The sequence below is a fragment of the Puntigrus tetrazona genome, chromosome 1 (assembly GCF_018831695.1).
Source record: "Puntigrus tetrazona isolate hp1 chromosome 1, ASM1883169v1, whole genome shotgun sequence".
Classification (NCBI taxonomy): Eukaryota; Metazoa; Chordata; class Actinopteri; order Cypriniformes; family Cyprinidae; genus Puntigrus; species Puntigrus tetrazona.
Genome location: NC_056699.1, coordinates 8,590,324 through 8,710,644, shown reverse-complemented (window position 1 = coordinate 8,710,644; position 120,321 = coordinate 8,590,324). Strand labels below are relative to the sequence as shown.

Sequence of the window (120,321 nt, the reverse complement as noted above, 5' to 3'; positions counted from 1 at the left end):
TCTTTAGTGAAAGTCAAATAGTTTTTGTAGGCCTGAATTCATTAAATGTGTGCTTGTTTTTTGTAAGAATGTATTTAACTTTAACGTATTGTGCTGTAGCCTGATAAATGTGTGTAAAGTATGGTTCCGTAACTACAAATCTTTATCCAAGCTTTTTATTTTTTTCTGTAACAAACTACTCAGAAACATTTCCAGGTTAAAAAAAAGCATGGCTTACCACTTTATAAGAACTCCGTGAGCATCACTGAAAAGATTCTGGAAAATGCTTATTAGATCAAACTAATGCAGAGCCTCAAACTGGTGTGTAATCGTGGTTGTAGTTAACATAGCTAGACACAGAAGTATATTAAAAGTAACTTTAATGCAACATTAATCACTGACAAAGACAATGGGTACACTGAATGGATATAAATGTTACGGAAGCAACTGAAGGAGAACTGAAACAGGTGGCAAGCACTCTGTGGTGACTACTTTCTTAACTAATAATCACAACAAGGAGGGCAAGACCAGGAAAGATCCAACAAAGGCAAGGGAAGATACACATGGAAGAAGAAAAACAACATCACAGTCCAGAGAGCAATGGGTGAGTGTCATGGCACAAAATAATGAAAGTGCTGTATGTAGGATTGATAATTTGAAATTGTTTCTTGAAATAAAGTATTGCAGTCCAAATTCAAAACATTTGGAGACTGCTTTTTCACTCCGGCCCTCCCTACTCAGGGACTTGAGATTCCAATGCATGTTGCCAGATTCCTACTCAGACCCCTCTTCCATTTGCCAGCTTTTTAAGTGGACATGCAATGAAGACAGTTTTGGCTTCGCCAACTGGCATCCCAGGGTTCCAAACACGCATTGGGTAAACTGGCAGAGGGCGAGTTTCACAAAAATCCAAGACAGAATCTGACATTCCGAGATTCAACGCCTGTTTTCAAATGAGAATAATTGACTGTAGCAAAACATGGTCTGGCAATATCTGCAAAACATAGTATTTTTATGCTTTTAGTAGAGCCTAAATCCTACATATAGTAATTTAATCCAGCCAACCAAAATCTTCCATTTATCAAGATCTCTGGAAACAAAAATAGGTCTTAGGTGTGCTTCCAGTGAAATCCAGAAGAAAAGTCATCTTGTATAAATCAGAAAGAGGTACAGATTTTAAACAAATATGTTGGTAAGTGTGTATGTTTTACTAGAGGAGAATTATTATGGACTCTAGATTGTGGAGTATTTTAGCTGAAATTGACAGTTTAAAGTTAGAATGTCTTGATGGATTTGTTTCTTATAAATACTTAACAGCAACAAAAATGTCCAAACCATCATCTAAAGGTTAGTAAAGTCTGTAAACTACATTTTGGAAAATAATTATCAGTGTTTGATACCAAATATAATTAAATACAAATGTCATTCTCCTTCATTAAATTGCAGTTTTAAACTTGGGATTCTAAGGATAACTAGCAAAATTGTAAAAAAAAAAAAAAATATATATATATATATATATATATATATATATATATATATATATATATATATATATATATATATATATATTAAATAGTTAATTGATAAAAACAAAAAATTATAAATTATTACTAGTCCTGTAGTAAATACAGTATATTAGTTAACCATTAGTAATTATTTGGTTTGGTTTTGTTTCATTTGGCTGAATGTTTTAGAATGTATTTAAATAAAATAAATAGTCCAAGCTTGTTGTGATCTTCTTCAATGCTACAATATTCTGTTAATATGCGAAAGTCAAAAGTACATCAAAAAGTTCACATGTCCATGTCATCACAAATTATTTCAAATGATGAACATCACGAATATGGCATTCAAGAGCTTTACTGACAGAATGTCTAAATCTTGAAAACCTTGAAAAAGGGCATTTCTGCTTCTTTGTTTCACAACATTGCACTCATTTAGCTGAGGGTCATTTGTAAGTGGGTCCTGCATATCAAGGAAAAATCTTTGCAAGAAAATCCATGGGCACTCCATTCAGCATGTTTACCTTGCACGTTATAGTTTATGTCGGCTTTCCAAGCCAGTTTTAGAGAATTTGGCCTTTAAAAGTGTCTGAAATCTTATTTCTTGATGACTTTTATGAGTCTTTATCTTTTCCTTTTCTTTTTTTCTTTTGAATATATTCTTGAGCTTTTGAAGATTTCTTGCCCTTTTCTTTGCCTCCAGATTCTGAAGAAGATGAATTTACAGATTGACCTTCATTTCCTAGAAGGCTTTGGGAAGAAGAAGACACTGAAGCCGCATGACTGAGATCCCGAGGACCAGGCATGAGAGGGTTCTCGTAGGACTTTTCTAGAATGCCGCCATACACTAGTGTGCTGAGCGAGTCTGAGGCTGGTTTCCAGAGCATCAGGGAACTAACGGTGAGGTCTGGCGGGCCAAACTGCACTGGGTTTGCAACCAGAAACCTCCCATGATATCTTGCGCCTTTGAACCTCCAAAGATAGACTCCACCATCTCTCTCTGTATTTTACCAATGGGAGTTTCTACAGAGCCGCCTATTTTATGCGTTGTATTTTTGGGTCTCCGCTATACTTCTTGATCATCTCGAGAGATTTTTTTGGAGGGAATTTCCACATGGATATCCCTGTTCTCTCTTTTAAATGACTTGCTTTCTCTCAAACTCATCTTTCAGTATGTTCCTTGAAGCAATACCTATGGAAATATCTCTCATTTTTAGTTTCAAAATCCATGGGCACATCAAATTCATCTTGTGCCATCATTCGTGAAGGGATGTCTTTGGAGGAATCTGTTTGTCTAACATCTTAAATTTTTTAGAGCTTTCCACAGGACTGTCAAAGGTGGAATCTAAGGAGTTTTCCTAAACATTCTTCCTCGCTGGATACTGGGTTGGAAGATCCCGGTTTTCTTTGTGTTTGATGGAAGTGTTCATTAGGCATCTGAATATCTAGTTCCACTTGTGATATCTATATCAAGTTCTGCTTTCGGTATCACTCTACAAATGCTGTCCACGTGATCTTTCTGTCTCTGGAGTGATCGTTGTCTCTGACTATCCATGCTGATCGCTGCTGGAGATATCTTTCTGTAGAGTAGTACCTCATTGTGGAATCAAAAGATAGATCCCTGGCTAATTTCCTCGAGGCAAGGCTGGCCTCAGTTTCTCCTCTACTCAGTTGTTTAGGAGGGTCCATGGAGGCCTCTAGTTCATCTCTAGATGTTTTTTCTTGATGGACTATTAATTTCCAGTTCATCTCGCAAACTTTCCTTGAGGTGTTGTTCACTATCAAAGACTCATCCACCTCCTCCTCTGAGATTTTGTGCGATGGATTACCATCTTGTTCATCCAGGAGATCTTTCTAGGCATTTTATCAGAGAAAATATATTTTCTCCGAGGTGGGGCATCAAGGGTGCTGTACATTCTGCTGATGGAGGACCCGGAGAATCTGTATCTGAAGATGTTTCCATAGACTCCTGTCAGAGAGAGGGACGCTCAGCAAATGTTCACCAAAAAGATATTCATAAATATTATTTCATGATACCTAATGCATTAGATAATATTGATTATTTATTGTAAAGAATTTTTTAAGAATCTCTGAGCTGATATTTTGTAAGCAATGCAAAATCAAAGAACAAAATGCCTCATTGACATACTGTTTCACAAGAGGAGAATTTGATATGCTCTTCTTCTTCATCTCCATATCGGCGTAGTGGAGTTCAGATGGGAATAAGGAGGTCTGGGTCAGGTGATACAATGACAGGTGATGGCACAATATGCCCAGATCGTCGAGAGCTAACCCGAGACCGCTGGAGAACATTTAAGTGGTGCAACTGTGACTGAAAAGTAAAATATATAAATAATTAATGCCTCTTTTAATAATCTAACATTGAAATTATTTAAGGAGATATTGCACCCAAAATTTCAATTCTGTCACACTCCTCTCACTCATGTCATTCCAAAACCATAAGGACTTTGTTCATCTTCAGATAAAAATATTTTTGATAAAATCCGAGAGAGCTTCTGACCCTGGATAGACGGCAAGGGAACTACCACACTCAAGGGCCAAAAAAGATAGTAAGGATATTGTTAAAACAGTACATGTGACATCAGTGGTTAAACATTAATTTATAAAGCTAAGAGAATACTTTTGTGTGCAAATAAAACCAAACGTAATGTGACAAAATAATTTATTCTCTTCCGGTTTCGCCACCATTCATGAGAGTTCTCAGACTTCAGAAAGCTCAGACTTTATTCAAAAAATATCTGAAGTTGTGTTCCAAAGAGGAACATTTGTTTAAAACAGCATGAAGGTGAATATCTAATGGCAGAATTTTAATTTTCGTGGTACTAACCCTTTAAAAGTGCTGTAATGTGTTGTAAGCTACGTTTTGATACTATGCATAAAATGTCCTGAATAATATTAAAGTAAAATCTGATCAGCTTACATATTATTCTCACTTTATTTAATGTATAAATACAGAAGAAAGAAAACACATTCAATTAAGAAAGAGAAGTACCAAGTACTAAACCAAGTACCAACCAGGAATCTGTGGTATAATCTGGGGTATTTCTTCTTCCATGTCCTCCACCGAAACAGGCACTTGATAGGACTGCATTGCAGACCGGGGCATTAGCATCCAGTTGGGGTCAGGGTAGAGTGTAGCGTTGAGACTGGGTAGTCCTGCATTTTTCATCACAGGAAAACCACACAAGCTCTCAATCTGCTGCCAGCGGTGCAAACGTTCCCAGAGACAAGCAGTCACCTCTGCTAGTGCATTCCTTCAACAAAAACCATACAGTATGCTGGTCATTGTAAACCCAGATATTTCAGAATCAGATATTTTCTTGAAATTTGACATTTGAAATTCAGCATACATGCACTAGCCCAAAAAGTGTTCGGACCCATATTGAAAATACATTATGTATTCAGTGTCTTAAGTTTAAAATGAGAATAAACAAATTACTTGGCCTCCAGAATTCTCTGATCCACTTGATCCAATGAGGAGCTATGTGCGACATGTAGCGTACTCAAAACAGAACTCCTTTTTTCTTGATCTTCTCAGCCTGACACATTAGGATAATAACGTTATGAACATTCACACAAAACTGAAAAATTGCTTAGAATTCACTTAACCTCATGCATCCAAGATGTATAGGCCATGAGCTTGTTTCTTCATCAGAACAGATCTGAAGAAAATGTAGCATCATCACCTGCTCATGAATGCAGTGAATGGGTGCCATCAGAATGAGAGTTCAAAAAGCTGATAAAAACATCAAAATAATCACTGCCAAGATTCCATTGGTGGGCAAGTGATATCATTTTGAATAAGTTCTGATGAAGAAACAAACTAATTTACATCGATTTACATTTCAGCAAATTTTAATCTTTGGTTGAACAATTTCTTTAATTCAAAATAGTTTAAACCTGAAAATATGAATCAGTGTGTATTTGATTCCATGCATGATAATACATTTGAGATTTAATAATCTCCAAAATACCTCATCTTTAGCCGTGACTAGTTGTTGTTCTGCACTTTGCTTCTTGACGTTGTAGTACTGGACCTCTACCTCATGGGTGAGCTGTAGCCACAGCTGCAAAGATTCAGGAACTGACCAGAGGCACTGCATGTCTTTCTCTGCCCTCTTCAGAGCATCACGCACCTGTAATGAGGAGCCCAGAGAACCATGGGGTTTTGCAGAGTCTTGTTAGGAGCTTTTAACACTGAGAGATGCAGATCCTCACCTGTTCAAGCTCTTCTTCTGCATACCGAAGACGGGTTAGTTCACTCACTGCTCCATCTCGGAGTCTGTGCAGGCGGTTGGCCTCTTCCTGAGCACCCTGAATCTCATCCCTCATCTTTTCTTCTAGATTCTTCTTCTCTACCGCCACTGTGCGCTTCTCTTCCTGGGCCTTTTCCAACCTTTTAAAAAAATTCAATTCGAAATTCACGTTTATGCAGTAAGATCCTGTAAAATGCTCTTCAGTGTCACTCTCTTTAGTTTAAATTCTGCTCAATGCGAACGTTCAGAAATCTATAAGATGTACTCACTGCTCCTGTAAGTCTCTGAGGCTTTGTTCAGCTCTGCTGCAAGCTTTCAAGGTCCTTCATCATTTTTGAAATATGAATCTTAGATGCTTTATTCTGTACTCGTGCAAACCAGCATCCACCAATCCCCATTACAACAGACACTATCAGAACCAGGTCTTTCATCCAGTTGTGTGGGGGTCCTAGAGCAAAGTACATGGGGATATTAGACAGACAGCCATTGAAACATTATGTGATGACCGTGTGTGTTTATTTTGCATGCTGACTGGATATCTACTGAATATATTTCACACTCTCAGAGTGTCTTTCTGCTGTGTGTTCACACAGTGTAGTGATGTTTGATGTCACACATGCTTAAATTATACACATCAGTATACACTACGTTACACTATATTTAATAATGGCGTTTAAAATGCCACAACTGTCTAATCAGAATTCATAATACTGAGGCTTTAGTCAATTAATGATCTGATTTTTGATTGAAGCATGCAATGCATAATATTAAATTAACGGTCTGAATCACACAATCTAAGTTGTTTAGTGTAGCAATTTCACATCATAATTAATTGTAACAAGAGTTTCTGTTGATCAGAGACTGAAATGTTCATATCTTGAATGTGTCAGTTTGTAACAGTTTGAAAAATGATTATTTATAAATAATTACATTCTAGGTCTATACATACGTGTAGGTGGGCCAAACAGCACTACATCCAGGGCTTTGAGCTTGAGTTTTTGTTTGTGTTGCTGGTCTTGTATCTTCAGATATGTGCTCATAAATGATGGCTCATGGGAAGCAATCCTGTAAATACAAAGTGTGAAACTTTAAGCCATGGCACTTAATCGGGTTAGAAATAGATTTAGTAAATACGCTGCCATTCAAATGTTTGGGGTCACCAAAATAAGTTTTTGTAAAAATACATTTTTATATTCAGCACTTATGCATTAAATTGATCAAAGATATTTATAATGTTACAAAAAGCTCTATTTATATTTAGAAGTAAATACTGTCCTTTTGAACTTCCTATTCATCAAAGAATCATAAGAAGTAGCAGCACTTTCAGGTTAATAAGAATAAAAATATTTCTTGAGCAGCAAAATCAACATACCAGAAGTATTTCTGAAAGACCTTTGACTTTGAAGCCTGGAGTAATGGCTGCTAAAAATTCAGCTTTCATCACAGCAGTAAAATACATTTTAATATAATTTTTTTATATTAAAATTAATATCACATTTACACATTTATTCACTGCAACATTTTCTCACCCTGTTCACTCTGGTTTCTGCTGCTGTTAAAATATTGATATAGTAGTGCACTGAAAATGAAATAGCAGCAAAAATGCATATGCCTTTTTGTGTTCAACTGTTGAGAATTATCTATAAATTATCTGTATATGTGATTTATATTTACAATATAAATAGTATGTGTGGATTTGTATTAATTTTTACATTTCTCAAGCAGAGCATTTACATTTTAGATGCTGATAAAACATCTAGTGTAAATTAGTGTAAAACCTATGAAATAACACTAAAATGAAATATGAGGCTGATATGAGAGCGCACTTATCAAAACTTTGTACAAACAAAATAAAAATAAAATCCAGGCTGAATTTTCTTTGGTTCAGTCTTGATTTGTCTCACCTGGGCAAGGTGTTCCCATTGACACGCAGCTCTTTGAAGCTCTTTTCATACTGAGGCAACTCAACAAACTCTCTTAACCACCTCAAGACATCCTCCTGAGTCCAGTTATGAACTAACAGAGTGAAAGAAAGCAATGAAAAAGCCAAAAGAGAGGAAGACAGTGACTATTTTACATTGAAAGCATGGCCAGACCGTCCATTACCTTCAGAAGATTTCCAGCCCTTCCAAAGCTCCTCCAAAGTTATATGCTGGTCCTCGTGATGGAGTTTACTATGTTTGTTGGTCTGTTGTTGCTGCTGCATATCTTCAATGATGAACTACAGTAAGAAACAAATAAGAGATGTGGACCCGAGTCCAATTGATTCAAATCCTACATATGCAGTGACATATTTAAAACAACAGCTGAGTAAACATTCGAGATCAAAAGAGCTTAAGTGTCTGCGAAGGTGTTTCGTATCCGTCTCTGCTGTAATCAGATGCACCACATGATTCCAGGCTTCTTTGTTGCTTCGATCTTACCTAAGCCATATCTATAGCGACGAGGAAAAGTAACCCAATACCAGAGACACGGACGTAGTTCAGGACATTACTTAGAAACTCATCCGTCTCTGCTATGTTCCCCACTGCCAAGCCTGAACAGTTTGTCTTAGGTGCTGGGTGGAAACATGTGTTTCTAAATTGACCTACAGGCTCAGGAAAGAAACTCAAGGGGTGCTCTGGCACAACACTTTAGCTCTTACACGAACATCACATAAACATACCAATGGTAAAGCTGAGCTTGTAAGTCTGAGTGTGAGTTTAGATGTTCCACATGCTCAGACTAATACATTCATGTTACTCCCACTTGCTTAAATAGCAGCAACAAAATGTAATGCAAGAGGAAAGATAATTAAACATATCATGGTTAGGATTTTAAGTAGAGTTGAAAAGTGTTTGTCCATTTATATATCTATGGCTGTATGTTTGCGTATATAGAATATAATGGATTTTATGCATTTCTGTAGTTTACATTTTATATGCAGTCAAAATGTCTATATTTTGTTTCAATATTCACAGAAAAAAATACAGGTCTGCCGTGTTTGTTTGCAGGTTGCACGGTTTGGATGAAATTTTGTTATTATGTTGGCTGTGTACTACTAATAATAGCAATGATGAAGAAGAAGAATTATAATAATTACTGCTATTATTTAATATAAAACCAAAAATAAAAATATTATTCTTGTTAAATTTCACTGTAAAATGATTTAAATATTTAAGAAGGGTAAAATATATTTTACATTACAACTAAAATTCCTTTTTTAAAAATGTATGTCTTAATTTCTAAATTTCTAAAAAAACAAGTGTGTCAAATTTGACATGCAGATCATATATTTATTTAGTTAACTGCATTATGCCTTTGGAATGATATCTTTTAATATCTTTGAAAGTTATTCTTAATACATGTAAAATATTGAATCAGCTGTTTCAACTGATCTATTTTAATGCAAATTTCACTTGAAACTTCATCGGGTTGGGGTGTGAAACCCTGCAGGATTCACATTAGGTGTGAGGAAACTTCTCTCTCCATTGTGTCTTTGTGAACATCTTCGAAAGCCGATTACCTCAACGCTCTCCACCTCAATGCCTCCATCCTGATCATCGTCCATCTCTCTGTGGATGTGCTGAAGAGCCTCCAGGCTGAAGCGATCAGCCTCTGTCATACACGGAGGGATCACTTGCAGACATGGATCTGTGATGAAAAATGGACAGAAGGGCAATCCAGTAAACATTTGCGATACCATTTCCTGCAAGTTTCGTGCATCCTAGAGGTTTATCGAACGATTTGATAGTTTCTGCACATGTTTGGTGATGCACACGTGCCTGTCGGGGTCGCAGTCGCGTCCTTGTACAGCCCGGGGTGATGTGGTTCATCGCTGGAACAGACGCAGATGATGAGTCCGCGCAGCACGAGCAGTACGGTCAGGCAGAACTTATGCATCGCAGGGTTCAAGTGCCGCTTACTGTCTATGATCTAAAAAACACATGTGCGTCCAAATGCAACGTTATGTGATAGTGATGCTATAAACAGCTCCAGCTCCAAGCTTCGGTTAGAAAAGCAACAGTGTAGACATTTCACGCACACACACACACACAACGAGAAAAGTTTGAAATGTTCCTTCGCAACCGCCAAAGTGCAGATCAAAGCATTTAAAAAGGCAAATAAATCCCAAAAGTTTTTTTTTTGTTTGTTTGTTTTTTTAAACGGCTTCCTTATATTCCAAAGCAATGGAAAAATAAAGCGAACAGAATAACGGACATAACTTTGGGGAACAAATAGCAAAATAACGTCTTCCACTTTAAGAACGAGTCCAGAACAAAAACGCGACGGCAAAGAGTAGTCCTTGAGAAAGCAGGGTTCCTTGTGAACGAAGTTGCTTGACGACTGCAGCCGGCTTCTCTTCAGGAACGTTCGGATAACGAGCGTCCATGAAAGTGTTCTTGTTACTAAATATCGGCGAGCTTTGCGTGCGTCTGCTCTTCTAACGCCGACCGCGCGCTCGCTAATCCTTAAGCGGCGTTTGACTCATGAATATTAATTAGCTTGCACGAAGCTTGTCAAGTAAACTGATTTGTTGAGAAGCAGACGTTATGTTGGTACGTGAATATTAATTGGTTTGCGGGATCAGACGCTCCAAGATCTGTAGGAGAAACGTCAGCACTAATAAATCAATCATGTAATAAATATTTAATTACAGGTACGGATTTCGTTCGTGCAAAATTACTTGAAAGTAGCCCACGTAATATCTGATTTTATTTCGTTTATTTGCAAAACAGTTAACCCTGTTTTTAACCATTTTTAAAATTATTATTATTATTGCGCATTCCAGTTAATCTCAGTCAAACTGCAGTTGGGTTATTTTGGATAGGTTAAAAAATACGACTAACTAGCACAGTAAAACACAATAAAAGAATGAAGAAATAATAAAAACATGATTATTGAACTCTTTATTGTGACCCTGGACCACAAAGCCTGTCATGAGTAGCTAGGGTATATTTGTAGCAATAGCTCACAATGCATTGTGTGGGTCAAAAAAAATTATTCTGTGCCAAAATCATTAGGATAGGTTATCAAGTAAAGCTTCATGAAAATATTTTCATATCGAAAATATATCAAAATTTTACATTTAAATTTTTGATTAGTAATGTGCATTGCTAAAAACTTAATTTACATGACTATTTAGATTTTTTTTATTATTGATTTATTTATTAGATTTTTTTGCACCCTTTCAGATTTTTTAATTGGACAAATATTGTCCTATCACAACCATACACCAATGGAAAGCATGTTTATTCAGCTTTCAGTTGATGTATTTTCATTTTAAAAAAATTGTACCCTTATGATTGGTTTTGTGTTCCAGGATCACATATAAAAATTAACAGCTTTCATTTGGGAATTCATTTCTGAAACAATTTAAGACATTGTTGACTAAATACAATATCTATATGTATGAATAACATTGTTTTAAATAGTTTGGGAGCGTATCTATACCCAACTCTAGATTTATAAAATGTCTATCAGACAAAATTAAGCAATCTTTACTGATAATTTTCATTTTGAAGGGCTTTCATAGTAAAACGCCACACTCTCTCATATAGGCCTAAACGTATACACACACACACACACACACACACACACACACACACACACACAATCCTGGCCTCGGTATTAAATTTAGAGCCCTATCAGATTAACATAGTCGAAGACTCATACGCTCCGAAACGGCAACAGAAAGAAAGTTTCATGTTACACCTTAACAACCTCATATGGTCCAAAAATAAAAGTGGGGCTCGAGCAAGTGGATGCCAAGCAGTGGGGAAACGTTTGGCCCTTGGAACATGTACAATGTGACAGTTGTCTGTCATTGTAATTCAGGCAAACTCACTTCAAAGTGAATGTGAGAAACACCATCTCTTTTCTGCCCCTGGTGGCCATCATAGATCTCATCAATCTATAGTGGAAAAAAATACATTCTGTTGGCTTTGCTTCTAGTGATGCATCATTTAGCACACAGTGTTCTTGTTGACTTTTAAACATGGGCTTGGTTGTATGTGTGTTTTAAGCTGTCTCTTTGACGGTTATTTCTCTAGGGTTATTTTTGGAGAGTTTATGGGATTTCACCATAATAACTGAAGAATCCGTCAAGACCAGTAGACTAAGAAGAGTTCATTTCTTAATGGTCTTAGTGGCGTTGAGGTCCAATTTGTTGTGTGGCAAACCACAATGTAAATCAATCCACTTCTCTACTGTAAAGACTTCTCAATTTATACTGCAAGCAGAGTGTGGTAAACATGGGTATGTTTGGAATGGTGTATCACCATACTGCTAGACTATAGCGTTTCTGCTACTTCGCTAAACTAGGGGTTTCCCCCAGAGGTCTCTAGGAAACACTTTTTGTAGTAGGGGGTTATTCATACTATGAATCGTATAAAGTATGTACGTTATTTTTCATATTTATTATCTGATTAACTTACTATTTGATCATTTTTAAATATTTTAATACCTTTTAACATAATCCTTTATGTTTACAAGGCTGGATTTATTTGATCAAAAAATACAGTAAAATAAATAGTAATACTAGAAACATATTTTGTTGCAATTTATATTTTAAGGTTTATTTTAATTTATGATGGCAAAACTGAATTTTTTAGCAGCCATTACTACAGTCTTTTAATATCCATGTAAGTAACAGGATACAAATGTACCATATTACTAAATATTTCTATTTAAAATAAATGCTTTTGAACAGTCTTATGATTAAGGAATCCTAGAAAAAATGATTGTGGTTTCCATTTTAAGCAGCAAAACACTGCTAATATATTCACAATTGAGAACCAAATCAGTCGTTACACTGAAGACTAGAGTAATGGCTGAACACAGAACATTTTACAAGAACACTATTTTTATTGTATTTTTAATAATTAAAATAAAAATGAGTATGAAAAAATATCTGATTTTTTCCAAAAATTTGACAGCTAGTGTGTGTACAATTTTTATAAATTAATTTATTAGTCCATACAATCAAAGTCAATATGGTCCAGCATGTTTCCAGATCCCATCCACTGACTTTCATTGTACTGACAAAAACTATATTCTATTGTGTTCCAAAAAAAAAAAAAAACGTTTGGAAAGATACGAGCGTAAGCAAATGATGACAAAACTATCCTTTACACACACAGTAGTCATTGGGCGGCAGCAATCTCTGTACCGCACATCCTTGATGGGTGTGTATTACGCATTTTAGCATCGTAAAAACAAAAACAAATGAACAACCTGACACTTTTTTGCATCTATTACAGTGTTTAGTGATCCATTTCAAAAGCAACAGATACACTGGCCCTTTAGGAGTTAGACAGCACCAATACAGTTCAAATTTGCTAGAGAGCATGCACTCAAAACCAGAACAGCTGGTAGCCATTTGGCAAAGGCTGGTAACTTCCAAAATGTAAAACAATCCATTGAAACGGTTGAGAAAACAGACACCAATTCTCACCTTTTTTTCTACAGACAAACGGACAAAGATAACAGTGATCTAACACACTAGTTTCTGTTCAATGTAAGCACAGTGGCACAGGTGACAGGCAAACTAACTAACTTATGTGATAGATAGAAATGAAACTCAACATGGTTAGTCTTGATCAGGTCCTGTGATTTAAAAAAAAAAAAAAAAAACACTGGAAGACAGCTGGATACAAGAGAAGATAACACTGAAGACAAAAGTGGAAAAGTTAGGCATGACCTTCACAATTTGACCTTTTAGTTTTGGCAGTTTCCATTTCGGCACTTGCACAAGATATGCTATGATATTCTTCCCTGATTGAGGAATTGCTCACAGTAGATACTAGTCAATGGCTTTGCAAGAATTACTGGGTTTTGGGATTTCTTCCAAAGCAACGGTTTCTGATGCAGACCAAACATGCCTTGCCGCTTAAAAACAATGACGTACAAAACAAGTTTCATAGTAACTTTCCCTCAATCATGGAAGAAATATTTGGAAATATTACCATAACCATTAAAAGTAATACAATAATGTTATAAAATAACCAATATAACATTTAGACTCGTATATTAGTATTAGCCATGGTAGAAACGGATAAATTAAAAGAACCAAAACCACTGAGGAACTACTTCTGTCATTCCCATATAAATCCCAAACAGTAACAAAATGCAGTCCATACTGATTAAAAACAAATTCCAGAAGTTTCTCTTTCTCTCTGATCAGATGATGCACGCAGAGTTGTGGGGGGCAGGAAAAGTACAACAGAAGAAACCAAGATGCACAGAAGGAGCAGAATTGAGATGTTTTGCTCTGTGAATGATACTGAAAAAAGGTATAAACAATCGTGCCCTTTTCACAAAAGGACATCATTTGTAGTGTAATATTTCACCTACAGATCCTGTTAATAAGCAGTAGTGGTTTAAGGCCTCATTTTTAGTTTGCTTTAGACTACAGCTATCACAGAAGCGAACATTTGGTTCTAAACATTTGATTTAAAAAAAGGTTGCATGTGACATCAATTTAAAAGGGCACGTTTTTGTAGCAGTGATGCTCACGAAGGCCTGTCAACATATATAAAAGGCAGGATAAGATTCAATTTCCCGTAATCTATCAACCAAACGTCTTCACGCAGCATGTGCGAAAACAAGTGCTTTTTCCGGTTCTTTCCATTCAGCTTGAAACAGATAGGCTAGATGACTCCAAGCAGTGATGAGTCCAAAAACAAACCAGTCAGTTAGTGAGGTGGACTAGATTATCTAGATTATCTACATTCAAACAAACATTTGAGTGTCCCAGTACAAGTGACGCCATGTTTAGTTAAAAACTGTTAACTAACTATAAAACCGATTAGTCAACGAGCATGTCATGCAACCTGTTAAGGGCCAGATTTACATGGGTAAATTAGAGTGGAACCACAATACCATAAAAGCGATGACAGGACTGGAAAGTTTTGTGGGTGATCTAATCACAATGTGCAAATTAACATATACAAACATCCACATCATTTCCAATAACTAATGCAATCTATACTTTAAGTGTTAAACAATGGTTAACTGACAACCGCAAACCTAAAACATTTCCCATTAGTTTTGTATCAAATATGCAATAACCATGCATTATCGTGACATTTTTCACAAAATCCTGACAGTAATTTTGATCACCGAAAGAGAATTTGTAAATCTGGCCCTAAATTGGTTGATTCAGAAAAGAAGTCAATTTGGACATCCCTATCTAGAGAGAATCCAAACATTCATGCTACTTGTAAAATGACTATACTTACACAATCCCAAAAGTCATTCTTTGTATAGTTTAGTGACATGGCAGTAAGCGTGAATGATATGCAAATGAGATCTGTACAGTCCTTCCCTACCACAGGATTTGAGTCAACAGAATAATTACTTAATCGTTGACCCATTAAAAGGATTTTTGTGCGTTTATGTTCAACTGAATGCAAGCCATTTGGTGTGATTTTATAGTTTAACATTAAGTTGGCAGCTTGAACATCTATAGCCAATGAAAAGGGCCAGATCAATGGTTACGCTTATGTGATGAATGCGATATGGCACATAAGGCCAACGGCAAAGTCAGTTAAAGCTTTTGTGTTAAAGACTTCATATGAAGAAAAGAAAAGAAAAAAAAAAAAAAAAAACAAGCAGAGGAGTCACCTTCTCCCAAATACACAAAATGGTATCAATATTACATCTCGGTTTAGTGGAAGGAAAAAAAGAATGGGGTTTAAAAAAAAAAAAAAAAAAAAAAAAAAAGAACGAAACTGACCAATATACATGACATAAAATATTATTACAAAACAGAAAGGGTCTGGTGAAACTCCAGATGACTTAAGGCATTTGCCAAGACGAGTAAAGGCAACTATAAGTTCAGGCTTTTAAAATGCATGAACCTTTTCCTTCTGAGCCCAAACGCTCACAAGAAATATACAAAACTATTTAGTAACAAAAGTTTGCTATATGTTATAAAACTGAAAAAGGTGAAAAATGTACCTTAGCTAAAGCTTATAAAATTATATATCAATAAAAATAATAATAATAATAATAATAATAATATTCCTTGGTCCGTAAAACTATATTACTATGATAACTTTTCTTCCATGCCTGGCGAAACAGTGCATTTAGCCCTTTAGTAGAAAACAACATCACTCAAAGCCACTTCCAGCTTGCACTTACTTAGAAAAGGCTCTGTTTTGAAAAGAAAGTTTTGTTGTTGTTTTTTTGATTGTTTTTACGTAAGGCTAATGCATTGATCCTGTGGCATCTTGATCCACGGCACGCATCACTTCTTTTGCCACTTCCCCAAGTGAGGAAACAGACTGAAAAGAACCGCAAACAAAGAGAGACTGAGGAGAGTAGAAAAGAGACATCTTCATTTTTTTGTCCAGTCTTTGTGAAGTCTTGTCCCTCTTTTCTTCTCTCTCTGTGGCACCATTATCCATTTTTGCGATCCGTATCCCATGAATCTATGCAGGAGAGTCTACGAGTGGAAGAATCACCATCTCTCACAAAGGCTCACATACTCACACACACACACACACACACACACACGCTGACATTCCCAGGTTAGGAGACAGACATAGCCGAGGAAGATGAAGATACGCTCCTGTTGCTGCGTATCCTGCCTGGCTGTCAACGGCTGTCTGCAGCAGTAGGCTGGAGGATGAGGAGGAAGAAGATGGTGAGGTGGAGGAGTTGCTGTTGGCGCGCAGTATGGCTCCGGCAGCGCTGCAGTGAGGACGTGGTCCTGGCTCCGGCGTGTAGGTAAAAGTCAAAGCTGTGGAGTAGATGATGCCATCGTTACGGACCAAAGTCACAGGAACCTGCACTGGCTGCCGAACCCAACGCCAGCCCTCGCGAAATGCAGAGATGTCAGGAACCACGCAGAGCACGCTTTCGCCACACCTGCCAAAGATGAAACATGTTACTATGAATCGCTGACAATCATGTAACGAATATTCTCGATATATTTATATCTTATGCTGACAGGAAAACAAAATGAGATTAATATAAAAAAAATCACAGAGTATCTGCAAAGTTAAGACTTTATAACCAAAGTTATACCCAATTAAAACCATATAATCTCAAAACTAATTCCACAGATTAGATTTTTATATTATATTAAATTCTATATAATGTATGTGTTAAACACTGAAGACAACTTGCAAAAGTTTGTTAAATTAAATGGCAGATACAGTTTATTGTGCAATCAAAATATCAATAATCTTAAAAAAAATACTACTTATTGCACCATTATGCACAAGACACCGATTTTAAAATGTGCACGATTTACTAAAAAAGCAAAAAAAAATAAATTATATATATATAATGCACAACTTTTAATTAAGAACAAGCACAACATGCACCAGGACTCTTATTGTAAAATAATTAGCTATTTGCTGAACTGTGCAGCACTGTAATTGGTGTGGTGGTTTTACCTGTACATGGTGTCTGCCTCTACATCTCCAAACCAGACTCTTAGGTTAGGCGTGAAGTTCTGTCCTGTAAGTTCCAGCATGGCAACATCTCCTCCTCCATTCAGCTACAATATAAAGGGTTCAAGGTTGCATTCTTACAAATACTATGACAGATTGGTCATGCTATTTTTTTATAAAACAGTTCGATGTAATGTGCATTCGTGCTGCATTACCTGTAAACTCTCAACAACAGGCACGGGTGTGACAGGCGAGGGTACAGGGCCCATCCCCTCATAGAAAGTGTACTCTGCTTTGTCTGTGCTGATGATTGTCCATGACGCCCCATCATTGATCATTTCTTTGTTCGTTTCTTTGGGACAGGGTGTAGCCTGAGAGTAGGAAAAAAATTATTTAACATGACTACAGATCCTTACAATCATTAAGAGGAGAATTCGAAGACTATCAGGAATTGTAATTCTCTCAGATATATCGGGCATTATTTCAAATCTACGCAACAAAGTGCATTTCTAAAATTTTCAGCTGGACTGACCTGGAACTGAATTATCCTCTCTTGTGACAGGCAGAGGTACATCCTCTCTGTATCTTTAAGGTAGAAGGCACATTTATGTAGTTGGGACACAGGATCATCGGCGTCCATTAGCGCTGTCTGCTTGTCTACTTTACGAATGATCTGCAAAGAAATACACAACATTTCACATCCAGAAAGCCCTTACTATTTACATTGGTACAAAAACGCATTTTCACTATGTCTCACTCCTTGATTGAACAGGACACAATTTCTTAGCCTAACCCTTTTAATCTTACCAGTCGGGGCAGAGCCATGCCAGTCACGGAGCACACCAGCTTCACCGTCTGACCGTAATGGATGTAACCATCTCTGACTGTAAACTCTTCACCCTCTGACTCATCATCATCCACTGGAATTCAGAATTACACGTTATTACCAATTAGTTAACAGGAAAAACTGCAGTCGTTAAACACGAAACGCCATTTATACACATTCTTTCTTTAGATGTAATGAACTCTGTGTGGCACTACTTTTAATATAGCAGACTTATGGTGAGTAACTCACAGAGATGAATATAGAAGGCTCCCCACTGTTGTGAACTAGCATGGAAGTTTCCCCCTTCCACATGAAGGTACCGCGTACTGACAGTCTGGGACCGCAAGCGGTTAAAAAGAGCCACCTTTGTCCCAGAAGCTATGCACACTAAAAGAGACATTAGAAATGAGCCGTGTAAAAAAAATCTGGACAAGTTTAAATCTCATTTAGTGAGCAAAACAAGAAATCATTTTGACTCACGGTCTGCATTCTTCAGCGACTGTTTCTTTTTGGAAGGTTTAGAGATGACCTTGATTCGTTTGCTGAGGAAGACGCCCGATATCTGCGCTATTCCCAGAAACATTTTCACTGACAGCATGAAGTGCTTCCGTTTGTCTGAGTCGGAAATGTATAATGTTTTCGCCGTGCAAAAATTCTGCAGAAGCAAAGCACAGAGGTTGTGACGCCAGTACACTGATCTTCTTTAAGTTATTTTACAAAGGCAGTTACAACACGTGCTGCCATAATAAAATCCATAAAGCACCTTGCCCTCCAAGTTGAGCTGCTGCATTTCTTGTTCACTGTTTCCAATGCCGATAAAGGCACAAGGCTGAGACTCCTGCTCGAGCAGCCCTCTCTCTCCATCAGCTCCTTCTTTTCTTCCAGCCACAACCCATCAGGTACACACATGGTGGAGGACAGAAGAATCTAACGGAGTCAAAGAGTATTAAGCGATTAAAGACAATTCACTTGCATGCTTGAATAAGTGTGCTTAGCTACACTTTAACAAAGATTGATTCATTGTGGTCATGAAACATGATCCATTTACTTCCCAAATAGTCAAATTTTCAAGTAAAGTCTATTTAAGTAAAGACCCATCTTTTGTAGTAATCAGAAACTCATGTAATGAATGCATCCTGATGCATTTCTGAAAACAATGAGAAGGACATCAATGCATACATAAAGAAGGTGAAACATTCAGTTGAAATCCAATCACAGATGTTAACATTGCGCCTCAGCTGAAAATTGATGCTCGATTACTCAAGACAGATGTTAAAAATCAGGTATAAACGGTGACACAGTGTAAATAACTTAACATTTTTCCATGCTGATTAATCACCCACTAGAAGACCGGATATCTGTATTCATTTTAATAAGATCACTAGTGATTTTATGTTGTCCGAAACAATTAATAATACATACGTTTACAGCTAAAATTCATAACTCACCTTTTTTCATTGCCATATGATTTCTGCGCCACTTTTGCATGCAATATGAGTACTGTCTGATCTCCTCTCTCCTTCAAGTAGTTACGCATTGCCTCCTGCAAAACCCGCAAAACACAACGTTTAAGCTGTTGTTTCCCAATATATTCCTATATATATTTAATAAATATCGCACGTGAAGTTTACAGTGCATTTACCTTGTTAAACGCTTTGGCTGAGGGAGCTCCCCAAATTTCCTACAAACAAAATAAGCAGAGTCAAGACCAATTTCAAACAGTCGCTTTGATCCACACTTCAAAATAATAAAAACAAAACTGTCATAGTACAGTTATGTGTCTACCAAGAAAGATATATTTTGGGCAGGATAACCAAGTTTAAGCGTGTATAAGATACTCCTATCTGCCCATTTAGACAGCTCACCAGGTTTTGAGACAAGCCAAAATAAACCTAAAAGTTTAAATGCATAACAGCATTTTACATAAGAAAAATTACGAGACGTTACAAATACATTTTAAGCTAAAAGTAGTATAACTATGAAACGAAGTGAACATTTTTGATCCTCTTGAAAGCTTCCAGCTTCTGTTATGGACTCACTAGACCAGCTAACCCTGCTGGCTAACATCTGCTAACTAACCTGCCCCCTCTCACTCGTACACCAACTCACAAGTTGGTTCAAATTTTATACAAGTATTTTTATACATTAAAGTATGTTAAATATTCAAAACACGGCGTTAATACAGCCTTACTGTGTTTACAGTTAAAGATTTGTTCTTCCCAGTATACAGTGTTTATGGAAAACTGCTGAAAATCTATCAGCTAACTAAAAGCTAAGCGGCTAACTGAATAAAAGAGCCCATCGTTGAAAACCTCATAACCACGCAAAAGTGCGTCGAAACGGGCCAACAGCACAGAGACACGCGGCCGTGGGTATAAAGACATAAACCAAAGCAAATTATCTTGACTAAACAGATAAAACTTATTTTAGCTGTGACTTTTCCATGCCCCGTCCGTTGATAATTTCGCTGCTTACCCTGTCACAACAGGCGCCATCTTCACCAACTCTCTCTAATAACGCCAACAATCGCGAGACTTCCCCCGCTCCGCACCACACGGCAACAGACGAGGGGGAGGGGCAGTGTGAGAAATAATGCAGGAAGGGGGCACAGGCGTGGAAAGTTCAGAAGTCACGCGAGAATTCACCGTCGCTTATTATGGGAGCGAATGAGAGCCGGCCCTTGTTATCGCGAGAGTAAGTTGCGGACGGCTGCCAGCCAAACGCGTGTGAAAGTTCTCACGATGGGAAGACAGACCGCACCTTTTCAGCGCGGGCCGTGAGAAAAGATTTCTAGAAGGAAGGAAGCCCGCGGAATATGGCACCTACGTCAGGAAATAGTGATCTGACGCGAAGCAGTTAAAAAGAATGTCGCTATTAAAAGTCAATAGTATAAGAGTTTTTACAGTCGCATACATTCCAGTAATTTTGAAATGATAAACCTGCACATTTTACGTGGTCTAATGCGATAGATCTGCCACAACGACCAAACTGCTTTCACATCACCAGATGGCAGTATTATTTCACTATGCAAATGTTCTGTAGGCTAGTATTTATTTTTAAACATATTTCGCTAAATTGCAAGATCTCCACTAATAATTACAAAGAAATACCAAGAACAAGAAAAACAATAGTGAAATAATAGTACCTTTTGTAAAGTACAAAGTGTGTAAGTTTTTATTACAGTTTGTGTATATAGTTATTATTAATGCTTATTTTAGTTTATGTTTTAGTTATGTTAGATCAAGATAAATTGATAAAAATGAGAATGTGGCCTTTAACACAAATGCGCGCTCACACATACTGTGCCCTCCACAATTACTGGCACCTATGTTTTTAGCCATTCTGTTTTGTGTTTTAATCTACATTTAATTTAATCTACACAAGGTGATCATTCATGATCATCATCCTATTGAATAAGGCACTTTTTCATGACAGGTTGACCTGTAACTACAGTAAGATAATATACTACTTACATAATGATTATATGTTTTGCCCTCAATTAAATTAACATCAATAAGTTCATCAAGTCTATGAGAACATTTTAATACTTAATTTTAACTTATAATGTGATTTGAGACCGTAAACTTTATCTTTAATGGCATTAAAGGCATTTAACTCTGATGTTGTGTAAAAGTTCAAGGGTTTAAAGACTGAAATAGGCCTAGTTTATTTATTATATTGACATTAGGATTACCTGCTTTTTATATCATCATATTACACGTGATTTCAACATGTTTTAGAGCTGAAGAGGTAGCGTCTTGTCGTAATTTTACTACAATCTATAGTAGTTTGCAACATGATTTACATGATAAAACTGATTAGCTACTGCAACTGTATTTTGTTGGCAGGCAGATTTAACAGGATTCAACAAATAACAATCTCTCTTTTTATTTAGAGCTTATCAGTGTTCCCAAGGAGTACGAATGAACAAGCGGCAACAAGAACTGCTGAGATAGAAATCACTAATTGTCCTTAAAGGCCTGAACCATGAAACTGTGAAATGCTTATTCATGCCTTTAATTTTATAAGACTCAGACTACTACAATCCCTTGTAGGCGTGAGTCAACAACACGGCATCTTATAAACCCTCTTCATAGACTGTGATGATATTTATAACTCTATACTTAATCAATCTTCTCCTTATTGCTGTTATCAAAAATATATTTGATACAGTCTCTCGTTCAGGAAGTTTGACAACTAACGTCTGAAATGAAAGATTCCTTTGTTCACAATAAAAAGCCAATAATAACATGCATGCAAATAAGCAACTAGTTAATAGTGAGAACTGGTCCTTATACTGAAATGCACGAAATCATTAAAGCACGATTTTAAAATTGTTGCACAACAGTCAGTCAAAAGAGTTGAGTTAGTTCCAAGAACTTATATTTAGACTGATATTTAATCATTAGTGATCTTTTATTATTCAGCAAACCACAAATGACAAAGCAGAGTTCATTTAGTACTTGGTAATCTCTATAAATATTGCTGATAGACACCACAGGATAACATGTCCAATCATAAAGATATGACTAAAAAGGACAAAGCTGTTCCCCCTCATCTTCATTCTGAGTCTGCGTTATTCTGGTTATTATCAATTAATTGATAACTTTAACAACCTCCGTCTTCACCCTCTGCCATTTCATCCCTTTATGAAGAAGGCCCTTAAAATAGTGGCATGTCATAAACCGGTTGATAGAGGATAGAACAGATACAGAGACAAAGCTTAAGGTAATTGCCTCAAACTGGCCAAAGTTTCTAATACATCATGAGTTTGTCTGATAACATGTAAGAACATAGGAGATGTCACAGATAATCATGCCCTAAGAAGAAGAATCATTAACTCTAATAGAGGAAGATATATTATTGAGGGGAATGTTACATTGCACAAATCAGCGAAAGAGGGGTCACAAGGATGCTATGGCTTGCGAAATAAAAAGATTTGCAGTTCAGTGTGTTAACTCTGAATCAGTAAGTGAAGTCTATTCGGTGAAGTCTATTTGGAAGATTCATTAAGACATCCTGCTCACTAGGTTCAAATTTGTTTGTGAATCAACCTTTCGTTTACAGACGTTTTAGTGCACAATTCTGAGATAAAATTCTGATTTCTGAGAAGAAAAAAGTCTGAACTGTAACATAGAAACTTATTGTTATTGTGAACAAATTGTAATTAGTTTGATTAATTATGTTGCACATATTGATAATTTTGTGATCAATGCAATTTGAATTGAAACCCTAGGAGGAATGAATAGATAGAGTATTTTAGTTTAGACTAATAATAGCATTCACACACCCCCAAAACAATAGCAATAAAAATCTCATTTATATATATATATATATATATATATATATATATATATATATATATATATATATATATATATATATATATATATATATATATATATATATAAGGTTTTATTTTAAAGTACATTTAAAGTACATTTGTTTTAGTTTTAGTATGAATTTGCAGCATTTTCCTGTCAGTACTTTCACAGTATTTTGTTTTATTATAGCATTATATTTAGTAATATTGTATTCCTATATGATCACAATAAAGTCACAGTTACATACTGTGGCTTCAAATTCACAGCAGCAAAGGAAACTGGCTTCTAGTGGTCATATTCTCACAGGAAGTTTTACATTAGTCAATTCATCACAATTACATTGTGCAATAAACATTGATTTCAAAGTGCAAAAGAGCAGGATATGACAGAGATGTTGAGATTTTCCTGCAGAATAACAATAATTATCTGTGTCAGCATTATCGAAATTAATTCTTCCTTGTTTATTCAAGAGAAACATTATCATCAGTCTTCATTTTTAGTGTAACAATGCAACCGGCTGTGTTTTGTAACACTGTTAAAATTCTGAATACATTAATGTACTGCAAGAAATTACTAAGTTTAATATTGTAAAACGATCAGATGATTTTACAGCATATAAAAGCCCAAGTTAAATAAAGTTTACATAAATAAAAGGAAAACAGTAAGATGGAGGATAAAGCACGGAGCAGAGCTGAAATCTGACTTAGAAAATATTGTGTGTCGGCTTGCATTTAATTCCACACAGAGCTATTAAAAATAAATGGATGCTTTTCATGTTGCTGCAAATAAAACAATCAGAAAATCTCATAATGTGTAACATAAGATTGTGTATTTAACAATAACAATATCCTGTACAAAATAGCATCTTTGTATAAAAATTTCAATATAAGAAGCAATATAAATGTACAACTTTAAAAATAAATGTTTAAATGAAATATTGCTTTCCTCTTTATTCTTGCTCTGAAGTCCACTGATATAACCTGTCGTCTGCAGGTGTTCAAAATCAAAACCAGTTTGAGTTGGATATGTCCAGTAATAACCTATAATGCTCAGTTTATCTATAAAGAGGTTGCCTTGAGGATTTCACAACTGTCTGATGTTTTCTTGGCCTCCTTGATCTCAACAGTCATTGTCGGATTGTCATACATTTCAATTTCTTGATCTTTATTTTCATCTTGTCCCATCTCTTTGTCTTCTTCCGTAACATTGCAGCACTTGCAGCAACAGCAGCAGCGAGCGGCCATTACGGTAACTACTCTATCCCACGGTTCAAGAGAGTGGGCCCATAGAGGAAGAAATTCCCAAGAACGGAGAGCAGAAGGAAGCCAATGAGGTTTGTGCTTCCGTAAAATGTTTACAATGATAACAAAGATCAGAACGGCTACTATTGGAACAAGAACTCCCACGAGGACCTGCCAACCAGCCAAAGACAGGCCAAAGACCAACAGAGGGAAAGCGAAGAAGCAGGCGATGATGTAAAAGCCCGAAAACCAGCGGTATTGAGCTGTTAGCTGGCCAAGAGCTTTTGCCATTCGAATGGGGAGACGTGTGAAGGGGATTGGGTACCACAGCACAATCCCAGAGAGGTTGAAGAAGAGATGAACTAAGGCGATCTAATGGAGAGAAGAGTTATGCCGTTATGGTTATGGACTGGCTGTGTGAGCATGATTGTGAATACATCTGAATATATTTGCATGTCATGCAAACCTGTAATGAATTTCCAAGTGTTTCCCCTGGACTAGCCATGGCGGCTAATATTGCAGTAGTAGTTGTTCCGATATTGGATCCCAGGAAAGAGGATATGCCCTTTCAATCTTTATAACACCAATACCTGAGAACAAAAATAACAAACAAAAGAACACTTTATTAGTTTGTAGGAGTGTTGTTAAATGGTTAAATACACCCAAATGTTCTTTGAAAAGGCAGGTAAATAGTTGTACACACACACACACACACACACACACACACACACACACACACACACACACACACACATATATATGACTTGCTAGACAGACTCAAATTTAAGTTACAATATACAGTAACAATGTCCAATTCATGCATAAATCAGGGTTATTTACTAAAGCTAAAAACATTTGTACAAATATGCAATTTTAGCTGATTTAATAAGTACTAAATTAATTAAACTAAATAAAATTAAGATTAAAATGAATTTTTACAAATTTGAGTATAAATTAATAAAAAAGATTCTTTATTTCTCTTTTTTCATAAATTAGACTCAGCATTCCACAAAAGTAACATATAGGTTTGGTAAAACGTGTAGGTGAGTGAATAATAACATTATTAAATGACAATAAAAGACAATTAAAAGACAGATGGCTGTACTGACCAACAAGAGGAGTTATAGCCGAGGTAAAGACAGAACTGCTCTGGACAATAAAAGTCATTCCTGCACCAACCACAATTGCAATGTATCCAGTCAGCCATGCAAATGGAAATGGAAAATCTGTGTACAAAAAACAAACAACCATATATATATATATGTGTGTTTGAATACATATAAATGCATATATGTTTAGCAGCCAACACAAAATATAGTGTGGAAAAATTTTAAACCAGCTTTATTGATTTTGCTTTATTCAACTTTTAAATCTGTACTCTGGTTGAAAACTATCTGAAAGACGCTGACCAGTGTTCATTATCTTCTTGATGATGACAGCAACCTGGCCCTTGAGCATCGAGTTGAGCAGTTTCACGATTAAAATGAGGCAAGTGCACAGGATGAGCAGAGAACCAGCCAGTAAAATCAGACCCACCGCCAGGTCAGAAAGGTTTGCGTTCACAAAGATGTGATTGCCTAAAATAGAGAGACCACAGATAGGTGACCACGACTGCTTGTTTAGTCTGCATTAGCACAAACATCGCTGCATTATCAATATCATAGAAAACAGATGTAGTTTTAAACTCACATTTTTTGATGTTAATAATTTCTGTGACATTTTTCAGTTCCCAACAAGGGGCGTCACTGCAGCTCGATTCCGTCACATTCTGGACAGTCTAGTGAAAAAAAACCCCAACATATTGTCAGTTGTCAGAAATCCCAGTAGTTTGGCATATGTGTTCACAATATAATGGCATTTTTTTCTTCCATTTGAAATCGCTTACTGTGTTTGAGACAGTCTGACACCAGATCTTGATGAGAGATTTGTTTTGGCTTGAGGTCTCAATTGCAATGCCGCTTATCACAGATTCATCCAGCTTAAAAAAAGATACATTTAAAGTATTAATTATTTATATTTATTCTTCTAGCGTAGTTTAAGATTACTTATCTTTCTTGCTCTTTGTGAACACTAACCCTTGTAACTTTGTACTGTATGGAAGGACAATATAATTAATGAAGGGTAGGATTCACTCCTTCACTGTCTTGTTATTAATGCTGGCTTCTTTCAGCATACAGAGAGAGCTCACACATGCTTTTACGTACCTCAATGATAGAATTGGTGAGTGGGTCAGTGATGACATTCAGAAGGGCTGGTGCATTTTCTCCACTCTGGATATTAAATGATTTGACTATGAGATCTGTGAGCTTCACGAGGTAACCTGTGGCAACTTCCAGTGGCAAAAGCACCAGGACAGAAAGCCAGTTGAAAAAATCGTGCACGGTGGCTCCCGCAAATGCCCTGGACACAGAAAGAGTCGTATCTCATTTAGATATCATTACTATATAAACAATCAAACTAAAGGGAATAAGAATTCTGTCATCATTTACTCATTTCTGTTTTTTTGGGTGAACTATTCTGAATATCTCTCAGAAACATGAAATCTGTTTCAGGTTCACGCAATGTCCTGTTTGGGAAGTTTATATTAAAGTCTTATCCTTACCTGCGGAATTTGTTCCGGTCGCCAACTTGTGTCATGGCGACAACAGTATTTGTGACTGATGTGCCGATGTTAGTCCCCATAATAATAGGAACAGCAGTAGAGACCTCCAGCACTGTTGAGAAGTTCAAAAAGTGAAATTTACCTACATCAGTGATTTGACTTGATTATGATTTTGTGTCAAATAATGACATCAGGTATGCAATCCTGATTCGGATCAGTTCGAATCAGTTCTATTCAAATATTTTGCTACAAAAATAAGCTCCAGGCACATAAGTAACAGTACAGTATAACACGATAGTGAATGGTTTTACAACTGACAATGGAAGTCAGATATGAAATACTGGTAACACTTTATTATAGGGACCAATTCTCATTATTAACTGGTTGCTTTTTTTAGCATGCCTATTGTCAACATACTGGTTGTTTCTTGAAGTACATATTCTGTATGACCATATTCAACATACTTAACCCCAAATACTAAAGTAAACAATACATTTCTAACTATTAGTAAGCAGCAAATTGGTAGGTCATTGAAGCAAGTAGTAGTTAATTGTTTGTTAACAGCTTAACAGCGAAAATTAGACGTTTAAATAAAGTGTGACCGCGAAACTCTGTCATTTTTAGAATGCATTGATTGATTCATCTTTACATTATCGAAAACTGGTCATACTTCTGATTGCCGGTGTTAGTTTGATCTGATACTCACATCCGGAGGAGACCATGCTGACCACAATAGACGAGGAAGTGCTGGAGCTCTGGACCAGGAGCGTTACCAGCATCCCGATAACCAGGCCTGCCAAAGGGTTTGATAACACTGTATTCTCCTGGAAAATGTCCCCTGCTGCCTTACCTAAAAAAAAATATTTGGAGCTCTAAAAAATAGTTTGACGTTAACCAAGGAACATTGCTGCAGCCTGCGTGTTAATTTAAAGGGATAGGTCACCTAAAAATACAAATTCTGTCTTTGACTTCACCTTCATGTTGTTCCAAACCTGTGTGACGTCTGTCTTCTGCGTAACATTATGAGGGTATTTAAGGTACATTATGAGGGTACATAGCCTAATGTCAGTTACCAAACAGTTTTAGTTCCAAATTTGACTTCCTATATGTATGTATGTATGTATGTATGTTTGTCCATACAGTGAAAGTCAATGGTAACCAAGACTGCTGGGTTACCAACATAATATATTCTTATATGTTCCACAGAAGTCACATGTGTCTGGAACGATGATGCTGAATAAACGATGACAGAAGGCAAATTTTTGGGTGGACTGTCCTTTTAAAGCACCAGGAAAGTAACGCATTATTCACTAAAAACTAAAAAGCATAGCCTACCTCCAACAAGCTGGAAAGCTGAGCTGAGGATGTCCAGTGAGCAAACAAACATGTAGAGCAAACCAAGCAGCAGAATCAGCTAGCTCGCTGCTGTGGTTACAACTCTCAAGATCTTCCCTTTCGTGTCCAGATCTAAACAAGTAACAGAAAGAGAGAAAAATATGAATTAGCAGTTCATTAATTGTTTAATCTTTTACAGCTTTAAAAAGAGAAAGCATTAATACCTCACTTAAAGGCCTCAGAAATACAGCAGGCTTTAGGGTTAACAACTAAATATGTATTTAGGTTAGTTTTGTAAAACATTCAGCTTACCTGCCCATTTAACTCCAGTGTCCTGCAATTCAGGCATGTCCCAGGGATCATCCTCTATTAGAGCCGCTGTGGAGACAGCAGGGGCCATGGAGAGAGACTTCTCTCTGGGAACTGACAGAAAAGAGGGACATTTTACTAAAACAGCTTTGATTTTGATACACAACTCATGTTTAAATATTCACCGTACGTACCATCAAGTGTTTCTGTAGGCTTCCCCTCAGATTCATTCTCTTGCTTTGTTTGTGGTGCCATTGCCTGTGAAATATAGATATCAGTTATGTTACTGTTTTATTGATTCATTTTCAGTTTTATGGACTGAATGGTTTGGCAACTTCTCTACTGTATCATAATAGTAATGCTTTCTAATAAATCAAACTTCATAATTGTCAGCAATACTTCAGTCAGGTTCTGTAAAGATAATGTACTAATAATTACTATCATAAAAATTTTTATTGGTATGCAAAATATACAAGATATATACCAAAAAAAAATATATATATATATAATTTTCAGGTTTTAAATATAGTATTTTCTTTTTGTTATTTCTTTTTAAGTGAATGGATACTTTTCAAAGAGCATCACAACAATCAGAGCTTCCTCAATTGATTTACCTCACATGGTTTTATATTGATTTGTGCTCTGTGCCAAATAATTTCCACACTGGCTTCAGCGCTGGCAATGAACAGAATACGACTGACATTCTCAACTTATTGGCAATATATGCAAAAATTTAAGCTTACACAAGCTTTTAAAGAGTAACAACTAAATTGTTTGTGTTTGAAATAATAAGAAGCGTTTGGTATTTTCCTAAAAAGAATGCAATGATGCTGCTGCTGTTGCACAACAGGTTATTTTAGGATACATTTTAAGTCTGCTGACATAATCAATAACGAGATATGTGTGCTATATTTTCATTACAATTATAAAGATGGTTTAAACTGCCAGATTATTTTCATGCTTAGTCTGAAACGTAATGTTCGAAATTCTTTGTGATGTATTATGCATTGCATTTAACTGCATTTGTAATCCTCACTGTTTTGATGTTTGCTTTTTATGTATATATTTTATGTAATAAATTACATACAGTAAAGTACTAATTTAACTAATTACAACATGCATTTTCAGAATTAAGATTATAAATCGTTTTAACTGATTAATTTAATATTTTAAACATAAACTTTAAACATAATTCAAAGGGATTTTCACAGATAAAGCACCCACCTGAGGTATAGTCTGCTTGCCCGTGTTGGCTTCTCAAACACCGTCCAAACGCTGTGAATTCCTTCTGCCGCGTGTTTTGTCTTGAGCCCACTTCACCTGCCTTTCAGTATGTGACTTCTCTCTTCTGAACTGTGTTCCCTCTCTTGGTTGTTACTTTTAGACCAAACGAAAAACCTACAGCCAGAACTGTAGCACTTTTCTTGAAGGAGACCACTCCAGGTGTCCAGGTGATCAGTCAAAAAGTCTCCTGTTATTCAGAGTGGCTCGGTCCAGCCTCTGCTCCGTCAGACACATTTATAGCCCCCCAGCAGATCATTTAGGATTCCCCTGTCCAAGGTTTACCACGTCAGTGATAGCACTCGGAAAAGGGAGTGTGTGCGTGTATGTGTGCCCATTCATGTGGTTCAAAGTGTCCGAGTGTGGCATCAGATAATGACTGTGTAAAGGTGTCTGGTTTTTAAAGTCTGTGATATGGAAGACCCAATGTACAACTGTGTTCTGTGATGTGCCATTATGTGCTATGTGTCATGTTTTTTATACGTGTGTGTGTGTGTGTGTGTGTGTGTGTGTGAGGCACACACACAGATAAAAGTTACAATAGCTGTGCTGCGGCGGTACTTTTCAAAAGGTAGTACTTTTAAAGTACTAAAATAGATTAAACATAGATTTGTATACACTTTGATTTGTATGTTAACCTAACAAACTAAAAAACTAGAGATACATTTCAAATAAAAACTGAAATGAAATTGCTTGGCCTAAAACAGAAAATAAAATATGAGTAATGATATATGAGCCAAAATGAATGGTTAGCCAAAATAAAAGTTTTTATTTATGATTTATGTGTACTGTTTATATTCATTACTTAGATGTAAAGATGCACACATGCAGCATATAATAGAATTTTTTACATGTATTTATATGTAGATGTCTGTAGTTAATATATACATGTGTGTATATATAATTGATACATCTGCATGTGTGTGTTTAGTGCTGTCAAACGATAATTCACAATTAATCACATTCAAAAGAAAAGTTATTGTTTACACAATATGTGTACTGTTCATATTTATTATGTAGCATGTATGTACATGTAAATAGTTCTTAAATTTTGTAGTTATTGTGTGTATTTATATATTATATATACATAAGAAATTTGACAGCACTGTTACATAAATAAACACAACACACACACACACACACACACACACACACACACACACACATATATATATATATATATATATATATATATATATATATATATATATAGATAGATAGATAGATATAGATATAGATATACACGCATATATATTATGCATGTTTATTTGTGTCTATATATGCATATTTGAGTCCCAAAGGCAACAAAAAATATTATTTGTGCTTAGAAATAAAATTTAAATACAATTTAAATTACAAAATTATATAATTCACTATATTTAAAATTATTCAAGCAATGTTCCTACACCATAGAAGGATCTAGGAGACGCCATATCCCCAAAAAGCCAAGAATTCCTTGGAGAAGAATCTTTATTCATCATACAAAACTATGGCATATATTGTTTTAATAAATATTAAATCATAATGTCCTCTGAAGAGAACAAATGTGAACTGCTGGTTCTCAGGAGAGTGTGTGTGAGGACAAAACCAGTGTGTGTGTGTGAACAGTGAATCTAGGCACTGATCAATACATTTCTGTTGCCCTGCATCTGACTGGATCACATGACAATCAGTTTCTGAATGAATGAAATCTTTATTATGACAGCATAGGGAAACATCTATCCATTCATTTCTATAAAGTCTATTCCAGCATCTCGGGCCATTTGCGTGAAATACCCTGAGCAAGGTCTGTTACAAGAAAATATGGAAAACTTTCTCCCTGAAACAATTACATATCAAATGTCACATTAGGACAAACAGGACAGAATATAATAAATAGTTGTTAATCAAACTTATAGTGCAGATGTATTTCTCAGTTTTAGGCTCTGTATAAGGAAGTTGTGTGCAGAGTGAAACTGCAGTGCTCTCTGCTGGTTTAAAAGCACTGGTTAAGTAAGCAACAACTCATTTCCCTTTTTCTTTCTTTTTTTCCTCTTTTTTGTTTAGGCTATCAAACCATAATTAACAGTGAATCATTTGTGAGAGTTTTGAATTTAGTGAGGGAAAGCACTTATTTAGTATGGTATGAAATATTCCTTTTTGACAATTAGTTAATTATAAACACAAAAGCTATAGATAATTTTTTTATGCACCAATACTGTATCCAGAGTTAATTTTAAACAACTTTTATAAACTATTATATGATTATAAACATAATAATAATAAGCAATTTCAGTGAACGACATGAAAAAATATATCAGTGTAAATGTCATTTTTTGTATATTTTTCTAATATTTTTACACTGATAATGTATTTAACCTATATAGTACACATATGTTGATAAAAAAAAAAGTAGTGAATATATCAAAGACTAAAGGATTATACTTTTTAAAAGAAAATAGTTGGAATTCTGTACTTGAGAATGTCTCATTATTACATTTGTTACTTGCTATTACTTTGTAATTATTTACTAGCAGTATCTGCTGTAATTTTCCAGTCTGCATACAAACAGACGAACCCTGTGACCTTAAAAGAGAAGAGTAGCAATACGACTCTGATCGATCACTACACTGAATAAATGATTTTCCTTTAGACTAATGGAGCCACCAACTGTTTTCAGTCCAGTTATCTTCACTTCTAAAACCACCAGTTTTAAAACCACTGATAACGACACAGAATAAAGTACATAAACTTTGCTGTGACATATTTCGCTATAAGCTATCAATTATCTAAGACTGAACAGTAAAAACAGCATTGAGTGCTTTTTAAGTGCGCTTAAGTTAATCATTTTAACTGATTAACTTAACCTAAGTGCTTAACTGTTAACAACTTTTCTGTCAAGCTATTTATGGTCTCAAGTGCTTTTGGAGCTCAGCAATCACAGTCACTTAAACCATATAATTTATCCTCAGCGATCTGATAATTTATAATCTCTCATGCAGAATGAAGACAGTCGTGCCATTATGTATATATTCAATACTGGAAAAACAATGCATAGCTAGCTGTGAGTCTAAGACCTCGGATCATGCACAAAAATTCATGCTCAGTATGATTTGCATTACAAAAATAAATATATAAATGTATAAATAAATAAATAAATAAATAAATATATATATATATATATATATATATATATATATATATATATATATATATATATATATATATATATATATATATATATATAATGTGACAAATGACTAGTGTGACTTCTAATCAGTGATATTTTAGTTATATTATTTACATTTATTATTATTTTGAATTAGACTTCTGCTCAGCAAGCCTGCATTTATTTGATCCATAATAAAGCAAAAATAGTAATAATGTGAACCAGGTATTTAAAATAACTCTTTTCTTTCTCAATATATTTTCAAATGTACTTTATTGCTGAGACCAATTCAGAAATACATTATCATTATCACCATCATCAAAATATTTAAACAGTTTTTGTCCAGGACTGTTTGGTGAATATAAAGATCCAAAGATCAGCATAATATATATATATATATATATATATATATATATATATATATATATATATATATATATATATATATATATATATATATATATATATATATATATATAGTACAGCAAAACAGTAAACTTTTGAAAAGTGTATACTATTATACACACTCACTCACACACGTACATACATTTTTGAATAAATACAAATAGAAAATAGTTCTTTTAAATAGAAGAAGCACTTCAAAAGTGTACTGTTTTTTTGACTGGTGGAATGGTTTGACAAGACTGATGTGTGGGCTATATTAACTATCAGATTATGAATTTGTTACTATATAGTTTAAGGCTTTAAAACGTTTCTTTTTGGAGAAATGAGTTGCGTAACAAGCTGTGCAGCCATCTGTTGCTATTCCACGTCCGACCGCATGGCGGCACTGGCAGCTGGTTACCCGTGAACTCCTGCAGCGCAGTCGAGGAAGAAGCTTCCAGTGGGTTTGACATTTGTCAGCGCCGCGTGACCGAAGAGCGACCCCGGGGCTGCGTTTAAGCGCATCGCAGACCCCTTGAAACCAGTGGAGCCACGATCAACCTAGGCTTACGATACGCAGCCCTGTACTGCAGCCAAAGACGTCGGATGCACAATGTCCCAGCAGCCTCCCGAAAGCCCAGAAAACGCAGTCGTGGTGTGTTTGGTAACAAACGTCACCTAAAAAGACAGAAAGTGATAGTTGCCAGGTTATGCGCAGTAATGCTAAACGCAGCCGGTCTCTATAGTCTAACATATGCATGCTGCATCTCACCTGCCTTTTGTCGAGAGAGAGAGAGAGAGAGAGTTCAGTTTGATATTTTCAGGATTTCATCAGGATCCTCTGTATAGTTTCAGTAATTTCACTTTAATGGCAATACATGGTTTCTGTTTTTTTAAATGTGTGTGTATAGAATCCCATAGGAATTGACTACGTCCTCACAGAAGAGGAGAGGAGACTGTTCAAGGAGTGTGAACAGGAAAGCTTCTGGTACAGATGTGAGTGCATGTCCAGTGATTATTTCTTATTATTTTGCTTGTGGGTTTTATTGATAGAAGTGAATTATGTCTCTTTACTTTCCTACAGCTCTCCCTATAGCTGCCATCAGCATGGCCTTCACCCAGTTCCTTGTCTCTAGAGGTGGGTTTCTACTTTATATTCGTAGGATAACGTATTTCAGATAAATGCATCAAAAAAACATCAGTTACAAAAAATGGCACAATTCAATGATAATAATAAGAAATATTTCTTGAGCACTGAATCATTATATTAGAATGTAAAATACAAAAAACATTTTAAATTGTATTAATATCGTTCACAATATAAATGTTTTTCTGTATATGTAATTGAATAAATTCGGCTTTGGGTGAGCTAATTGACGTGAAACAAAGAAGTTGTACAGACTCTAGATTTTTAAGTAGTAGTAGTATAAATGTTTTGATCTTTATGTTACAGGTGTTGTTACGGCCTCTGGTAGATTTGGATCTTTGCCTAAAGTTGCTTGTGAGTAAAATTTACTGTTACTGAGGTGAACAGTTGATAGGCTGAATATGAATGCTATGTATCCATGTGTTAAATATGTGTTAGTTGCTGGTGTTATGGGCTTCATGGGAGGGAAGATGTCATACATGAATACATGCCAGGAGAAATTTAAGAGCTTGGAGGGTTCTCCGCTGGGAGAGGCACTGAGGCAGAGACAGCGCCAGCACCATCAACCGCCAGGGTGAGCACAACAGAAACATTTAAAAGAGTTAACATTCCCAAATTCTCAAAGGATTCTTTTTTTTTTTTTTTTTTTTTGTTCCACAGTTTCATTCAAATGTGTTGTTCAATGCAGAACATGAACACATTTTCTGTCCCCATACCTTGAATTTAAATCATGAGGTGAAGCACTAAATGCGCTCACGCACTAGTCAAGACTTCATGTAAAGGTGTTTTTAGATGTTGTTTTTTTTTTTTTTTTTTGCAAAGTACTTGATAATGTCAAATCACACATCGTCAAAACAACACCCCCAGGCCAAAGCTGTTTGGTAATATTGCATTTATTTCAGGTTTACCCACAAGCACTCAGAACTGAGTGATCCAAACAAAGCTGATTTTGAGCCGGATCATCAGTCATTCTCCTATTCTAGTGATTTAACTTACAGTGACCCCATGTCCTCAGCAGCTCAATACAACACCCAAATTAGAGGTAAGTTAACTTGTCCTGCGACCAGCATTTTTGTTCACTTTCCTAAAAAATGAATGACCCCGGAATATTTGGTTTTATGCATATCTGAATATGCGCTACATCAAAATAAAGAACAGAGCCTCTATTTTTAAACAACAACAAAAATGATTCTACCTTCAAACATTACTTCTTATCAACATCTGAAAAAATTGAGTGAAAGGCTCAGAAAATCAGTTTTATCAACACTACATCTGGATCATATTCAGTGCGATGATAAACAAAGCAAAGATTCAGTAGATGCTTGCATCAGCGCGCATCATTTTTGCGCATAAAGAAAACAAAAATAACTCATTTATTACTCTTCTCTTCCGCATCGTCAGGCATCAAAGACTTTGGCTTTTTAGTAACCCCAAAATTAAAATGTCATTTACATCAGTGGTATTTAAACACATCCCTCTGAACCTGCAGAACCAGATTACGTTGAGGAGGATGTACGGAAGAAACAGATTCTGTACGAGGAGCTGCGGAGTAAAAACAGGGAAAACTATGAAGTTCCAGCGACTCAGAAACCAGAGATTTCACCCGAGAACATCCCAGCCAAGAGAGGTGAGACCCGACAAATCTACTAACCCATGTCCAAACTGGTCAGGATGCAACAAGTCATTTATTTTATGTCCCCTAAACTTTTTTTTTTTTGGGTGGGGGGTATACAGGGAAGAAGAACATCTATGGAGACACCTGGGAGGAATGAGAGCTGCTTCAACACTGTTTCACTGTCCAGAACCGCTGTCCGCAACTGATGTCTTTTACAATACAGATGTCTGTGTCTGAGAAATGTCTGTCATTGACTGTGTACCTATTTAATTTAGATAAAGGCAGTTTTTATTTTCACACTGTGTACAGCTATTTTTTTTTACCTTCAGTTGCTGGTCCCCGTTGACTTTTTAATAGTATGGAGAAAAAACCTAACCAACTAAAGGTCCTGTTTTTACTTTTTTTTTTCCTAATTCATTAACAATAGCAGCAATACCCGAGATTCATAATGCCCTATTTAGAAGTATGAGCAATTATTAGCAGATAAGTTTTTCTAAGACAGTGTAAACCATGATAATTATGGTAAAATAATCTGTCATTAAACCCTTTGAATTAATCAGACATCACAATATACAGTATTTTTACCATGTTTTTTTTAAATCAATTTAATGGAAAAAAAAAAAAAGAACAACAAAAATCAAGTTGGGCATATTTTATTTCTGTACACACATTGTACATAAATACACTGAAATTATTTTTTTTAAAAATAAAAACGATGTCCCTGGGATTTGGGATGACATCAGACGAGAGAGAATTGTAATTTCAGTAATAATATTGGTAATCACACACACACACACACACACACACACTTTATGAATTTCTGAGATCTAATAGGACCAATTGTCTTGAAGTATTGGGATGTAACTGTTTTATTAACCTACAATTGGATACATGTACACAAATATAGTCCACTAAGAGAAAATGCCTGCATAGGACACCTGACCCAGTATTGAATCAACAAAGAAATTAAGATAAAAATATTAAATAAAATATTTCTGCCCTGGAGAAATATGGGTATATATGGGTTCATAATATTATATTATAAACCCATACTTATATATATATATATATATATATATATATATATATATAAAAAAAAAGACCCCACAAATTTGTTTTAATGAACTGTTTTTACTTTAACAAACCTAGAAATGTTGCTTTGTCTCACTTGTAAACCAAATGATAATCAGAATATCTCAGGGACAGACAGAAATAATCACCCACACACACAAGAAACAAACATTTGCTGCTCTTATTGTTAAACTGAGCAAGTAAACAAGGGTAAAAAAATACTCAAAAACAAATAAACAAAAAAAAAACCCCAGCAAACAAATCTAATCTGTGCTGCATCACTACCCATAGGTGCACCTGGACCACGTCAGGTCCGTGACTTCAACTAGACCCCAAAGTCCTGTCAGAGTCTAGATGGTGCGTGGCACAGTCAGTGTTTGATTGTCTTTGTATATAGATGATCATTTGTGAGAAGGAGAGATGGGGAGCTATGTGTTGTGCATTGACCGTGTCCATTTGGCTCTCAGCTAACTGAAAATCCGTATTAATCGTTCGTAACATCCAACTATTTTAATACAATAAAAGAGTTTAATTCTGTAGTTGTCACTTCTTCAAGCCATTCTGCACTGATCCGTTCCACAGTGTCGGCAACAGGAAGTCACTCAGCTAGCGCGCACGGCATAGTCTGCGCGATTAGATTAACGTATAGCAGACGTTCCAGTTTGGAGCTTCAGAAGTTACTTTCCGTGGCCTCCCCGCTGATTCCCCGTGTAGCCATGTGACGGTAAAGGTCTCTCTGTGTATTCATGCGCTTGCGAAATAAGAACGGCACCGACGCGTGCCTCGGTCTGTGCGTACGTGTGGGTTGTAAACAGTGCTTTCTCGTGAGGAGTGCTGCGAGTGGCGCTCGGACGTGAGGTGAGTCTCAGAGTTGCTCAGAGTGTGGAGGGAAAAAGGAAGAGGCCACATGATAAGACCGTGACAGTACCGGAGAAAGGCACCTCAGGAAGACCACGCCGGAGGGATGAGCTCTGGCCCGCCACTGCTAATCCGGCCTGAAGATGGGAATCTTGGGTAGAAACTCTATTAGGATGACCTAGAAATAAGACCGAGAAATTAGAAACGCGAAGTTCACCGTGCAACTAGACGAGGGTGCGTTTGTAGTCGGCTTACATATTCCATCATGTTGTTCGTTTCACACTTCCTTTTGCTGAGCCTCCAATGCAGACACAGCTAAATGAACAGAGGGCATGTGGTGAAGTTAGCACCGGATGGGAAAATACAATCGGCAAACGAGCAAGCATCCTTGAAAATACCTTGTGATACAATCTGCTGTTTTCCCACTCCAATAACTTCTCTATGGATCTGCGTGTCTGTAGGTGAAAAAGAGATTATTTAATACGCGAGAAGTAAAATCACTAGAAAAATGTACATTACTGCAAGTTTGGGGTCTGTAAGATTTGATCTCATAACTTTTCCATTTTAAAATTTGCATAATATTTGTTCTTGTGAGGGCAATGCTGAATTTGCAAATATAGTTTTTGTGCTGCTTGACTGTTTTAGTAATCATTCTAATGCTGATTTGGTGCATAAGAAAAATTTATTTATTATAATAATAATAAAACTAACAATCAATAATGAGTTAGTGCATCCAAAATAAAAGTATCTGTTTGTGTACTGTGCACATTTACTATGTACATACAAGTACTAACCCATGCAAGTAAATATTTTAAGAAAAATATAGATAATACGATAATATATTAAATATATTTAGAAATATTATATATTATGTGAATATTAATATATATGTAAACGTGTAAATACCACTTTTAGTTTGGATGCGATTAATAATTTGACAACACAAAAAAAAACCTGAACAGGTCTAGTGTTGTCAGTTATCCTAGAAAATGCCAAATGTTGTCAAAAAAAATTTATAAATAGACATGCTAAGTGTTTAGATGCAAAGCTTGTATTTCTGTTAAAGCACATAATAATTATTTTCAATTTAAACTGCAAAAATGTCATCCCTAACCCACTGAACGTCCTTCTGTGAAGTGACTCTGAACACACTCACCCTCTTGCTCAGGCAGATGACCGGCCACAGACTAAAACCCAGAGTACAGCAACAGCAGAGACAGCCACACAGCAGCCAGCGCACGTTCACTGGGAGAGCCTTCCTCAGACAGCTGTTCACATGGTTTATGCTGGCTTTGAACTCCTCCGGGGCAACCTGCAAATGAACAAATGAAGCGCTATTCTATTAACCCATATCTGACCTCAGGCGAGCTTTCTGGAGATATGCTAACAGTTACCATGAAAGAGAGTAGCTTGAACGTTCTACTAAACATCTCTTTTTGCATTCCTCAAAAACACTGGCTGAATAATTTCTTTAGCCATTATAAAAAGTGTCCTTAAAAGTGTTCTTTTCTTCTATATGTTATCTTTTGCATTTCTTTACTTTTAGTACAGCATTATAAATGATGATGCTATGATAATAAAAAAAAAGCAGTAACTTTTTCAGTTGTATTTAGCGTGTTTATTTTCATCTAAAAATATGGCATGTGTTTGCTTCAAGCAACGGTATAAACATCATTCAAAGTTAAATGTAATGATCATAATTAATAATGGCAGTTACAATTTCAAAGGAATAATTGTGAAGCCCTAATAATAGTATTATCACGAGTAGTATTTTCGAGACGGAAAAGCCCAAATTACACGTACCTTTCCTGTAAGGGCTGAGGGAAATTCAGACTCAAATTTATTGCTCAGTCCAAACCTGCAGGGAAAAAAAAAAATTTCAATTTTTCAATTTGAAATGTCCACATATATTTGCTGTATATCTACTGAAATATTCTATTCACTAAGATGTATTTTATTGTACAAGAGCAGTTTTTTTTTTTTTTTTTTTACTGGAGGGGGGAGGGGTTGGGGGTGTCGCAAGGGATCGAAAGGGAAAATTTTACATGTCAAAATGTTAAACAAATATTTGATTAAAATAAATTATTTGGAACATATTTCGTTTCTGGTTAGGTGCACTGCTTAATATTTTAGATTTATAATATTAGTTTAGACTATAGTAGAAGTATAGACTAAGTTTTTATACCAGAAGCTAAACTTACATGGGGTAAAAAAAAAACACTGTATCAGACACTAAAATTAAAGGTTTCCAAACTTTTATGTAACACACACAAAACGACAGCCTCAGTTACCATTTCCTTCAAAGCATAAAAAAATGTAAACGATGCCTGAGGCTGCCAGAAAGAAAAGCATGTTTGAAACAACGAGAGGGTGAGAAATTGGTCGCAGGACTGTCATTTGGGGTGAACTTGTAACTGTTATCCCTTTAAACGCACAATTTATGAGCTGCCCTGTCAAAACCGAAAAAAAGTGCCTTTTTAGACAGTACTTATGAGCTTCATAAGACTTAAGATGTATTTTAAGTGGTTAAACTTTGAGCCTGTCACGACCATAAGTCCAGGACACTGCCACTGTTTTCTTGAGCTCTCGTAATGACATTTAGCGTGTCTCTAAACGAGCACCGGGCTCCTAACGGCGCTGGTTTGATCAGTGGTGTCTGCTGATCTGCGCACGGATAGATCCAGAGCTGCCGGTGTCTTACACAGTGACGTGTCCGGATCCGCGCACTACCACCGGGTCCGGAGCGTATTTGAGCAGCTGCTCCTCCGCGGCCCTGTCCTCGTCCTCTTCTTCCTCTTCCTCCTCCTCGTAAATCTCATCAAAGTCCTCCATCATCGCCCCCGCCTCGGCCTCTTTGCTTCCCGAAAGAAGCGCCGAGAAAGACCGTGTTTCACTCACGTTAAGCAAATATCGGCAATAACGCAGATCGCACGGCTGAGAAGAGAAACGACGGTACTGAAATCCGGAGCAAAACATCAACATCCGCCGAAAATCTCGCGAGGGTTGATCTCGGGATACATCGCGAGAGTATGCAAATCGCATTCAGGACCATTGGGGCTTTCTTGTCATCATGTCACATCAGAGAGCTGCCTGTATTCTTTAACTGGCGAAATCACTCCTGCCTCAGCACTTTGAAGTTATTACCACAATTCAATACGTTTCCCTTTTGGTCTGCATTTCCTATTTTCGCAATTCAAAATACATGCAAGAAGTTTTATGATAAACGGTATAGTAAATATAATCCAAGCTTTTTAATTAAATATTTAAATCCTAATGTTTAAATTTTGACATGAATATTTTCACATTTTAATATTTTGTATGTAGCAATGTTTGTATGTTTTATTCAGCAAAAAATGATCAAAAGCGACAGTAAATAAAAATATATCTTTATCTATGAATTCTGAAAAAAGTCAAACATCCACAAAAATATTAAGAATTTTTTTAATCATATTCTTAAGAAATCATTCATAACCACCAAATCAGTCTATCAGAATGATTTTAAATAGTATTGGCTAATGAGAAATTCAATGTCTAATGCAAATGTAAAAATGTGGAAAAAATAGAACAACGCTATTTTAATTAGTAATAATATTTCACAGTCTTACTGCATTTATTTATTTTTTAAATAAATGCAGGCTTATTGAATATAAAAGACTTTTTTAGATTTTTTTTTTAAAAACTGTACATTGCTCACAATGTGAAAAACAGCTAATTTACAAGACAGGAAAAGACACAACAATCATTAACAAATGCTCTTTTTTAATCCAACAAATCAACATCTACATGGTACAACTGCACTGGAAAAACAAAAATAGGGAAACATGAAAAAAAAAAAAAAAAAGGAAGGTAAATTTAAAGGAAAAGGAAGGTAATTTCATATAGCATGATTTGGTTGACAACCACGCTCTGATGATAAGAAGGAAGGAGAGCGATGAAGACAGACAGGAGTTACTCCATGGCCTCCTGGTTCTCCTGGTCAGCAGAACGCTCCTCGCTGGGCTCCTTCCCCTCTTTGCTCCTCTTGGACTTCTTGTGCTTGTGGCGCCGGTGACTGTCACCCTCCTCGCTGTCATGTCTCCGTCTGCTACTGCTGTGACAGAACAGGAGAGGGGAGGAGAAACAAAACACGTTCGTAAAGAGAACACACAGAACTGAGTGTGTGAACCCTTCAAAAACGATTTCCAGAGATATTTTTTTAATGTATTTTACAAGAGTTATCTTGCAATTGCATAAATGAAATTTATCTATCAATTTATAATTCAGAGAATATCTAAGCATATCATTAATACTATTTTAAATATGTATATTATCATGTGACGAATATAGTAGAAATTTAATCCAGACGTACTACATTAAAGTTTTTTAACACTCATAAATTACTTTTCCAAAAAGAGCTACTTTTTTTTTTTTTTTTTACTGGACACAGCCTCAGTCTTAACAAGTGAATAAACAAGTCATTCATTTGGTTGATTTGTTCAAAATGGCTGAGTAGTAATGAAAGCAAAGTATTTAGTAATGAAACAAGTGAATGGGTCACTGAAGCATTCACTCATTCTGTTGTAGACAAAAGACATTATGAAGAATGTGGGTAACCAAACAGCCGATGGTCCCCATTGACTTCCATTGTATTTTTTTCATCCCTGAACTATCCCTTTATTCAGGGAACAAAACATTGCTGTGTCCGTTGATGTGCAGTAATGCTGCTGTGGCTTTCTTCGGAACTAATATCATTGGCACTCAAGAGCCACATTTTTATTCTTTTCTTTGCCATTTTTCCCCCCAAGCCTCCGTTAACTTCCGACTCCCTTGTAGAGTACCTCCGTGATGACTTGTGCCTGCCTTCCTCTTTCTCTCTGTGTCTCCTCTCTCTATGACGCTCCTCCTTCTCACGGCTCGCTCGCTCTCGGTGCCTCTCATACGCTCGGTCTCCGTAGTCGCGGTAAGAGCGATAGCGTTCCTCATCGCTGCAAGTATATAAATCAAATGCTTATAAACAGAACCAGACAAATCAGTGCTAATGGTTTTAAACCTTGAAAGGATTTTTTTGGAATAACATTTACTGATAAAACTAAATTTAAATGAATGTCTACATTTGCCAGTTTATCAACACTTTATACTTTCAAACAGACAAACAGTACTGAAGGAGTATTTCGACATCATCCCTCACCTGTTATAAGCCACAGCGGAGGGACTATGGTCTCTCTCATGGCCCCTTTCCCTCGGCCTGTCTCTCTCTCGCTCTTTTTCCCTCTCTTTGTCTCGTCGAGGGTAGTATTCCCACTGTTTCGGGTTGTCCATCAAACCAGGCCACGGGTTAACAGCTCCTTGCATGGGTGGAGGAAACCCACCTGAAAACGAAACAACCCCCAGTGTGCTTAATAAAGCCTGGAAAGTATTTAAGCGTTTGTGATCTGTACTGAGATCTAAATTGAGTTTTTCAGGTGAATAGACTGGGGAGATAGTCTTCCACTTACCTGTAGGAAAAGGGTATGGAGCAACAGGACGTCCGTCATATCCTCCTGGGTGCCCACTGCTAAATACATCACACAGGCAATTAATGAAGTGTTAAAGTGGCGATTAAAGGTAACGTAGAGACACAGTGTAAAAGAAAACGACACTTCAAAAACAGTATGTACTTAAATCTAAATACAGGACCCTAAAAACAAACAAGTTTGTTCCTGTGATAGGAAAGCTGAATTTTCAGGAGCCATTAATCCATTCTTGCAGGTTTTGTGAAGGATTAATAGTCTTTAATAGCTTCTTTTTTTTTTTTTTTTTAAATACCCATCCATGTACACCAATGTTCAAAAAACTATTAGTTGAGTAGCAAAGTTACACCTACTTGTCCATAGTTGGGATAAGTGAAGGAGGAGGTCCTCCAGTGGGAGGGGGAAAATCTACAACACAAACAAGATTTAAATAAAGACATATCAACAGTAAAAAGTGCAAAATTGTTATTTGATTTTACACACAGTTCTAAAGTTCGCAGTTTCAGAAATCAGGTGCTTTGGAAACATACAGAGGTTAATCGTGAGTTAAGGTCACTGCACACTGAAGTTTTCGCACATTAATAAATAAATGCGATCACATGTGTCAATCACACTCTGAAACATTCATGAGTTATTTAAAAAAAAAATAAATAAATAAAAATTAGGTTGGATTTTCTGCATTTCACAACAGTAGCAAGATACAGTAACAGATAGGAAAGGATAAATAAGGAAAGGATAAATAAGAGGGAAAAAAAAATTCAGACTTGGTGTGCAAGGACCTTTACATTTGCTATGTTTGTTATGTTACTGCGCATTTAACTTACTGGGTGGAGGAACAGTGATAGGCATCCCTGTTAAAAGCAAGAAAAAAAACAACAAAAAAAAAAACAGATGAAAACACTGCTAACAAAATAGCCTATGTTAGCCTATGACAAACATGTAACAAAAACAAGCTAAAAATAAAAGTAAAAAAATAAAAAGTTAAAAAGGCAGTGAGAAGCCATAGTGTTGATGGTTTAGATTTTTTGATACATTTATTGTGGATTTAAAATGAAAAGATATATAAAATAACACAATTTCAGTTGTCGTGATGCTTACGTGGAGGTGGAATCAGAGGTGGAGCCTGACTGACAGGAGGAGGGAGGAATGGAGGAGGCGGGATGTTCGGAGGAAGTGGTCCCGGGGGAAAGAAGGGAGGTGGCATCTTGGCAGGCTCAGCCTCAGAGCTGGGATGTTCCGAGATCACCTACAAGTGTTAAAGCCACATGACTGACTCCCAGATATGTTTCTAGCATGTCGCTTTTACAGTGAAGAACGAAGATGTCGTGTGTGTAACCTGGATGTTATTCCCCTCCAGATTGTGGCGACGTCGTCCTTCCACCCTGCTTATGGTGGCAGTTTGTCCGCCAATCACGTCTATGGTCCCAGGCGTCTTCCTGCAACAAATGTAAACATACACATACAGCTTCATGAAAGCGTACATATATTTCTGTGTTGATCAACTCTTTATTCCAGATGCATACACACCACGCACACCTCAGTAGGGTTGGGCGATATGACTGCATACAGCAGATGATGTATTTATGCATCAAGTCTGCTCGGTCATTTACACGAGAGAGCAATGAAGAAACATGTTTGAATTCAGAAATACAGGGCAGGATGTGTCAGGACAAGCCCAAATGAGGAATTTAGGTGTGAAACACAAGCTTAGTTCGTTGCAGTTGCCAGGCAACTAGTGTAATTATAGTTTTATTATATATACTATTATAGCATTTATTAATATTTAGAATTTTGTTATATGCTTGGCAATTATGTTTATTGCATTTATATTTCAGTTTTACTTTTTATAATTTAAGTATTAAGTTTTTTCTTCTGTATCACATTTTATTTTAGTTTGGTTTCAACCGCTTCAACCGCAGTAAACATTATAAATATATATTATATATTTATTCCTGGCTTTGCCTTTTCTTAGAAGCAAGACAAAAATAAACTGGCAATATTGCGTCTAAAATGCAATTTACTCAATATTAGCTTTTGCGCATTTGTATTAATAAATTATGTTTAAGAATACAAATTATTGTATTCTTACAATAACATATTTTGATCAGCATTTTTTAAACAGTGTTAAACCTGAAATAATAAACCTTATATGAAATATAAACTTAATACATAGAATTTTATTTTTTTTTGCAAAACTCAAAATGACTATAGTGTGATCCAAAATGTTGGTCATATCGCCTACCCCTACACGCCCAAATTGATTAAAAAAAACAATTTTCATACTACAATATAACATACTTTAACGACTACACAGTTTTACAAATAAAAATGGTCCAGATTGCTGGGTTCGTTGTCAAAACAGCAGACTTTTTCATAGTGCTTTGTAGATTAAAACATCTCCAACAGAAATTAACAATGGCTATCAATAAAACAGAAAAAGGCAATAAATGAAGTCTGTTTAATTTCATGTTTAAATGTCTACTCAGGCCTTGTAAAACAAACCACGGCCATGTCGCCTCCCACTTACGTATAATAGGACATTTCTTGAGAGGCAGGCCCTGCCCACTGTGGAGGGGATATCCTATGAGGGCATGGGTAAGGGGAGACAGGCAAAAATGAGTTACTAATCCCCTCTCCCACATGACAGATGCGGGACAAACACTGTACACGCATTGCCAAACATAAAGACTGAAACTTGGGTGTGGAAACTGAAATGAGTGAACTCTCCACAATGAACGTGTGAGAGAACATGTTTACCTCGCTGGGTTCAGACCTGCTTTATACAGGTTAGATGGAGAGGAAAAGTCTGCTTTAGCTGCATGAGCTGCAACTGTGATCTCCTTCTCACTGTTACCTGTGCGACCCTGCTGAACCTGAAAGAAGAAAGAGGTGGAATAGGTCAGAAGTTGAATTTATAAACATGCAAACTTGACTAATAATTACTCATTTTATTACTAGTAAGATCCCTAAGAAACCATAAAAGGACTTTGAATAGTATAACAAAATGGTTCAATTCTTTACAGTTCCCATCCCCAGAAACTATTATGCTTACTGAGATCTTGCTGGTAGTGGATCCAATGTTGAGAATGTCAAGGCCCATGCGTAGCCTTTTCTGCTTTTCACAATACGCTTTCCACGTGTCCTCATTAAAACCATAGTTAAAATAGTCAGACAAGTCCGCACCTGTAAACACAAACACATGCTGAACAATATGCAGATGCCACATTCAAAAACCACACAAATGCCGTCCAAATTTAACGCATACCTGGCTTCCTCCATGGTTTCTCCTCAAAGGACTCCATGTCCACTTCCAGGACTGGAACTCCATTGATGCTGCCTGGAGCTTCGAGGTCTATGCCCTTCACTTTGGTACCTAATGACCACATGCTTACATTATCTCAGAGGCTGACAAACGGTGCTTTGCATGAAAAGGCACCTATAAGTGAACAGATTATTTATTTAGAATGAGCCGCTCTTTGTAAGACATATAGTTTCCCTCACCTGCTCCATATGCTCTGCTGCCAGCTGACTTTATGTTTAGATTCACTGGAGTTCCCCCATATGCCCTGCACAATACAATACAGTCTATTTCAGTAATAAAATATCAAAATAAAGTAAAAACAAGTCCAATACCACATTAAAATGGCTTATTAAAAATGCATTTATTACTCATTTTTCCCTTCGCATTGCTTATTACCTCCGTACACTTGGAGGAACTTATAATACCAATGACATTTGGAAATTTAAAGCACAAAAGGGATGGGTCACCCAAGATTTTAAATCCTGTCATTATTCACACACCCTTCTGTCATTCCAAACCCAAAAGGCTTCGGTTAATTTGAAAAACGCAAAAAGGTCATAAAGGCATCATAAATTTAATTCAGATGAATCAAGACGTTTGATTTCAATCTTGTAACAAAATATGATCTCTTCTCATTATGAAGGTTAATGAGATTTAATCTAGGCTTTTATTTACATCTAAACATTGCTATGCGTGTGTTTAAAAAATATAAATAAACACTAAATTAATTCTATACCCGATTACCTGTACTTTCAACTGAGGGATAGAAATGATTCAGGTTTCATTAAAAACATCTTCCTTTGTGCTTCACAGATTAACTGGAATCTCATGGATTTGTAACGACATGTTCTTTAAAAGCACATGATCTAAGTCGGTTAAACCACAGTCACTCCACTGGACGTCATCCTTCATCAATGCACTTCGACCTTCATCAACCCACTTCTGTGACCTTGGGTTGCAGGCAGCGTCAGGTTATCTAACAAACCCTTATAATCTTCAGGTTGCGGGCACAAGCTTTGGATGCTTACGCATACTGTGGCGCTCCTGTTTTTATATCGCCAATGGTGACGCGGACATCATCATCATCGTCATCACTATCGCTCTCACTGTCTTCATCTTCTCCAGGTGCTTCCTCCTGAGACAAACAAAACGTGTTTTTTTGAGTCATATTCATTTGTAACCAACATAAATGTTACAGATGTGTAATGTGCCAATTTGCAATTACTATCAAACATATAAACGGACAACACAACTCAAGTCACTAAAACATTAAAAAGTGTAATGTACAGGTTTAATATTGATATTTATGTATTGAAGCCGATGTTAAATATATTTCAGAACAACAGCAATCAAAATGAGTTTAGTTGCTTTATTTGTTACCTGACTGGCCACACCATTTCCAGTAGTGGTGGTGATGGTGGTAGTCGTGTTGTTTGTGGTCGCGGTGACCTCCTCTGTAACAGGAGGAGCAGAGGTCGCACTGCAGGCAAAGATGGATCAGGAGGAGAATGAGTAAAACAAATCTTAAAACAAATCTTAGTACCGGCGCATGTGTTACAGGATATGCACATCTAACAGTGCAGTACTATAGTGAGTAGAAGAAAAAAAAAAAGTACCTTCATAGAAATTAAGTATTTTGCAATATATATAAAAAAATTTCACAGTATATTTTGGGTCTTTATACAAAGCAACAATATATGTAGTGTATGCGTTTTAAATTTAAACCATCATATTTGGGAGTCTGTATCATCTAAAAAAAAATGTAAAAGTCAGTAAAAGAAAATACATTAATAGTAAGAAGCATGTCACATCTCACCCAATGGCTGCCGTCAGTTTGGCCTCCTCTTCTTCGGTTTCTTTACTTTCACCCTCGTCTGCGAAAAACACAAATTATGAGCAAAAAAAAGTTATGAACACAAGGTACCCGATATCTATTGTTACAAAGTACGTTAAGAGGAGCTGCTCGCGATATACTCCAGACAAGTTCATCACATTTCATATTCACCCTACAGCACCATGAACAGATTGGAAAAGTATTCTTAAAAACACTTTACAGCATTACAGAAAGTGGATTTATCAATTTATAATATTGTATAGATTCAAACTGAATTCTCAACGGCAATTTGAAACAAACTGTATTTCAATATACTGGCATGTATCTAGCAGCGAGGAATCCAGTCTCGAAAATAGAATCTCTTGATTCGAAATCATTCGGAATATTGAATATTGGAATCTAATCGTTAACCTCGAAACGATTTTCCTCAAAAACCACAGAATCTCAAAAAACCTGAAATTAGTTCTGTATCTGTTCCCTCGTAGATACAAATATTATTTAAACCACAGACGTTAAGTTTAAACATATAGTGACTTGACAGGTATCTCATAACACTCCAGTACAAAGGCCCCTGCATTGATCGTGACAATACACGGTGATGTACATTAATATCCACACTTCTCCCAGCCGATAATAACAAAGTACAAGAGCACATAAGAGATTTGGCGCTCACTGACCCCCGTACAGCCATTCCTCCTCCTCGTCTCCTGCACTAGCATCGGTGGTGGTGGTTTTATCCGCCTCCTCTGCAGACATCTTCTCCTCTGGGCTCTGCAAAGCGCTCCAGAAGCCAAAGACACGGTCAGACTAAAACCCACCAACCCCGAAAGAGCGCGCGGATATTTCGGTGGGGGAAAACACAAACGCACATACAGATACAGAAAACAAACGTATTGAATGATGTTTACGGAGCAATCCACACACTTCCTTCGGTCTCTGTAGGATGTTCTTGCAGACTCGGGGACATCAGTTCCGGTTCATGGGCGCACAAATTAAAAGTCTCTCACACACACTGTTTGGATACAGTTGACGGAAACGCTGTTTCTTGTAAATCTTTAAACGCATGTTTGCTCATGCTGAAATACTTGGAATTAGTTTATGTGCTGTATACTAATACTGTATAGTAATCATTTCATTAATAGCTCGAAAAGTTCAGATAACTGCAGATAACCGACAAAACAATTACGTATGAATTATTAATATTCATTAAATTGGGATCTCTCTGGAACCTTGGTCCGTGTACAAATTTATTGAATGAAAAAAAAGTCATTATATATATATATATATATATATATATATATATATATATATATATATATATATATATATATATATATATCATATACACACCTGCTAAATGTTGACAAAGTAGTGTAATAAAGCTTTTTGCACACATCAGCCACTAGGTGTCTCTTAGGAATAGTTCTCCCATATACAGTTCTTGGAGTTATCAGTAGTCTAATTCCTTGTGCTTTCATTAGGCCTATACCGGGTTTATCCTGATGTACAGATTACTAAACCAATTATCTTCCTGGAAAATGCATATAGGCACGCATTAAGCCAGGTGATAAAATAATAATATTTTATAGATTTCATATCATTTCAAAATGAAGATTGAAATGGCGTGATACAGATCAAATGCATTTTCAGCAATAGTTTTATTTCAACAAATTTCTTACACAGTTTACTTCACATGTTTGTGTTTTCCATTAACATTAATGAAATGTGCAAATCACGCTAACACACATTTTAACTGACAAATTAGAAAACATCAACTACTTTATTTCCCCCTCACACTATCTTGCCTCGACGATTATCTTTTTAGTATAAATATAAAAACAGAAAAATAACAAACTTGGAATGTTACACACCGGTGACACTTAGTGCAAACAATCAGTTTTAACTGAACTATAATTAAGCAATATTTTTGTGATTCTCAACTCTTCTTTTAATAGGTAAAACCTATTTATTTACAAGCCTCCTCTAATTATATGATTGATTACTATTACGCTTACCTAAGTTCAATTATGTTTCATACTTAAAAATAAATAACACACACTTAATTTATTCCTATGTTGTTTGTTTCGTCTCTCAGTGACTAATCTCCTAACACTATGTGTGCACATTAACCTCTTTGACCAGTTACAGGAAACTCTGTGTGCAGGCTAGCGTTACTGTGAGTGTTTGATGACCAAGCACACGGAGAGAGAGATACTCTTTCTTCTTCATTAAGTAAGCATATGCAATGGCCCCCGAGAAGTATTTGGATACTTGAGCCACACTTACAAAATCGAGTGACATCTTTAAACAAATGTTACAGCTTTTTCAGTTTTCTGATTTTGGCAATTACCTTTAACCTGAGTGACTTACAATGATATACGAAGTCAGTTCACACAGGTGTCCTAAGAGATAAACCCGACTCATTAACTATGCACATGATTCACTAGCGTTTGATAACCGGAAAGCATCTGAAATTTAGTTTAGTCTATCTATTGTTGTTTTTTTTTTCAAATAAACTAACACTAGATTGTGGCGTGCTAGAAGGTGGGATGTACAGTGAACAGTCAGAGCCATGCAAATACCCATACATAATGTAGGAATTGTGATGAAGGCATGAATGAATGTATAATGAGAGCACGACAAAGCCAAAACCCAGACATTTTAAGAATTTAGAACTCCTGGTCAGTACATATGTGGGAAAAATTGGACATATTGTCACCAACTTTATTGCAATGACATTTATAAATTTTAAGTGTGACTTAAGTGTCCAAATATTATATCTCTGTGAATATGGGATAGACAGTTACTCAAATAAGGATTTAAATGTCCAGTTTAAATGTTACGCCTACTGGCACATTTTCCCTCAGATTCCCAGGCCGCTGTAAGAAATTAAGATCTTAAAAGAGACGAGTTAGGTAAAAAGAGGCATGCACTTGTTCTCAGCGGCTCTATCATGGCTCTTTTTAACAATTTCAATAGACAAGCATCCCTGCGGATTCCAAAATTAAAGCAAGCCTCGGGGGCTGGATGTGATTCAAAAAAGAAGACATCAAGGGCGGTGGTGTATTTTTAGCTACAAGGGCCATCAATTTTAAACACCTTTTCATTCAGCAACAAATCTGAGCAGCGATTTAACTCACAAACATATCTAAACCAGTTTGCAACAGCTTATAAATATTACAGCAGTTCAGCACTTGTCAACATCAACAACAAAACGTGCAATCGTAAAAATGCCTTTTTTTTTTTGTTTAAGGTTAATAAGGAATCAGGGATTGCCTTCCCATGTTTTATTCATTGCTGTGAGCCAACTGAAACCTCTCATTGTGAATTAATTACAAATGTAACATGCCTGTCGTGAATACACTCTAGCCCAATGTGTCCTTAAAAGACTCTTCAGGAAGTGCTTCTGTATGCAACTTTTACAGGAATGTTTTTTAAATGATTTTTGGTGCTTTGGAATTAATCATTTAATGGAACGTGTTAAGGAAGAATAATTATGAGTTTATGTTTCATAGAAGGAGAAGACGTACAACCTAATTTAACAAAGTCGAGATGATCAACCCAGTGAAGAGGAATATACCTGATTGTTGTGCACTGTTAAAAAAAGGCCATGTTCTTCAGCTAACAGACCCGATAAAGCTGACGATCATCAACATGCTTTCAAAGTATCACCTATAGCATAAATCTAAAGTCCTTGCACACTGAAATGTAACATTCCTCGAGAAGAGATTGCAGCCAACTAATTATTTATGAGAGGAAGTAATCATGTGCACTCGTGTCTAATGGAAAACGATACAGGACTCGTCAAGTTCTTTGGCATCCGGTCTATTAAAACCTCAGACCTCTTTCTGTGGCTGTGATAACCTGACCTCGGTGGACATCTTCAAACGTAAACAAAGAGGTAAACAAAAATTAGGCTATGAGGAAGTTGTCGCGCGGATTAAGGACGTTGAAGGTTTTGGTGTCAAATCTAATTGGTTTCAGGCACCTAGTTCAAGTTTTCAGAATGTAGGATATTTATAGGTTTTATCCTGCAAACTAGGCCTATAGATTTGGGGTAAAAAGCGAACACATAAACTCAAACAAAAATGATGCCAAGAGTAAAATACACTGTAAAAGAAAAGTTTAAATGAATATGTACCTTGCATAGGCTAAATGTAGGCTAAAAGTTGGGTGAAACTGCATTTCAAGAGTTTCATTAGCATGGAACATTGAAAAAACACATATGTAGCTAAATGTTAAAAGAATAGGTTTCCCAGAAACTATGTAATTCCTCTATGGTTTATGTGTTTTATCTAAACAGTTGATCATCTCAAAATATCATCTTCCATAGAAGAAAGTTTACACTGGTTTGTAGATATGAGAGTAATCAGATTAACATTATTGGGTGAACCATCCCTTTACGTTCTTCTTTTAATGTTGCTGGATTATATTCAAAAGTAGGTTGGGCCAACTTTTCCTGACTCCTATGCGTTTTCTAAGATTATTTCATACAATGAATTTAATAAAATGTGTGATAGGCTGTTTTGATTATTTCGTAGCCTTGTACATACATACGGATGGACTGATTCACTGTTTACGAATTTCTTTAACAACTTTAAACATACGTTAAAAATGGCATTCTTACTTCGAGATCAAAAATGGCATTTTTACCTAAACATTTCACACTTTTCCCCCAAATCAGGCAATAAACAGCAGGTTCCCAATGTGACAACATGCGCCGACAAAATCAGTACGTATTGGAACTGTAACCCTTTTCCTTGACGTTATTAAATCTTTCTGTAGGCTAAACGTTAAGGTAAGTCCCTATACAGAAATTCTCTTTCAGAAATAAAACCTGAGAAATGTTAATTGTGAAAACTAGCCCTGTCCGCCAACACTAAAGTCTTAACAAAAACTCATTTGCTCTGACTCGCATCTTCTGAGTTAATGCGCAGAACCCCGCTCTCATCTCCAAACGTATGTATCTCCACCAATGGACGCTGCATTTGGTTGTCCACCTTCTCCAAACTGACATAACCGACCTCCATAGTGTTAACAGGGCTGCCCTGATTATTTGTGGACACCTTGCACTGAATATCAAGAGGCGTTTTGGTGCACAGGTCATGGCAGCACAGAAGTCGAGCAAAAGCATCTCTGAAATCAGAATTGAAAGCATATATGATCGGATTAAGCGACGAATTGCACCAGCCGAACCACACGAACACGTTAAAAGTTGCTTCGCTGACACAGTTTGGATCGTGGCAGAAAGGAACCGCGCAGTTCAGGACGAAGAACGGAAACCAGCAGCACACAAACACCCCCATGATCACGGAGAGAGTTTTAAAGAGCTTGGTTTCCCTTATCGCGCGGTGTTGGAGAGGACAGGTGCGCGCACCTGCTCTGCGGTCCTGTGCGCGCTGTGCCGCGCGCTCCAGCGAAGAGATGCTCTTGATTTGAACCTGAGCAATGCGGTAGATGCGCGTGTACGTAACCAGCATCACCGCCACGGGGATGTAAAAACTTATCAGAGAGGACGAAATGGCGTAGGTCCTGCTCAGACTCGAGTCACACATTTCCTTGGTGGTCCAGTTGCTCGTGGTGACCGTTCCCAGGTCGGCCCGGTGCCAGTTCAGCTGCACGGGCACGAACGATATAGCCACGGATACGATCCACGTCACGCTGACCATAACGAGGGCGACCCTACGGTTCATCTTCCTCTCGTACTGAAACGGGTTTGAAATGGCCCAGTATCGATCCAAGCTGATTACGCACAGGTTCAGGATGGAAGCGGTGGAGCACATGATGTCAAAAGCCACCCAGCACTGGCAGAAAGAGCCAAACGCCCAGTGCCCCGTCACCTCCGTGGCCGCTTTCCACGGCATCACGAGAACCGCCACCAGCAGGTCGGACATCGCCAGAGACACGATAAAGATATTGGTAACTTTTCCTCTCAGGTGCCGGAAGCGCAAGACCGCGGCGCAGACCGTGAAATTCCCCAATAGCGTCCACAGCACGAGGAGAGAAAGCGCGAAACCTAGGAAAATGCGCCCCGCTGGCTCCCCGTGGGCGCTCAGGGACGTGAAGTTGTACATGTCGTCAAGTGTCACAAAATAACCAAAAACACGCCAAAATATATCCCGTGTGGCGGACACCGCATACTCCCCCCCAAAGCAATCCCATCTACTACGGCGTTTTCACCGGATCTTACAGTTGACCTCATTGTTTCTTAAGACCCTCGCCGAAAAGTTCACATGACCGAACGACAATCTGAAGTGTCTCGTGTCAGGTTCCTCTGCAGGTCACATTCATACCGCTGAAGAACGCCCTCTTTTGCCATTTTCAACCCAATAGATAGCCCACGGTGTCACTAAAAAACGGCTTAATCCGCCTGCCTGATGAAAAATCATTACATCGATATTTAGGATGATAAATAGTAAATAACAGTTATATATTTGGTTATAAAGATACACAGTGATCACACGTTCCAAGCTTTCTGATGATCCACGTGGTGCATTTGGGAATAATTCAAACAAGACTGAAAAAAACTTAAAATGGGGCACAGTTGGTTAAACTCGAATAGTATAGGCGACTTAACATTATTTGCAGAATTTGATATTTTAACTGTGTTATATAACATAAACCGCTATTATTGCAATCAGATGCATTAATGATATGGGCCTTTTCTGTATATTTTCATCCAAAACCGATAAGGTTTTTCATAATAATACCGATATCTGAAGCGCCAGTGTAATGTAACTTTTTGTTTGTAATGTAACACAAAAGAAGATACTGGTGGCCAAGTCAATGCCAGCAGCTGTTTAGTTAACATTCTTCAGATTATCTAATTATCTAAGAAATTCATATAGGTTTGGGGGGGAGAAAAACAGAGGGGGAGTAAATGATGACAAAAATGGTCGTTTTTGGGTGAACTATCCCGGAAAACTAGTACTAAGTAGGACATCTAGTGGTGAATATATAAAGGTACGGATGAAAACGTATTTGTTTTGGGTTTTTTTGTAAGTGAAAATTTCACATGGAACTAACAGATATATGACAAGTTAGTTAGTCTTTCTTTCTGCGCCTATATTTGGGAAAAGACCGTAAAAGTACCTTTACCAGCTGACAGAGGACCACAGAATTATTTTGTCACATCTTTTTTTTTCATTAGTCTTCTGTAACTCCATCAAGAATCAATGGCTTTCTCTTTTTTTTATTTTTGCTCTCAGATGTGTGACTTTTGCTCTGTCTGTCTCCATGCAAGCAAGCTTTGTTTTTGCAGGTGGTAGAGTTTCATATTCCATTACATGAAGGGGATGTTCCCCCCCAAGGACAATACTGGTGGAAATGTTCAATATTTATTTGTTGGCAACATTTTTGTATGTCAAGAGAAACTAAAAGATTCAGAAAAAAGCAAAGGAAACGCACCATCTATTTATGAACTTTATTTCACCATAGCAAAGTGAATATCATTATCAACAGTCAACGAGTGCTTTAGTGGATATCAGCCTACAAAATCTAAAATGGCATTGGTCATAAACACTATATATAGCATAGGCAATACAAAATCACAATGGGGTATGGAAAACAATACAGCAAGGCTTGGCACTGGCCTTGTATTGGTCCGAAACGAGAGAGATCGCCATTAATTCAGAGGAAGTTCGGTATTAAGACTTTGAGCGAACACAGTGACTAGTCTAGAGCCGCTCGGATGCAGAATACTGTAGAAATCTCACAATAGAAGAAAAAAAACAGGCGGACACAATGAACTCGTTTCCAGCTCTTTTTGAATGCATGTGCGACTTGCTCTTCCAGAAGTGATCATTGAGAGTGTTGCAGGTAAAAAAAAAAAACAAAAAAAGTCTCGCGGGTTGCATATAGTTGCATTCTTTGATTCTGCATTTGCGATATGAGGTAACGCGGATACCTTCTGTGGTCAATTTTGCAATAAGCAAACTCTACACAGCCGAGAGCTTGGAGGAGCTAAAATGGCATGCAGCCTTTTTCACTACAGGTAAAACGGAAACAAAAAAAGCGATATAACACAAACTGTTCTTGTAAAACAATTCAAACCCGATAACCGATAAAACGATCCTTCAAAGTATAAAGAGTGTAAGAATGTCTATAATACCAACATTTAAAAGTGAGATCATGCGATCCATCACCATTCTTTACCACAAAATAGACCGATAACACGGAATTAAAAACATTTCAGTGCACAGAGAACATGAAAGTTAAAAGTGCTTGTAAGAGCAGGTCGTCGCTCAGCTTTAGAATGTACTTATTAGTGGTACACCTAAGCCAAAACTGATCTCAGACCTGCGTTCTAGCGCTTTTATCTAGTTATCTTTAGTTCAGTAAGTTGTCCAGTAGGAGGAGCACCATTTTGCGGGATGACTAGTTACCGGCTTCACAGGAATTTTAAAGCGTGACATTTTCACAAACACTGGGGTCACATCAGCAGAATGAGGGTAATTCATAACTTTAATAAATGTGAGTAGTTATATTGGCATTGTTCAAATGCTACTTTTTCTGAAATTTGTTAAAGATATAAAGATATTTTCTAGTGATTGTCTAGCTATCTATAGGTATTTGTCTAGGTTTGTCTTTGCGTTGAGACTATTGTGTACAATGCACGCAGTAATGTTGACTGTAGATGGGACATTTACTGCACAGGTAAGGTACAGTGAGAATTATCACATGCATGCGTTGCACCAAAATCTTTTACAGCATGGCCCTGTGAGAGAATACTGATAATGTGTCAACAGATAGAACTTTAATAATACTCACACATACACACACACACACACACACACACACACACACACACACACACACACACACACACACACACACACACAGAGACATACAAACATGCTCTCAAAGTCATATGGGAGCTGCAGAAGGACTCAACCAAGGCTGGTGATGTTGGAGCGGCCACCAGGGGGTGCTACAATGCGGTGGCCGGAGCGCCGGGGAATGTTGTCGTCTATTTGAGCCCCTAATTGTATTGAAATGATCATAAAATACAGATACACCTGCTGTTACAATATTTCCAGTAATTAAGGATATTGAGGCATATCAGAAAAGGTCATTTCCTCACCTGATAAGCTGAAATTAGACTGATGCAAGTTTCTGATTGGTGGAGGCTGGTGTGTAGTGGGCGAGGTCTTGGCAGAGGGTGCTGGGGTTATGTATTTGGGTGTTGCTGGGATATCATACACTGGACCATCATACATCCCACGAGAAACTCCCTGCTTGCTCATCGCCTTCAACAACAGTAAACGAGACTAATATAAACTGAGACATAAACCTAAGTATATGATAATACACTAAATATGCGATAACACACTAATTTCTAGTTCACCATTGTCTTTGTTTTTGCACTATAAAACAAATCACACATCTATTTCATTATTATTACTACATTATTATTTTAGCAAATGTGTGCTTCCTTCACTATTGTTAAAATGCTTGGTGTCAGTTAGTTTTTTTATTCAGCAAGGAGGCATTCAATTGATCGAAACTATAAATTATAAAGTAAACTTTCCATTCATCACTGTTGGCACAAAAACATTAAGCATGCTGATCAGAATTTTTGAGCGTTGAATCATAATCTTAGAATAATTTCTATACGCTGACATTACGTTTCACTTTACTGTATTTATAAATGCAATCTCGCTGAGCAAATTCTTTCAAAAACATTAAAAATCATACTGAAGCCACAATTTCAAACGGTAGTGATTATATACCAATTTTAATATATACAACAAAACTAAGACTCAGTGAAGGTCAGCGAAGTCATACCTTGTTGCGGTACTTAATGCGCTGGTAGGCAATGTCAGGGAAAGGTTTGCGAGAGATGAAACGTCCAGTCCCCTGCTGAACCTGAAGCTTCCCTTCGTCAAACACAATCCTACCCTGACTGACCACATACACCGGACCACCACGACACTCCATCCCCTCAAAAATATTGTACTCCAGAGCCTAGAAGCAGAATTAGAGAGATATACTAGAAATAAAGCTTTCTATTTTCACACATTTTCACCCGTTTATCAAATAGAAAATCACCAATAATATACCAAGTAAATGCGCTTAGAAAAAGACATAGATTTAGAAAAAAAAAGTTGTAAAAAATGTATGCACTAGATTATATACAATGCTGTGTTATGTTGAATAACAGCCGTTCAGAGTGTCTGTCAATGTTCCAGCATCTTGTAGAGATTTTCTGTCCTCACCGACTGCTGTGCTTTAGCTGTGATGGTCTTGATCTTGTCAGGGTCCCAGATCACAATATCAGCATCTGAACCCACTGCTATCCGACCCTTACGGGGGTACAGGTTGAAGATTTTGGCTGCGTTTGTGCTTGTAACCGCAACAAACTGGTTTTCATCCATCTTCCCCATAGCCTGTATGGAACAAATGAAGAAGTGTCTGATGAATGCAACCTGCACATCAATCTGTATAAACATATACGCAGGCACACTTACCACAGCTTTGTCCCAAACAAAACCCATTCTCTCCTCTACTCCATTGGTTCCCTCGGGTATAAGGGTAAAGTCATCCTTCCCTATGGCCTTTTGAGAGGTGCTGTAGGCACAATGACCACTACCCACAACCTGCAGATCCCCACTAAAAAAAGTCAAGAGAAATATAATTACAGGGGTGCTACCTCCAAAAAGAACACGATCCACTCTCTAGTTTTTGCGACTATATTTTTATTTCGAGGTTGCATTATGCTTCATGCTCCTAGACTGCTGTTCAAAAGTCTGGGGAAGATAACGTCTTTTAATAATGTCTCTTTCTATCTTACGTTTACCAAAGCTGAATTTATTTGATCAACACTAAAGCCTGTAATATTGTGAGATATTATTACAATTTAATATATATATATATATATATATATATATATATATATATATATATATATATATATATATATATATATATATTTTTTTTTTTTTTTTTTTTTATATGTAATTTACCTGTGATTACAAGGATGAATTTATTTCCCTCTAATCCATATTCTAATTTGATCATTTGGAAGCATATTCTATCAGTGTTTAAAATAGTTGTGCTGCTTCATATTTTTGTAAAAACAGCAATAAATATTTTTACAGGATTCTTTGATGAATATACAGTATATTTCAAATAAAGCAGCATTGATTTTCACATTTGTAACATAAACTGACTCTGTTAATGATTCCTTGCTGAATGAATGTACTAATTAAAGAAAACTAAAAGCTTACTGCTCTATTTTAAATTCATTACAAGCTCCATAGATATTACACTTCAAAAGCCTGAGGGATGAATATGACAGAGTAATTGGTACTCAAATATATTTTATCTTTTGAACAAGCAGCTAAGCAACTATAAGAGATAGTCGACTGAGCATTAAATATTAAAGACAATTCCACTACACTGTCACTATATTTGCTTGATCATATAATATGATATAATGTTTGCAATACAAAAGGATATATGAATCCATAATACTTATATGATGTGTGGAACAAAATGTTGAAAAATGATTTAGACAGTGTTTACATGTTTTGAAATCCCAAAATGAAACACTACGCATGTACACAATAAAACTTAAGTTGGTGTTTGCATAATATTTAATACTTAAAAAAGATCATTTGATGGTTTTTCTAGAACTTCCTCTCATCCTTTGAACCCGACTATGTATCTATGCTAAAAATAAATGTCCTCTCTCCAGCTGTGTCGGTCTGCCTCTATGTGACAGTGTGTGGTGTGTGTGTGTGTGTGAGTGTGAATCTCTGTGCCTGCGAGTGTGTGTGTGTGTGCTTGTGAAAGTATGTGTGGCTGTGGATGTCAACATAATGAAATCTCTCTCATAGTCTAGCAGCCTGCAAGTTATGTGTGTGTGTGTGTGCGGTGGGGAGGGAGGAGGAGAGTGCTGTAACCATGGCAACAGGAGATGAAAGCCTGATCTATTTTTAGAAATGGGGCCAGGAAAAGGTGTGTCTGCGGTCTGGGTGTAGCAAAGAGCCAAAGTAGCGAATAGAGTAGATAAGAATTTGTCAGATAGTTCCACTTGGCATAGGACTTGCATCTACACCAACTGTGCAAATGTCACAGATGTCTAAAATGCAGAAATGACTAAAAATGATTTACCAGGCCAGTAGAGAGTGAAGGTGGTCAGGAGTTGTTGGGTCAGGGCTGAGGGGGGGAGAGGTCACATAGGCTGCAGCTTTCGCCCAGTTTTTGCTCCAATAGTGAGATCCATCTGTTGCTAAGCAGGCTGTGATTGGTTCACCAAATACAACAGAGCCTAAAATCAAGGAAATGAGAGCAAGTCCATAAATTGTATTACTGGCACATTCAAGTTTTTTCAAAGAAACAAGTTGTGCTAGATAATGAAATAAATATCTTTTTTTTTTAAATACACCTACCATTTATGCTACTACACTATAGTTTGGTGTTGATAAGACTTTAAAACTTTGATTTTGCAAGGATGCATTAATTGACCAAATGTGACAGTAAAAGCACATACATAATGAGAGGTATAATATATCTTCAATAGTAATAATAATAAGAAATATTTAGCAAATAAGCATATTATAATGATTTCAGAAGGAAAAAAAGATACTAAATACTGCAAAAAAGCTGCTGAAAATTTGTCATATATTAAAGAATATTAAATATTGCAATAAAATTTTACAATTTAAAAATTTTACTGCATTTTTGATCAAATATTTAAAAAATACTACATTGTGAATTGAGCGTGCAACAATATTTCACAATATGCAGTCACCCTTCTTTCGTGCACTGGTCACAGTATCAGCTGCACTTTTACTCATCACTTTGGTGATGTAGACAGGGCAGTTGACTCGGTTGCCAAGGGTGATAGCGCGGAAAACAGCCTCAGCCTCCAGCTGTGAAACAGACATCCAATTACATCAATTCACTCTGCTGAACCTGACTGGGTTACTCAGTTAAACTTCTAAATAGTTTGCCAATGTATTGATCCCACCTCCTCTGGACGGCTCAGTGGGTGGCCCTCCGGACCGGTGATGCCCATTCCCAAGATTTTGCTTTGTTCCTTAAACACAAATATTGAAAAAAACAGTAAGTGGCAGCGGAGTGGGTTTGAATTCAATATGGTATTTGCTCATTGGACAGCAGGTACCTGTGCTATCAGGTCTCCATTTTCTGCGTGCACCAGCACCACTGCCCCCAGCTCCTTAAGGAATGAGAATGCTTCATACAACTAGATGAGAGAAAGAAAGGAATATCAAATGAGTTATTTTATTAAATTACAGTACATCATTTTCTACAGATGGAAACATATTTAACTAACTTGACAGTCGGGCATTTGAAATAACCCTTTGTAAGCCATGAACACTTGGAAAGAGTTGATTCCTGCCAAAAGAAGAGAACATTAACAGGGGAAAAAATACAGTACTATTCGAACATTTTGTAAAACTGTTTTCTGTTTTATTATATTTTAAGATTCCATTTATTTTTCTCATGATAAAGCCTGTTTTTTTACATTATTTTTTTTTATTTAGTCTTCAGTGTCACACTATCCTTCAGAAATTATTATAATATGCTGATTTTCTGCTCAATAAATCTTTTTTATTATGAAAAAACAGTCGATCTGCTTAATATTAAGTCCTCGATGAATAGAAGGTGCAAAGGAACAACATTTATTTGAAATGAAAAAATGTGCAACATTACAAAGGTCTTTACTATCTTTACTTTTTGACCAATTTAACGTGTCCTTGTTGAATAAAAGTTATTTTTTAATTGACTGACCTCAAACGGTTGAAAGATTGTGAATTAATGATAATCAGCATTTAGCCAATTTTAACAAATGCTCTGAAACATCAGTACGATCAAGACATGTGCCTTTAAAAGCACAAAATACATTCAACATTACCCCATCTTTAAACATGTGTTCACCTTTTTCCTGTACCAGCTGTTCCAGCTCCTCCTTCACACCTTCATGCCAATGAGGGATGTCCACATGAAGTGAATAATCACAGCAGGACTTTTTATCAGCTGCCTCCTGCCACTTCTCAAATGCCTCCAAAAGACTGTCTCCAGGCTGTGGAGTCACATGGTCAACTGAAACAGAAAAGTATGGATTCTGCTTAAAATGTTTATAGAAAAGTAGTTATTCTAAACATAAAAAAACACTCTTGGCTCAGACTGCTACAGAAAACTAAATCTGACTGGCTGTAACTGACATGCACAACCGAGGGCATGTCCTTGTAGCAAGCAACAACAGACATATTTGGGACACTGCTTTGCTCTCACAGGGAGACACAAGTGAGTCCTAGTCCAGGAAGTTGCTCAGAACATTTGGCACTGCATCCTAAATATTCAACATACTTGAACCTTTGCCACAATCCTGAGATCAAAAGTCATTTTAGTCCTTTTTACTGAATTCAGTTTTATTTTTAAATACCACACTAATAATTTATCCAGACTTACTGATCATGGTGGTTCCTCCTGCCAGAGCAGCTTTGGTTCCCTGGTAGAAGTCATCCACAGGTGGAGTGCCCAAGTAAGGCTTATGCAGGCAGGTGTTCACATCAATACCTCCAGGAATCACCATACACCCATTAGCCTCGATCACCTTCACACCTCCTGGCACAATCAGGTTCTCCCCAACCTGTCTGAAGGCGTCATGGGAAATGAACACATTACAAATACATTACATACTACACATGCACGGAATTACACGACAGACCAAAATACAGGTGCGCGATTGAAACAAAAAAAGTTATAAAAAGGTTTTAATGACCTGATGCCACTGGTGAACTTCATATGATGCCAGATTTAACATGTTATGCCATATAATGCGATTAAGCATTATTTTATCATATCGACAGTGTTTTAACACAACACAACAAAAAGGAGAACAAATCATAAACTACCTCATACGTATTCACTCAGTGGGTCTTTATGCATGAAAATCCTATCCTTCAACGTAAATATCAGCACAGAGTAGACAATTATTTCAATTGAATTGTTTTAAAATAATGTTATCATTAAGCAAACTGGACAATTTACATTCTTGAAATTATTCATTTCTCTAATTACAATTTATAATCAAATTCCTTACACTTTAACCTACCAATACCACCAACCCTGTCCCTAACCTTGTCCGCATCCCAATAGCAGCAAAAGTGTTGCAACACATTATAAACACAATAAGTAGGCCTACTCGCTTCTTGTTAGGACCACTTAATATAAAGTGGGACCAAATAACATTCCAGTAAAACTATGAATGAATGTGCTTTTAAAATGCTGCATAGAGCAATTTATTTATTTTGAATGTGACTGTGATTGGTGGATAGTTTTCATGCATGCATCATCTGTATTTACAGCGATATACAATTGCTACCGAAAAACTGAATTGTGTTTTGCAAAAGTGCGCATGTGCCTGTGCATGGTGTCTTACTTAATAATTCCATCTTCAACGTAAACGTCAGCATATAGCGACTGATCATCATTGACCACTCTCCCGCCTTTAATCAGCAGCCGATCGCTCTGAAGAATAGAGAAAAAGAAACACAGAGAGCGAGCAAGAGAATGAGTGATTCCAACAGCAGTTTAAACCTGATTTTACCTGCTATATTTGCAATTCAGTGAAGTGCTCTTACAACCACTGATAAAAGAGCCTTCTGCACAGTTTCAGCCTCACACTCAGTGAATGGGTGGGGTTCTATGAACAGAGAAGAGCAAATGTGGTAATGTGGAAAGATGTTAGGTTGCCATGGTAACCTCGCATCACCCAGTTGTCAGGAAGGCACACACCACTGCGTTTTTCTCGACTGATTCAGGATTTATATTCAAAAACCTCAATATACGGGCTATTCCTAGATGTCAACCGGGCACAGATCGCAAAAAAATTGCTTTAGTCAAGGATTAGGATCACTGTAATCCATTGCTCATAACTACAGGCAAAGATAAAAAGCACAGGGCTCATATTCCTCCGGGGTTTTTTTAATGTGTGCATTGGCATTTAAAAAAAAGTGTGTTTATTCCAGATTTCTGCTCTTGGCGACAGACCCTGTTGCGTCTAGCCATCTGCATATGCACTCGCCGTTTGTCAAATGAAACGCGCCCAACCAAAGCTGCTGTAGATTCATGCACGATTTATTATTTATCCCGCCATCTACTGTAAATGCAAACCGGGCGTATGTCGCTTCATGCACGGCAGGGATGTGTGCCTGGCCGTGCCACATTGTAGCAATAACGGCAACCTTTCCGTTGGCTGATTTCAGTGCTCTTCTACGCGGCCTCTGCTTCGTTGGCTCGCTAAGAATTTAATCCCTTCTCGTTTCCCCCACGCGCAGGATTAACCGGGAGCAGAAGGGTCGCCGCCTTCTAGCCGGTGTCTTACCGTCAAATGCGGGATGTTCTTCTTCCCTTGGTAGCCCGTCCCAGACATGTCTCCTTTATGTTTTGAGGAGATGAACAATGAGCAGTCACCCGCTTCTTTTTGCCACCAACCCACTTAACGAACTAGCGCTCCGTTAGTGCTGCACAGGCGAGCGCCTCTCCCGAGGGGGTGTGTGTGTGTGTGTGTGTGTATGTGTGTATCTGTTCGCCTGTTCGAAGACGTGTTTTGTATTTGAGTGTATGTTGGAGCGCCCCCCTCACATGAAACAAAGAAAGAGAGAACTGGCCGAGAATCCCTAAACAGAATGTCGGCGTAAAGTGTCAAAAATGCTCTACTAAAAAAAAAAAAAAAAATTATATATATATATATATATATATATATATATATATATATATATATATATATATATATATATATATATATATATATGGTTAATTTATGAATTAAAAACTAATCAAATACGTTTTCTAAATTTTAATTTGATAAATTATGAACAACGTCCAATAGCGAAAAGAAAGATAAAATTTTTGCATTCTTGAAATGTTACTAATCGACGTTCCTAGAATGTTGAGTTATGGAGCTAAAAGAATGTTGAAGAATTAGGCCAGCCTTAACACATCGCTCCAATAAAACTGGCCAAAATCTTCAAAAAAAAAAAAAAAAAAAAAAAACAGTAAAAAAACGCAACAGACATTTACTAAATAGAAAATGCAACTTGAAAAAGTTAAATAGAACATGGTCTGGAAATGCCCCATATTTCATCCTTTTTTACTTAAGGTAGCAATATTTTACGTTTAAATACAAATCAAGCATATAGGCTATATTTATATGTATATCTATATGCACATATTCCGTAGCCTACATTAAAGGCAGCCCAATTCAAACTTCATTTTGAAGATTATTTTTTTGTAATTTTTTTTCCAAATATAAGGTTTTACTTTAGCATAATAGGATAAAATAGACCGTTTCGTCTTATTGTAATTACGTTTGTTATTAGGGTGTAATACAATTCCATAATTTTATTGTAAATTATGTTTCTTTTTTAAATCATATAAAGCGTGATAACAGTTAGGTAACTAAGATTTTTACTTTCGCAATTTATGTCAGAACAATGGTCGATGCATTCTTGCTTTTATGAGCAAAATTGAACCTTGTATAGTCTATATACTCGCGCGATTTAAGGTCACGCGTAACATTTAAGCCCACCTTCCCGTTGTTTCGCTCGTAACGACATTCCTTTTCAGTCTGCTCCGTGATTTCGACCCCCAGACGCCCGTCGTCTCTCTCCCCCGGGGAGCTGACGGTCCCCCGGCTTATCTCGTAAGCTTCAAAGTCCCCATCCACGATGCGTTCCCTGCTGCTGCTCCGCGAGCTCCTGTTCCCCTTCCTCCCCACGGCGTACTGGTCGAAATCGATAGTTTTGCTATCATACGCGCCCTCGACGGAGCTAAACATTCCGTGAGACTTCCGATGCTGGTTGGGTCCGGCCGAGATGGGTCTAGCCAGGTACACGGGGAGCTCATCCTCCCGGTTCCACTGTCTCCTGCAGTCCGACATCACTCATAGGAGGGAGAGGACGCTCTAATGCAATGATGAAGCGAGATGCCAGCGCAGAAAACCAGGTCAGCCTTGGTTTGCCTGGGGATGCGGAGGTCGCAGCTTGCAGACTGATAACGATGCTGCGATCTACTTTCAGGACAGCTATAGCCTATAATAAAAGCGTGTTAATACGAGCTAGTACAAATACAATTGAATCCTCAAATCCAGTTCTCTCTGGACATTGGTAACAGCGAATGTATTCTACTTGTTTCAATTTATTCAAGTTTTTTTCAGTTTATTTTGTCGAGCAAGATTTGGGTGATGCAGTGCCTGCCATCCTCTATCCGAAAGTGCGTAAGATGCGCAAAAACACTGCAGTCAGCTGCACCGACTTGCATAAAACTAACACTCTGGTAACGCATGTAACTTTGGAGGGCTCTAGTGGTGTTTCGAGTCGTGAACGTATCTTTCAAAGGAAACCGACTATTTACACGCACTAGCCTATATATTTTTGACTTTTGTTTTCAGTGGAGTCTCTCCCGTTGACACGTGACTGCTTTGGAATACATTTTTAATATGATGTTTTGAAAAATTCATCACGTATGCGAAAGATCAGAATAACATTCGTAAACGAAACGGATGGGCCTATTTTCCTTCTTGAAGTAAGGGAATGGGAACAGATAGCTATTCATATTTAGCTACAAGAACAATATATTCCTTTATTTTTTTACACACACACACACACACACACACACACACACACACACACACACACACACACACACACACACACACACACATATATAAAATGCCCAGTTGCTGATAACTGACAATAATTAGTTGCAGAGTCAAAATATAACGATAGCTAATAGCTTTTATAATTCAAATTCTATGAATACAGGCAAGTCCACACTACAGCTATAATGAACCATATTGGAATCGCTTTCAGGTCGATTTTAAAGAGAACAACAACACTGCAAAGTGCGTCTTGAGTGAACATGCGTGCACCACTGTGTAAACACAAATATATTATTATTACTCCGTTGACATCTAGTGGCTGACAATAGGTCTAACTGACGTTCATTCACTGAACCTCCTTCATGATTGTATCATGATAAAAAGTGTCACAATTATTATTTTAGGCTATTCTAAGCGTGCCCGCTAGTTTTTCGCCACAGTAAGACCGATGTGTTTTTGTTGTCATGAAAATCCAAATTAAGTGTGATGATGACAATCCTTTGGGCCGTTCACTGCTTTCTTATCCAATCAGAGAGATATACTTTGATTGGCACTTGAGCTATCCAATCGAAGCTCGTTCTCTGGAGGTATGGTGGCGTTTAACAACTGCGATTCCTTACTAGTGGGGGTCCGGTTTCATAGAGCTGTTATATGTGGACAGCACAGAAACTTTTAAAAAGAGTTTATTTTTGTTGTGTTACGCCATATATTAAGAGAAGACAGTCCATCCATCATAAATGAGTAAGTTGTTTTAATTCAGTTTTCTTTTATTCTGAGCACTAAAACTACCTTTAATTTCACTACAGTTATTCTCTAAGGTCTGTCAAAGAATATTGTATATATTGTTTACACACATTTATTAGGTATATGTTATCAAAATGTATATAAAATGCAGTTAACATCTAAAAATCATGTCATGAATTTGGTTATGCGGGTTAATTAAGTTACTTTTTGTAAGACAGCCTATACGCTGTATACGTTTGTGTGGTGAATAGAGTAGAATGTAGTTGTCAAAAGCATATTACCAGTTGTATAAGAATAAAGGTATAATATATAAAGGTGCTCTCTGTAAACAGTATGTCTATGCACTTTTAGGTGAGAAGGATGTTAGTGCTAACCCACCACCATCTCCTGAGACTCTCAAGGAGAAAAGTGCAAGCCACAAACGTCTCAATCCTCCTGTTCCATCAACTAAATCCATTCCAGGCACCGAGACAGCGGGTCCCCCTCTCTCCAATTCTGGCAGCCCAGACCAACCATCTAAATCCACCCCATCAAGTCAAGATACTAAATTAAAACAAACTAATGTTAAAACCTCAAACCTTCCAGCCAGAACAATACCTGAAAAACCAGCAACACCCAAACCTGCCCCTACATCATCACATATCGCTAAAACTACTCCAACTATGCCAGCTACAACATCTTCTTTACCATTATCAAAATCAAAATCGTCTCCTGATGACCCATCCACACCCAGCATCACCATTTCTGCTGATCCTACACAATCTACATCTCCTCCTGAAGGTTCGCTGTCCTCCACCAAAACACCTGCAGCGGGTTCCAGTAAACTCCCACGTCAACGGAGCTTTTTGGCTGCAGCCCAGAAGGTGATGATGCAGGAGAAAATAAGAAAGGCTGAGGAACAGGCCATGGCTGAAGAATGTGGTAAGTGAAGCTTTGCATAACAATCTGCTAAAGAAAATAGTTTTTGGATAACTGAATTTATAATGAATAATTGTAATGAATGATAATGAATATTTCTTTGTTGCATTTAACTCTTTGATATTATTTCAGGTATTTACCTGGTCAAAAATCAAACAGGTTTATTATATTTGTTATTTTCTGATAGTACCCTATTACCTGTAGTTTCTTAATATACATTCATTATGCATTACGCTAAAGGAATGCATCCAAATGAGGATAATGAGTGAGACATGACACTACTGACACATGCTGCTAGCTTTATTTTTACAGAGAACATAAATCCTATTTTTATCACAAACCAATGTGCTTTATTAGGATGTCAGTGTTCAAGAAAAAGATCCACCTCTCACTTGAAAATCTACATGCATTTACTGGTGGTCTGGTTTTGCTTTTGGGGCTTGGTTTCAGCATATAGTGTCAGAAGGTAGCGAATGCATCAACTCTGAAGATTCCTTTAGATGCAAACTACTAACTACAAATAATCATGACAAATAATCAAGTAAACAACATTTGCACAAATCTATAGATAAACTACATTCAGTAAAATGTCTTTTCAGGCTCTTGTTTGCATTCAAAATTTGTTTTAATTAAAAAGTTGTTAAAATGTTACATTTATTATTAAAAATTATTCTTGAACTTTAAATCAACATTGATTATGCTCTAACTACCAGAATCACACGAAGCACTCTATTTTTTCTTTTTCAAAGATGAACACAGTTGAATCATTTAGAGGATGGTGTGTCACGATAGTGTTAACATAATTGTAAGTGATTGTTATCTTTCATAGATGATATGGATGAAGATCTGCCTTTTGAGGAACTCCTGGAGAAAGCTGAGGCTGGAGACCCTAGAGCACAGAGTAGAGTGAGTCCATGAACACACATATGTATTTAAAATAATATAAAACAATACGACAATGTGAAACTGTCAACATTTTGACAGTTTATCGATATCAATTGAAGCGATTATATCTTAGAAATCACTACTGAAGTGAGCCGAACTCATTTCTGCAATTGCTTTTTCTTCAACAGCATTCTTTAATTTTTAAAACTTATACCAGGAATAATTGTGATGGTACTGACACTGTGATGCTATCTACAGTGTATTCAAATTCGATTCTATAGTGTTTCTGTCTGCCTTAATGTGTGTCCTTTTGGCATAGCCATGATGAGTGTGTCTATTTTCTGCTTTCTGGAAGATGAGCCCAGTCTCAATATAACTCAATTGCTCCTACGTGTGCATATTCTCACGCATACTCTCACGGTCACAGCAAATGTGTCTGCATACACAGACTCAGCTGACATACATACTGTAGACATATATTGAACAATGAACCCTGACTGTTCTTTTTGAGAATAGTCCTCTAATTCTCTAAAATGAATTCCAAATCTATTCTTTTTTAAATTGAATTAGTACATACATCATTATGGGAAGTACAGCCTAGTAGATGGGCCAAACATTTGACTGCATAGTTTACTTTCTATTAATGATTTTGCACTAATCTGTGATTGTGTTGTTAAAGCCACACTGTGAAGAGCTTACCATGGTGTAATTACCAAGGGTTTAGCATTCAGGCTAAGAATAGATATGTTATATGATACAAAGTCTGGCTTTGCGCCTCTGGGATATTAGGCCAGTTATTATTGTTCATCAAAATGATGCAGGGGTTGATGGGCAATGTAGTGTACTTTTTATGCTCTAAGCAAACTGCACTCTAAACCGAAATAGTCTGGTTTTTTATGCACTAGATTTATGATCTTATGTCAGTTGAGAAATTGCATTAAAGTCATTTAAATGATGAATTAAAAAATATTATATTAATATTATATGAATGTATATTTTTAATATGTCCTGTAGCTCGGTAAATACTACCTTAAACTAGCAGAAGAAAAGGACACAGAGACAAATACCCTTGCAGCTGTTGAATGGTTTATGAAGGCAGCAAAACAAGGTCGGAGGGATGCAGCCAAACTACTTCAGAAATGCTGGATCCAAAATAAAGGTGAGGGGAAGGAACTTTGAGAACATACCTTCAAGCTTAAGTTATCAATATAATTTGAAAACTGTAACAGGTAATTGATAAATTGTTTATAGTTATATCCCAAATGCATTCTCCTATACTTCTCTATTGGCAGGCATCACACCAGAGAATGCACAGGAAGTGAGAAGGCTGTCCTCAGAGAGTAAGTTTGAACAGGCAGTGAGGAGAGCAGCCATGTCGATGTATTGGAAACTCAATCCTGACAGAAAGAAGAAAGTAGCCATGTCGGAGATGCTGGAGAATGTCAGTCAGGTCAATGCTGTACCAGGTAATTGGCATATTTCTTTATTTTTTCAACAGCAATATTTTTCACCCTTATGCTACATAAAACTAAAACAGGTGACATTTTTGACCATTGCATTATATTGTATGTAGTTACATAAACATATGTTTGTGATTAAGACATACATTTTAAACGTGTCTTGCTAGTAGTAACTCTAATTAATGACTTCTTCCTAATAGGTGAAGCTGCTGTATGTGGTGTAACACCCAGCATTCATACTCAGAGGAAAATCCTGGAGACCATGGTGTCTAATGAAGGTAAGTGTACATATATTTGTATACAGAAAAGAAATCTTGGTTTGAGGACAGTAAAGGATGGTTGGTAAACCAAGCTGAGGTATAATTTTTCAAATTTTAGATAGAGATACTTTTAACTCATCACAGCTATGCATCTTTTGCCTTCTACAGCCGGCTCTAAGTTTGTGGATGTGGAAGATTTTGTAGAGATGACAAAAAAGTTCACAGAAGGCATTGCGTGTACTCCCACACTGAAAACCTCAGGCGTAGATGCAAAGGAAGAGGAGAAGATGTTAAGGAAAAGTGATGAAGCCCCATTTGAAATGGTGAGGGATAAGTGCAGATGTTTTCACAGAACAGCAAAAAAATACTTGGTAACATCAAAAATGCTGCCATTTTCGTACAGGAAAAAAATGAATTAACCCCCGTCGCTCATAAGCGTCATCGAACGTCCAGTTGGGCAATGTCAGGCAGCGGGATGATATTGGCTACCAGACGTAGTGGTGCCATGAAGAGAGCTCTGGACATAAAATCCCATTTCTTGGTAAAAAACTAATTGATAAAAATGATATATAAATGTTTGTTTGGCATATTCACAGTTGATTAGTATTTATTTATGTATTGTATCTCTTTGTCTTTTCTTACCCTGTAGGGTCTGCAGTACCCTCTTCATTTGATTATTGAGATGAAGGAACTATTAATTGACTGGGCATCTCGTGCTGGTGTCCAGTGGCTGAGCACCATCATCCCGACGCAACACGTCAATGCCCTTATTTTCTTCTTCATCATCTCCAATCTCACAATCGATCTGTTTGCCTTTGTCATCCCGCTCGTCATCTTCTACCTCTCTTTTATCTCTATGGCCATCTGTACACTGAGAGTCTTCAAGAGTAGTAAAGGATGGGAGAACTTCAGTGCCCTTACTGCCCTCCTCACACGCTTCGAGCCCAGCCTGGATGTGGAGCAAGCCGAGTCCAACTTCGGCTGGAACAACCTGGAGCAGTACCTCTACTTCATGATATCAGTGTTCTTTATGATCTTCACCTTCCCAGTAGCAGATAAAGGCTGGATCCCGTGCTCGGAGCTTTCCACCGTGGCCATCTTCTTCACCGCAATGAGCTACATGAGCCTGAGCCCGTCAGCGGCAGCTTACGCACGAAGGGCACTCATCATCGAGGTGGCGTCATCTTTGTGTGCCTTGACCAGCAGGTTGCCAAAGGAAATGGCGATGGCCAGGATGCTGGGACATATTTTCACAACCATCCCTCTTGGAGAATCGCTGGTGCTGGAGCTCAGTGTACCCTGTGTGCTCTACATCTACCTTTTCTACTTGTTCTTCAGGTAAAAGAGCTGTACCTATTTAAGGCATTTTTAGTTTGTAAGCTAAAATGCTTTTGGGTATTTGCAACAAATTTAAGAAATAATAATTATAACAAATATTTCTTGCTATTTGAAATAGCTGAAATAAATATCACATGAAAGCTAAATTTTGACCATTGGATAGGTAGACATAAAAAATGTTTTAAGTCAGAAATTTACATTAATTATAAAATATTGTAAAGGAAATAAATTAAACACTTTTGATAATGAAGACATAATGACCAAAAGTAAAATAAAGACATAATGGCCAAACATTGGTCACAGACCTGATAGGGCAGGTCCTCTATTAAATCATCAAGTTAGCATAATACTATATATATTGATACTGGTGTTTGAATATGATGACCATACACTACCTAACCAGGCTTATTTATGTATATATATGTATATATGTATACAGTATGGCACGCATGAGGGGATTCAGAGGGACGTACTGCTTCCTGGTGCCCTACCTGGTCTGCTTCGTGTGGTGCGAGTTCTCTGTGGTCCTGCTGCGGAACTCCACCACCATTGGCCTTATTCGCACTTGCGTGGCCTACTTCCTCTTCCTGTTTGCCTTACCCGTTTTGGCTTTGGGTCTGATGGCGATGCTGCTGATTCAGATGGTTAAGTGGTTCCTGGAGTTGGAGCTGACTAAGATGTTGGTGACGCTGGCAGTGTGCGCCGTCCCTGTAATCCTGCGGCTTTGGACTCGATTTAGCCTGTCCATCCTAAAAGTCTTCCGTTCCATCACCCACAGAGGTCCGGTCAAACTGATCCTCCTGTGCATCACTTCTGTGATTTTACTCTGCGGCGTCTATGTCTATCACGCTGAAGGTCTGAAGGTGTACAACTCCACCATCACCTGGCAGGAATACGGTACGGTCTGCGGCCCACGTGCCTGGCAGGATCGCGGGATGGCCCAAACACAGCTCTTCTGCAGCCATCTGGAGGGTCATCGTGTCACCTGGACAGGAATATTCCGTCGTGTTCGAGTAGCTGAGAAGGAAAACGGAGCTCAGTCTGTTATAAACTTGCTACCGGTGTTTATGGGAGACTGGTTGCGGTGTCTCTATGGTGAGGTTTATCCAAAGTGCGAACCACAGAATAATACGTCTCCGCTTGAGAATGTCACGGGAGTCGAGCCTGTCAATGTCACAATGCTGTTCTTCCAGCAGGAAGAGGAGGAGCTCTGTCGGATAAAAGCATTTGCTAAACACCAATGCCACGTTAAACGCTTCGACAGTTACCGCTTTGAGGTGACGGTTGGCATGCCAGTGGATGGGGTCACACAATTTGACGATCCTGCGGGTGACATCCTCTTAATGGCGAGCCACGAGTTTAAACAGGTGTTGCTGAACCTCGATCCAGGCAGCTTGGTAGAGTTCAGCACAAAGCTGGAGGGGAAGTTGGGCACCAAACTGCCTGCATTTGAAATGAAAGCCATACACTGTCTGGACTGCAGCTCGTCATTGGTGCCTGAGGGACGACAGGTCAAGATTGAACGAAACTGGAGGAAAACCATGCTTAGAGCCATTAAATTTGCATTTGACTTCTTCTTTGCTCCCTTTCTCTGTGCTAGGATCAATGTGTAGAGAAGGAGTAGAAAAAAGATGACAGAGATATAGAAATATCAGTCATAGTCAGATTGTTTGGAGTTTTGTCCTATTCAGAGTCGGAGAAATTTAAAAGAGCTGTTAAACTCCAAACACAATTTGCACACTTTCCTGGATTTTTTGGTTTTTTTAACAAATGATTCATTTGTATGTTATGTTAGAGATCATGCGTTATTCTTGTGCATTGGGAAAATTGTGGAATATTTTTTATCATTTATAGCTTCCTTTTCCTTAGCTATTATAACATTGTAAATTCTTTGAAACTTCACAACCAATTAATTTCTTTTCTTTTTTTAAATGCTCTTTTTTACTCTTTAATGCTTACCTGTTTGATTTAATATCATTACAATTTACAATATCTAAAATATTGTCACATGATCCTTCAGGTCAAATATTATCATGCGAGTACTGGAGTACTGGCTGCTGAAAATTTAGCTTCATAGAAATAAATTAAATGTTTATTTTACATTTCATTATATTCTACAATAATACTGTGTTTTTGATCAAATAAATGCAGCTGGTAAATGCTTTTTTAAAAGCATAAAAAAACCTATTATTCTACATCTTTGACTGGTAGTGTAAACGATTCATGACAGTTCTATTATAAAATGTTAAGTTAATGTAATAGGTCTAAAAAAATTGTTCATCACAAATTACATTTAATTATAATTTACAAATGTTAAAAATGAATAATTTAAGTTATCTTTTGAGTGTTTTTCCAACTGCCCTCATTCCACAGATTAATCATGCTCCTTAGCCTGCTTTACTTAATTGATAATTCTCTGTATTCATAGCATTCTATTCAATTGCAGAAAAAGCAGCGAGGTATGCCACAATGCCTAAAGATATCTGATGCACGTTTACATACAAAAATGTTTATGATCACGACCTTATGTGCAATGGAGCTTTACTCGCATATTAGTACGTTAAAAAGTTTTTGGATAGGACTTTAGATTTTTTTTTCTTGAATAAGAATGCATGTAATTCTTGCCTAGTATTTAGAGTATTTCTCAAATGTATTTCTCCGTCAAATGTATTTATCTATTATTTGTTAGTTCAACTTTTTTCCCTTTTAAAAACATTTGAGTCTATATCATTGATGAAAATCTGCATACACTCATACAGCTCACACTCTGTCACACGCCGACGAAGTCACCATTTGTTAAAACCATCTTCACACAGATGTTTTGCTTAAAGGCTCTATGGCAAGTGGATGTAAAACCTGTTTACATTATGTTTGGTATTAGGTTTTTATTTTTGTGAAAATGTAAAAATGAATTAAAGTGCCTTAAAGATTCACAGTTATTGTCCTTTTAAAGTCTGATGCTGTATAGTGCAGTGATCTCACTATAAGCATATCAAGGGTGTGTGTGTGTGTGTGTGTGTGTTAAATACCCAGAAGCTGAGAGAGAAACAGCACTATGACAAAAAACAAATAAAACCTGTATAATCTAAGTAGGTATACAGAGGTCATATTAATTTAATCACATTCCTCCATTTGCCTCTTTTATTTTTCCATTAAGTGTCAATAGAATATGTTTAGGCATCATAGATATACACATTAGTAACACTGGATAATGATAAACATGCGTTTTTGTGTGTATGCTTGCATGTATAGGCCTATTTGTGTGTGTGTTTGTGAGAGAGTGCGTGTGTGTGCCCTGAAAAACTCAAGCTATTATTCCCTGGTCGCACTGTGAATGTGTGTGTTTCACTGCATGTCTGAGAGAAAGCATGAGAGAATGCATAATGGCAGAAGGCCTATCGCCATGGTAACAGGATGTAAGAGAATGAAAGTGTGCGAGAGAAAGAAAGGAACAGAGTGAAAAAAGCAGAGAATCATTGTCTCAGGGTACAAAAATGATGTGAATGAACTACAAATGTAAAAATAAGAGTAGAGGGACCAGTTGTAAGAGGCACAGCCTCAGTATATGTAGAGCAAAGTGTACTAGAAAAATGGGACAGACAAACACGTGAACACCAGAAAAGACAGAAAAGGGACGAAGTCAAAGAAAATGAGAAAGCAAGCAAGCAAGCAAGCTCGCTCGTCAGTTTGAGAGCACCCCGTTAACATCATAACACTTTAAAAATGGATTCATTAAAAGCTTGTTACATTCATTCAGCCTTGTTCATATAGCAAAAACAATCACTGACCTTGGTGTCATAGTCTACACAGACACCCAACAATTCATCACCACATCTACACCAAACAAACAGTCACCCAGAAGGTGAATGGCACCTTAAACGAAAGATAACTCGCCGTGTTCTTTCTACAGTGGATCGAGAGTTACATGTACACCTGTGTGGTCTTAGAAAACACAGTGTGCAGAGATTCACATTTACACATGGTTTATCTGCTTCCTAGATGCTACACATTGGAACGTACCAACTTTAATACAAGATAGGCTATTTTAGCTATTTTTAGACTTTTTGACACATCCTCAGCTATGTTAATGCACTTCTAATGGAAGTCCAGGGAGCAAGGAATTAGCAAAAGAGGGGGTATAAAAATTAAATACCCTTTAAAAGTGTAGCCTCAGAAGAAGTAATACATATAACCCAGTGGCTCTCCACCAGGGAATGGGGGCCACTAGGCCTCAACATAGATGACTTAGAATTAGAAAAAACAAGCATTAAACTATATAAACTGTTTGTATTTGTTGTAGTCCCTACTAATCTTTTTTGTAGTTCTTAGCAATTTATTAAGAAAAAAATCTCACTTTGCATTGAACTTTGAGTGTCAAACTTTTGAGTGCAGACATTTATTTTCTAACAGCAACATCATAATCAACCGCCCCTTTAAAATAAACGGATTCAACTTGTTTTTATCTTTAAACAACCAGCATTCTTACAATTCTGTAGAACCTGCATATATGAGGAAGCCTAATTTTAAAAGTGTTTGCCTAGACCCACAAATGTAATGTTAATAAAATCTTACAACTCTGATAAACAGTATGATGAATATACATTATCTTCTAATCATGCCAAGCTCTGAATTATTTTATTGGGTATAAATTCTGAGTAAAAAATATTTATAAAATCCTTACTTAGAGTCACAAACAACTGTACAAGTAATGAGGTCTTCAGATATTTTTGTGGACAATGATAGGCTTTGTAGTCAAAAAGGTTGGTAACCGCTCAAATAAGCATTTCAACAAAAATACAAGCTGCACCACATTTTGCTTTTAAACCCTTCAGAATGACCCAGAGACTTCCATTGAAAGTACATTACCCTACAGTTTGTTTTTAATATATATATATATAATTAATATAGTAATGTCAAAATGATTGTTTGTGTCAAAGCATTAACCGTAATATTTTTTAAATTAACAAACATATTTTTTATGTCTTTTATCCATTTCCAACATGGCTGTTTAAATTTACGTTTGAGGGTTCGGTAGAGTAGCTACAATCATAAATAAAAAGGCAGTGCTTTACTGTGAGAGCCCAGTAGTCTGTGTAACCCGAGTGTAGATCAGAGTTTGACTCTAACGCCTGTCAGTTACCGTGCACGAATCTGCTTTTTTGAAAGTGTGTTAGTGGTGTGATATATCCCTCTTTTTTTTCTTACCATACAGGTGTAAATGTAACCCATCATGAGGTGTAACCAGGTTAAGACAGTGTTCTGATGAAGTAGTGGATCAATCCTTCCTTTAGGATGCATGAGACAAGTACTGGAATTTAACAAACCTCCTCCAAGTGCGAGATATAGTGATTGGGTCGTATAGGCATCCATGTTCTGACGTGAAGTAAAATGAGTGCTCGTATAGCAGATGCATTTTGGGATAGTTTTTGGGAAGCACGTGATAGGAAGACTGCTCAGAGCACTCTTGTTACCATGACAACTGAGTAACCTGTCTCCATGGCAACCTGGCACAGAGGAGCCGAGCGGTCTCATTTTCTGTTCTTCAGTCCAAATTGGCTGTCAATCACAGATCAGCGCAGTCAGGGATTGGCCGACAACGCCATCCATCACATATCAAAGCAGTCCGGGATTGGCTAGCTGTGATGTAAATTCCATGTACCGTAGCTCATCTGCAACATTCTTGGCGGTGTAATTAACCAACAGTTATCAGATAAAGTCATTGGCTATACATAACTGCTCTCCTGGAATGGCTTAACTGCAAAGTCCATCTGTTTACTTTCAGGGTCTGGCAACTACGTCCACCTCCACAGGACCAAATCATAATTCTGATGCACGTTTGTTTGTGTGTGGCTCCTGTGAAGCGCATTATTGCACCCCGTAATGCGTTTCTTGTCACAGGTTTTCTGCATTAACCCTGTCCTGAAAGATGTAGAGGTTGTTAGTTGCTGCAATGGCAATGATGTTTTCAGCCGGGTGCCAAGCCATGTGCAGAATCTTTTTCGTGAAGTCCAGACTGTCCACGCCACGCCACCGGTCCCGAGGTTTACTGCTTTCGCGCCATGCCTCCAGGTTACACCGCGACCGGTCGCGATCGAACATCCGGAAAAAAACTGTCATGATTACACTTGGAGGAGGACGCCCCGGTATAAACACGATAAAGACATAATGGAAATACAAGAAAGAAGGAAAGGAGAAAAAGGGGTATAAATACAAAACCTATAATGCATAAAATATCCGCAGCACGGCGCGAGGTTTACTGCTTTCGCGCCATGCCTCCAGGGTTACACCGCGACCGGTCTCGCGATCGAACATCCGGAAAAAACTGTTATACGCTCCTGTCATGATTACACTTGGAGGAGGAACGAAGGCGAGAGACAAAGCATGATGGGTACGAAACAGAACGGGTATGTTGAGTAAACAAGAGTTTGGATGAGGGACAAATGAGTAAATGAATAGGATAAAGACATAATGGAAATACAAGAAAGAAGGAAAGGAGAAAAAGAGGGTATAAATACAAAACCTATAATGCATAAAATATGATTCAAATATGATTTTTCAAAGCCTCAGAAAAGGTTACCTGTCTGTGCTGTTCCACACACACTCAAACTTGTCAAAGATGCAGTCGTTTTCATACAAAGAGCAGAGTTTGCTTCGTAGGTACTCGTGAACCTGACACACAAGGAAATGTTCAAATAAAAGTCATTCTAAAAATCTGTCATGTTTAATTCTAAAATGCATTGCAAGGTAATTATTGACATGATAAGTGTTGGGAAACTGCTTTGAAACAGTTGATGAATCATTTAGGGTGAGAACATCAGACAGAAACCTACATTTATAATAAATACAACTTAATACTAGAATGTTCTCTAAATTATATAACAGGGTTGAAGACAGATAAACAGCAGAATATTTCATAAATAAATATAAACAAGATTGAAAACGGAGCTCAGTGAATCAAATCAGTCATATTTTGTAATAGTATTTGTAGTAGTAATATCAACATTTTACTACTATATTATCAAATATATATACCACTGTAAAAAATACTATAATAGTACATAAATAACACTAACTTTCAGCAGTAGAGTAACGTGGCTGAATTAACTGATTTAATAGAAAAAAGTGTCTTGCACATGAAAAAAAATCCTCATAAACCACAGATAGTTTAGCGTAGCATATGCGCTGCAAATGTCATGTGTTTATGGTGAAATGTACCAAAACCTCCATGTTACCTACCTGGTAGGTCTCTACAGGGCCCTTCTCCATGTTGAGGTCCCATACTTTGACAGTCAAGTAGTCTCTAGTGAGCAGATAACGTCCACTATGGCTAAACTTTACATCAGAAACCGACGAGATGATCTCAGAGAAGAAAGATCGATTGCCTGGGTCCTCTGGCTCCTCAAAGACTGAGGGGAAGAGAAGAAACAAAAATTCAAACTGAGTTCAGAGTCACTTGAAATAGTTATGATGGGGCAGCTTTTATCAGCACGATAAGCCTCCATATCATTTTTCTTAATTTTCTAACACTTTAGCTATCAGTTACCAGGCATTTTGTGTCTGTTAGAGGCTGCTGGGGAACAGTTTTGGTGGTTTCACACTTAATTACTTAATGACTGCAAAGAACCATCTTTAAAACTATGGTCTACTTATCTTTTAATGCAGCTATAAGTCTAAATCTCATTAGATCTGTGTGAATTTTCAAACTAGAACAGCTGTTCTTCTTAATTGTTTTCAGTGTTTCCCGCTATTTTTTTTTTAACTAAGCTACTTCTAAAAGCTCCTGGCTAAATGAACCTTTTTTTTAAATTAAAGACTTAATTTAACAAAAACAAAAAAAGTGTTAAAGGCAATATTTGGAAACAGTTATATGAGATTCATATCACAAGAGGCAATTATTAAATGACAAAATAAAGCATTTATATTGAATTCGTGTTGACTGTAATAGTGTGCAAGTAACCTTAAAACGGTACATGCTAGTTAGTTTTTTTACAAAAAGTCTCTTATGCTCATCAAAGCTTCATTTATTTGATTTAAAATATTTGAAATATTATTACACTTCAAAATAACTTTTCGTTTTATATGAATTCTTGCTGTATATATATATTTTTTTAAAATGTTAACGCTTTAGAAAAGGGAACACTTACTAACTATTAATAACTTTTGCCTCAATAAATTCCTAATTCGCTGCATATTAATAGTTAGTGTGGTAGTTGTTAAATTACTGATCTAGAATAAAGTAATGTAGAATAAGGCATAAATTTGTGCTTAATTACTACTAATAAATGGCTAATATTCTCATAATATGCATGCTAATAAGCAATTAGTTAGGAGACCCTAAAATAGAATGTTACCAAAAAATCTTACAGGACCCAAAATTTTAAACAGTATGGCAAAGTCTATGTGCTTAAGAAGTGTATTCTCACTTTTGGAGTGCTTGTCACAGAGTGCCGACTCTCTCATGTCACAGAGGCGTAGCGTGCCTTTACTGCTGCTGTATACAAACAGGTGGCAGTGCTGTGGGTGGAACTCTGCAGCTGTTATCACCTCCGTCAGGTCCTCCATATTGGCTGGCTTAATGTCCACAATGTCTGAGAGGGAAAGGGGTCAAAGAAAATTTGTTCTTCGCTGTTTGAGATTCCTAATTTTTTCATGTACTCTCATGAATGCAGATTTTCAGCGAATAATGGTTTCAGTTTTGGTCTGTTTTTCACACAATTGTATGGCTTCAGAAGACTTGGGGGAAAAATAGGGGCACGAGACATATTGACCGCTTATATGATATTTTTGCTTTAGTTCAGATCACAACATCTACAACTGCAAGCACGTTCTGAAAGACATGGCTTATAAACTATATATCATCAGCAGATACGTCCCATTGGTGTAAATCTCCACAGTTGCGTGATTATTATTCTGAGCACTCACGCACACACACACATACATGTTCATCCACACACATCACACGCGAGCACAAGCAGACAACCTACAATTTTCCTGAAGGCAGCTATTATGTGTTTTAGAGGAGAGTGTTTCCTTGGTGAATTATTTAAATGTTTCCATAGATATTTTATTTCTAGGTCAGAGCCCTGCTCAAAAGAAGAGGAGCTACGCACTCTGGAACACAAAACCCTCTGCCTTTAGTCCAGTCACACGAACACATAGGAATGAAAGCAATCCAGTTCAGGAACAGAACATTTTTCATACCATATCATTTTCAATCCAGTTTAAACTGTTGTAATGAATAGCTGCTTTTTGTTTTATATTTTCCATTTAATGTGAGTGGATAGACATGAAGGATACTGAAGCTTCGATCTGTGATATCCAGGTGCCACATATTGATCCTGAGATCATCGGCAGACAGATATGTCTCGCCATCGCTATTGACTGAGATGGAGTTGACGTGGTAGGTGTGGCCGTTGGCAAAGATTCTCCTCGGCCGTACCTCAACCATCAGGTCAGTGGGCTTCAGGACTGGCACCTTGAAGAAAATTGATTTATTTTAGATTATCTTCTCAAGATAAGGATAGCACTATACAACCTATATAACATAAAAACTATTACTGTACCAATAGTAAATAGTTAAAGGTTAGTTCAAACAAAAAATTTTAATTAGCCAGTGTTTTATTCACCCTTGAGGCATCCTATGAGTCTATCAATTTTTTTCAATTGTTCTGGCTCTTCCAAGCATCATTGTTGCAGTGAGTTTTTTTGAAAAATAATTAACAGTCCACAAAATATTAAATAAAGTGACTGCATCCATAATATAACATGCCTTGCATGGCTCTACGGGGGGTATAAAAAAAGGCCTCCTGTAGCGAATCCATACATTTTTGTAAGAAAAATATCCATATTTCAAAAGTAATAAACACTTTTCTATCACTTCCGCTATCTGTCATAAGCAGAAGGAACCCTGGTTGATGTTGCGTTGCGTGATTTGTGAAGAACATGGATAAAGAAGAAAGCAAAACGCTGGTCATGAATTAGAAGTGCAACCCAAAGATTTATAGGGGTCATATGATGTTGCTAAAAAGAACATTATTTTGTGTAATTGGTGTAATGCAATGAGTTTATGGGGTTTAAGGTTCAAAAAACATATACTGAGCATTATTGTTTCTCCTCAAAGCCCAGCATTCCTGAAACTGGTCAATTTATACAAAGCTCATTATTATAAAAAAAGGCAAGGTGTGCTCTGATTGGCCACTTATCCAGTGCATCATGACTGGCCGATTGCCACAAGCAATTGCCGGAAAAGTGATATGCCCCTTACCATAACGTGATGCTGTGTCCCATCACTATGACACAAAAACAATAAAAGACATTACAAATGAGGCATTTGTTGCATCCAGTGGACACATAATTAATTAGTCTTTTTGAGCATCGTGCCTCATAAACATAACACCATGTCTGCTTTAGTGATCAGAGAAACACTACCCTTCACTGCTCAAAACTCACGTGTGAATAGTAAGTAGCAGGTTCTTTTAATAAAATGCTTCTCCTCAAAATATGAAAAACACACTGTAATATTTGGTTTGAACTGGAAGAGACTTCTAGTTGTGTCCTCTTTTAGAAGAACAAACAAAGTAGTATTACTTTCACAACGAAATAGCATCTCCAAAACACAGTGCGGGCAATAACACTAAAGAGAGAATAATAGTTCCGCCTTCTTTCTTTGGCAATAGAGAGAATAAATCTACTGTGACGTAGAAAATTTGGGGTGTGTTTAAACGAGACGTTTTAAAGAGGTTAGGGACAATTCATAACTTTTATAAAGAATATCTCTTTGGTTTTGAGATTTAAGTCTTTGCAACCTTAGGGATCTTCTCTCTGCACTAAGAGCTTGTAACACTCTGAAGAGAAAGGAAAACTTGAAATCGCCTCATACGACACCTTTATAAAGAATAAACGTCAAAGGAATTTGATAAGAGCCAAAAGGAGTCTGCTTTTCTTGTGCTAAAGTAAGGCAGTGATAATGCTTGGAAGAGAAAGGATTTGCTGAAAGAAAATCATACACAGGATGCTTCGGAATCAGTAAAACGTAGGATAATTTTCATTTTTGGGTGAACTAACCCTTTAACAACGTTAAATACATTACATGTTGAATTGTACATATTCATTTCATTCAATCATTCATCTGTTTGACTGTATAAAAACTAGTGATTGATTTAGGTTGCATAATGCAATGTAATGTTGAAAGTCATTAATTATGTGTTAATGTACAGTCAGATGATTATTATCAGGGAGATCAGGACCCCGATCACATTGCATGTCACAGTAAAGGAATAAACCTTTGTGATAATGACCGGCTTGGCTGTACGTTTCCAGATTATTACATGACTACTTAGCAAATAAACAAAAACTGGATTTCAAATATTGATTTGAGTTATTATTATCATCATGTGAGAAGAAAATGACCACAGAGTAATATGAGAAAACTAGCACAGATACTGCACATATGAAACAGATACTGTACAAAGATTAAAAAACGTTAGTTGTAAATTATACATTTAGTGGTCATTATACAAAAAAATGAATGAAAGAATGCATTGATTGACCAATTAGAAATGGATTTCTGAGAGCTGTGTATAATGAGTTATTATAGAGCATGACAAAACTCAGTGACCTAAACAAAGGGTTAATAAATGCTCCATCCTTTGCACCGGATTGAATATGTCAGCTGTGAAAATACCCGTAATGAGGTCACGGTGGAGATGTCCTTTATTCGCCCTTCTTCGTCCTTCAGATTGTAGCCCTCTGGCCGCTTGTCTCTCTCGCTCACCTTCCATAGCTTTATCGTTTTATCTGTGTGAACACACCTCAGAAATGATCAGCCATTCATTTTTATAACAGAGGCTTTTTCTATCAAAATATCAATGCATATTTATGCAGCGTTTTGTAATGAAAGTGGCTTTGAAAGGCATTGCTCATGCTTATGATATTTAATGATTCAGTCATTCTTACAGATGACGGAAACTTGAAATGCAATTCAACCCAACAATTTCAGTCTGATATCTAGTATCGATTTCTTGCATAGAATAACTACAGTCACATTTAATATTGCGCCTTTAATTATGTCTTATAACAAATGGGTTACTTTTGAATTATGGGGATAACATGGACAAATATGAGGCTAGATTAATTCTTGATTGACAGGAAGTGGTGTGATTACCGTTGGTAGAGAGGAGAAAGTGGGCAGCGTTTTGCTGTGGCAGCCAGCGGATCTTATTGATCTTCTCCTCAATCTCCAAACTCTTCAGGTAGTCGAAGTCCGGTTCATGGCTCTGGAACGTACTGTAGACATTATACTCACCAGATTCTCCCAGCTCCTCAGATTCACCTTTAGACTGCAGTGAGAAAGAAGACCAAAACACAATGTATACAGAAAGAAGACCAAAACACAATGTATATATATATATATATATATATATATATATATATATATATATATATATATATATATATATATATATATATAATAACGTAAAATTACAAGTGTACTTTCTGAATCATAATTTTAGTTGCATAGAAATTGCTTCTAACATTATATTAAAGAATTTGGTTTATGCAGCATATATGACAATATGATATTCCCTTTTTAAGGTAAATCTATTGTTAATTTAGGCCTATTATTGCTAGCATAAATGCTTTAAAAGGGCAAATAAACCTCTTTACTGTCTGACCTGTAAGTGGTTTCTGTGTAAGTTATAAAAAAAAAGTGTGTTTTGTTCAGAATCTAGGTTAAATACATTGAAAAATCACAGATTTAATGCTCTGAGAAGACCTTGCAGTGATCTGTGAATCAGACTGCTCTATATGAAGTATTTGATATCTCTTTAAGAAGTACTGTAAACCTGATCCATTTAAATTGTGTCATAAGGCTCTTTGGGCAATGGAAATTAAAATCACCTCATGCATATTCATCACCCTATGCTACAGAGGTACAAAATGCATGTTAAAAGTGTATGTAATATTTTTGGCGGCACAGCATTTTTTAACCATTATGACCTTTGCTCTTTTCCTCCCCCAGAGTCAAACTATTCTAATTCCTTCCACTTCTTAAAAAGCCCTGCTTTATTCCCCAATCACCAATCCCCCACTGCAGTGCTTTGCTCGCAGTTTGACCTACCTCTGTCTCTCTCTGGAAGATGACCACTCGCCCCCCCTTATCCCCTGTGGCCAGCAGATCCCCCGTCTGGTTAAACTCCACTGTAGAAATGACATCAGCTACAAAGAAATAAAGAATATAGTGTTAGAATTATAATTGGAAAAATAAATAAATAAGAAAATATTAATAAATAAATCATATGCATATAATTATTATAAAAAATAAAACAATACATTTTTTTATATATATATAATTTTATATTGTATATAAATAAAATTGATGAATGCCTATAATTATTTATATAATTTCTATATTATTTATTATTGTCGTTATTAAATATTTGTTATATATGTGTGTGTGTGTGTGTGTGTTATTATTACCATTCATTTTGCTTTCTATAATAGAAAATTCACAGATTTTATGGTTGTGAAAGACTGCGGGGTTGCAGGTTCCAGCCAAAAAATCTTTTACGCTACAAATTACCTAAAGTAATAGAAGTTCATAGGCATGTGCAAGCACAGCACAACTGTGTTTTTGTCTACGCAAACACTTTTACTCAAGAGCTTCGTCTGGGCATATGGCTTCACATCGTACAGCCTAATAGTTGATAAACAGCGTGTCATGCTCCTGCTTCTGCTAGTACAATGACGATGCCACTAAATAAAACCACCTGCCCTCTCCCGATGAAGCATTCTGCTCTATAAAGTGATTACGGTGATGGCTGCAAAAAACACAAAGGAATAATACCCAACTGAAATACATGCTACGTGATTTTAATCACATTCAAAAGCATGACATGTAAGACTGTCTTGGTTCTGTTTGCTCATGATTTATTCTGACAGGCTTACAGAGGCCAATAATTGAATGAAAACAGTCTCACTAATACATGCTGTAACCCAATAACAGGTGTGTGGTTGGACCAGGTGACCAAAGTCTGATGAGTCAGCTGAATTAAAAGACCTTACCGCACATCTGCTGAGATCAAGGTTATATTCAGGACTTCAGAGAGGTGCACAGGATCAAATTGCGGTTGAGTGTGTGTGACGGGAAGAGGATGTGCTTTTTTCTCTTATGCAAAGAGGCGGGATCATGCAGGTGTGTGTGCACATACCTTCTGTGACATAGTCTCGGAGGAAGCTGTGATTGATTTTGGAGCTCTCGCCGTCCTCACCCATCGGAAGCGGCGGAGTGCGTAAGCGCGCCCGTCCGGAGAAGAGCCGTCCAATCCGTGCTGTCCCACCCCCCCGGTGCTTTGCCCATGCTGCTGCGGCCTAGCAGAGTGGCCTGCCGCACAGCATCCTGGGATACGGTCCGGCTTTGTCAGGAGGAGGACGAGCGGTGAGCGACAAGGATGCCACGAGGAAAAGGGAGGGAAAAAAACGGTGACGAATAAACCACAGTTCAGTCAGCTGGAGAAAAGCACCTTGTCATACGCGCACATGCTCAGCGCACGTCCTGACGCTCAGCCAACACTGCCTGGCAACAAGAAACGCAGAGGGAAAAAAATACGAGGATGTAGGTGTGTGAGTGATCCGTAGATCCGTCGTGCTGCGGTAGGTCCTTTTCCAAGCGCTTCCTGGGTGCGGTAGTCCTTGAAGGAAAGCAGAGGATAGCGGAGGAGAGAGAGAGAGAGACAGACAGGTTGCCTTTCACGGGAGGAAGAGGAGAGGCCTTCACGGTGTGTCCTCTCCCTTCTGCTGCAGTGTGACGGAGTGCGCGTGTGTGTATGCGTGCTTGTGCGTGAAGGGAAAGGAAAGATGAAAAAGAGGGGGGAGGGAGAGAAAGAGAGAGAGAGAGAGAGAGAAAGAGAGAGAGAGGATACCGTCAGCCTGTCTTTCTCGACTACCACTGCTGCTGAGCATCTGCACAGCATCACGATGTCACAGAAGCCTCCTCCCTGCTCGGCCAATCAGAGCCCAGCTCCCCTCGGCCGCACCTCCCACTGCAGGTGACAAGAGGAATGAGCCTGGAAAGGAGAGGAGATGGGGAAATCAGAGAGATGGAGGCTGGAGAATCTGGGATGCGGTGGAGCCAGAGAAAGTCACTGGAGTGAGACGTGAGGCACGAGGAGACTGATGGGAAATGGAGCATGATGACATCAAAAACGGGAGGGATGGGAGACGAAAAGCAGATGAAAGGAGATGCAAACGAGGGAAGGAACTAAATACATTTTGGAGGTAAGCAAAAGGAGATGTAATGTGCATGAATGCGAAAAGAGGATAAGTGAATGAAAGGAAATAGTATGGGAAGATAAGGAAGATACGATGCTGTGAAATATAGTGGAGCTGCTCCCTCTAGTGGGCGTAGATATTGATACAGAAGAGGATGATGGGAAAGTTTGGGATTGCACAATACATGAACTGTCGAAAGTGAAAAAAGGAAATAGTAGATCAACAAGGATAAACATTTCTTGTTTGAGTTTGGTATTTCTGTAAGGAGTTAATGAAAAGTTAATGAAAAGAAAATGAGGTAACCTAACTAAAGCCAACGTTGTGTCAGTTTAGTAATATAATACACCTTTAAATAAAGTCTTTCATAAGTCCAAATAAATAAATAATAAAATAAGGCTGAACAATTAGATAGATAGAAAAACCTATAAATTAATAAATACAATTAAGTCAACATTTCAAATGGATCAAAACCTTCCGTCACAGTTGCCCGTAAAAAAACCTACAACAAAAATGCGTTATTTTCTGATAACTCGGATTAACTTTTTCGGTCCACTTCAAATGTTTACTACTATAAATTAACCTGTCGCTCTCTTTCTATCTATTTTACGAATAGTGTTTCTAATTTAGAGTAAAATAGTAACTGCAACTGAAAAGGATTGGATTTTGCCCGCGAAATTTCACTAAGCAAGGTTCCGTTTTTTTTTGTTTTTTTACAATTCAAGTTAGTGCCGTGTTATGTTAGCCTATAAAACCGTATAATAAAAGATGATTAATGTACTAATGTACTCTCTCACCACTTGTACTCATGTAGGCCAATGAATTGGATTCAGAACCAGCTGACAGAAATGTCGACATGCACATCTTCCAGGTAACTTTCCAGACACCTTTATTTTTATCTTTATTTCTTGAGAGTACCAGTAGAGGCCGCTAATATCAAATCAATCTTCAATTAGATGTTCGGTAGGGCAGGCTCACAAGAAAAACTAAATAAAAAGGAAAAAATAAAATTAAGTAATAAAATAAAATGTACAGCAAATCGGTATTGTATTTGTGAGTATTATACTTAACATAATTATTGTATACTTTATATCTACTTTAGAACTACTAGACTTATTTTAGTAGACTTTTTTAGAAGTAGGCGTTTTTAAATCTCCTTTCAAACAAGTTATAACCTGTTGCACTGTTGTAGTTTGAAATTGTTAAATTTATAGGAAAGGGAAGTACATTCTAGAAAAAGGAATATGGTTAAAGATTTTCTGCGTGCTTTTGCATTTTTTTGTGTGGAAACAAACACCACATCCATGGAAATTCCTGCTAATGACATCTTTAGAGAGTCTGAAATTGATTTTGAACGATGTCATTATCATAATCTATAACATACAGAATATTATAATGAGGCTTTAAATGTTTTAGCAATTTCTAAACAAAGCTTTTGGCTTTTAGGACTTTTTCTATGGTATTTTTGTAGTGATATTTGTTTACTTATTGATTTATTTATTCATTCATTCACATATTTATTATTTTATATGTACAGTTATTTTACAAAAAAAGTTAATTTTACCTTGTTATACAACACTAATGATTTTGTGATGTAGTAAATACTATAGGAAAGAAAACCAATGTAATTTCTACACCAAATAATTTAGTTTCTACACTAAATAATTTAGATTTAGTAAATGCGGTTTTGTGACACCTGGAGTTTATTTCTACTCAATGACCCATTATGCAAACACTATTGTCACCGTCATTATGTACCAATTATGTGTTCAATTGGGCAATATCTGTCTTGAAAAGGTTAACAATTTGTCTGCTTGCTTACTCACATGCTTCATTAGCATCGTTTTTTTAGTGTAACACTGTTTGAGTAAAATTTACAAACCATGAATGAAATGTACTTAATTATTGCAGAATAAACTTCAATTAATTAAATTACTCATCAAACTCTAAACTTTGCTAATTTACATAACTTAATTAGTTACGGTTACACTTAAGTTAACACTTAAATTAAACACTTAACATCTAAAGTCCACTTTAGATATTCTAACTTTGTAACTACATGTCAACTAATTGTCATCAAATTGCAATTACATGTCTAACTCTTAATAGATTAATTTGACATGTACTTTTAAAGTTTCTCATAGTCAATATGTTGTATGTCGTGGACCTAGTCTACTTATACTCTACTGACCGCTAGTTGACAAGCAGTTGCAAAGTCAGACCGTTAGTATAGAATGTCTAAAGTGTACTATCAAAAATGTGTTATCGTCGTTAATTATTATTTAGTGCAAAAAAAAAAATGACACTAATTTTACTTGTTTACTTGTTAAGTGAAACTCTTTCATCAGTGATCACTGTGTCCTCATGTCCCATTCCATTCTTTAATCATTTTGCTTATTTAGCTAAGTTTGGATCGTGTGGGGTTTGTCTATTTATGTCCACTTGACATTTTCTAATAGCTATTTGGCAGGTAGAGGCAATTAAAAACTAGAGTGCCAAGTCTTTAATAGTTCTCTGGGACACTAATCCTGTTGCCTGAATGGGCGTAACAGAACCTCTTGGTGTTATCTCATGGATTAGTTTTATATAACAGATTAGCCCCCACCTCTACTGTAGTTGTGAGGTTGGTGTAGCTGGTGACAGCAAAGCTTAATCCTTTGACCTTCTTTGGATACAGACAGTGCATCAGTGTTTTTCATCTCTCTTCATCGCTCCTTCAGGAAGGTCCAACGACCGCTCCATCTTCGTTTGGAGAGCAGAAAGGCGAGAGAAGACATGCCATGTCTGCATACGGAGTCGTTGCCCTCTTTGCCTGCTGAAGGGAGCTATGGAGCCACCTCAGCCCGCAGGGGGTCTCAGGGGTCCAGATCCAAGTCAGGTAAAAAGGGGAAGAATGGAGAGAAGGGTTCCTGTTTGGAGAGGAATGAAAGCGAGAAAGAACAGAGTGTCATCACCAGTGCCGGATGGTTCTTCTCACCTCTCTGGACCCCAGGGGCCAAAACCCAGAGACTGGGATTCAGGATGGGAAAGGAAAGCGAGAAAGTGAAGGCATGGCTGGATGATCATTCAGATTCTGCCAGATCTTACTTTAGCAGATCCTCAAGGTGAGCAGCGTAGCTGTATCTGTTCTGAGAGAATGAAATGATGTTATGCATTTTTAAATCACGCTTATCCTTTCTTCTTGTCTTAAGTTTAAACACTGCATATTTTTTTCGCTCCGGGGTAAAAGGCGTCTTTGATATTCATTTCTAAACCAACAGGTTTATCACTTTCCAAACCAACTGCTTTTCAAGATTCACGTGTATATTTCTCTGATTCTTGATGCGATCGCGTGCTGCAGCGTGGAGTTGATCATGTGCTTGCTTGATCAAAAATGCAATGTATTTTAAAATGTTGTAGATTTGAGTAGAAAACGAGAATCTATCAAAATAATGAATATATTTTGAGGACTTCTTTGTGATTTTCAGTTTGGTTTAATATAATAAAGCCACAGTTTTAAAATGATGAAAGAATATGTAAAAGTATGGTGTTTGGGGTAAAAAGCAACAAAGGCTGTTGAGGTTTTCTGAAGTAAGTTTTGAAAGAAGTCTCTTAGCTTAACCAGGCTGCATTTACTTAAAATACAGTTTATTGTGAGATATTAAGACAGTTTCAGATAAGTGTTTAAGTTTCATAATGCTAAGATTTTTTAGTGATGGAAAAACAGAATTTTTAGCAGCTTTTAGTGTCAAATGATCCTTCAAAAAATTTTTACACAATAAATGTGTAATAAAAATAGTTTTGAAAAAACCAACTTAATATTTTAACACACACACACACACACACACACATATATATATATTATATATTATATATATATATAAATTTATTTTTACTTCACCAAATGCTTATTTTATTTGTTAAAAATTGTTTATTAATATGGTGCTACCAATTTCATTTCAATTAAAACCAGGAGTCTAGTGTGAGAGTGAATGTCTTGACAAACAGCTACTTCAATATGCCAGGTTTTTAATGTAAAAATTTGGCTTTGTATTATATACTTTAGACATAGCTGTTCACAAAGTATTACAGTGCCATTTAACCTGCTGTTTGTTCCCTTCTCTTCTTAGACATTGGATGCATGGCTGTGTAGAAAGAGCCCAAGCTGCTCAAACCCTCATAAACGAGCCAAGATCTAAGTTGACAAATCTTGGCAGACGCAGGGTTTCCCACCCCCTGTGTGGGCCCTCTCGAGGACATATTCACCCAGCCGCAATGGAAAGGCCACGCTCCTGCCTTTCTGTCCATCAGATCGATGATCCGTTGTGTCTGGATCCGTCTGGGGGTCGTTCCCCTCGATCACTTCAGTCTACATACTTTACATTTTCCCCATGTATGTCAAGGTCAAAGTGTTTGACACATTCTCTGAGCTCCCCAAGACCAGCTGGACAGTGTAAAAGAGGCGAGTCCTGTAACTTCATGATGCAGCTCTTTGGCGGTCTGATTAAACCTCTACAGAACAAAATCATCTCTCAGATCCTACAGCACCTATCTGAGATCACTCAGGCCCAGCGCTGCTACCTCTCCATGACAACAGTGGACAAAACAGGTGCAAAGAGTTTGGGTCCTATCTTCCAATCAGATGAGGAGTCTGTCTACGGTTACACACAGGCAGAGTGGGACAAGTGCATTATGGGATACGTGGTCAGCACCGGGAGGTCACTTAACATCAGTGATGCCCATGAGGTAATAAATGAGGGGTGTTCCATGTCAAGTCTAATCTGGCCTCATAGTCAGTTTAGGTCACTGGTGGACTGTGGTCCAGGAATCCCCTTGTAACAGAAACACTAAGATTACTCAGGCTTTCCAGGACTGACCTGAACTAATTCTTTTTCCTAAAAACAGATTAAGTTTTAATCCAAGGTGCTTTAAGTTTGCCATTATGTGCCAGGTTATTCAAAGCTTATTTAGGGTTTTAACATTTTGATCTGAGGTGACTTCAAAGGTCTTACTGATCTATTCATTAGCGGCAAATGTGTAAATAAATAAATAGTATTGATAATATAATTCCAGTAATAAAAACAGAAACCAAAGTGTTAGTTGAACATATTCGAAGATAAAGATAATTAAGAGTGTGGTCTGAATATCTTAAATATAGTGTGCTCCAATTTAGATTTCAGTATTGCATTTGTTATGGTTTTACTGATATTAATAAATAGCAAATTCTGATATACAAATTAAAGCAATAAGCAAATAAGATAAAGAAACAGATAAATGTCAAATATTACAATTCTGAATAATTAAATATTAACAAGCTATATATTAAAATATCAAAACTTGAAATAAATTATTTTAAATTCTACACTGAAAAACATTTAATGCTGGATGCTTTGAAGCCATTTTCACTTAGAAATTGCTAGTAATTTTCACAAATAATTACAAAGAAATGCAGAAAAAAGAAAGGTTTGTTGAAGCTATTGTATTTAATGGTATTATATAACAAACATTACATTTAAGTAAGTATATATATATATATATATATATATATATATATATATATATATATATATATATATATATATATATATATATGCATATTTAGAGTAGGTGTGGGAATAAGGGATGAGATTGCGTGTAATTGCGAGACTTTATACACTTTGGGATATGTGCGTGGGAATGGAAATCCTTTCCTGATCTAAGCTTTAAACCCTGATTTGGCAGAGAGAGAGAGATGGAATGAACAGCAAAGATATGTGCTTAACTGGCATTTCCCTCTCAGAAGCCACTTAACTCCTATCTCTGTATGTTTCCAACTTCCTTGTTACACCTCTGGCATTTTTTACATTTGACTGTGCAAACAGACATAAAACAACATAAGCTGTCATCACCCCATAGTGCTGCAAGGTTTTTACATCGATGTGGTTTATTAAATCTCCTAAATGATTGAATATAACTGTGCTTTTACAGGATCCAAGATTTCAGATTGAACTGTATGAGAGGGAAGAGGACGGACCCCAAAGTATTCTCAGTGTGCCCATCCTGAACCACAAAAAAGAGGTTGGACAGTTGTAGATTCTCAATTAATATATTGTCAATATGTTATGTACCCAGATAATTACCATTAACAAGACTGATTGTATATTTTTTTAAATTATAGTTATATTTGTGATACGACATATTATCTATTGTATTTTGGCAGGTTATAGGTGTGGTCATGGCTGTGAACAAAAGCAGGCCAGGCACGTGTGTAGGCACCTTTTTCTCAGATCAAGATGAGAAAGTGAGTATTTGTCAGAAATATTTGTCAGAAAAAAACACATTTTTTTTACAGTTTTCAATTGTATGTGGCAGGACACATACCTTTAATAAATAACTAATGCATTTTCTTTACGTGTGACTTTAATGAGTCAACGAATGAGCAATCTTTTTTGTCTCTAGATGCTGTCATCACACATGGTGCTGTTCGGACTGATCCTGGAAAACAGCCAACTGTGTGAAAGTTCTGAACAAGAGAGCAAACGCAACCAGGTGTCACATAGACCCTCATTAACGACTTCCTCACTTATCTAAAATTAATCTTCAAAACAATGCATAGCTTCTTTATCTTTCAAAACTTGTTCTCTATCTTTAAATACGATATTTTAGCAATATTCTGTTAAATAAAAGGTTGCAATACAACAATATGAAAAAAAAAAACATGAATAATGTGGTACTAAATTACTTATATCCTGCATTGTACACTGCTTTAGGGATTCGTCTTGAATTCACTTTTTAATAAATCACTGTGGTTATAATTGTGCATATGATTGACAGGTACTTTTGGAATTGGCCCAGCTGGTGTCACATGACTACCCCTGCGTGGAAGACGTTCTCAGCAAACTGGCTGCTGTCATCCTGCCAGTTACAAAAGCACAATTCTGTACTGTTTTCATCTCAGAAGACAGCTCCACGGTAGTACAAGAATGAATTTATGGCCATTCATTGTTAAAGCAAAAAGGATGCTGTAGATCATAAAGCTCATACAATTCTTTAAAAAACTTAATACTGAGAGTTCTGTGTTTGTTGTTGATGCAGGAGCCGTTCTCAAAGATGGTTAATATAGAGCATAAAGAAAGCAACTGCTCTGTCCAGTGTTCTACGAGGTAAATAAATGTATATTTATAATTTGATATACATAAAATAACACCTACCTACCTTTCGTTTTTTAAGATGTTGAAAGTCAGTATTGCTCTTTAATACTAACAAACAAACAAGACGTAAAGTATTCTGTATTTATATGCATACAACAAGTTTAGCATAGTTAAGTGTGTGACTGTTATCTTTAGGGAGTTTGACAGCAATGATAACAACTACATGTATGCCGTGCATGTGCGAAACTCCATGGAGACACTGAACATTATCAGCACACCTGTAAGTTGATCTGATTCTAATCTTCACTTTCCTAATTATATAATATGTATTACCCATAACACATAGTTCTGGTATAAATATTTTTTGCAAATGAACTGATGAAATCATATGTCTACATGGAAATCAATGACATTTTAGTAATTTTAGTGACATAGTTTTTCTTCCTTTTTATATATATACTTTTGGGAAAACCATATCATCATGTGACCAAATAGTACCTCTAATCTGGGATTTTCCATTTCTATTTCAGTTGAGTTAGAGGACCAATCTTTACTTTTAACTGCGACTTTAACTTCCTCAAAAAACATCTAGTTTTCTTATTATTATATAGTAAGGTGATTGTTAAGTTTAGATATTGGGTAGGATTAAGGGGTCTAAAATATAGACAGTAAAGCTGATGATAAACAGGGCAGGCTTTTTGAGCAATTTTATACCAGTGGTGGGCTCTGTGTCTCATCTGCTAGCACATTTCCCAAAGTTACCCGGCAACATTGCTCAAAAAGTTGCCCAGTGTATCATCAACCTAAGGCATTAATATGTGCATTATAGGAATAAATAAAACTGAGAATTGGTACCTTAACTAACATATTACCTCTTTTCTGACATACACTGCTTTTGTGTGTTTTCCAAGGCCCCGATTTCAAAGGTCTCTCAGACCAGGAGTTTGATCAGCACACCTCTGAGAGGCAAACAGAGAGATAGCATCATAGGTAAATCATATATTCCCAGAAGATTTTTTGTTGTTCTTTGTTTCAGACTTATATTTATATACAGTATACTTTACATACTACTCATATGATGTTATACTGCATGCAATAAGAGTATAGTGCTATGCATTTAACATGGAAAACAGTTCAGATCACTGGGTTTTTGAGAATTTTTGTCCAAACGTTTGGCTCCATTTGTCTACATATCTGCAGGAATTTAGAGGGTTGATTCTGACATTGGTATGAAAATAGTCTTTTTTTCCCTTTTTTGTATAGGTGTGTGCCAGCTAGTCAATAAAATGGCTTTCACTGATACAGAGGTTTTTAGTCGAGCTGATGAGCACCTCCTGGAGGACTTTGCGGTGTACTGTGCTCTAGGATTACAAAAATTCAACGCGCAGCAGAGGGCAGATAAAACCAGAGCCAAGCTGGCTGTGACTAAAGAGGTAGGAAATGCCATCACATTCCTTTTTGAGTCACTGGAAATCACTTTATACTGTAAGAATTGTGAGCAAGTGATCTAAATACCGACTCATCAGTCACACAATACCAGGGTTGATTTACACTGGAAAATCTAATATTTATTCTACAGATTTTAGCAATAAACATACATTGTTTTTCTTTTGCTATTCACACTGTGTATGAATATGGGTGTGTGATTGTTTGCACCCTCAGGTCTTATCTTATCAAATCTCTGCTTCACAAGAGGAAATTGATGCATTGGAGGTAACCTTTTAAAAACTCTCCTTTTACTTCCCTTTAATTTTTCTTTCAAATCAAATGCACCTCTAGTTCTACATCTGCACATGACTGAATTAACAGTCGAAACTGTTGTGCAACTGCATTAAAGCCTGCAAATGTTGATGTGATAGACAGAACTTGCAACTTCCTGTGGTTAGAGCTTTTTCTGGTGTATGTTTGTGGTTTTGTCAGTTGCACTTGTACACAAGTTTTTTTTTCAGTGTGTCATTCATTATCCTCTACTCTAGGAGGCTGTCATCCCATCAGCAGCTGCCCTCTGTTTACTTGATTTTGGCTTCAGTGATTTTGATATGTCCCAGACTGCAATGACTCAGGCCGTTGTGCGCATGTTCCTGGATCTCAATTTGCCCCAGGAGTTCAGCATTGACTACAAGGTTTCTGGATTAATCCCCATCTAACGTCACTATTAACAATCAGGCTTTGACTAATACTTTTGTGTAAGCTGTGGATGTACAATTGGTATTTCCTTTTCTTCTTCAGACCCTGTGTCAGTGGGTTCTGAGCGTACAGAAGGGCTACAGGAGCAATGTAGTCTATCATAACTGGAGTCACGCATTGCGCACAGTCCAATGTATGTTTGCCCTGGTGCAGACGACGGAACTAAAGGTCAGGTTATAATCTGTTGATTAACAGCTTGTCCTACTCTTTTAAATTTAGCAGTGCACACTGAGTTAACAAGTTAAAAGGTTTACGCTGAGAAAACTGGATTAAGTGAATTATTAGTTAATTAATCCCTGTCCTTCCACATCTCTGATATTTCACTGCCCTCACATTCGGTGTCATTCCAAGCTTGCTTAATCTCTGATGTTCTTTAATCCAGAGCAATTTTAGCAGTCTGGAGGTTCTTGCTCTCATGATTGCCAGTCTGTGCCATGACTTGGACCACAGAGGAGTAAATAACTCTTACATAGAGAGGTAAGTACAGTGCAGTACTACAACCACCACTGTGCTAAAGAAAATACTTAACTATGGTGTTATTATGATCTGTCTGAATGTATAGTGTTACACTGGCCCAGCAAATATTTGAACACGTTTAAACAAGTAATTATGCATGAAAATATTTACGTTTTGAGGTGTGGCAAGCACGTTTTTGGGCCACTCTGTAGTGCTGTGAGAGCTATGTAGATGTAGCACTATGATTTTTAATTAAAAACGCTTAAATAATTATTTAAGAACACAATAACTATAAATATTTAAACCCTGTTTCTTTGTAAATGTACTTAATATTTAGTTTGATAAATATATACAACATTACAATGCTGTGCATTGACACACTGTTTTCTTTCTCTCTTTTCCCCTTTCTTCCTCTCTCTGTGTCTTAGGACTAATCAGCCACTGGCACAACTGTATGGTCACTCGTCTCTGGAGCACCATCATTATGACATGTGCCTTCTCATTCTCAACATACCCGTAAGATCCATCTATCCATTAGTCTGTCCATTTATCCATACATCTATCCATAACATCAATTCCATGAATCCATCAAACCTGTTGTCCATTCTTTCATTCATAACATCCATCAATCCAATCACCCATTTACCATCCATCCATTAATTTCATCCATCCTTCTTGTTTTTCATCCATCCATCCTCCATCAGTCCATAACATCATGCGTTTATAGCATTCATCCATTCAGCCATCCATCCATTTATCCTCCATCTGTCCATAACATCATGTGTCTATAGCATCCATCCATTCATCCATTCATCTATTCATGTGTTTATAGCATCTATCGATTCATTATTCACCCATTCAGTCATCTATCTATTCATCCATCCATAATGTCCATCTATCCATCCATAAATCCATTCATCTTGTTGACCAGTCATCCGGTCATAACATAATTGCATTCATCCACCCATCCATTCATAGCATCCATTAATTCAATAGAATCAATCCTTAAGATTCATCCTTAGTATACATCCATTCATAACACTCATCCATCCATAATATTCATCCATAGTATCCTTACAATTTGTCTGTCCATCCATCTATTTGGTATCCATCTGTCTCTTTATTCATTAGTTTTTAAATCCATGCACAACTGCTTTAAACTCAACATTCAACATTCTTCTCTCTCAGGGCAGTCAGATTCTCAGCTCACTCTCATTGAACGAATACAGGACCTGTGTGCAGATGATTGAGAAGAACATTCTGGCAACAGACCTTGCTTTCTATATAGAGTAAGCATTAATCATTTTTCCATTTCGAGTTGTAAACACAGATATTTACACAAAATACATAAAAAAAACTTTATGTGTCTGTATGTGTTTGTTTATTCCTAAAGGAAGAGAGCTAAGTTCTTTAAACTTACTCAGAGTAACAGCTGTCTTTGGACAGATGAAGGACACAGAGAACTGCTTAGGTAAAAAAATATACAAACATCTTTTGGAAGAATATTCACATTAATGGACGCTAATCACACATTTATAAAAAACTAAAATCATCAATAAAAATATACATGTATTTCTTTTCCTGCCTTCTAACAACACATACACTCAATCGGCTCTCTTTGGTTCTAAGTGTAACTAGAACAGGAAACTTTCACCACATTTGTTTGCTTATGACCACTTCCTGTATCTATATTAACTGATGTTCTTGATCTGAATAGGTCAATGCTAATGACAGCAAGTGACATATGTGCAATAACCAAACCATGGCCAGTTCAGAAGCGGGTGAGCGTCTCCCACACATACATTTACATGCAAACATGCAGATACACCACAACCACACATGCATTCAAGCGCACACACACTCAGAGAAACGCACCTATTTATGCACATACCCAAATCTCTCTTTGTTTCTCCTCACATTGACAGATTGCTGAACTTGTAGCGACAGAATTTTATGCACAAGGAGACAGAGAAAAGTATGAATTACAAATTCAGCCAATGGTAAGTCTATAAGTCTATACGTTAAAGAATTATATCTTCCTCTGCTTGTATACTTTTTTGTGCAAGAAGACATTATATTTAAGAGACGAGGGAAACACGTAGTTTTTTAGTTTTTTATTTTGTTAACAAAACGTTACAGGTGTGTCGTTTAATCAGAAGTTTGAGTCATATATTGAATCTCTTTCTCACAGCATGTGATGGATCGTGAAAACTCGACTCGTTTACCTCACATGCAGGTTGACTATATTGATGGGATTTGCTCTCCACTCTATGAGGTGAGGGCTTGCCTGCACACATCCTGTTAGAAATGTGTGTCAGTATGTGTGTTTAAGTGAGTAAGAGACATTTCTGCTGCAATGCCTCCATGTTGCAAAAGAAGCATTCAGTCTGTACCTACTGTTTCTGTGGTTTTCCTTCTTTCTCAGGCCCTGGCCAGCATTTGTAAGTCCTCTTCACCTCTAAAAGAAGGTTGCAGAAGGAACAGAAAACACTGGCAACAGCTGGCGGATGATGGAGAGGATAAAGAAAGGATAAAAAGTAAAGGAAAAACAGATGGAGAAAGGGAGGAAGCAAGTTAAAGCTATGCAAACCCTTGGCCAACCACTCACAGAGTGGACCAGCGGGTCATATCTGATATTCAGATTATTACTTTATATGATGAAATTAAAACTATTAACATGTTAGCATGTTAGCGAGATATGATTTACAGCCCTCTGGCTGCCATTCAAAACTAAAGCAAAGACAACAAGGAAATAGATAAAGAATTGAACTAAATAGTTTAACAAGATGAAAAAGATGCAATGAAATACACACTTGCATTTTTGATGTACCTATATCGACACTGGTGTACTGTAGTCCAAAACAAGCAGTCCTGCCCATCTTGCCATTCTTGATTTTTAAACGAGTTACAGAATTTATGTGGGAAACATCTCAAGTTACTCAAGAGTAGTTCCTGGTTGGCTTTGTCACACTAGTGAATCATTACTAAATCATTTTATAGTTAGCGTTTTCAAAACACGTGTCAACCTTTTGTGTTTAAGAGATTGCGTTAAGTGCATAACTTCATATTGTTCCAAACCCACGAGACCTTTGTTCACCTTCTGAACACTAATTTTGATATTTTTGATGAAATTCAAGAGCTTTCTGACCCTCCCTAGACAGTGAAGTAACTGAAAGTTTCCCAAGCCCAGAAACATTATATTTTGTGTGAACTATCCCTTTAAGCTGTTTAAGGAAGCACAATTTATATTTTATTTCATGGAATAATGTTAATGTTTATTCATCAAAAAAGGATTCATTTTGATTAAGTTCATGTGCTGGAAACACTGAAAAACTAGAAACATATTGTTCATGGAGGAATTTCTAACAATAAAAAATGTTTTATTTTAAGACATGATTAATGTCTGTTATGTTTTAGAGTAAACTAATATTGTTGTCTTGGTAACACTTGGTAATGAACTATTTGCTTATTAGCATGCTCATATTAAATGATCATAACTCTACACCTAAACATAACTAGTACAACGGCTACCTTACTATCGATAAGCAGCAAATTAGGAGTTTACTGAGGGGAAACACTTAGATAATAGTGAATGTGTTCCCTGATCTGAAGAGTTTCCATTGTTTTTATTTGATTTATTGCCATCCACATTGTTTATTGCATATTGACCTGTTAAACAAAAATCACAGCCACGAATATTTCTTATTATATGCTTAAATGTTTGTCATTGTTCAGCGTGCAATGAAATTAGCAGCAGATTATGGGGGTGTGTCTGATGGTGCAACAGAATGGTGTTTTCCCTTGATGTGGTCTTCACGTGACCTGTGGCAACATTCTGCCTTTCAGACCTACTCAGTACATGCAGGGCAATGCTCTGGGAGACTGACAGCAAAATGAGTTGCTTGCACACAGACTTTCACTTTTTAAAGAACCTTTAAATCCATTTTACCATTACCAGAGAAGTTGAACTAAATTCTAAGAATAATTTGCTGCCCCTGATGTTCCCTGATTTTATTACATTTTAATAAATGTCTGATGTTGTTGACAAAAAATGGGGACACACAGTTCGCAAACCTTATGAAACGTGCACGTGTGACTGAAAAACAACCTTGTTTTGATATGAAATATCATTAAGTGTTGCTGTTCATAAAATAAGTGTTGCTTTTCATCAACACTCATCAAATAGCATATGGGTGATTAAACCCTTCTCTGTGGACATGCAGTTTTAGATGTAGCAAGAAGACAATAAGAGCCATAGATTTCACATAGTAATGATAAAATTAAACTGAAGTGGATAATTGTGATAAATACATTATTTTATTAATCCCATATTTCACTTTTAAACCTAATAGCAGTTACGATTGATGGACATGCTTTGTCCTATGTCTCAAGTCAAGAGTGACATATATCATGTTGTGAGTTTAGAGGATCCTTTTAGCAAAAGAAACTAATAATAATAATAATAATAATAATAATAATAATAATAATAATAATAATAATAATAATAAAATATAATAATATAATTAAAAAAATATATATATATATATATATATATATATATATATATATATATATAAAATAAAAATGCAAATTAGTAAAAACCATTGTATTAAAATATAATAATATAATGTTGATGCAAATTAGTAAAAATAATTTTATTAATATATTATTAATAATAACAGTAATTCAAATTAGTACAAAATCATTTTATTACAAAATATATAATAAATAAATACATAGATATAAATACAACACGCAACACTTTTGTGAACAACATTCAACATTGAACAAACTGTTTTAAGCATAACCAAACACTGTTCCCATTGGTACAGTTTAATATGTCAGATGCGGCCATATCTTTCATATCTTCAGGCTCAACTTCACAGATGACCCAGCCATTCATAGGGTTTTGCTGCAAAACAGGCATAAAAAGGTATTTGGTTTATTTCCTTGACAAATATAATGAGACCTGATACATGTTTTTTCTCTAGCTTTAAACATCTCAAACATGTGGTGAGGATTTATTGACACTTACTTGGCAAGGATCCTCTCAATGACCTTCTTAACCCAGGGTGCAGTAGGGTCCAGACAGATCTCTTTCCTGGATCCCTTCAGGGTTGCACTGTGTTACAAATAAAGAAAGAAAAAACATTAAGAACCCTATTTGATGTTAAGTTTGTACTCTGTAAGTGTTATAGCATTATGAGTGCGAAACTCACATGATCTCTGTGTCTTTACAGTGTGAGCTCGGAGGGAAGAGCTCCACACTTTCTATGTGTTTTCCGATGCGTCGACTCTCAGTCTCAATGCAGCGACACCGTGGATCTACACCCAGGCCTCTAAGGCTCATTCCTGAAAGCAAAATAATAAGTTATTGTTTGATCACATACACTCGTTTGTACTGACTATGGTTAATTATTACCAAGGAATATTGCCAAATACTGCAATCCACTTACCTTCACAAATGGTCAGGAATCCGAGGCATACGATAACAGAGACTAAAAAGATTTTGCAGTGCATTCTTCAAAAGAGAAACTTAGATTTACAATCGGAAACTAACAAAAAGTAAAAGTAAATATAGAGTTTGGATGCTAGACGCTTGAGATGTTCAGATCGGTCGGTGTATTCTGTCCACATGTGGAACTTGCAGCTCTTTTATAGCTCCATCCTGGATATGAGTCAGATGGGAGTTGTGCAAGATCTCAGGCTGGGAAAGTTTTTGCTGATGTCACGAGTATGTGAACCTCGTCATGTCATTCATATGATTAAAAAAGTGCCAGTGAGCCTCAGGAATTTTTTTTAACTTTGACATGCCGCCATATTACTTTACCTATCATGTTTCTCAGCCAAAAAGGTGAAACATATGATCACACACACGCTTTCAAATCATGAATTATGCAGTTGGAAGTTTTATTTACTCACGTTTTCTATGGAGTGAAAAATGCAAAAATTTAATTTTGTATTTATTATTTATTTTAATGTTTATTTATTTTAATTATATTTAGTTATTTGTAAATCTTTTTTTTTCCTGTAAATTTACATTATTCATTTGGGAAAATACACCAAGGAGCTAATTTAACCAACAATAAATGCAGTTAAAAGCATCGTTCAGGTTGAGTAACTGCATATATATTATATATATATATGAAATATATATAAAACTGTATATAGTTTTTATATAACATTGTATAATTTTATAATATTATTTTAAGAAACATGATATTATTCTGCATATTGCTACAATAAGGAAAAGAACATGTAAATTGCAATGCAAAGCTCTTTGCAGAGACACAAATTAATCAACATATTTAAGGTTCCGATGAACCTAAAATTGGACTTTCCAGAGGAAGTGGACATGCAGGCTAACACGTTTGATTAGTTTGCACAATCCTATTTCCTATAACAAAAAAAAAAGAGATATATGTGGTACATTTGTCACCATAAACTGCCTCTTCTTGGAGAAAGTAGCATATTCCTAGAAAGCAGGTGTGGGGCTGCCTCATTTTTTTTTTAATTAATGTTAACATGTTGAGAACTGTTATTGTTGTAATTGAGTTAATAATTGCATTTTCTAAAGAATCATTGGTTGTGGATTTGACAGTGTATGAGACAAAAATGGGCTCACTACCAAAATTTACTTGCTTTTAAAAAAACACAGACTGCTGCCAAACCACAAATATCTCTCTCTTGGGAAATAGTTTATCCCCCATTGCAAAATGTTTGCTAAAGACATTAAACAGTCTCATTTTGGTCTCAAACTATTCTTTTAAAAGCACAACAGAAACAAAGCAACGTTAAACATAATTCCAGGCAAAGTCATCAAAAAATAAACTACAGCTTGGCTTTAGGAATTGTTTGCTGTGAAGGAACCGTGCAGTATAAAAGTCACCTGATTCTCAAATATTCTGCACATTTATTGCAACAGAATTGCAATGAAGTATCAATGGCACTATGAACAGTACTATCACTCACCTACTGTAACAAAACAACACTCTTAGTGTGTCTGATCCTATGTGTGTTTATTAATAGAGGAGACTCTAGTGAGTCACACTTTGCACATTAAACATTTAAGAAGTCGGTTTCTGAAGAAACACACTAAAAAAGAAGTATAGTCTTACCAACTGAATTTCCAAGAAAAAAGTATAAGTTTATTTTACCTTAACATTTTGGATCTGTGATCAGTTGCATTGAATTATAGAAGCATAACATTAAAGAATGCATGAGAATAAATTATGCAGTAGTTTCACATTGCCTTTATGTATTCTGTTCTCATTTACTCCATTTGCAAAAAAAAAAAGAAGAAAAAAGTATTATATATTAATAACATATTATTATTGTTCCTAAATTGCTCTTTTCACGCTTTTTTTGAAGGTCATTTTCGTCATTGACAAACCTAATGGCTTTTGCCTCAATAAACTCTGCTAAATAATTATTTTAAGTGTATGCTTAGTTTAAGGATTAGGGATTTAAAATATGGTCATGCAAAATATGTGCTTTAAGTACTAATAACCAACCAATGTATTAATAATAGCATGCTAATAAGGAACTAGTTAGTAATATCAATTGTTCCCTGCAGTGTTAACATTGTTCCCCACAAGACAGTTCTGTTTACAATTTTCATTTATGAAGCACCACACCTTTTTCAGAAAACTGGATTGTTTAGCTCATGAGTTTCAAGAAATCTTTCAGGAAGAACTGTGTCCTAATGACTAATAATTATAGGCTGTTTTCAGACTTAAGTCCTTTTAAAGAGCCAAGTCCAGACCCCTTTGTGTGGACCGAGTGAAAAAGAACAGTTTTCATTGTGTTCACACTATCGTAGTTTCAAAAAAAAGGACTCAGATGCCTTTTTTGTTCCACTTAAGCAGTAATGGTGTCTCAGAGCTCTTCATGTTTAGCTTTCTGGATCTAATCCAGTTCACCGTTAGATAGCTGACATTAAAGGTATGTAAAAGTATGTAGCATAAAGGCATTTAAGCTCAAATGAAAGACTTTTTTAGACCTGCACAGATAAATAGAATGCCAAGTGGGGTTGGGTCAATGTGTATGGTAACTTATTAAACTGTAACGTGACTGTAAAAAGTTACAGTTCAGATACAAAAAAGGTTTTCACAAAAAATAAAATAAATAAACTGCTTTACATTTTTCAGGCACAGTACAGGTGTGATTAAATGCAGCATTTAAGTGAGAAATGTACTAATCAAATGAATAAAATGCATATTATTTATTGTATGAATAATGTAGATTCTACTGACTTTCATATTAGGCTGCTGTACTAGACCTACAATACAGCACAGATCAGTAATGTCACACCCCTGGACTTTACGTTCTTTCATTCCCTGTGTGCTCATTTTGTCTTCCATGATTGTATTGTTATGTCCAGGTGTGTGTTGGTAATTATCTTCATTACCTTCCCCTTATAAGTTTGATTCTATTAAGTGTTAGTTCGTCAGGTCTCATCTATACTACATCGAGGTATACACGTGGTTGTTACCCTTCTGTCTGCAAATGCCTTACTTTGGATTTATTAATAGACTGTTAATTGTTATCTTTCATCTTCTGCTGTCACGGTGAGGAGAGCCGTTCCCGTTCAAGATTCCCGCGGATGCCGTTCAGCAATCAAGGCCAGGAGAGCCTCCACTGGTTCCGTCCAGCTCAGAAAGGGGTTCCCGATACACCAGTGCCAGCGCCTCGTGAACACCCTCCAGTGCCTGGTAGGCTCTATCCAGTGGCCGCTCCTCAAGAACGTCCTCAAGTGTTAAGCCCAGAGGAGATTAAAAACTTAGCTTCCGTCTGCCACACTGCTCACCCTCAGCCCACCATCTGTGTGTTGGATTCGTCACGGGTCTGCCAGTCTCCATCGTTGTCTTTGCTGGAGAATCTCTTGACTCCTCATTGGCCATTTGACTTGTTGGCTCCACAGTGGCTCCTAGCTCCCTCCTCTCCACTGTGGCCCGTCAGTTCACCAGCTCCGCAGTGATCTCTCATCCCTCCAGCTCCATATTGGTCTATTGTCTGACTTTGCCTTGTCCCTCCATCCCTCCATCATGGCTGTGGCCCGGGTCCTATCTGCCTTCTCCTTCTCCAAGTCCCTTCAATCTCCTCCCTCTATCTGAACCACCCTGAACTCCGTTAGTCATTCTTTTTCTGGGTGTCCATTCTCCACCAGAACCTCCTCCAATGTTGTCTGCCTACCTTCCTGCCAACCCTTCACCTGTCCCTTGACACCAACCCACATCCACGCCTTTGTCCTCCTCCATATTCCACGTTTGCCTTTCCTGGAGGGAGGCAAAATGTCACACCCCTGTTTTTTTTTTTTTTTTTGTTCATTCATTTCCCATGTGCTCTGAATGAGACCTAGTTTCTGTCTCCCGTGATTGTATCTTTGTGCGCTACTTCCAACACCACGACATGTATATTAATACACATGCGTTTCTTTCCTAGATGTAGACATTCAGCTGAGACAAAAACAAATCTTTGACTGTAATCTATGTTTGAAACAGAGACGTCTGGGGAAACTAGACAGGAAACTATTAAATAACTGTTCTCGTAGTGTGAATCGCTAATCATCTTATCTGATAAGGAAACGACCTGCATGGGCTTGTCCCTCAAACAAGGCATCTATTATTCCCAGCTTCTTGCATAATAATATATTGATTACACAAGGGATGCAAATTACAGGGATCTTAGGTTAAAATAAGTTCATAATGCAGTCATATAGACTTTAAGTTTATTATGTCTTAAAAGGAGTAGCAGTATAATAAAAAAATATAAGAATATACAATATGATAATAATATACAATCAATCATTTTATTTTGTCTATTTAAAAACTAAAATCTAGCATTTTAATAGCTAGCCTACACCTGGAAAAGAAATGTTTTGTCTTTACTAGACAAGAAAGAGTTCAGTCTATGATTGTCATTGAGGAAATGTAAAAATGGGAAATTTTAATCTCTTCATCTTGAGTGAGTCAGACACACTTGTTTAGTTTAGGGTGTGTGTGTGTGTGTGTGCTGTGTTCAAAATGGCATACTACCATTCAACTCCTACTATATTGCAGTATGCCGTGTATATACTTTGCACGGAAAACCCAGATCACCTGCTATATTAGCTGAAATTTGATGTATGCATCTGAAGACATTGGATACTGTTTCCCAGTAGGCAACACACTCCATGTGACTTTCATCTTCAAACGTGTGAGTGAACTGGAGGCGGATATTAATTCCGATCAAGTCAAATGATGTCACCTTTATCTGTGTAGCACTTTATACAGTACTGGTTGTTTCAAAGATATAAAATAATAATAATAATCATAATACTGCAGTAAAATAATATATATATATAAAATACATCTGCCACCTAATTACTATTTACACACCTATTGCTAAAGAAAACGCTGCTATTTTAGTGTAAACAAAATTTTGCATTATTCGCATATTTAGTGTAACTAGAATATATCAATTTTTCTAATTAGTGTAACTGCAAAAATGCAATTGTTCAGTTAAAGACAGCTCATTGCTGATTTAGTTCTGTCAAATATGTCAAGTTTATCAATTGATGAAACGAGTTCAATTGGGCTGTATTGGGTTGTTTACTCCTATAAGCCTTTTTACCAAGCTTTTGTAAAAATAACAGGGTGCACATTTGTTCGACAATTTAGAACACCATTTTGAAATATTTATTGTATACCGTTTTGCCGACTACTCCTCGAAACAGTATGAGATTTTGAACATTTCAGCAGGGGTGCCTCCAGGACAGGTTTGAAAACCACTGCATTACATGCTTACCCGTTTCATAGTCACATTATCACCATACTCAACTCATATGGAGCCACTTGAAAACTTTTTACCATTATAGTGTTTAAAATTGGGTTGTGGAATCCTGGAAGTTTTGTTTGGGACATCTTCATAGGACTATGCGGTCATACGCACTTTTAAAAAGGAGAAGTTATACTAAACTCTCTAAACTCATTGACTTTGAATTTCCGTGTTTTCCCCTGATTGCGCAAAGATTATGATGTGCATACTTAATAAACTTGCTTATGTAGGATTTAAAAAAAAAAAAAAAAAGAAGCTGTCTGTGTTATGAAATACAAAATTTCATGTTTCAAAAAAACAGTACCTAAGCAGTATTTAGACCCAAAAATGTTTTGAGCCGATTTCTGACTCTTTCCACTCTTGAGTCAGGCCAAATTTCAGACAGTCGGATGAATTTCTGGTGTCAGAAATTTCACTCACCCCTCGTGAGGATATCGCACAATTAAAGCATTGATATGAAGAATCAATAGCCCTCAATGCCCCTGCATGAAAACAGGAGTTTAGCTATTTAAACACTATTCCAGCAAGAAAAGAAAAAACGAAAACAGGGAGATATTTAAAATAAAATAAGTTAGTCATATTTTGTTCAATTTTGCAATCAGAGATAAAGACAAACACGTTGCTAAATTATAAATATTTTAGTTTTAAACCACGAAGACGAGCCAGTGCATATAACTTCAATCTGTATACAATACAGCTGTCACGCTGTGGTTGAGGGAGAAGGCGCACTCAACCATGAAATAATCTTTAACAAAGCATCAAATAACATACAGGCAGAAAGACCAACAGAAACCACACGCATCTAAGGATGAAGACCAAAAAAACCTGAACTCAAACACACAGGGCTTTTAAACACAAGGTAATTGACACAAATTAACTAGACACACCTGAACGTAATGAGACATTAGTGGGTCACACAGAGCACATGGGAGCTGAAAACAACAACAAAGGAGTCCAAATACGTGACGATAGTGCGATCACAGTGCACTCAGATCAAAACAGTTAATAATCGACTCTGGGCCTGAAATATTTTTTTATAACTAATCAAACTACAAATAAAAACAGAGATTTTCTAACAGGCTAAAATAGGGCCCAATAATCAATCAATCAATATTCTTTTAAAATATAGTGCTTTTAACAATACAGATCGTGTCAAAGCACTGAACAGTATCAAATAGGAGAATAGAGTGATAGTAATGTATAACGAAAAGATTAAACACTTCCGGTCTGTGTAATCACATAGATAACCGACGATAATCATTAGAAATTACGTCTCCCCTACGAGTAAGCCAGAGGCAACATTGGCAAGGAACCAAAACCCCATCCGTGACAGAATGGAGAGAAAATGAAAAACAGAAAAAAAAGAAACCAGTCTTATTTGGGGCCAGTCTTCAACAGGCTATGTTATCTCTGTTCTAAATTAGAAAAACTCAACTGTTTATTCTGTTTACAGAATAAAATTTACAATAAAAATACACATTACAATAAATGATCTTTTCTTGTAAACGGGAATAAAACAAGACCACAAACATTTCATGTGCGGTATCACAAGGCCTTGATAAAACAAACATTGGGATAAGCTTTTATAGGAATTTTGGTTTGCCTCCAGCTTTCTGCTGGCAGAGGGCCTATGGGAATAACCATATAACAGCCTTTTCAGTGAGGATGTTCTTATAGACGAAATTTGATAAAAAAAAAAAAATTAAGTGAAATGGGAAAGAAGTGATCTTTCTGGACACATGGATATGCATCATGGGTATAGACCATAGACTCAGGGTATATACAAATGAGATTGTTATGGATTTGTCTGAATGCGTTCTTATAGTAGATGAAAACAGTACAGACTACATTCAATTTATTAATAACAGTATGTGCCCACATGACCTACTTAACATAATATGTTTGTAGATATTTAGGAAACGTTATGTTTGCATAGCTGTTCCTCTGAAAACGACAAATAATAATAAAAATAATAATAACAATTGTCAAATGTCCAAATTAGGAATTCTAGGGTATAATGTGTTGAAAAAATTTGTTGACATGTTTACGTCTTATATATAAAAACAAAACGTTTTAAGCAGGTAAAAGTACAAAAATACATTTTAAAGCCTCATTACAATGAGGAATGGCGATTGTGAAATTATGACCTCGACAACAGTGCCCTCTAGTGTTCAAAATAAAGAAGCGCACGAGAGACGTCTCTGCACGTGGGCATGCGCAGAGATGCGCCATTAGCCTAAAGATCTGCGCTCTGGCAGTTTATGGGCTTTGAAGTGATGGATTCTTGTGAGTGAATTATGGAATCTTTATGGAACACATATTCGTAGAAAGTATTAATTTGGATTTATTGATTTGCCAATTTATTTACAAGTAACAGTACACCGTATTGTACTGTGTTGTACTCTACCGTAAAATATACAACAATGTAGGCTACACTATATTATTGGATTTTTATTTATTTATTTATTTATTTTAATTTTTTAGCATGCAATGCAGTTTTTAAATACCATTTTAGTAATGTTCTATTTCTTTTGGCAGAACCATTATTGCTATTGTACTACACTCTCAAAAAGTACTACACGGTCTGCCCAGCATGTATTTTTATCTTCTAGGGTGGTGGACAACATGATTATCAACTTTTCAACGAAAGGACAGCGTGAGGAGGCATCTTGAAACGCGTAACAGCAGGCTATTACAGAAGGCAGCTACATTTGCTGGAAGTGTTGTTTCTGTAAAGTTAAAGAAAATCACTATTATCCTTCATATTTATTTATGTATTATTAACACTAAACAGTAGTATAGGCTAATGCTTAAAAACCAAGAACTTCGGTCTCCCAATGCACATTTTGCCAATTTTAGCTTTTGTGCGGTTCATTAATTTATTATTTTAATGCGATTTCTTGAATGTATGAACAGGCGCGTTTTTATGAAATCAAAACACTGCATTAAGTTAAAATACGCCTGCAGTTGCTTTGCATGTTGCTTTGCTTTGCATGTTGCACGCCGCATCGGTGTGGATTTTCACAATACGGGTTACACTTTTCGATGATTCATTTGACCTTATTGCTATCGCTGCAATGCAAATTTAAGTATATGCATATAAAAACTCCACAAGTGTATGATGTTTGTGAAGGCGGGGCATGGCTTTGAGAGGGAGGGGAGAAGGGGGCGAGGTGCTGTATGCAAACACGTTCAAGAGAGAGATGGCAACGTCAACGCGCATAATGATGAGCCCATGGAACCGTCGGATGTGAAAGCGCTTCTTCCTCCCTTTGGCGATCGAACCCTAGGTTTGCATCTCTGATCATCTGACACTGATCGGCGCATCTCACTTCAAGAGACCGGGAAGCGAAGCAGCAGCTAAGGAAAAAAAAACAAAACATTCAAGTTCTCTCCTTTCGGTCTACAGGAGGGACCAGAGGAGACTGACTGCGCTTCCCCGCATCATCCTCTTCCTCGCGCTGCCGATTCCCCATCACAATGGCTCTGACCATCTGCACCAGATTCACGGACGAATATCAGCTTTTTGAGGAGCTCGGAAAGTAAGTGCTTTGTTTTCTACTGCAGAAACATCGCACCGCTGTGCGTTTGTTATATAATGTGCACGTCTGGTGTTGCTGAACGCGCAGTGAAATGATGCGACTGCGACGCGTCTTGTTTGACAGCTCCGCTATAATTGCAGCGAACGCTTATAATAACCTTGCCGTGAGCGCTTGATTACACAGTCTCTGTCTTAAAGCCCGGCGAGCTGCCAACCCAGACGACATTCTTTGACAATCACGGGCGCGTTTGGAACGGAACGGAACGAGACGTTCCCAAAGTGCCAGTGATGCCCAAATTGCAGTGTATGTAGGCACCGCTCTATGTTTTGTGACGCGGCCATTGTGATCATCACGTCAGATATCCGAACAGCTGGTATATAATGTGCATTTTAGGGGGGTGGGGCTCGGGCTTTTTCTCCCGGAGACACAAATACTTATGGCAATGCGACAACAGTGCAGACACACATTCCCATGCCGTTAATTATCGCGTTGGGGATTCCTTGTGTTGCGTTTGAATGACTGGGGAGGGGGAGGGTGCGCAGAGGCCACATCGGTGGTCCCGATCTGCACGGGTTTCAGGAGATACCCTGGCACGTTTCAGCATGCGATATATTCGTCCGTACGTGCTGATGGGCTCAGATCTAAAATGTCCCGGATTGAGTTCGTTTTTAAGCCCATTGTGACCTTAAATGGAAATCACTAAAATAAACAGTCCGTACAAAATACGATGTTGTCGAAACGTCTCTGCGCCATCTGCGCGGTGGCATCGTGTATGAAGATTGGGCATCACAGCTTGGCTCCCCACTGTTGGATAGAGATGCCTATTTTTCTATTTGCGCCATTTTTTTTAATTTCATAAATTATGTAAATCACACACCGCATGATTTATTAACTAGCTACCCCTTAAAAAATAGGACGAAACATAAGAGTTGGGGTGCATGTATTTTTGGCGTACAGGTTTACGTTTAATAGCCTTTCTAAACAACGTTTCATAGTCAAAAGTCAGATTGAAAGTCAGAGTGCGCTAAACAGACACTGGCGAAGTCGCTTTTACCCGAGGAGGTTGCTATAGCAACAATACGCTGCTTGAGATTCCATTAGGATCAGTATGCCCCTACATTGAGTAAAGTATATATATATATATATATATATATATATATATATATATATATATATATATATATATATATATATATATATATATATATATATATATATATATATACACACACACACACACAAAAGGTTATATAAGTACAAAAGGCGACAAAATGAACAGTATATAAATGTAATCCAACCAAATGCAATGCTTTGTGTAAGGAAGGCACTTTTCCGCATAATTTATAAGGTGTTTCATATCTAATTATATATTAAAACGCATTTTCAACCATATTTTACTGTAAAATGATATATAATGACTTTATTCTTTTACTTTGATCTAAAAAGGATGCATAGAAAACCAGAATACTCGAATAATTCTTTAGAAACGTTTAATCTATTTTTATATTTTTCATTATTACTTTTTATTTTTATTATATATATATATATATATATATATATATATATATATATATATATATATATATATATATATATATATATATACTCCATAAATGGTTTACAGTCGACTTTATGTATGGTTACATCAAATAAAAATAAAAACATATTTTAAATACATGAAAAATTATGTGTGCATGCAAATATATTACAGTAATATTGTATTTTATACATACAAACCTGGAAGCAGACTTTTTAGAGAGCAGACAAATCCATGTTGTGCAAACAAAATATATATTTATTATTATTGCTTTATTATTTAATTATGACTTTATTATTACAATTTATTTATTTATTTAAGTGAGATTTGGGGGGAAACGCACCATAGTCTCAGTGTCTATGAGTGAAGCTCATCCACACCAGAAAGGACATATAAGGTGACGTGTAATTAACCCCCTCATTTCCAATGAGCACACCTGCGCACACGCACACACACACACACACACACACACACACACACAAACACACAGATTTAGTATGTGCATGCGGTTAGCAAATATGCTAAGCAATTTTAAAACACCCACACATGCTCATCAAACACACACGGACAAACAACCATGTAAAATGGTTGTTGTGTAACCTTGGAAGCGCTCAGTCTGTGCCTCCATCATGGCACAGATTCTGCTCTCCATGCCATATGCTCTATCTGTTCGGCATCAGGGCCCCGTGCCCATTTTTTTCCTCACCGTCTTCTCTTTTTTCCCTCTTCTTCAGGGGCGCCTTCTCTGTCGTGAGGCGATGCGTGAAAATATCATCCGGCCAAGAGTATGCGGCCAAAATCATCAACACAAAGAAGCTGTCAGCCAGGGGTAGGTGACTTTTGTTTAGTGTGCTGTGCTCCTTGTCAGGTGCGATGCGGGACCTGAGTACAGTTAATGGGGCGTCTGGTGTAGTTGAACATGGCAACTCTCTGATGTAAGAGCAGCACATCCGGTTAAACCCGGGATAACGCAAGAGGCTGTGCATCTGGGTCTCATCTGGAGCTCTGTGCGTGTGCTCTGACGTAACAGATGCTTGGGTCTAAGCATAGCTGTGAAGAAGCTGAAGGGATTATGTGTTTAAGAACCACATACATCCACATATCAATCTAAACACTATGTACAAATGAGTGTTTCTGTGTGCATAAACACAATAGTATGTGAAGTGTTTCATATATATATATATATATATATATATAGAGAGAGAGAGAGAGAGAGAGAGAGTATATATATGGGTGTGTGTGCTTTCAATGGCTTTGGCTGGTCTTATCCCCTGTTGGAAAGTAAGCGACCCAGTTCTTTCAGATCCGTCAGTGTAATTGTTGCTGTTGGCCTGTTTGCCTGCAGGCTCTGCTGCTATAGGGCAAAACAACCAATCAGCCTCCTTCCTACCCTCAGATCAACCAATCATTTCTCTTCTCCCACAGCATCTCTTCATATCGCCTTTTCCCCAACAATTCTATCTTAAAGTTTCGCTTTTTTGAAATGTGAATTTGGGACGGGAATTCACAAATATTTTCTGGATCATCAGGATTGAATTACACCCCTCCCTTTTCTGCACAGCGGGATTGAAATGGACACCTAGATTCTGGGATCAGTATCACTGCGCCGGTGCATGCTGGGATAGCGTTTCCAAAAATACAGCATCGGTTGGTGTGGCAGTTAATGTTGTATTCATATCTCTCTCGCTCTCTCATATATTCGCCGAGCACTGCAGTGCTCCGCTGCACTGGATGCTGTTCCGTGTCAGAGATGGTCTTAACCTCTTTCCACGATAAGCCCAGGAATTGCGATTTTGTGAGCGCACACGTATATAAATGCCACTGCACACAGACACACACGCGCAGTGACACTAGGCACATCCTCGCTAGTGGGATCGTGACCTCCAGGCCTAGATTAATGCAGGGAAAAGGGTGACATTTAAGGAGGCGAGGTGATTACTAACAGGTCAGAATCTGTCAGTGCTCGTTTTTTTCCAAATTCGTCCGCATTGTGAAAGTGTTTTGTTTGGTACAGTGAAACAAGTCGTCCCAGGTAAAAAACTGATATCATATTTCCCGGTTTGACTGCTTACATTAAGTATAGATTACATTACAAGCATAAACCTTTTTTTTGTATTACAGTGTTGTTTAACTATGCAAATGATGCATTATCTGCACATACTCAAAAGAATAGAAATCTCAACACTGTATAAAGCCAGGTTCGAAAATCTCGTTTTATGCATAAAATCAAGCAAATGATATATGAACAGACTTCTTTGTGAAAGAAATGAATATAGATATTGCCTTTAAAATAAAGGTTTAAAAAAAGTGTTCTTGAAGGGATGCCATAGTAGAACCATTTTGAGATCTATTTACAATCTTTTAGTGAAGAGAGCCATTTTAAAGGTTCTTTATAGAACCATAGATGCCAGCATAGAACCATGTGCTTGAAATATTCATATTTCTTTATTATATAGTAGCTGCATCAAAGACCATAGCAGAAATGTGTTTTCAGCTGCAATAATTTCTATGTTCACTGCTCTACATTAGTAATAAAAATGCTGAAAAATAGAAATCTTACATTGGACATAAACATGCAAGTTTAATACCATATTCAGTTTTCTTCTTAAGTAGATTCATCTAGCGTATGTGTGCCTTTGGAAAAAAGACAAAGAAACTAATTAATAGCGCATTTTTTTGTTGTTGTTTAAAAATAGAAAAATTCAGAGGAGGATAAAGACTGTAAACGAGAGAACTGGAATAAGAAAAAAGGCAAAAGAGAGGTCAACAAACAAGCTGAGTACAGATTGCGTATTACGTAAGGCAAATGCCATGCAGAAGAGCAGATGCAACAAAATACAGAAAAGAACAACGAGAAGAAGAAGGGATAGTGGTGGAGTTAGACGAAAAGGAAGAAGGGTGTGAGAAGGCATAAATGGAGTAGACTGGTGTCTGACAAAACAGCCAGATGGTCGTTGTCCATGTTGATGGTGCAACTGTATGTGTTTATGTTATATCAGATGAATGTTAACAGAAAGAATCTGCTAGGTTATTACAATTTAGTCTCTAGGTGGAGAGAAAAACAATGCTCCCTGACTTTATCTGTCCTCATTTTCTACCCCTGTGCGTTGCAGCGCTGTGCTCAGCTGTACTTCATTTTAGAATCATTGCTTTGATGTGATGTGGAGCTTAGTATGGGTAGATGCTGTGTTTTATTTGACAAGAGTGAAAGCAAGGCTGTGAAGGATAGAAGTACAGTGGTTTAATATTATGTCATTTGGTGTTGAACACTACATTCTTTAAAAAAAAAAGTTTGTCTGCCATCCAAGAAGAACTGTTCAATTCCACAAAGGCTCTCTTTATTTATATATATATATATATATATATATATATATATATATATATATATATATATATATATATATATATATATATATATATATTCTTTATAGGTTTATCAATGAGTATTCAAATTGCTATTAATTGTATTTATTAGTTCAATCAAATGTTACATTTACATTTTTTACATTTCATATTTACATTTATATTATACATTAGCTTTAGGCAAAATTAGCCAAAAATCTCTCTCTAGATCTCTAGTGGTTTTCAACCACAGTAGAGGGCCTTAGTAAACATCCCAGGGACTTGATGACTTGATTTACAATAACACAAAACTAGAATTGAAAAATAAGGTAAACTAAAGCCAAAATCAAAATGCTTTGTATCTTAGTTCACCCACACAAAGACAGTATTTTTCCACATTGTTCAAAAATGCCTGAATAAATGAGGAAGCCTAGTTTTTGTTATGGTAAAAAGGTAAAGGTAAGGTAAAAACTATTTTATGTATCAATCTTAATCTTTATCCAGTAAGTCATATGGGTTAGGACTGGACAATGCTGGAAAAATTACATTGTGGTGTTTAGTTTTTCTACAATATATTACTGCAATATGCAAAAATAAAAGAATTTTCAGATTTGAATAGCTGTATTTGTGCACTATGAGTCATTTGATGGGGTGATTGTGTTTTAGCGTGAAATCCTTTTCCATAAAAACTTAAACAATTTAGATTTTCATACTACATATTTACAAGAACCATTTCAAAAAATGCTTTTCAAAATTTATTTATTTATTTTATGCATAAGTTTCCATAGGCTATAACCCTATGCATTTAGTATGACTAATAATAATAATAATAATAATAATAATAATAATAATAATAATAATAATAATAATATTTAATAATAAAAATATTTGAAATATTGTAATAAAAATAGAAATATTAAACAAATAAAAAAATATGTTAATACTGTAAAGTGAGCAAATACTATAATTACAAAAATATTTATTTAACTGCAAAATTACAATACTAATATTCACATCATAATTTCTTCATTTTCAAGGGGTTTTTTTTGATGCGTTGTCAAAAAAAAAAAATGTTCTGCCAGTTTCAGACTGAAGTTTGGATGCAGCCCATGAGAGGTTCAATTGGCAGTAAGTGAGCCAAGCCCTTCTCAGATACTGAAACACTGTATCATAAACTACACAAATGCTGCTCTTTACTCTGAAACCAGTACAGCATTTATTTCATTAAATTACATTTAATTTGACAATTGCACTACAAATATCACAGTATCAGTTTCATTTCAATATATGTCATGCCTTTAAATATTGCTGTGGACATCGAGATGCTGGAGACAAAAGGGTGGAGAATCACTAACCTACCGTTAGCCAGTAAACAAAGAAACAAATGAAAATGTGTCAATTATTCACAAATTTTCAGTGTTTTACTTTTACTTGTGATTTATTGTGTTTTACTTGTACTTGTGAGTACTATGGATGCTGTATTAATATATCAACAAATGTTTAATTAAAATACAATGAATTAAAAAGAAGTGTTTTTGCATTGAGATGCTAAGTTGAACATTGCGGAATAAAGCCAATTATTTCATTAACTGTGTTAATGAAGAATTCACATGAGCCCTGTCTGAGAGGCTGTTCAAGACAGAGATTTCATTACCTCTGAATCTCCTTGACCTATGTTGAGTCATTCACTCATGGTGTGTGAAAGAGAGAGACTACAATCACATGAGAGGCTATGGTGCTGCAAAGCTAAAAATAAACCCACTGGTTTCTCAGACAGCACCTCGTACACGGCCATACAGTACACACACTCTCTCTCACACACACACACACAAACAGTGTTAAATGGAGATGGAATATGTGAACTGAACGCATATAGGAATGTATTGGCAGACAAACAAAAATTGGCCAATGTTTTTTTTCTTCCTATAAGTCTTATATAATCTCTTTGAGGTGTTTTACATAAGCAGTTACATAAATTCGAAATCATAAACATCTTAAAGTCATTTTCTAAATGCCTGTTTAACATCTGTCAGGAAACTACTTTTCAAAAATCGCATCTTCCAGGTAAATTTGCAGGTTATCTATCAGGCAATGCTATCAGGTTTACAGAGCGACAGCAATTAGCATGTTAACTGATTGGCCTACAAGCTCCGCATACAGCTAATTAGTTGAGCGCACCGCTAACTAATTACCCTGAAATGCTCCCTTGTGAAAAAGAATTACACTTTAGCATGCTTTTACTTATATTTACTTAAGAAGTGAACTGAATGGATTATAGTTTAAAGGGTTACTACACCTCAAAATGAAAATCTTGTCATTATTCGCTCATTCCCATGCCGTTCGAATCCCATAAAAGCTGTGTTCGTCTTCGGAACACAATTTGAGATATTTTGGATGTAAATCGAGAGGCTTGTGACTGTCACATTGACTGCCAAGTAAATAAATCTGTCAAGGTCCAGAACAGTATGAAAGACATCGTCTGAATACTCCATCTGCCATCAGTAGTTCAATAACCTCTGAGTGGTGCTACAGTGGCGTGAAGAGACACAGAGGGGATGACTTATTGATTAAAATTGTTGTTTTTGTATTCTTTCTTTACAAAAAGTTTTTTAGTTGAACCAGTGATGGTAGATGGAGTAATCTGACGATGTCTTTCGTAGTTTTCTGGATCTTGACAGTGTTCTTGACAGTCAGTGGGACAGTCGAAAGCCTCCCGGTTTTCCTCTAAAATATGTTAAATTTTGTTCTGAAGACGATCAAAGCTTTTATGGTGTTGAAACGACATGGGGGTAAGCGAAAATTGTCATTTTGGGATGGAGTAACCCTTTAAATGAAATGTAATAATTGAACTTCAGAGTGGTTTTTGACACAGGACTTGAAAGTAAATGTTTAAATTCTATTGAAACTTGTAATG

General features: G+C 36.8%; 13 protein-coding genes across 33 annotated transcripts in view; 4 read left to right on the top strand and 9 right to left on the bottom strand.

Moving 5' to 3' along the window:
• Positions 1–4,771: 4,771 nt before the first annotated feature.
• stim2a (tromal interaction molecule 2a) lies at positions 4,772–10,186 on the bottom strand. Its single transcript, XM_043228024.1, is given in 11 exon segments — positions 4,772–5,026; positions 5,029–5,041; positions 5,477–5,638; positions 5,721–5,898; positions 6,028–6,062; positions 6,064–6,206; positions 6,708–6,823; positions 7,663–7,774; positions 7,865–7,979; positions 9,264–9,391; positions 9,523–10,186. Coding segments are annotated over 11 exon segments (1,209 nt in total). The 5' UTR covers positions 9,641–10,186; the 3' UTR covers positions 4,772–4,937.
• Positions 10,187–16,095: 5,909 nt separating this feature from the next.
• rbpja (recombination signal binding protein for immunoglobulin kappa J region a) lies at positions 16,096–19,505 on the bottom strand. Its single transcript, XM_043227086.1, is given in 12 exon segments — positions 16,096–16,308; positions 16,311–16,612; positions 17,146–17,249; positions 17,358–17,513; positions 17,675–17,815; positions 17,950–18,062; positions 18,218–18,355; positions 18,449–18,623; positions 18,732–18,814; positions 18,817–18,846; positions 18,849–18,895; positions 19,417–19,505. Coding segments are annotated over 12 exon segments (1,413 nt in total). The 3' UTR covers positions 16,096–16,273.
• A 4,594-nt stretch (positions 19,506–24,099) lies between these two features.
• Positions 24,100–30,056, bottom strand: slc34a2a (solute carrier family 34 member 2a). The gene is given in 14 exon segments (XM_043230871.1): positions 24,100–24,905; positions 25,000–25,085; positions 25,088–25,123; positions 25,643–25,759; positions 25,943–26,110; positions 26,223–26,310; positions 26,419–26,511; positions 26,738–26,933; positions 27,136–27,247; positions 27,842–27,985; positions 28,471–28,602; positions 28,783–28,893; positions 28,974–29,037; positions 30,004–30,056. Coding segments are annotated over 13 exon segments (1,899 nt in total). The 5' UTR covers positions 29,035–29,037; positions 30,004–30,056; the 3' UTR covers positions 24,100–24,350.
• Positions 30,057–34,029: 3,973 nt separating this feature from the next.
• Positions 34,030–36,651, top strand: LOC122351261 (OCIA domain-containing protein 1). Its single transcript, XM_043248211.1, has 8 exons — positions 34,030–34,247; positions 34,504–34,588; positions 34,677–34,730; positions 35,046–35,093; positions 35,178–35,313; positions 35,642–35,781; positions 36,229–36,366; positions 36,474–36,651. The coding sequence occupies exons 1-8, from the start codon at positions 34,206–34,208 to the stop codon at positions 36,509–36,511; spliced, it is 681 nt and encodes a 226-aa protein (XP_043104146.1). The 5' UTR covers positions 34,030–34,205; the 3' UTR covers positions 36,512–36,651.
• Positions 36,652–36,991: 340 nt separating this feature from the next.
• chic2 (cysteine-rich hydrophobic domain 2) lies at positions 36,992–41,249 on the bottom strand. The gene is made up of 6 exons (XM_043248227.1): positions 40,985–41,249; positions 40,087–40,141; positions 39,440–39,595; positions 38,682–38,738; positions 38,539–38,598; positions 36,992–38,461 (listed from the first exon to the last, which is right to left on the bottom strand). The coding sequence occupies exons 1-6, from the start codon at positions 41,116–41,118 to the stop codon at positions 38,411–38,413; spliced, it is 513 nt and encodes a 170-aa protein (XP_043104162.1). The 5' UTR covers positions 41,119–41,249; the 3' UTR covers positions 36,992–38,410.
• A 776-nt stretch (positions 41,250–42,025) lies between these two features.
• Positions 42,026–49,910, bottom strand: fip1l1b (FIP1 like 1b (S. cerevisiae)). Of its 7 annotated transcripts, none has more exons than XM_043246936.1 (18): positions 49,781–49,910; positions 49,585–49,678; positions 48,890–48,947; positions 48,454–48,553; positions 48,102–48,208; positions 47,274–47,338; positions 47,038–47,145; positions 46,825–46,955; positions 46,530–46,645; positions 46,300–46,353; positions 45,109–45,208; positions 44,871–45,018; positions 44,597–44,623; positions 44,126–44,180; positions 43,758–43,816; positions 43,451–43,631; positions 43,101–43,247; positions 42,026–42,373 (listed from the first exon to the last, which is right to left on the bottom strand). In XM_043246936.1, the coding sequence occupies exons 2-18, from the start codon at positions 49,661–49,663 to the stop codon at positions 42,232–42,234; spliced, it is 1,677 nt and encodes a 558-aa protein (XP_043102871.1). In that variant the 5' UTR covers positions 49,664–49,678; positions 49,781–49,910; the 3' UTR covers positions 42,026–42,231. The 7 variants fall into 7 exon arrangements, with proteins under 7 accessions (XP_043102871.1, XP_043102862.1, XP_043102853.1 ...); XM_043246927.1 differs by having other exon boundaries at positions 49,585–49,688; positions 49,781–49,890; XM_043246918.1 differs by having other exon boundaries at positions 49,585–49,888.
• A 687-nt stretch (positions 49,911–50,597) lies between these two features.
• Positions 50,598–55,109, bottom strand: LOC122350473 (D(1) dopamine receptor). Its single transcript, XM_043246987.1, has one exon. The coding sequence runs from the start codon at positions 54,979–54,981 to the stop codon at positions 53,806–53,808; it is 1,176 nt and encodes a 391-aa protein (XP_043102922.1). The 5' UTR covers positions 54,982–55,109; the 3' UTR covers positions 50,598–53,805.
• A 1,207-nt stretch (positions 55,110–56,316) lies between these two features.
• Positions 56,317–67,186, bottom strand: crmp1 (collapsin response mediator protein 1). Of its 3 annotated transcripts, XM_043237616.1 has the most exons (15): positions 66,474–66,637; positions 64,525–64,586; positions 64,323–64,411; positions 63,350–63,534; positions 62,816–62,980; positions 62,211–62,272; positions 62,040–62,120; positions 61,884–61,952; positions 61,665–61,785; positions 61,025–61,181; positions 59,377–59,518; positions 59,125–59,295; positions 58,694–58,873; positions 57,990–58,155; positions 56,317–57,887 (listed from the first exon to the last, which is right to left on the bottom strand). In XM_043237616.1, the coding sequence occupies exons 1-15, from the start codon at positions 66,499–66,501 to the stop codon at positions 57,796–57,798; spliced, it is 1,770 nt and encodes a 589-aa protein (XP_043093551.1). In that variant the 5' UTR covers positions 66,502–66,637; the 3' UTR covers positions 56,317–57,795. The 3 variants fall into 3 exon arrangements, with proteins under 3 accessions (XP_043093551.1, XP_043093540.1, XP_043093561.1); XM_043237605.1 differs by lacking the exon at positions 64,525–64,586 and having other exon boundaries at positions 66,474–67,186; XM_043237626.1 differs by lacking the exons at positions 64,525–64,586; positions 66,474–66,637 and adding an exon at positions 65,268–65,451.
• A 961-nt stretch (positions 67,187–68,147) lies between these two features.
• Positions 68,148–76,084, top strand: wfs1a (Wolfram syndrome 1a (wolframin)). Its single transcript, XM_043237575.1, has 10 exons — positions 68,148–68,285; positions 68,640–69,209; positions 70,036–70,112; positions 71,106–71,250; positions 71,384–71,557; positions 71,752–71,829; positions 71,980–72,134; positions 72,215–72,352; positions 72,461–73,149; positions 73,589–76,084. The coding sequence occupies exons 1-10, from the start codon at positions 68,282–68,284 to the stop codon at positions 74,760–74,762; spliced, it is 3,204 nt and encodes a 1,067-aa protein (XP_043093510.1). The 5' UTR covers positions 68,148–68,281; the 3' UTR covers positions 74,763–76,084.
• A 192-nt stretch (positions 76,085–76,276) lies between these two features.
• Positions 76,277–87,487, bottom strand: ppp2r2ca (protein phosphatase 2, regulatory subunit B, gamma a). The gene is made up of 11 exons (XM_043237640.1): positions 87,360–87,487; positions 86,270–86,367; positions 85,313–85,487; positions 84,833–84,945; positions 82,447–82,624; positions 81,573–81,737; positions 80,386–80,555; positions 79,727–79,818; positions 79,386–79,498; positions 79,287–79,311; positions 76,277–79,195 (listed from the first exon to the last, which is right to left on the bottom strand). Exons 1-11 carry the CDS (start codon positions 87,421–87,423, stop codon positions 79,042–79,044), a joined length of 1,347 nt encoding a protein of 448 aa, XP_043093575.1. The 5' UTR covers positions 87,424–87,487; the 3' UTR covers positions 76,277–79,041.
• An 800-nt stretch (positions 87,488–88,287) lies between these two features.
• pde5aa (phosphodiesterase 5A, cGMP-specific, a) lies at positions 88,288–101,557 on the top strand. 2 transcript variants are annotated; one of them, XM_043237586.1, is made up of 23 exons: positions 88,288–88,425; positions 89,231–89,287; positions 91,137–91,520; positions 92,526–93,141; positions 94,363–94,452; positions 94,595–94,675; positions 94,834–94,923; positions 95,209–95,346; positions 95,470–95,537; positions 95,721–95,805; positions 96,437–96,515; positions 96,789–96,958; positions 97,188–97,238; positions 97,502–97,648; positions 97,755–97,880; positions 98,095–98,189; positions 98,597–98,684; positions 99,357–99,457; positions 99,562–99,639; positions 99,886–99,949; positions 100,094–100,168; positions 100,360–100,443; positions 100,594–101,557. In XM_043237586.1, the coding sequence occupies exons 1-23, from the start codon at positions 88,331–88,333 to the stop codon at positions 100,744–100,746; spliced, it is 3,015 nt and encodes a 1,004-aa protein (XP_043093521.1). In that variant the 5' UTR covers positions 88,288–88,330; the 3' UTR covers positions 100,747–101,557. The 2 variants fall into 2 exon arrangements, with proteins under 2 accessions (XP_043093521.1, XP_043093529.1); XM_043237594.1 differs by lacking the exon at positions 89,231–89,287 and having other exon boundaries at positions 88,294–88,425.
• Positions 101,558–102,859: 1,302 nt separating this feature from the next.
• On the bottom strand, positions 102,860–103,820 carry cxcl8a (chemokine (C-X-C motif) ligand 8a). The gene is made up of 4 exons (XM_043236886.1): positions 103,625–103,820; positions 103,388–103,520; positions 103,204–103,290; positions 102,860–103,080 (listed from the first exon to the last, which is right to left on the bottom strand). Exons 1-4 carry the CDS (start codon positions 103,686–103,688, stop codon positions 103,068–103,070), a joined length of 297 nt encoding a protein of 98 aa, XP_043092821.1. The 5' UTR covers positions 103,689–103,820; the 3' UTR covers positions 102,860–103,067.
• An 8,315-nt stretch (positions 103,821–112,135) lies between these two features.
• camk2d2 (calcium/calmodulin-dependent protein kinase (CaM kinase) II delta 2) overlaps positions 112,136–120,321 on the top strand; it is a 32,357-nt gene continuing 24,171 nt past the window's right edge. For 4 of the 12 annotated variants that reach the window (XM_043250089.1, XM_043250064.1, XM_043250082.1 and 1 more), the window contains exons 1-2: positions 112,173–112,528; positions 114,800–114,894. In XM_043250089.1, coding sequence (XP_043106024.1) covers positions 112,467–112,528; positions 114,800–114,894 — 157 coding nt within the window. In that variant the 5' untranslated portion in view covers positions 112,173–112,466. Of the gene's footprint in view, positions 112,529–114,799; positions 114,895–120,321 lie in introns of all 12 variants that reach the window. The other 8 variants (XM_043250040.1, XM_043250024.1, XM_043250032.1 and 5 more) reach the window with 4 other exon arrangements.

Coding starts and splice junctions, on each gene's coding strand:
- LOC122350473 (XM_043246987.1), bottom strand. CDS start 54,981: ATGTACAACTTCACGTCCCTGAGCGCCCACGGGGAGCCAGCGGGGCGC.
- fip1l1b (XM_043246936.1), bottom strand. CDS start 49,663: ATGTCTGCAGAGGAGGCGGATAAAACCACCACCACCGATGCTAGTGCA. Junction 46,646..46,824: donor CCACTACCAGCAAGATCTCA/GTAAGCATAATA, acceptor TTCTTCTTTCAG/GTTCAGCAGGGTCGCACAGG. Junction 46,354..46,529: donor GCAGGTCTGAACCCAGCGAG/GTAAACATGTTC, acceptor ATGCCCTCATAG/GATATCCCCTCCACAGTGGG.
- wfs1a (XM_043237575.1), top strand. Junction 69,210..70,035: donor GGCCATGGCTGAAGAATGTG/GTAAGTGAAGCT, acceptor TATCTTTCATAG/ATGATATGGATGAAGATCTG. Junction 70,113..71,105: donor ACCCTAGAGCACAGAGTAGA/GTGAGTCCATGA, acceptor TATGTCCTGTAG/CTCGGTAAATACTACCTTAA.
- crmp1 (XM_043237605.1), bottom strand. CDS start 66,824: ATGTCGGACTGCAGGAGACAGTGGAACCGGGAGGATGAGCTCCCCGTG. Junction 62,981..63,349: donor AGGAGGAACCACCATGATCA/GTAAGTCTGGAT, acceptor TTTCTGTTTCAG/TTGACCATGTGACTCCACAG. Junction 62,121..62,210: donor TTCAAATGCCCGACTGTCAA/GTTAGTTAAATA, acceptor TCTCTCATCTAG/TTGTATGAAGCATTCTCATT.
- cxcl8a (XM_043236886.1), bottom strand. CDS start 103,688: ATGCACTGCAAAATCTTTTTAGTCTCTGTTATCGTATGCCTCGGATTC. Junction 103,521..103,624: donor ATTCCTGACCATTTGTGAAG/GTAAGTGGATTG, acceptor TTTTGCTTTCAG/GAATGAGCCTTAGAGGCCTG. Junction 103,291..103,387: donor TGTAAAGACACAGAGATCAT/GTGAGTTTCGCA, acceptor TTTGTAACACAG/TGCAACCCTGAAGGGATCCA.
- ppp2r2ca (XM_043237640.1), bottom strand. CDS start 87,423: ATGGGTGAGGACGGCGAGAGCTCCAAAATCAATCACAGCTTCCTCCGA. Junction 85,488..86,269: donor TCTTCCAGAGAGAGACAGAG/GTAGGTCAAACT, acceptor TTCTCACTGCAG/TCTAAAGGTGAATCTGAGGA. Junction 79,196..79,286: donor TATCGTGTTTATACCGGGGC/GTCCTCCTCCAA, acceptor GCGCGAAAGCAG/TAAACCTCGGGACCGGTGGC.
- chic2 (XM_043248227.1), bottom strand. CDS start 41,118: ATGATGGAGGACTTTGATGAGATTTACGAGGAGGAGGAAGAGGAAGAA. Junction 40,142..40,984: donor GGATCCGGACACGTCACTGT/GTAAGACACCGG, acceptor TTTTCCCTGCAG/GTTTGGACTGAGCAATAAAT. Junction 38,462..38,538: donor CGAACAACATGATGGAATAT/GTAAGCCGACTA, acceptor TCTTATTTCTAG/GTCATCCTAATAGAGTTTCT.
- pde5aa (XM_043237586.1), top strand. CDS start 88,331: ATGGAGCATGATGACATCAAAAACGGGAGGGATGGGAGACGAAAAGCA. Junction 89,288..91,136: donor TCGACATGCACATCTTCCAG/GTAACTTTCCAG, acceptor TCGCTCCTTCAG/GAAGGTCCAACGACCGCTCC. Junction 91,521..92,525: donor TACTTTAGCAGATCCTCAAG/GTGAGCAGCGTA, acceptor TTCTCTTCTTAG/ACATTGGATGCATGGCTGTG.
- LOC122351261 (XM_043248211.1), top strand. CDS start 34,206: ATGTCCCAGCAGCCTCCCGAAAGCCCAGAAAACGCAGTCGTG. Junction 35,094..35,177: donor ATCTTTGCCTAAAGTTGCTT/GTGAGTAAAATT, acceptor AATATGTGTTAG/TTGCTGGTGTTATGGGCTTC. Junction 36,367..36,473: donor GAACATCCCAGCCAAGAGAG/GTGAGACCCGAC, acceptor GGGGGTATACAG/GGAAGAAGAACATCTATGGA.